This window comes from Accipiter gentilis, chromosome 6 (genome assembly GCF_929443795.1).
Source record: "Accipiter gentilis chromosome 6, bAccGen1.1, whole genome shotgun sequence".
Classification (NCBI taxonomy): Eukaryota; Metazoa; Chordata; class Aves; order Accipitriformes; family Accipitridae; genus Astur; species Astur gentilis.
In genome coordinates, this window is record NC_064885.1 from 28,472,262 (window position 1) to 28,610,357 (window position 138,096).

At 40.6% G+C, this 138,096-nt stretch overlaps 2 protein-coding genes across 9 annotated transcripts; both read right to left on the reverse strand.

The window, feature by feature from the left end:
- Positions 1–22,256: 22,256 nt before the first annotated feature.
- PLOD2 (procollagen-lysine,2-oxoglutarate 5-dioxygenase 2) lies at positions 22,257–95,081 on the reverse strand. 3 transcript variants are annotated; one of them, XM_049802898.1, is made up of 21 exons: positions 94,688–95,081; positions 92,366–92,436; positions 62,544–62,635; positions 60,924–61,060; positions 55,153–55,316; positions 53,880–53,992; positions 51,779–51,842; positions 50,896–50,993; positions 48,232–48,333; positions 43,704–43,829; positions 42,098–42,219; positions 34,122–34,226; positions 32,887–33,012; positions 31,509–31,650; positions 30,243–30,305; positions 28,748–28,861; positions 28,284–28,349; positions 27,120–27,224; positions 24,907–25,053; positions 24,550–24,675; positions 22,257–23,472 (listed from the first exon to the last, which is right to left on the reverse strand). In XM_049802898.1, exons 3-21 carry the CDS (start codon positions 62,577–62,579, stop codon positions 23,317–23,319), a joined length of 2,112 nt encoding a protein of 703 aa, XP_049658855.1. In that variant the 5' UTR covers positions 62,580–62,635; positions 92,366–92,436; positions 94,688–95,081; the 3' UTR covers positions 22,257–23,316. The 3 variants fall into 3 exon arrangements, with proteins under 3 accessions (XP_049658855.1, XP_049658853.1, XP_049658854.1); XM_049802896.1 differs by lacking the exons at positions 92,366–92,436; positions 94,688–95,081 and adding an exon at positions 80,036–80,384; XM_049802897.1 differs by lacking the exons at positions 30,243–30,305; positions 92,366–92,436; positions 94,688–95,081 and adding an exon at positions 80,036–80,384.
- A 6,452-nt stretch (positions 95,082–101,533) lies between these two features.
- Positions 101,534–121,200, reverse strand: PLSCR1 (phospholipid scramblase 1). Of its 6 annotated transcripts, none has more exons than XM_049802909.1 (10): positions 121,143–121,200; positions 120,997–121,049; positions 116,093–116,124; positions 115,165–115,266; positions 108,996–109,165; positions 107,880–107,922; positions 106,571–106,791; positions 105,690–105,851; positions 103,054–103,215; positions 101,534–101,829 (listed from the first exon to the last, which is right to left on the reverse strand). In XM_049802909.1, exons 3-10 carry the CDS (start codon positions 116,097–116,099, stop codon positions 101,770–101,772), a joined length of 927 nt encoding a protein of 308 aa, XP_049658866.1. In that variant the 5' UTR covers positions 116,100–116,124; positions 120,997–121,049; positions 121,143–121,200; the 3' UTR covers positions 101,534–101,769. The 6 variants fall into 6 exon arrangements, with proteins under 6 accessions (XP_049658866.1, XP_049658864.1, XP_049658867.1 ...); XM_049802907.1 differs by having other exon boundaries at positions 116,093–120,956; XM_049802910.1 differs by having other exon boundaries at positions 121,037–121,195.
- Positions 121,201–138,096: the final 16,896 nt, after the last annotated feature.

Here is a 138,096-nt window from a genome sequence, read left to right on the forward strand (position 1 = left end):
AGTACTTTCTTTACTTTGATGATCCAAGACTTTGGATTTTAATTCCTTAGTACTCTTAAGGATTTTAGAATTCCTGGACTTCAACTCATCACAACATGCCAAGTGCCAAAACCCCACAGCAAGAGGTTTGTAGGAGCTACATAGCCAGCCACTTCAGGGATATTAAGGTATTTATATCCACCCGTGAGCTTCCCATCCCTCTTACAATTACATAAACAAATTGTCTTTTACCTACATATGACACTCAGAACCAGCCTGGGTTCGCTCTGCCTGTGCCCTCTCTGAGTGGCAGGACACAAGCCAGCCCTGCTCTAAAAGCCAGCCGACAGCATGAGTGTGGCACAGAGCCCACAGCAATACACTTGTTCCTCTGCAGGACTGACTTACTCAGTAGTGCCATGCTAATACGGCGATGTAGCTCTCCTCTCAGCCGGCTCAGAGCACCACCAGGGTGGGCTCGTTTCTGCCACATACCGTGTCACCATACCCATCTCGGGAGCAGGCTCACCGGTTTGTGAAGCAGGGCTGCGCCATGGGAAGATTTACGAGACACAGCTGAACATCACCAGTCTCTGTGTTGTCAAAAACTAATGGCAATTTCCTTTTAGTTTCAGTAGTAGGGCCTGTACTTTTTAGCTGGGCAAACTCTGCTTGTTAACCTCACTGCTGCCACAAGGTTCTCTGTGGTGGCAATGCGCAGCCTCCTGCTGACCAATCTGTCGTCCCAAGCCTCCTACAGCCCTGCTTCACAAAGCTCTCTTCATTTTCCCAGCCCTTCAAAGCTGTATCTGAGGGTTTTTTGCTTATAGTCACTCAGTACTGGTCCCAGAACATTTTGTAGAGTCCCTGAGTCTTCCTCCGCAGTAGGAAGTCACTGCTGGGGAATAAATTTCAAATCATTTATGAATGTTCAAGCGCTAGGAAGTTGGGTGTCTAAGGGTTTACATATGAAGGGTGCAGTGCGTGCCGAGCACTTCAATTTTATGGAGAACAATAACAATTTGTATGTGTGTGCACATGAGTGCAGGTGCTTCTTGAACAAATTTTTCAGTGACAGAATTTGGAAACATCAGTTAATTTTTCTCATCCTTTCAACTACTTCATTGACCTAGGCATAGACTCTGCATATCCCTAAATAAGATGATCACTACAGCTGTATGGATTTCTGCCACATCCTTAGTTACTCCTGAAGGTCTCAACAGCAGTGAATCATAGCTTAGTCCTGGCATTCATACCAAGGGCCCAGAGGCCAATGAACTAATTGAAATCAGTGAGTTTATACATAAACACACATACATGTGTACAAAAATACATGCTTCACTTTGAAATGCATTAATATTTTCCAATCGAAAAATCAAACCAAGCCAGAAAAGTACTCACAAGTATTTGCTAGCTGCAAACTACTGGACTGGATACCACCCTAACTGGTAAGTTTGATGTGTGCAGCTTTGTCCAAGAGGTTGTCATCGTTGTTCAATATTTTAAAAAAGATGTTATCTGAAGCTTTTGATTTATCAAGGCTATGGAGGAGTAAGGAACAAAAGTCCTTCATGTTTATGTTGAAGCAACACTAACTCCTGTAATAATGCTCTATCCCATCTCCTCCCCCAATTTCAGATTTTGCTCTAGGTTTTGTCACTTGCCACTTTTTAGTGTAGAAATCTGGGCTATAACTGGTTCTAGTCCAAATACTTCGTGTTCTTTGAGATGGAGGGGGAGAAAAGGGGTTTTATTTCAAAGGGCTGTGTTTTTATGAATATCTTATTTCCATATGACATCATTCCACTTACTATAAATCAACTGCCAATGAGAATTTAAAACTCCAGCTTCACAGGCATTTCTCATAGCAGCAGTGATGCCTTTAAGATGTTCCTCATCCCATCACACACACAGTTTGTGCAACTCCTCAGCAGCAAAGACTCATCTGGTGCTGTCACATCAATGCAGCAGTGCAGGGAGGAGGCGCTGCCACAAGAAATAGCTTGTGAAACTACAAACTCCTCCTGACAATGAGTAGAGCACTCCAGGAGGAGAAAAAGGGTGTTGGAGAACAGGGATTAGAGGTGGCATGAGAAGGGCTTTTCTGGAAGGAGAGAGAAATCGAGCTAGCTTGTGGAACATCAGTTTGAGGCAAGTCAGGGCAGATTGTGCTTATCTGAAATAACATCTTACCCATTCTTGTTATGTTAACCTAGGATTTCTAGATATAACCAAGGAGTGAAAGGGAGGACTTTGGCAGGCCTGGGATTGCTTCGCCCATTGTGTGAGCATTTCGCTGCGATGGCAGACACAGCTGGCAGATCCCTAGTGGCTACCTCTGCTGCAGGGACTCCTATGGCCAGAGAAGGTGTTGTGTTGGACACAAGCCTGAGCCCTCCTTCTCCCCATCCACAGCATGACCACACCTGCATATTTTCATGTGCTCACCTCTATGTGCTTCTTTTGCCTTTTTTTTTTTTTCTTTCTTTCTTTTCTTTTTCGTATTTGATATACCTCACTGCTCTTATCTTTACTGGGCAGTCCTCCCCGTGTAAAGATGCATGGAACATCTTGCTCCCAATGGATTTTGACAAAGCAGTAGGAGGAGGTAAAATATGAGTGGGACAAACCCCCTGAAACCCTTCCACATAAGCCATCAAAAATAAGTCAAATGCACATATAGGAACTAGAGTTACTTTTAACAAACTTTCTCTGCTAACCAGCTCGGCTTGTGTTTATTCTTTTAAGTTATTTTATTAACATAATTGAACTTTACATAAAAACAGTGGTTTTTATTGCTCATCTTGAAACGGATCATTCTGATTAATCTCTTAATATCTGTACTGAACCTTTGTTGATAATGAGTTGAGTAAACGTATCTGAAGACCTACACTTCTTACTGGCAAGGCCAGGACAGCACAGATAAACAGGCCAAATCACTTCCAGACTGACATTTTTATTTTATTTTTTTTTCCCCTTCATTAAAGCATAATGCTTTGGAATGGTTTTCAAATGCAAGTCTGGTTCCCAAGGACCTGAAAAAGGCATTTGCTGATAAAGAGCAAAATGGACACAGGCCTGTTCTTCTACTTGAAGTTTTTTTGAGTCTTTGACATTTTGGGAAACTAGCAATCTTGCAATCCACAGAGAGTTATTCTTACTAGCTATATGAAACTATATATCTGCCTCTGGCTAAACTAGAAGTGATACACATCCAAACAATTACTTTTCTAATGAAATACTAGAAGGTATCCTTTACACACCAATCCATCATCTATAATGTCCTGTCAAAGCTGTTTTAGTATATGCCAATATACCATGGGAGTCCCCAGGAAAAAAAAAAAAAAAGAAAAAAAAGAAAAAAGGGGGGGGCAGGAGGGAGGCCTAGCTCATTCTTTCCTGCTTGGAACATTAAAAAGGTACTTCAGATATTATCCACTTGTAGAACCATGGAACTTGGCACAAAAGCCATACCTTGTTACAGGCTCCTGGTTTTCACTTTCAGAAATGCTTTTACCTTATACTGCTGGGGGTTGAAAAAAAAGCTTCCAAACTATAAATTTTGTTTGAATTGGCAACATGTTGTCTCTATGAGACCGCAAAGTGCCTGAATGAAGATCTCTTAACCATACCATTAACATCCATGCAGTATGGGCATAAAACCTGAAAGCTCCCTCAACCTGACTGTAGATCAGTTAGTCTAATAAAAGACACCACTTGTACTAAATAACTTCACCTTCATCCCTCCAGATCATTTTGGTTAGTAACACCAATTTTATTAGTGCCTGGTGCACCACAACCTCCACCTGGGTCTTTACCACCCTTGCAGAAAAAGGCCTGAAATTTCAGGCACCCTGGTAATTCCCCTGGCAAAAACAGCTTTGCCAGCCAAAGGGATACAGCAGGGGTGAGGCTTGAAGAAAGGTTTGTGATGTCCCTGTTGCAGTCACTGGCTCTCTCTCTCTTCCTTATCTCTTACTACCAGCTCAGCCATCACCTGGGGCTCAGCATCCTCTGGTGGAAATGGGTACCAGACTGTAGAGTAAGCCCCTGCATATTGCACCTCCTTAGGCATCTACTTACTAAGTCTTTAGCCATTTATTCTTCACTACTCCCCCCCATTTCATCTACACAAAGGTTTGTGGCAATAACAATAAAGAGGTCTCTATATACCCGTAATAAAAAAAGCAAAACACCTCAGTCCTGCCCTCTTCATCCAGCCTGAGGCCACAGCTCACAGGTCCCGTGCTTGGAGCAGCCTGTTCGTCTTGCCTTCCTGAATGTCTCCACACCCTTTCACGTACCAGCACGATGCTCGGTGCTCTCATTCCTCTTGGTTAGCCTAGACCTTTGAGGTAGGTAGACTGCTACACGTGCTTCTTGGACTGCTCTGCCATGCTCCAGCTCTGAGCCTATTCACCCTTGCACAGTAACACAGGCAAAGGTACCAAACACCTGCTCCCATTCCTGCCCTGATATGCCTTCGCTCTTGCTTATTATTTTTAGCATGTTCTGCTACCTGTACAGAGGAAGAAATACTTTTAGTAACTGGCTGCAACCTGAAAACATCACATGTCCAAAGTCTCAGAAAGCATAAGTGCCAAGCTCCCTCTGGTCTGGCTTCTCAGCCTCTTAGGATCTGGCATATCTACCTCATTTCTCAGCTCTTCCAGAGTCAGGCTTCTAAGCTTCCCAAAGCATCTAGCTCCAGACTGTGATAGAGTTTATGGAGACTACAGGTTATCGCAAAACAGGAACCCTTCGTGAAGCTACATTTGCTATACTACTAGGACTCCTGAAAACCACCTGCATTAAACACTACAGCTGGTATGCTGCCCAAATAACTGAACTTCAAACCATCAGTTATCACACAATTCTCAGCCTGCGATCCTTGTAACATAGTCCTTAACATAGGTGTACTCTTAGGTAACTCCACAATTCAAAATCATAATCCTAATAGTCCATTCTCCTCAATGCAACACTTAACTATGCAATACAGTTTGGGAAGAGAAGTATGATGAAAAAGAACAGAGCTACCATCTAACAAACAACTTTGACTTATTCTTCACAACACATTGTTTTTGTCATCTGTGTCCAATGAGAATTTAGGACAATTACAGATTAACCACAAATACAACCAAACACAAAGTCAGAGTGAATGCAGACTGACACACCACTAAATAGACATAATCTATAACATTTCTAAATTAGCTAATTCGTTTCAATTCATTAATTCTTAAATTAGTAAACTGTACACCTGCTTTGGCAAAGCCTGTTAGCTTCAGCTGCAGCTCGATGTTGCCCTCCTGTGGGCCGAAAAAGGGGAGAGTTGTGTTTCTTCATGCCTTCGCCATATCGAGAGAAATGTGCACATGGTCCGCGCCCTTCCAGCTGAGACAGAATAAGCACAGGTGAGCTGAGTCCCCGGGAATCATGTAAATGTAACATTATTCTCCAGATTTAATGCTTCTGGGCTACTTTGGTACAAGTCTGCTCCAGGTCAGTCATAGGAATAAACATCTGCATCTTGCCAAATTAGGCACAGCTTACAATATGGTATTTATGCTGACTTTCTTCCAGCTGAGGGAAGAGAGGTGATAGATGAAGTTTGCTGGAACAAGAAACTACTCTTTAATTTTTTCAGCAGGTTTGAATGGTGGAGTAAATTTTTTTTTCATCCTTTGCCTCCTGGCAGTACGGGTGCCCAACAAAGGGGTTTTCAGTCTTGAGGACCCCCAGGCATAAGTCGTTTTTGCTTCCAATTTGTCAAAGGCCTCTCTCTTGCCTAGGCTGGGGTGGATTTGTCTGCAACAGCCTCCTTATAACACAGTTAAGTGCTTGTTACTCATATGACACTTCCCATGTTGTTGTCACTTGGGGACTGTAGGTCCCTATTTCTGTAACAGACTGAATTTGGGACCCATCTGAATTCTGAACTATGGCTGAATTGATTTGGGGATGGCACATAGTTAGGTTGGTCTCCAGTTAGTCTTCCATTTCCTAAGGACAGGATAAAGGGACAAATTCCCCACCAGCAGGAGGTAGGAAATGCTCCAAAACCAGTGACTTGTGAAACACAGATGGCACTTAAAGACTGGGAAGCTAATAACTGACCTCTTCAAGCCTGAAGCAACAGCCAGGAGACAGGATGGGAGTACCTGGGCTATGTAAGAAAGACCATACTCCTTTTCTTGTGCGTGATGCATGAGTAGTGAGAGCCATGAGGAACACAGGGTAGTAGGGCTTTTTCTGTTATTTAAATTAATTAAATTCAATTAATTAATTAATAATTCTTCCTGCATCAAAGCCCCTAGAGAATTATTTATAGTGCTGTCATGGCTGTCACTCCAGCGAGGTTGACTCCACCGAGACTCCTCCAGGACCCGCACAGTGCTAAGACAAGGAAAAGGTGTTTGACGCAGCCACAGGCAGAAACTGAGCTTCAGTTCCTTTTATCAGAGCAGCAAAGCTCAGGTCTGTGCCAGGGTCACTGCAAACCTCAGGGACAGATGGTCTCACTTCCAGCCTTCCTTCCTGAGATGATATTTATATCACTCTGGAGCAAAATCACATCAAGCTCAGATTTCCGGGTCATTTATTTTCACTGAAGATGCAAGTTGCCCATAGCATTGTTCCAAACAAAAAAGGGGGTTAAATATTTAGCAATAGAGTTTGACTCTACACGTAGTCAACATGAAGAAATAAGTTGTGTAGTCTTGGATCCTTGGCAAAATCCACCTCTGAATTCAGAAATGAACTTTGTGGCTGGGTCTGACTGTTGCTATAGGCCAAACCAACATCTCAAATCCAAACATAACCTCAAACTGAGGAAGCTGAGGTCAGACAATTGCGGCTTGGGTTCATGTCTAGTTGTTACCAAGTCAAAGGCTTCCCTCTCAAAAACAGAGTGCTAATGATCAAGTGACAATCCAAATGCAAACGAGAAAGAAGCACCAAGAAAACATCTGGAAGCAATATTGGTAGGAAGAGAACATGGAGACGTGGCCAAATGTTTCACTGCCAAAGGTGGGGGGGATTTAAAAAAAAAAAAAATAATGACAAGGGGCTTTTCCCTGCCTGCATTCAAAGATCATCAACAGAGCATCTGTGTAGAATAAAAGACTAGGAGAGAAAGTACATACGTGGCTAGGGAATGAGGAAAGAAGAAACTGCTAGAAAAGCAACTCCAGACTAGCTAAGGAAAAAGCTGATTAGCATGCAGTCAGCTGAGATCTACACAATGAATAGCATAATCAACATTCATATACATCTGTCCAATAAAGCCTGTAAGAGACACCATTTTTCCTTAACAATCACCAAGTTTATATCAGAAGTTACCACACACTGGCAAACAAAGTCAAATTTCTGAAATCTTTCTTGCCACAATTGATCTGTTGATTAAGCATCAGGATAATGCAAGGAGTCAAATTAATGAAAGCCACTGGAAACTTACATTAATGCTTAGGCTACAGTGGCTGCTGACACAAAGAATTTAAATGAATTCCAGAGACCAGCTGGCAAAGAAAATATGTTGAAGCAGAGGGAAATTTTTAAAGCAAATCTGAAAAGGTAATTTTGCTGGGGCTTGTTTCTGAAAAAAAAAAAAAAAAAAAAAAGCGCTACTTTTCGCTCTCCTGCAGCAGCTTTAACTTCAACAGAAACATTGCTCCTTATTGCCCAGCCAGTTCTTACGCATGCACCCCTTCAGGGCAGACTTCCAAATATTAGATGGACAGAGATGCTGCGCAAATATTTACTCTGTTCTGCGAGGTAGAAAGTGAGGGGCAGTAAAATGCAGGTTTGTAGTGTCTTATAAAAAGACAGAGAGATGCATGTTGCCAACCCATCACTTGGTTTCCATTTCCCAGCTCCCAACACCTCTCTGCAGGATGCTGAGGGTCCCGTCGGGGTGGGGAGAGCCCACTGCCCAGCTGCAAGCAGGGCTCATGGTCTGCGTCCTCAGGGACAAGCTTTGGCGCACACTTTCGAGCTGAGCTTCTTCCTCATGGGCTGCAAATACAGGAGCCAGTACCCCTCACAAAAGTCAGGACACAGGAAAATCTGTTGTCCATACGAACTGCTTTTAGAAGAGCTGGTTCTGCAGCTGAAAGCACTTTTAACCTACTGTCAAATTATATAATGGAGCAAGGGACAAATTACTGCCTCTTTCCAGCCTTGCTCAAAGCAAGTTTCACAGGCTTCATTCTTCCTCGGAATCACTTCAGCTCTAGCGCAGTTTTCCAGTTAAAAAGCCATTTCTGAAAGTGCCTTCACCCAAATGACAATTTAAATAAAATATACTACACATAGACATTTATTTGTCCTTAATAGCACCTTCCTTGATGGATATATACTTTCCATACATCTAGGAAATGAAACCTGACCAGCGATGTGAAGAATTTGCGAGGAGGCGAGATCCGATGAGTAAGCAGCTGCCTTATTAGCAGCTGTACAGCTCTTGATTTAGAGGCTTCATTCACTCAGAGCTGAGGAACATCTTCTGTGCCTGACGCTATAAACGTCAGTCGGGACTAAAAACGGCAACAGGGCATTTTTGTTGTTGCTTGCCAGACATGTCACCTGAGTCCAACCAAGCTGCATGGGTGATAGAGGAAGCGGATCCTCTGGCAGTAGCGCATCAGTCCCGTCCCTTGCGTCCGCGCCTCCTCCTTCACTCCTGCAGCAGGGACGGCTGTTGAGCGAAAACAGAGCCATGAAAACAAACAGGTCTCCCAGCGACCGCCCGGCAGCCCCACACGCGCACCGAGTCCGCTCTGCATCTCTAAACTTTCCACCGATGCAACGAAAGCCTGGTCTCTCCAGAACGGCTTCGTACTTTCAACACTATCTGGATTGTCAGATCTGTATTCATTCCTGGCCAAGAATGACCTCTTAAGATAAACACAGCATGATTTAGCCAGCTGACAGCCCAGCTGTGGTTGAAGAGTGCCATAGGATAACCAGGGCATCCAGCGGGACACTGGAAAAGACCAGCACCATGGGATTTGTGAAACAGTGCTGACACGTGGCACAAGAGCAACTCGATGTACCTTTGTATTTCCAGCAACCTGCTTTCTTTTTAAAGAAAGCTGTTCCTTCCCCCTCGCCCCAGAAGTCTGCTTTAACCTGGCTCAGTACAAGCAACCACAGAAATCCCTGGGCAATTACAAAGATACTTGCTACATTTTCCGTTCTTATAGGAAAGAAGGTTCTTAACCCTTTATGGTCCTTTGGGGTTTAGACTGCATTTAGAAAGAGCAGAACCTTAAGTAACCACCAAACAAAATACAGATTTTTTTGCTGGATTAGACTTTAAGGCTAGTTTAGGAGTTTATTTTCCAGTTAGTATTTTAAAAATGCTATTCCCACTCACCATATTTAGAAAGGAAATCCCACAGCATGAAAAGGCTCCATGTGGTTCAAAACTGTAACTTTTCCGCTCACATAGGAGAGGGAGCTAATAACCTCTAATAGGAAAACAATTCTGCAGTTGTATTCTCTGATCTGTCACATCCATAAATTCAAACGCCAATCCAAAAAACTCAGACTGGCTTTACTCACTAAGAAATTGCCTCTTCTCCTGATAATGACTTCCTCTGACAACAAAATTACATTGAAACAATTGAACTTTGCCAACAGAGAATTTATGAGAGAGAAAGTGAAACCTTTGTGCTATCAGAGTCAGCAGCTCAAGATCTAGTCCACAGCAGTTAAGGGAAATGGAATTATTATTAACAATGAATATTAATAAAACATAATAGCCCAAGCATTTTACAGTTTTAAGGTGTAAAATGTAAAGCATTTTTCCATTTTGTCTTTTCCTCTGCAGCCTACAAACCACATAACCAGTTAATATACTCACTGAAGTATACAAAGAGTTTCCATTTAACTTTTTCCTACTTGATTAAAATCAGCAGGCAAACCCATCAAACTAGAGCTGATAAAAATGGCTCTATCCATCTACCTCTTGTTTTTTAAAAGACTTGAAGAAATGGTTCTGTGCAGATTTATTTTTTTTTTAATATAGTTTTAAGTTCTGTAATCTTTTTTGACCTGGCTTTGCCAAGGTACAATCAAACATGTACGTCAGTGGTCACTTGAAATATTTGACAGTGTTTTGGTACAGACTGGAGACATTAAAAAAAAAAAAACCCAACCAAAAAAAAATCAGCGTTCCAATCTTTGGAACAATAAGTGATTAAAAAAAAAAAGATGAAATTTTACTTTTAGTTCTGGGACATAACTGTTATTTTCTCACATCCAAATAATTAGCAAAAAGGCTTGGAAGAGGGGTCCCACCTTTCCACGTACTTCACACTTACCACATGCGCCATACAGAAACGGCACATCCAAATAACATCCAGGAAAACAAGTTATTTGCTCCATCATGTATTAACACAGCCCTTCTATATTAATACTCAAACAACAGCGTAAGAGTCAGAAATAACATTTCCTTAGAATGTCAAACGAGTGCATAAGTGCCAGGTGCGGGAGAGATTGTGTGTGGCACAGGGAGGTGGAGAGCTCCCCCCAGACAAGGGAAGGGAAGGGAAGGGAAGAGATGCTCCCACGGCATCGCGTTGGCTGGCGTCACTCTTGGCTCCTACAGTCCGGGAGGTTTTGGTTTCATACCAGAAGACATTTTTAGAAAGGCACAGAATAGGACCAGGGAAGAGATCCCACACTAGACATCAGCTTGTTGGTAAAGTTTTGTCTTACTTTTTGCTCTGCACATGGAGCTGGCACAGAGCTCCGTCTGGTATTTGAAGCACGTCCCTCCTCGCAGCCCCCTCCCATCCCGCCACCCCCAGACTCGAGCGAGGCTGCCGGGAAGGCGGTCGGATGAATCGTGGATGCTCGCCTGGCTACTGAGTCACTCAGCTGGAGGTCAAAGCCAAGACTGCAAACTGAGACTCTGCAGTCTCTTCCCAGATCTGTTGCCAAACGGTATGAACAAATGTTTTTCTGAGCCTCAATTTTCCCATCTACTTGCAAAATACTTGGACGCATTTAGATGAAAGGCTATACAAGTACTGCTCTAGTACCAGACACTGTTTCATCCTCTCTCAGGTTATAAATTGCAAGCACTACCTAAAAAACTGGGTATGCAAGTATTTTTCAAGGTTTTTTTAGGTATACACATACAAACGCACACTGCCCAAATGTGAACATATTACTAAACTTGAATTCTAAATCTGTATCTTAAGTATTATGTTTAAGTATTTTTGCAGTTATTTTGTCTATCCTAATTTCTATTATCCAGACCCCATTCTGTCTTTAATAAGCATCTGCAAAATTCGATTTTGGCCACAGGATGGCAGACAGAGTATAAAGGCACTATTTTATCTTCAACTTTTACTCACCAGGCAAAAAGTATATACATAAGGCAAGGTGTTTTTTCTTTCCGCTGTCTCTCTTTGCTCATACTTTTATTAACTAGGTTAAATACTTTGACCTCCCCAGCAAATTACAGAAGTGAGTTTATACAACAGACATATCATGAAATCAAATTGAGAAAGGTTATTTCCAAGAAGAACCTTCAATCAGATGTGCAGAAATTCAGCAATTTGCAGGCATGGTCCCGAAACAGATCTCACTATTTTATTGTTCATACATAGTGTTATTTTAATTATGTTAAAATTACTGTTATTTCCTTTTTATTTAACAGAGTTTTTAAGATTATTCTTGCAAGCAGCCTTAAGTAACCACCAAATGAATTAAATTATGTTGTGGTATATTTACTCAACACATACCCAAGATAGCAGAATAAATGACCAGAAGCTTAGCAGACAGAAGGTCATTGTGGGACTACCCAAAACTCACCCCTAAATTATAAGCAATTTTTCTTGTTGCTATTATTCTTGGTTTAAGTTTAGTGAATTTGAGATTTTTAATAGCCTTCTGCCCCAACTTCTAAGGAAAATGAGCACAGAAAGCACCATTAAATATTGCAGAGGGCTTTCTTTGAGCTTCATGTGTTATCATTTAATCAAAGCATAATGCACTCCAACTTGCAGAGGGCAGCAGTTCAGTTCAGAGAGTTACAATGCTCCTTCAAATTATCTCCTGAGTGATAAGTAAGTACAAGATTGACACTGTGCAAAGCCATTAGTCCACTATCTATGCAAGTCTTTACATAGATCTGAACCTATTGCTATTCTAAAAAGCAAAGGAAAGTTTTTCTTTGGCATTTGGTTTGAATATATTTATTTCTGAACTGAAGAAGAGAGACAAAGAGAGGAACTGGAGCCTGGAGAAGCATACCATGAAGAAACCATGCTTCACATTTAAGTAGCATTTATATTGCCAATGGTATTGGCTGTGTTGTTGGAGTGTTTTCTCCTTTCCCACAACACTCTACTACAAAGAAAAACATTCATAATTCAAAACTTAGGAGGTTAGAAAGCTAGCTGAAAAGGATAAATATTCTCTTTATCAAGATTCATTTTATACAGAGGGCTACCAACATGCTGAACTAAAGCCAGGTGGGAACAGAGAAAGCAGCTCTGTATCTACAACCAATTTCCAAGAATCAGAGAAGTGAAGTGCTTGACAAAGTGGTAAGGAAGGACTGCAGGCATGTCTGTAATTGCTTTACCAGTGGACCACAGGCATTTAGGAAAATACTGGATTCAAGAAAGAAGTTGGCACAAAGTAGGGAGAGATGCCATGTCTTATTACTCTGCTTGTACCACGAGACATTCCACCAAGTGACACAGGCAGAAGGCAGCGCAGTAAATTTAAAAAAAAAAAACAAAAACAAAAACAAAAAAAAAAAAAACCAAAGTTATCTAAAAGCTTCTAACAAGGAAACATAAAGAGTAAACTTAAGTGGGGTGGGGGGAACCTAGGATTCCCTATTAGTTGCTTTATGAATAATCCTCAGTGTTTCAGCTGACCAAATGTGACAAATGACAGCAGATATGTTTGTTGGGCTTTCTGGCCCTTTGAACACAAAATAAAAGACAGGAGAGTATCTGCTAACTTCTAACATGATCAATATATTTCACTGTCCATTATTGCTTGGCAACTGGATTGAAAAAAGACACTATGCTTGATGCTCTTTTTTCTTACGAATGTTAGACCATGATATCCAATGTTGCCGCTAGCTTACTCAATTCCATTGCCTTGCACTTTTTCTAAACTTATTTCTTATGCATGAAGATTTATACCTTTACTTCATATACAATGACTTGGTGCCATATTAAAAAATCAAAAAAGTTTTTTTTTTTCCTTGTGAAAAGCAAAACTGAATTTCAAACCAGTCTTCTTCAGTAGTTTTTTTTCAGATCTGCAAGCTTCGTTAATGAAAGGAAAACATTCTTATGATTAGTAATAAACACTCTTATCTCTTCTTAGATATTGAAAAGAGAAAAGTTAAAAATCCAGTAAAGTTTGCTATAAGTTTTTATCATGAGCAAATATTCTGTGGCAGACGTTCCATCTGAAAGACCTTCCTTGGCTTGTTTTGAAGTAAAGTAGCAGCACTACAATACAGCATGCTGCACATAAAATCTTCAGCTTGAAGATAAGCACATCAAAAACTGAGGAGCAGAAGCAGTATTTTTCATACAGGAAAGATAAAAAACAACCTACATTTATAAAATAAAAGTAACTATGCAGTAGTGGTATTTATGTATGAGTTACTTATAATAAACACAAGGGTATCCTTCTCTAAAGTTTCTTTGTGAAGTAAGGAAATATTTTTCAGCCTTACAAGACCAATTCCTTTTACAGTTAGCAAAGAGCTGCAGTTTTACTTTGGCCATATTTAACTCCATTATCTGAAGAAATCAAATAATTCTGCAAGGGCATTTCTAGCAAAAAGAATAAGCTTTGCTTACTGCAGACCTCCTATACTTTGTCAACAGGAATTTCTTCATATTTGAAGACTCAGATTATGTATTTTTATGCATTTCCCTGAACAAAAGAAGTGTTCACTTCTCATGTGTTGACACATTTCTATAGTTCTAGTGACTTACACTGCTCAAGAACTATATTAGCTTCCTTCATTTCCCAAGTTAAAAAAAACCAACAAAGCCAATCCCCCCAGCCCACCCCCTCAAAAGGTGTAGTAAAACACCCCAGATCAACGATGTGGAAAAACCACAGAGTATGCTATCAGCCTCCTTTCTTCCAGGGGCTTTGCTCTGTCTCAGTGCCTCTGCTTGGGTGTCCATCAAGCCCTGGTGCTACTCTACAATTGCCAGCCTGCTCCTAAAGGTTCACAAGAAATGCATCAGAAAGAGACCTCTGGCTGGATTTCCAACATACCAAGACAAGAAAAGCTTCAGTCACCCCTGTGCGCAAGGAAGGTATCAAGATTGAATTCCAAACTGTAAGAGCCAGGTGAGATTTCAGATAAGTTTTTCATTCAACAACTGTCTTATTTATCCTAAATGTGGAGCTTGCCCAGTAAACCCAAGAGAACAGAATGGAGGACGTATGTCCTCTCAACACTTGGCCCCAGTGGTCTCAATATAAAATAGCATCACCTGCTTTGCAGGAAGTAGATAAATTAGCACTTCAGGTATAAGTATTTTGCAAACTTGTTATCAGCTCTTAGGTACGTGCAAGCAAAGGACACTTCGAAGCTGTACACACACACTCATTCTACTGGAAATTAATACTTACATCGGCAATTTGCATTCACAAATCCAGTCAGTTTCAATTCCTCCATGAAAACTCTCAAAAAAAGCCACCTGTCTCTATACTTGCCTATTTTTTTCCCACATTAACTCTGAATAACTTACTTGCCATGGACTTTTAATGCCAGGCATGAGACCTGGTAGGCATTAGAGCTAAATGCAGTATTGCATGCTGGGAGCTTCTCAGCTAAGGAATGATGACTAGATTAGAAGTTTGGCCTTACTTTTGAATACATATGCTTTAATGGTATCTCTCATTTGTCGTTGTACATGAAAAAAAGACCCTTCAGGAAGAAAATCTGCAACTAGGAGCTCTTTCCATTCTTTTTTTTTTTTATTATTACTTTTAAAGAAAGTTAAATTTGTATAAAAATAAAAATAGGTCTTCAGGCTGCAGTATTTTGATGACATTCCTTAAGTGCCTCCTCAGGGTTCTGGTCATAAAATACTCAATGTAGGGAGTAGTTTTGTTGTCTTAATGGCTGCAAAGTTTTCCTCTCCTCTGCAATATAATCTCAATTTATTTTTATTTTTTATGAGCTTCTGATTCCCACCATTTGAATGCTGCTATAGCTTTATAATGTTCTTTTGTTCCCTTCAGACTAAAAGTAAATAAGAATAGGAACAACTTGCCAAAACCAGATCCATTTATTTGCTCAAACATCATTTCAAGAACACCTGCACAGCTATTTTGGAAACATACTGGTATCTCCATTCATCCTTTCACATCTGTGTTATCCAACTTTCGGTAGATTATGTCTACCTAATGATGAAAAATGCACAGCATTTTCCATACCTTTGTGTTCAGCTAAAGAACATCTCATTTTCCTATTTTGACATCTGAACAACTAATATGGATCAATTAATTCATGGAAAGTTTATATTCCCTTTGTGTCAGTGATATTTAGAGAAAAATGAAGCCTTGCCTGTGTACTCTTCTTTGCACCATAATTTTCAGAATAAGGGAAACACTTTTCATGAGTCTGAGCAGCACAATGAAAAAAATCCTCTTTGTAGAACACCACCAAGATACAGCCAGGCTATGGAAAAGATCAAGCATGGGTTTGTGTTCATATACACTGTGCTGGTTTTGGCTGCGATGGAGTTAGTTTTCTTCACAGTAGCTAGTGTGGGGCTACGTTTTGGATTTGTGCTGAAAACACCGTTGATAACACAGGGATGTTTTCGTTATCGCTGAGCAGGGCTCACACAGAGCCGAGGCCTTTTCTGCTTCTCCCCCAACCCCACCAGCGAGCAGGCTGGGGGGGCACAAGGAGTTGGGAGGGGACACAGCCGGGACAGCTGACCCCGACTGACCCAAGGGATGGTCCAGAGCATACAACGTCATGCTCAGCGTATAAAGTGGGGGGAAGAAGGAGGAAGGGGGGGACATTTGGAGCAATGGGGTTTGTCTTTCCACGTAACCGTTAGGGGTGATGGAGCCCTGCTTTCCTGGAGATGGCTGAACATCTGCCTGCCCATGGGAAGTGGGGAATGGATTCCCTGGTTTGTTTTGCTTGTGCATGTGGCTTTTGCTTTACCTATTAAACTGTTTTTATCTCAACCCACAAGTTTTCTTACTTTTACCCTTCCGATCCTCTCCCCTATTCCAACTGAGGGGAGTGAGCGAGCAGCTGCATGGTGCTTAGTTGCCAGCTGGGGTTAAACCAACACACACACACACACACACGCGCGCGCTGATGAATAATGAGATGAAGACTAAAAAGCCATCACCAAATACACATCACAACAGTGAAACATCACAGCGGTCACCTGCTCCAACAGCCACCAGTGATGCCGCAAGTCAGGATGAAAGGCTTGCCTGCGGGATCTGAGAAACTGCACTCACCAGTGGCCCTCTGTATCCACCTCATCCCACTGGCTGTATAAACTAAAAAAAAAGTTTAATCGGGAAACATCTATGCTTTTCTACAGAACATATCTCAGTTATACTCTTGATATGTAATAGCTCCCTAGTTCTGATCCTAAGGCATCTTTCACTACCACAGAAGCAGCAGTTTAAAATTTACACTTCAATAACACTTTAAAATAAAGAACCCTTGTCTCTGCCTTCCTTGCTCCTGCCTGCATTTATGCAAAAGCTATTGGCCACCCATGCTTTTCTTTTTTGTCCCTGCTGGAAAGCTGACATCTGGCAAACACATGAGACACGAAGGGGGCACAGTCTGGATAGAAAGCGACATGCACGTGTATGCTTGAGTGATGGGGGCATGGGCAAGGAGTCTAAGAGAACAAAAAGTTCATATCTCATATGGACCGAATGCTTCATGCAGATTAATGCATGTGATTGAAGTATAAGAACTGAGAATTTCCTCTTTTTGCAAGTAACACTACTAAGGTCTCCACTCTAAAATTCATGACAGCACAGCAAAGACAAGCCTTAGACAGTCAGATCTGGAAATTTTAAGACAAAACACTATTTTATATACCAGGACCTGTCCTACTTTACATGGTATGCATTTTAAAGAATGACCAAATGCTTGAAATAGCTCCCTGGTGAATCACAGTTTGCAAAAGTGATTCAGAGATGACAAGTCTCTAAATTTGGCTGTGCCAAAAGTTCATTGTTGCATTGTGCACCTGCCCACCTCTTACATTTACCCAGTGCTTCCAAAGATAAAAGCTAGCTTTTGGTACCTTATACTTAATACATTCTGCGTCAACTTCTCATGCTTTGTGTTTACTTCATGCTGGAGAACACTCCTTTAAAAAGCTGCAATGGCCTTGTGCTTTTGGGACTTGAAACTCATTAGGGGACACCACTTCTTACAGAAATGCCTTCAGTGACCACCATGTCCAAGTTAGAAGTCTCTGGGGAAAAAAACAAGTTAACCCCCCCAAAATCCTCATCTCCTGTAAGCTCAAAGACTTGCTAGAATTCAGGAGCTAAAATATCAGAGGAGTTCATCCTTACAGAGTACATTCTGTTTGCTCCAAGCCCTTTATACACATCCTGGGGGCAACTAAATTGGATCCAACTATGCAGCAAAGCCCAAATTTCTCCGTAATCAGTGTGCTGAGTGCAACTAGGGACTGGAGCAGGATGCAGCTCGCTCTCTCATGTACCCTCACCAACTCCATCTCTCCATCCTCACTGCTGCCACAGGAGGATGGAGAAAGACCTATCATTCAAATATTAACAGCATTTGGACACACCTTCCCATTGCAGAAGAGTAACACTTGTTAACAGTCATCAAGTTACTTTAAGGAACAAAGACCTAAGCAGTTATTCTGTTAGTTCTGCTGCTATACTACAGGGAGAAGATAATTTGCTTTATATGCTTGGAAGAATATGTTTTAATTTAAAACTGAAAATTACTGCTCTAGAAACAAAGTGGAAAACAGCAAGGTTGCAAACCTCCTTTTCACACACCACCCGTGGATGACTGTACCTTGTGAGATTAGCAGCCCAAGACTGTGAAAGTTTAAAGCCTGATGTGTTAGTCAAGCCCACTTTGAAGGGTAAGTCCTGATGTCCTAAGGTATTAAGTACTGTAAACCATCTCACAGGCTCAAAGTATTGCTCACATTAACTGCCATTCTAACTAAAGCTGTCACAATGCAATGTTTTCATGCCCTGACTGTACTACAGACATTGTAGTAAGGAAGTAGCTTGTACTAAATTTGCTCTGCTACCTTCCTCCTCTCTCCGCTCCCCAACCCCAAAAGAGTGGGGAAAGACAATGGTGCAAATCCACCAGCAGAGCAACTCCTTTCACAACTAATCAAAAATCTTGGAAGTAGAATAAATCTGGCTTCAAGCCAAAAGACTTGTTCCTGAATAAATTTTTTACTATGCAACTATGCATCTCCCTTGCCAACTTCAGGCACTCTGAGAGATTCAACAACTGTAAACCAGTAGTAAGTGGAGCAGGCAAGCACAAAGGGAACAATATGCAGGACCCAAAACACAAGTAAGCTCTTTCAAGAAAACGCAGTCTTCTTGACTACCTAGATGGCATGGCGTTGCCCCAAAGCACTGCCTGTGATATAGCCAATACTCTCCATGCTGGCCAGGCTCTCAGCTTTGCTACTTCTGAAGTTGCACTGATGCCAATAAAGGCTGTAACCATGCTGACTGAAATCCTACTTTTGAACTGTGTCCCTACTCTATTAAATATGTTAAGACGAATATGCCCTTATTAGATAGCTGATCTTACATTTGATTCTTGTGCAAAATAATCCTGAGGGGCACTGCTTTAAACACAGCCAAAACAGCTTTTCTGAAGCAAAGCTCAATCCAGAAAACTAACTTTCCAAAAGCAATAAATTACCAAGAGAAAAAGAAAATGATGATCGTCTCTCTACATTTAGCAACCTTAGCATCACACCAGGATATCAGCTGCTTCTCAGATCTCCTGTTAGTTTAGGATCAAGGTGCCATAGGAACACACTGCACAGCTCTGTGCCAATAGCTGCAGAACAAGCAATTCCACGGGCTAAATTTTGAACATTCCTGACCTTTGACCCATCCCCCCCTCATTTCACCCTCCCCCCAGCCCCAAAATGCTCTAAAAGACAGCTGTCATCCTGTAAGTGGGGTGCATTTATATAAATCTTAAAAGCTTTGTCAAACGGGAAGATAATTACAGAAAGAAAAAAGAAATACAACTAGCAAATAAAATGTTTCACTGAAGATAAAAGCATCTCTTTCCAATTGTGTTTAACATTAGATTTGTATACAAGAACAGTGTTCTTCAGTACTGCTGAGCAAGACTATCTGCTTCATTAGATCCAGAATAACTTTTTGTATTAAGATACAGAAAGTATTTGGGAAACCACATTGGAAAGCCATTTGAAGTGACACTTCTACCATTTGGGTACAACAAAATCCTGCACCATCAATTCTCATTTCCACTTCAGTGTTGGCTGGAAACTAACTTTCTGTCAGAGACCATCTTTCTTGGCAGCAGCTAGAGGGAAGAAACAGAACAACTGGGACTTCCTGGCAGTCATAAATTAATTACTTACTCCTGCAACTCTACAGTTAACTCTACTAGTGCACATCTCAGCTCTAAGAACCACCAATATCAATTCTACAAATGTGTTTTATACAGGCTCTGCCCTCTAATTCATGCTCTGCTATGGAATCAAAAAAATCCCATAATTAAAAAAAAAATAAATAGTCAAGTAATTTATCTGACACCTAAGTCACATCGGGCTGCTGAGACAGGTATTGTCTTCCCTTTCACTCACAAAAATAGCAGAGCAGTCTACTCTGCCATGAAAGACAGGGAGGATTCAGGGAAACGAAGATTCAAAAAATACTTACTTCTTTCAGAACTGAATCTACTGCAGACCATATCAGAAATAAATCAAAGGAAACTGAAATGTATACATTCTTTAAAAAGCTCATTGCAGTAGCTGAAAAGAAAAATCTGAACAAATTCTTTCAAGCAGGAAAACAGAAGCAAAACTAGTACATACACATGAATGAGAGGAAGGAATTTTAAGGGTCCTTTCTAGAATCTTCTGTGTCTTTAAATGTCTTTGTCTCCTTATTTCTTACACGTTGCAAAAGAGAAGCTGTTGTGGAAGCCCTGTGTTGCATTAACATTTATTCCATGAATACAGTAGATGTGGGGGGGGAAAGCCATTACAGAAGAAAAATGCATAATCAAATAGATGTCATTATTAGCACCTCACTGAAAATCTATTTTCTTGTGGGGCTTGTCATAGCCTTATTTTTATCAGCTCACAGTAAGAGTGGAACAGTAGTCCTTTGGGGAAAAGAATGAAGTGGCAAATACATATTGGAATTACTTGTTGCACAGTGATTTAAAGATTAAATGTGTCAAATACTACCAAATGTCCTGAACATTTTTTAGGAGTAGAGTTGGAATAGTTCATGAATATGAAATAAACCCAAGTTATACTCAATCTCCTTATGGTTAAAAATATTAAGAAATCTCTTGCCCATTTACTGCTCTCTCATCTCTTACACACACCAGTCTCTTCAACTACTTAGCAGTGAAAAATAAAGCTAGATGAAAGCAGAACAAATCAAATACTTTACAATGTCTCATCTGTTGCAGAGCACCTTTATGTCCCTGTACTCCCAAGGTTTCTCATACACTGCTGGAACTTAGGTTACTGCTTTCCTGCTGATGCATGTATCTTCTATGCCCCAAAACAAACTTTGTTAGGAGACACAAGAGTCTTTAAGTGCTTCTAAAAGAAGTAATGAAAATTAATCTCCCAACAGTGACAATTCTGTTTAGCCTGTGTGAGCTCATATACTCACAAGCTAACAGTACAGCAAATCTTTCAGAACTAATTCAGGTGAACTGTTAAGAACAAACTTTTCTTCTGGTAACTGTCAGTTCCTAAGAAGTTAATGAGGACACTTCCACACCCGTTGCCGTCCACCTGAAAGGCAGTTGTCAGCCTTTGCAAATACTTCATTAGAAGAAAAACCAAGAGAGAATCTTAGCAACATGAGCATGAACACATTTTCCCTTCCAATACATATGCAGCACAGTAAATGTAGCATTATGTGTCACTACATGACAGAGTGCATTAATAGTTGCAAACATAGAAAATTAACAGTAATTAAATCCCTCATATTTGTTGAAAGAAAAAATATACATTAAAAAAAATCAAATGTGACTGAGAATTACAAAATACATAATTAAAATACAAGTCTTGGGGAAAAAAAATTCTGCAAAAGAACTTCCCCTGCGTGTTACAGGATTGTATTTTTGTGGGTTTTTTTACAAGAAAGGTCCTGAAAACAGTAAACAGTCTGTAACTGATCCAGTGGTAAAAATATTATTCTGTACTGAGTTAGCCTAAGAGGCCACAGGCAAATGCTGAGAAAAGGTGATCAACAAAGGCTGCTTTCATTCTGAAAGCCTGGAGGTTTTCTTATCTGTAAAGTTTGCCTAAGCACAGGCTAGAGAGAGAGACACTCACGAAGACAGAGGTGTTCCATGTCTGGAAACAAAGTCAAGGCATATCAATCTCCAAATATTAGCCTGAAATACAGAAAAGTTGACAGTGTAAAGAGAAATCAAAAGAAAGCAAAGAACTTCCTGTGAAAAGCCATTCCTTTTCAAGCCAGCCCATTTTAGTACATAATTCAAGCTATGACATTTTTGTGTATTTGCTTCAGCATAACTAAGTACAGTTACAACCCATTCCTCAAAACAGGAGAACATGAAAATAAGCAGACAGGCTTGTTTTCAGTAGAAGAATAATCTTTGATGTCCTCTCCCAATCTTTTCAGCTCCAAATAAAGCTTCTGTTTAGGGAATGTGATATAAAGCTTCTTCAAATATTAGCAGGTAAAAAGTGAACTACTGCTTAGATCATCAAAAAACCTCTGTATAAAAAAAGGAAGGTTGGTACAGAAAACAAGAAACATCCATCCTGCTGGGGTTGTTCTGAAAGTGTAATGCAATGTTTGGTACACAGGCACCAACTCATATAAAGAAATAATTTCAATAGTAACAGAGTAAATAAGCCAAAAACTGATACTTGGAGAAACTTCCAATCTAAACGTATCTACAGTTCCTTTAAAAATATTCATCAGTAAATATAATTTCTGTAAGAACAATGGAAACATGCAAAGAAACTACCTAATACAGTCAAGTAAAAGCTGTTACATTAATTTAAAATTACCCTTTATTTTTCACAAGTTTTTCCAACATGTGCATTTTGGCACTGTAGACTTTGAGATAGTTAGCTTCAAGTTTCTTAAATTACAAACAGTAAATACAGTAGGAATATTTTAAACTGATTTCTTTAAAATAAACAGCAAGTTAAGACCCTTAGCTGTAAAAGAGAGACTGCCACCATTTCATTTTCCTGATACAAAATTCAAGTAATTTTAAGTAAGAGTAGAAAATTGTCTTTATAAAACATCCTATTATTAAAATTTACCAGCGTTCTGAAAATAAACATCAAATTTCCAGTATCAATTCGGTGCAATTACACATTTGGAAAAATAACTCATTTTAAATGAAGGTCACTTGGTGAAGAAAATTAAGTTTTCACCAGGATGAGTTCTCAAAACAAATGATAAACCATTTTTTCTTAGCTAAATTATTCAACCCTCGCTCCATCTCTACATTTAATTTGTTTTTACTTCTAAAGGTGTACATTTCAGCATTGAAAATGAATTAAGAAAACAGGCTACTGAGATGTTTTCCCTTCAGTATATACCAGTATACGGAATTATTTCTTATCCCCAACAACTGTATACAAGATTCACTTCATTTTGTTTTTATGCTGTGGGTTTTAATTGGTTGGTACCAAATATACACACCACAAAAACTTTAGCTGTGTCACTTTACTGAATGAAAACCACAATAAATTTTTCAGATAATTTTCTGTCTAGGGTTGTTTGGGTTTTTCTCAATAAAAGAACTGATTCATTACAAAATGCTTTTCCATTTTCCCTCCTTACATACCCTTTAAGACAGCAGAATGGAAAAACAAGCAGGACATGTCTACTTTGTGACTCAAGGCTCAGAGCAGATATTGAGAAATCTTCAACAATTTCAGAACATTTTCTTTCTTTCATTCTTTTAGCCCAAAATAACTTTGCTGTCTAGGAACAGTAACTTAGAGTTTCTTTTATCACCATCTTCCAAAAGAAATCTATAAATAAGTGTTTATGTAAAGAATCAAACACTGCTGCTGGGGGGGTGGGGGGGGTGGGGGATTAAGGATCAATAAATGATACTGCAATGTATCTTGTGCCATTCAAGATAGGAAGTCCTTCATGTAAATGAGTAAGTCTTCCTGGGTGCATAAAACTCCATCCTTTCCTGGGAGACTCAATGGAGCAGTTGTACCTAAGAAATTTACATCCTCCTCCCTGTAGTAAAAACACAAACAAAACAAAACCCCAAACATTTACCTTGTGTTTTAATAGAGTAAGTTCCTTTTTATTTATTCACAACTTAAAATATTTTGCTATTATTAATAGGCAGTTAACAATATTTTTTTTTTCTTTTTTACTATCCCTACTAACAAGGTTATTTAAATGACACCATCTTCAGAGGAATACATAACAGACATGCCTTTGCAGTTAAAGATTTCCGCTTGCTTTGCTTTAGCATTCCCTGGATAACAAGTCATTCAAGCAGCAACTCTGACAAACACACCTTCAATAACTTTACTGTAAATGATATCAGAAAGAAGCAAATCATGTTCACAGGCCTTGTTCCAGGACTGCATCCCTATTCAGGGTAGCATTTAAACAAGTCTTAAATAAATTAATCAATGTTGCTTTCAAACTGAAGGTGTGTTTTCTAAAGTAGTAAGTTTGACAAACACATTGTGTTAAGTAGGACTGTGAATAATACAGGTTTATAAATGTAACAGGTTAAGTTTCTCTACTAGTCAAAGCTGGATATTACTGCCACTGCCCTCCCTATCTCCATACTCTAGGGACTGTTTTATTTGAATCAAAATCAGAGTAGAAAAAAATTTATCACAGAAAAAAACCCCAGGAATAACAGTTGAAAGTTTTCATTCTGTGGCTGATCTAAAAAAAGAGTCATTAAAAAAGTTGTAAAGAAAAAAAGCCATTTGAGTCAACTTAGGACTATTTTCAGTATTTTGAAAAATTGGTTTTCACTGTCCAGAAATGAAGCATTTCAGAAATGTTAAAAATTAAATGGCTAACATCTCCAAAGTTTTTCTTTAAACCCCTTCTCCTCCACCATCTGAAACCATTTTGACCAATTCAGCCTGACTGCATCAACAGTTCTGGATCCTGCAACTGAGCAAATTTAGTAGTTGTCAAAAATACCAGTGAATAATATAGCTCAATTTATGGCACACATCTTTTCAACATGGTGTTTAAGTACATCCATTCGGGCTCTAGTTCGGAGATTACATTTGACACTCAAAGGACAACATTTTTTAAGTCAGTAAATTGTCAACTTACTTGAAAGTCCTCTCCTACTTTGTTGAGAGCGATGTTGATTGTGAACGTAGAGGAGTCATGATGAGGTCTGAGTGACCGTTGTCTGTCCGGGCTATATTTTACAACAAAATTCAATAAAGCATACCCCTGAAACAAAATATACAGTTAGACTTCCACATGTGAACTTCCAAGTCACACATAGGGTTCTTGGGGGTTTTTTGTGCTTAAATCTCAGTTAACAGCTCAACAACATTCATCTATAACTGCTGCTACATCATGTGTAAACTCCCCAGCCAAACCAAATAGGGTATATTCAATAAAATACTTAGAATTAGTCATGCCATGCAGTAATTATCTGCAGAAGTTTTAAACCCATACCTTAGTATAATAGCCAGCAAACACTTTTAGCGTTACTGGGGCAATGAACTCTCTTATGAAATGCAGCCATTCATTATCCAGTCCGATCTGCTTCATATGAATATCATCAGTTGGGACATTTTCATAACCTCCAGAAATACGGCTGTCCTAATGAAAACACCATAAATAGCCTTGAAATATGGACATGAAATGTTTCTGGCACTTCTACAAATATTTATCTGAAGTTTGCAGAACCACAAAACTGCAACAAAGCAATACTTTAGTGGGCATACATGAGCTTGCCGTACAGGAATTTCACAGCTAACTGCTGTGGAAAAAAAAAATGCTGAGCTATCAATGAGCAAAAATTGGAAATTTTTTAAAGGTGAGTCAATATTTGGCTGTGTTGCCGACAAATAAGGGCTTACTGGGGTAAGGGTTTTATTTATTGAGATGTAGATGCAACTGAAGTTATATCAGATGAAGAGAGTACATGCCTCAACTTGACATGGTAATAAATGTTGAAATAACTTGAAGATAAAAGTATGTTAAAAACAAAAAAGAAAAACAAACACCTTTCTGAAGGCTCCTCCCTGCAGTAAAATAACGACTGTAATTTATCTTTTTCCAAGGTACCATGTTTGTGAATGTGGCAAACATTCCTCCAATTTTGGTAGTTAGTGAGTACCTTAAACTTTCTGCAAATACAAAAGCTCATAAGATTTGTGAGTAACTGCTATAGAGGGACAAGTCTGACAAATTACTACTTAAGAGGTAAATGAGTAAAACTTCTCTGAAGTTATCAACAGCTATCCAAGATCAGCCCTGGATAACTGTCAGATAACTACTACAGCAACTCCACGCACCACTGTTAGTGTCTGAATTTGCTAGTCCAAGGTTTGTGTTGGATTTGTGTGGCAAGGTTTTGGTAGTGGGGGAACTACAGGGGTGGCTTCTGTAAGAAGCTGCTGGAAGCTTCCCCCATGTCCGACAGAGCCAATGCCAGCCAGCTCCGAGATGGTCCTGCTGCTGGTCAAGGCCGAGTCCATCAGCAATGGTGGCAGCACCTCTAGGATAACAGATTTAAGAAGGGGGGGGGGGGGGGACGGGACACCAACTGCACAACGGCAGCTAGAGAGAGGAGTGAGAACATAAGAGAAACAACCCTGCAGACCCCCAGGTCAGTGAAGAAGGAGGGGGAGGAGATGCTCCAGGCACCGGAGCAGAGATTCCCCTGCAGCCCGTGGTGAAGACCCTGGTGAGGCAGGCTGTCCCCCTGCAGCCCAGGGAGGTCCACGGTGGAGCAGATCTCCACCTGCAGCCCAGGGAGGACCCCACGCCGGAGCAGGGGGATGCCCGAAGGAGGCTGTGACCCTGTGGGAAGCCCACGCTGGAGCAGGCTCCTGGCAGGACCTGTGGATCTGTGGAGAGGAGCCCACGCTGGAGCAGGTTTGCTGGCAGGACTTGTGACCCTGCAGGGGACGCATGCCAGAGCAGTGTGCTCCCGAAGGACTGCAGCCCGTGGAAGGGACCCACGCTGGAGCAGTTCGTGAAGAACTGCAGCCCGTGGGAAGGACCCACATTGGAGAAGTTAATGGAGGACTGTCTCCTGTGGGAGGGACCCCACGCGGGAGCAGGGGAAGAGTGTGATGGGTCCTGCCCCTGAGGAGGAAGGAGCGGCAGAGACAACGTGTGACAAACCGACCTGAACCCCCATTCCCTGTCCCCCTGTGCTGCTGCGGCAAGGAGGCAGAGAAAATCAGAAGTAAAGTTAAGCCCGGGAAGAAGGGAGGGGTGCGGGGAAGGTGTTTTAAGATTTGGTTTTATTTCTTATTATCCATTATGATTTGGTTGGTAATAAATTAAACTAATTTCTCCAAGTTGAGTTTGTTTTGCCCATGACAGTAGTTAGTGAGTGATCTCTCCCTGTCCTTATCTCAACCCAGAAGCCTTTTGTTACATTTCCTCTCCTTTATCCAGCTGAGGGGGGAGTGATAGAGCAGCTTTGGCGGGCAGCTGGCATCCAGCCAGGGCCCACCCACCACAAGTTAATTGAGGAATATCTCTAAATCTACTGAACAAACTACATGGTAGAATAAACTAAGCATTTTATACCACGAAGCAGATGTCTCAGGTCATCAGCAATTGTTGAAGTGTTTGTTGCAGTACACTGTGACTTATTATTATTAAGGTACTCACTCATTAAGGTCATGTTTATATAGGCTGACACTTACTTGGTGTTTTCCACCAGACCATTGTCCAAAATGTTCCATTTCTTCGACCAATTCATCACAGGCAGTGTCAGAAAATATAGGAAACCAAAACACATCTGGACATGGCTATGAAAGCAAAAAAAAATAAATTTAAAAACTACATCACTTTCAGTGGAGTTAAGCTATCTTTTATTTTCAACTGCTAAGAAAGGACATCTTCACTTTTCTAGGTCACTAAAGAAAATCAGTTGTTCTCATCTGAGCCATAATTCAGATACAGTTAAATAATTAAGTTTTGTCTTGATCCACAAGCACATTCTCACAGAATGAAGCAAAAACTACAAGCTACCTTGTAAGCCATGACACAGCATTAACAACCACATCAGTGTACCCACACATTCTGTGCCCTGGTTGCTCTAAATAACAACCCTGATCTTCTACATTACAAGCTATTAAGAAAACCAGTTTAAAACTTAACATTTTTTTAAACACAAAAACAATTTATCCCAGCTTCTTAGGGAAGCAAAGTTCATTATCACTGTCCCTAACTGTCACAGAACCAATCATCCAACACTGGTACAACAATTACCATCTTAGAAGTGCTATGTCCAGATCAGTTGCATGAAAGCAAGCCACCAGGCAGATATACACACACACAAAAAAAAAACCAAAACAACAACAAAAAAAAAAACCACCAAAAAAACCCAACAACAACCACCACAAAACCAAAAAAACCCCAAACAAAAAAGACCTCTTTGCATCCAGCAAAAGGCTTTGCCTTGGATTCATGGTTGTCAGACCTTAGGAATCCATAGGGAAAGGCACACCAGAAAGAAAGTGTCTAGATAAGCTTGCCTTTACTAGATACCAGAAAATACAGACATCTGCTAGAGAAATTCTATTTGGCCTTCTGCCAGTGTTACTAGCTAGTTCAAATAAATAAGTTAAATACATCTGTATTCTGGAGAAGGCAATTACTTGGACAACTACATTATTCTGAGCAGTCTAGCAATTATTTTTTCGACTCCTCTCATCTAGTTTTCAAAATGACAAAAATTCAGTTCTGACCCAAAACAAAGAGCTATTCAGTCAGAGACCAAAACAGCATTTGCATGGAAATAGTTACTGTATGCAAATTTATTATCAGTCGGTCCCACAAGTTTTAAGAAAACTACTTATACCCACCTGTTCTACTATATTATCAGTGAAGATCTTTGAGTAGTTGGGATTTATATAGGTTTCCTTCCAGTCCTAAAACCCATGATTTTAAGACATTAAAACAGAACAAATGAATTTATAAGTGACAAAGAATAATTTATATTCTATTCATTTGATCTACTCAAAGCATTGGAAACAATTAAACAATTTCTTATACCCATAAATGAACTGGTTCTCATCATGCCCAAAATCATGAAACCTGTTACATCAGGGCCATATCTCCACCTTCTTACTTTGGTCATCAGTTGGCTTGTTGATATGATATATTGTCATTTGCTTAAATGGGTGGTAGAGAACACCTTTTAGTATACAACCAATATTTAGTGCATAATAAACAAATGTTCTCCATGCAAAGTCTTTAAATCCCAAGTCCTTTACAATAAACTTCACAATTTTCCAAATAAAATAATCATCAATAATCAGTTGCATACCACAGGATTTTCAAATATCTGCCAGAGGTCATTGTTGTAGTGGGAGGTATTGTAATTGGCTGTAGAAATAAGTCTTCCAAATTCATGTCTGTTGGTAATGTACATGAAAACACCCTATAGCAAGTAGAGAAAATGTCATTAGCAAAACTGTCCATCTTAGCAAAAATGTTTTTAAAAAGTCTGTTTGTCTATGCCTGCACTTTCATAAAATATATCACACACTTGTACATACATATTATACACATACTGTTCATTTAGCATCTTTACTTTTCAAACGGTCGATTCTAATCACCAACTAGTGTTCATAATTTCTTGTTTACAAGCATTTGTTTGAATTTATTTTCTAAACACATTAAACCAAAACATGTATTGTTCATAACGTAAACCCCCATACAGTTATAGAAAGGAAAAAAAACAGAGAAGCAATTGGTTGATTTGTTTTCCAGAAAACCTAAGCAGACACACCGGAAGCATCTATTCTCAAACTGAAAATACTCACACAAGAAAACCAACATCTAGGGCTTAGTTTCTGATTAAAAACTGAAAGAATAAGCTAATAATAAAAAGGGCTAATGGAAGTCAGAACAAGAAACTTATTTCAGAGTATTCACTACATGATCCTTCTGGTGAATTGGCCTGAAATAAAAAGATATTGGCAAATACAGCATATAAGAATATTCAGATCAGGATACAAAACAGCTGAGCACTTTGCAGTATGTTCACCTATGCAAACATTGCAGAATATGTGCAAGATGTCAAGTGTGGTAACATACAGCTTTATTATCAAGCTATTAACAGAAGATATTAACAAAACTCTCCTGATTAGAAATAGTAGCAGAAAATAGGCTTTTTTAAAAGAGACTTAGGTTCTGTGGGGTTTTTTTTAGTTTACTGTTTTTCAGACTAAAACTTCATTTCTGAAGTGTTTGTGACTTTTGGATTTGCAGCAGATGAAGACATTACCATTTGGATACTTTGGTATTTCTGTCTATGTTTTTGTCTGAAAAAGTTAAACTGTTAGAAAGATAATGATTACGTTAAACACATGCCCAGTTCTGGGCACTTACCAAATCATGAAATAGCTGCAGCAGGGAGAATAAGGAGGGTCTGGGTCAAGAAAAACAGCTTAAAGTGACACCAATTTCACCACTGCCCTGTGTAGTCACTGAGGGGTCCTGGCAGACCTGCTAGCAATTTGAGCTTTAGTCCCTTCCTAGGGCTGCTGAATCAACTTAAGCTATGGAAGCACAGCTTCAGCACACCTTGACCTCAGAAGCACCGAGAAACCCCCTGAAGAAACAACGAGCATCTCTAAGATGCTTTGAGCTGGTTGTGAAGAACCTCTCCCTGGCAAAAACGTGAACCTTAGAAGACTGAAGAGAAAGCTGGAGCAGTATTTCGTTACAGTAGTGGACAGAGGAGAAGTATCTTCCTGTGGTAGAATAATACTGCACGTAATAGTAACTAATGAATAAAAAAAAAAATAAAGCAACACCTTTGGGGGTCTGAGCATATGGAATGTTTCCGAAGAAGGGGAGTCTTTTTCCCTTTGTAAAGTCTAAAATGAAGGAGAATCATCACATCAGTTTTCTGATACATAATCTCTTTCTCTTTTTCCGACTACTATTAGGTTTCCACAGTTACATTAGGGAAATGGCAGCCTTTGATCAAAAGCTGATACGCCTTTACAGACAACATGCATCTCCAAGCAAAGCTCATAATACACATGTCAAAGCTGTCTCCACCAGCCCCTTCTTATCTGCTGCAATACAAAAACAAGCATGTACCAGACCATCGTACAGCACAGACTGAGAAAGAGGAAAAGAGAAAGCAATTTTCTGATGAGCCAGTCAGATTAGTTTAATGAGCGCATGGGAAGCACAGGTTTGCAACAACTGATGCTGAGAAGGTTTGAATACAACAGAATCGGATGGGGATGTTCTGAAGAATCATAACAAACAAAGGAGATCATGCCTTGTTATGAGGGAATAAAAAAAATTAATACTTGCCAACTTTTCTTGTTCAATTCAGCAAAATTATTTTTCAATGCTATAGTGTCTGGAAATAGGTCTGGTTTAGGTCTTATTTGTTTCTGTGCTGAAACTAGTGTAAATATCAGTAGAAATGTGGATTTACATATTCATAATTTTACAGTACAAGTAAGTTCTCTCTTATTACTTACAGCTTAATGCAAGTAACAAATTTCTGATACAGTTTTAATCTATCTGGAAAAATTAATGAGTAATTCATGCTCCCTAAGAAGATTCCTACCATTTCATAAATCTCTTAGGCTTTTTATATCAACACTGCCCATCATTAGTTTAAATATGTATCTACTTAAATATAAAATTGCAAAATATTCCAACTTGGTCTGCTACAAGTTTCACACTGTATAAAAACGTGCATAATAGAGATGCTCTAAATGCATTGATAATTTTGAAGTCATACACAGCAGAGAAGTTGAGCCCTCTTTCATCTGCTGAGATCGCGCCAACGAGGAAAGTATTTTAACCTCAATAGGAATTTTCAGTGAATTTAAGTAAAAACTATCATGCAGCCAGTGCACCAGTGCACTGGCCTTGCAAAAACCTCTGTTCTCAGCAATTTAAAGAAGTATCCCTAAAGTGTTCTATGTCACAAAAATTGGCCAGTACTTTGAATTAAATTAAAAATATAATATCCAAGATCAATCAAGTGAAGCAGTCAAGTGTAGCAGGACACAGTGTTTATTTAAAAGCAAGCAGCTATAGATACACCTTACCATTTCCCTGGCGTTCCTGCAGAGAGCCATATCAGGATCCAACTTATCACGCATAAAGTAGTTCTTTTCCTTCATCTCTGACCTGAGAGTTTGTCCCTTAATTAAGTATATATTAGCCATATAAGGAATATTCCATACTCCTCTGGAAAAAAAAAAAAAAAAAAAAAAAAAAAAAGAGACAAACCAAAAAAAAAACCAAATGCAAATAGTTTAAGGCTATGAAAACTAATTTGTTGCCTATTCTATCACATCAGGGTCTCTGTATTTGCTGACAAGACTAAGTAAGTTTCAAGGACATGAAGGTGAAAGGTTCCCAAGACATTTGAAAAACTACAGCTGGACATTGTGGACATCTCAAATGTAGGCGTAGGCAGTAATTCAACTTTTATGAAGTATTTTTCTAAAAAATAGAAAGGTCAAAGTCTCTAGAGTTTTAACTACAAATGTACTTCATGTTTCCATAGTTAAGGCAATCAGTCAAACTCTTTTATAATATTATTCTACACTACCAGATGGAGAAAGTAATTCTACAACAGATTTTTAAATGAGTTTAAAGACTTCACTGAGGCTTCACACAGCTGGTCTGACCTCTTCACACAAATACCCAAGGACCACAGCAGGCCATGTATTTATGCGAGTTGGGCCAACATCAACAAAAAAGCATTGCTGTCACAATGCTCGCTCTGCAGATTTTCTCCCTCCCACTGCCACGAGCACATCTTTCAGTGCGACTGAAAACGAGCCAGTCCTATCCAAGCAGTCAATCTGTTTCAGACCTTTTTGTTCTTCCACGGCAATGAAAAGGCATCATTGCATGGAAGAGTCAAGCTTAGAACAACTTACACCACATTCATTTGGGGGAAGGATAAACCCAAAAGGCTGTGACGAAAGTATTTCTCAAGAGCTGCTTAAGATATATCTGACATAATATACAGGAAGAAACACGTGAAGAAATTATAGCTGTTCAGCTGATAAAACATTTGCCCCAAAGAGATGAAGAAGTCATTTGATGAATGCAACAATTACTTCTTTTGACTGAGGTTGCTGGGATACAGTTTTGGGTTTGCTATTTGTTTGTCTTGCCATTTTCTGTATTATGCACTGCTAGAGCAACCAGAGACTATCAGACAGGTACTGGTAATGACTATGTCCGCTAATACCAGATCATTGCATTAAACACTTTGCTTTTTTATTGAAGCTGTGAACGGGAAAAAACAAATGGGAAAACAAATGGATTTCTGTGAAATAGAAACAGCTACACAATATAACTAACCTAAGCTCTTCAGGAATAATACCATATTGCATGAAAATGTAAGAATATGTTGCTAATAACCATACTGGGTGCCTTGACTTTAAAAATTAGCTTACAATTACTTACACTCTGTTCCCTTGGACAATATCAACATAATCTTCTGATCGAGCATAATAGCCATCTGGGCTCAAAGCACCCCAGAAATTGGACCAAAGCTTCCCATGACGAGTTACAAGTGGAGCAATTATCTTTCTGTGAAGTGACATATCGAACAAAAAACCACAAACTGTTATACATAGACTATATGTCAAAATATACCAGCTTTACACAGTTTGGAGTAAAGCATAGTTAAAACACCAATGACTGTCAAATTTTGGAATGGCAATTCTGAACTTAAGCTGGAAGAAACAGCATCCAAGCACCCACTGCCCAGAAACAACATTAGCGTAACAGAAGCAAGGATTCTTATAAATCAGAGGTGGCTTGATTTTCAGTCAAGCAAAAAAATACTGCCCGTAGCATAATGAGAAAAAGCATCACAAAGTTAAAGACATGAAAATAAAAATAAAACACAGTGAGACTTGGCTTACCCAAAATTTAATAGAGTCAAAAGGGGAAATATAAGTTGACCAGAATAAAAAGAATAAAATGGCACTTTGTTTCAGAGGGTGCCTAATGGTAGATATGTTTTGCAAAGCTTCTGTTTCTTCCACCTAGTGTACTTGGCTTTTAGCCCCTTTCTACAACACTATTACAAGGAAGATAATGCAAAGGACTGGCAGCCACATCTTTACTTAAGCTCCATCCCTTCTCACTAGTAGGTCAAACTAGACATTGATAATTTATCTTTCTGTGATACACCTGAGATTCTCAGATTTGTTATGAACAATGAAACACTACCTACCTAACATGGGAATTTACAAATTGTCAGGAGTGAAGTGCACAGCATTCACAGTGGGCCCAGTCTGCTGAAAGCTGCTGCTTATAAAGTCACAACTTTGTATAACTTAAGAGATCATACTAATACAAGGAGAAACTGTTCATTACAGCTGCTTCATCTCCAATACCTTTCCACTATTTTATTGCACCTATGATTTAAAAAGAAAGTAATAATAGTGCAATACCAAAGTAGTAAACTCTAGGGAGTTTTTCTTTGGTTTTGTTTTGGGGTTTTTTTTGTTGTTGTTCTTTGAGGTTGGTTTTTTTAAAATTTTGTGTGACCAACTTTGAAATCATTAGTCAGGGAAATCTTAATTCATTTCATAAAACCTGCTTACACCATACCATTCTCTTCAGAGATGGGCCCCAATGAATCCTTCCAAGATAGAGGAAATTCTATAAAATCAAGAGATATACTACACCTGTTCTGTTCTATCAGTATTCTTAAAGTTTTTGGGTTTGTCAGCACGACATCTGCATCTATGCTGAAGTAATATTCACATGCTTTATCCTGGCGACAAAGGTCCCTAAAAAGACAAAAAGGAATGGTTAACTCAGGCACGTCTAGAAAAGATTCACAAACAACAAAAAAACACCCTCAAAAAACCCAAACCACAACCAAGTGCTCTGTTCACGCATTGCATTAAAGGTCCTCTGCAGCGTAGTACTATAAAAGAAAGGTGTCTTTAGTTTACAGTACTGTGATAAACTACAAGAAGATTTAAAAACATGGATCAGAAGCCTTATATTTTTCTTTTAATAAACTAAGTGATCTCTAACCTTTACCAAGTACCGTAAGAGCTACTATGTGCTATCCTAATGGAACACACGGGAGTTGGGGGGATGGCAGTGGAAATCAAGCCACTGATTTATATAGCTGGATATCAGTACAGTCACTTAATAGTGAAGTATGAGCTTATTAAGTAAGCTTCTTTAGTAAGTGACTGCATATGTTTGTAATACCGTCTTTGGGCAAAGGTGCTACAGATGTGATCTGCTGATCTGAACAGTAATTGAAACCTTATGGAGAGTACAAGACAAAAAGTATTAAGAAATATATATTTAAAGACCTTTTCTTAGTCTTTTTGTGACTTACAGGAATAAAACAGTTGGTAAAGAGAAATGTAAAACAATTGAACAGGCAGTGAATGGGAATTAGAAAAAGGAATTTCATTTGTCCCATACACTATTTCTATCAGTTGTGATTTTGATCTCAGGAGAATAAATTATTTGCATAGATAACCACACCTTCAAGAGAAAGCTTCCACCAAGCAGAAGAGACATTCTACTATAAATATAAAAGGAAGATTCACAGACTACATTTGTCTGTTTCTGGCAGCGTATACTTGCTAGGCCAAGATCCAGTATAGTGAATTCAGCTTTCCTATGCCAACAGAATAGTCGGAGATTCTGTAAAACTATACTTGATTTACTATAAAGTGGAACAATGTCCTCAAGTCACACTACAGCAGTAGCTTTCTATAATGCAGGTGGTATCATTGATTTTGTCTATTTTCCCCACTATTATTGACAGCACTTGCATTAATTCCATCATAACAGCTTGAAACATTATTCTACTTTCTTGCTTTAAAATGTCTACAAACACTGCTTTAGTTTGAGTTCCACTTGATTTGATTGTTTGTGACTGCTTTCTGCGAAGGAAAAGATCTCTGTCGCTTCAGAAAACCTGATAAATGGTGGATGTGACAGGCTACATACAAGTCAAGGCAACTGCTGGCATGGCTTCCCACCTCCTCCGCCGCCATCCCCCTCCACTACCTAACACAGCACCTCAGTCAGCATTTAGTCTGTCTCCCGTAAGGTTTACTACTTATCAACACCTTTTGAGTCTTTTCATTCAAACTTTCTTCCGCTCAGAGGACTTCAGATGTACAACTTTGTTGGGATCAGAGTAGAAGGTAGAGCTTTTTTTTATTCCATAAATCTAAGCAATCCTTCCTCTTCCAACTGGACCACTAAAGATGTAGTAATGATTTCAGGAAAATTTTTAAAATACCAAAATGACAGAAATGGTCTTCCCACTACTGCTGAAGTCACCATATTTGGACACACAACCATAATTTAAATCTTTGGTCGGTCTCTGGTTTTGCCTTCACTGACATCTCTTTCACTGACAGTTTTCTATCTTATGTATGCATGGTTTTATGATAGCAATTCCTTAATCAGCACTATCTCACAGAACTGCCCCAATTGAAAGGAGCAGGTTTTATTCTGGCCATAAAACAGTCCAGCAATTAAGTCTTTATTGCATTTTCCATTACTAACCTACTCTGTTCAAAGCTTTACAACTACTGAATGCAATTCATATGTTGCTCTACCATTAGCATAATTACAATTATTAATAGTAACTTGACTTTTATATTGCACTTGACATTAGATGTTAAATTTCTTCCGAAAACATTCAGCTCCTTTATCCTCATCCTACTAATGAGGAAACTAAACCTGAGACACCAACAGACTCAGTGCCAGTCCAGGGTTCCAGCCAGCCACAACATGGGCCATCACCTCCCTAAAAACAGCTAAACCTTTTTCTGCTAACAAAAATATGAATTAAATTAGTGTATTTAATTATGAAAATGTGAAAAAACAAATGGAACAGATTTATATTTAGTTGTAGGCAAACATGACTGGAAAATTGATTACATAATTTCAAAATGTATGGTCCATCAACTTTTTCTTTTTTGTCTCCCCCCCCCCCCCAAATCCAGAGCCAGAGAATTCTATTAAAACTGGTCCAATGTGTTTAGTGTTGAAAATCCTTCTTTTCTTCATTCACATAGTAATCCAAAACACAAAATACTAAATTAAAAGTTTTGGTCTAAGTCACGCACGCTCATTCAATGATGTATCGAGAACTCTTTGAAAGCATTACTGCCTTAAATAGTCTAGAAGTTCAGCTAGTGTAAATCACCTACAATGTGAAACCTCTAACTTCAACCTCTGTAACCAAGATTATTAAATATATGCATTTATATTATACGTATTATGTATATATGTATTATATGTATTTAGTATATGTGCGTATATACAGATATAACAATGCCAAAAATCAAGGCTATTATTGTGACAGTACTTTGACTCGGGTTTTTTCCCCCTATTTCTTTCTATAGGGCATTGAAGACTGGATCACCAGATGGCAAAACTTTATGTTTAAAGCATAATTCTCCTTGCATTTCCACATAAAAGCACCATGTCAAATGTGAAGTATGTTTTGCCTTTGCACTTTAACATCACTAACAAAAATCTCCACAAAACATTTCAGGTTTCAGATACATAGAAAAAGAGTTGTAAAAGTTTCTGTCAAAATTAATAAAGCGAGCCTACTCTTAAGAAATTCATGCATCTTCTCTTTGGGGTTTGAATGTTGCCAAGTAGCTTTCCCAAGGAAATAAAAGTAATCCTGGATATTCTCATGCTTTAAAGTATTACCTTCTTACAGTATACGCTAACCTCTCCAGATGTAGAAATCCCACATTATATGTGAAACTATTTATTATGTATATCCAGGCCACAGCAATGAACAAGTGGAAAGTGCCTTCTAGCAATACTCATCTGTATAGTAATAAACTTCCTAATCTAAATTCAATAGCTAAAACCTTTAATCTACTTGCTTTACACTCCACCTGCTCATAAACCAAGACCAAATGTTGAAGAGAGCTACATTTTTGTACATAAATTTAAAGCCATTTCAGTGTAGCGATTAACAAAAATTTAGCAGATTTTTTGTTGGAAGTGTGAAGCGAAGCTCAGCAGAGCAGTATTTCAAGTATTTTGCAATCAGAGCAATGTTTAACTTTGCTTACAAACAGTGAGCCCATCTGGAACAGTGACCTCATATGAAAAGGGAAAGTGTCACTGCTCTTCTCTTCATCAAACTTTCCACTGAGATATTCCAAGGGGCTAGTTGTTTATAGCGGTAAGACATATGGTCTACCCGATTTCTTTACCACCGACTCGCTAACATGTATTTATTTTTTAGACACAGTTTGAATTTGCAATTAATCAATTTAATTTTTATGCCCCTCACAGTTTGGAAATACAATTTTAAACGTGGACTGTGAGCCCAAAGGGAGAGCACTTACACCATTTGACAGACCTCTGAAAGAAGAGGTGTCCCAGATGCAAGTCTGCAACGCTCACTGAAAGACTGGGTGACATCACCTGCCATTTTGGGTTACATTTTGCATCTCTCCAGATAGCCACAACAGCGTAAAGAAAAGCTTATCAACTATCACCAAACCCAAATAAATATAGCCACAAAACAGATAAAGCACTAACGTTTAGTTTTGCATCTCAGGCTTAAGTATTGTTACCACAGTTACTACACCTGGAAGCTACTGAAATCAGATATGGGTGGGAAAGTTGTTCTTCTGCAACACTCAAAGTTCAAAATGTTCCTCCTCACTCTGAGGCTGAAACCCAAAACTGCTCAAGTGTTCAGGAGAAGCAGCTCCAGAAAATCCAGGTCTCCAACAGAAATCACTTGACATCTGGGAGACACAGATTTAATCCCTGCTCTTCCTTCAGCCACAGTCAAGATACTTGCCCTACTCGAAGGACTGAAAGGGAGTCCTACTGTGTCCATGTCTTTGTTTTTCAATACCAAATGGGAGGTCAGAGACAATGACTTAATATCCTCTTTCAAGAAACACACAGGAGACCCCAAATTCAGCTCAAAATTCAACAAGGAGGTCAATGAACTCTCCAACTGATTCTGATCTCCCTACTATTCTTCCTGAAACTTTTAAAAGCTTTCAATGTAAACTTTCATTAAAATGCACACTTTTCCACTTAAAGTTGAGGTAAATCACATTTTAAAAAAAGTTCAAGAAAAATCCTAACTAGTTCTATCACTAATATTGTTGAGGGAAGGGGCAAGGGGGAAAAAAAACCAACCCACACACAACAAAAAGAAACCCTGAAGTCTGTAAGTACTGGGGGAAAAAAGATTATGGAAAATAAGCTTTTTATAAATAAAACCTGAGAAGGGAATGAGATAAATTTCTGTATTTCCCCACTTTCTGTTATAGCTTGACAGAGAATGTAACAGCTGGCTGAAATATCATCTCCAAACAAGGAAAAACCACAAATGAGTTTTTTCTTAAAGAAAAAAAGAGCAAACTGTAAGCACTCTAATATATTCCTTGTAGACAAAGGGGGGGGGGGGGGAGGGGAAGGCATGGAAATGCTATTTTAGGGTTTCAAGTGATATACGTGCAGAGAAAATATTCAGACAACATGCAGCTAAACTTTTCTTCTCTTTATTCTACTTTATTTTCCTCCCTTTTTATTCTGTTTCAGCCCACAATAACAAAAGCTATGCACTCCTGTTTGCCAATATTGTGGAACTGTAACAAGTTTTTGCTGACTGCACAATTTTGAGTCCTTTTTAACCTATCCAACTTTCAGAAGTGCAAGAGAGGGCTTTCCATGTCAAGAAGAAGCAATAAAGTAAATTCTTCAATTATTCGTTATTACGTGAATGAGAAAAGTAGACAAGTTTGCTGCATGACTATGGGTGAAATTAAAGAATGTTATTTTCTCACATTTACATTGACATAAGAGAGTCTCATTTACTGAGAACCTCACTGTGATTTATCATCACTTTTTACTGAGCTAAAAAAAGGAGGCGGGATGGGGAGGGGGGGAGGTAAGGAGAAAACTGACCTAACTGCATTATATTCTCAAAAGTATTCTGCTGAAAACAAAGCAGACCTTCAATGTTTAAGTTCTGTCTGTGTATTAATTGAAACCCGTTTTGCTGCTTCAGATAAATAGACTTGTGTGAAACAAGCAAGTGAGGAGACCAAATTAATTCTAAATCTACTGCAAATTAACAGAGAGATACTAAAATCAGCTACTTTGGAAAAAGAGAGAAAGTAAGTGTTTGAGTCAGATGGAACAAAACTATCAGTCAATAATGCAGATAGAGGCAGGAGAAAATTAATCAGAAGACTGAATATATCTATCTCTGTAAATCAAATCATTAAACCAGTTTGAAGAATGACTCTTTTCAAATTATTCCCATTGCAGTATTAGTGAGAAACAAATGAGGTTATTATGTTGGAAGCCAGCTGAAGGATTGCAAGTAAATAATTTTTTATAGTAACTGCCTTTGCCATGAGCATCCCATACTTCTGAGCTAGATTCTTTGAGGAGGAGATGGTGATGTTCACAAGGGCAGCCAAGCAGACCAGGAGTGCACAGGAAGCAGCAGATGAACAGAACCTGCTTCAGTCAAATTGAAAGGAGCCAACAAATTATATCTACGTTGTTCACATGAAAGATCTTACTACTAACGCTCATACTTTCTGGATGATTCAGTATTTTGGCATGGTCTCATTCCTCACGCATTATACTTCGCATTTTCTCTATATGCTATGTATCTCTTTAGGACAGAATCTTTATTAAAGAGGCCTTTCAAAGCAGGAGCAACATGGGTCAAATTGTATCCAGACAATGGATAACACATAAGAGCATAGTGTATCCAGTGGTACGTATCACAAGTATGATCATCTCCCTGCCTTGCCTAACAGAATTTGAAATTATTTTGTGCAAATACACGTTTAAATTACTAATTTTTATCCACAGAAAAAGCAAAGACCATATATCATATCAAAACCTCTGTCACAGTATAGTCAGTAGGTTCTATCAAAAGATGACAGGTTTAAAGATATCTTGGTGAGATTTAGTAACAGTATAGAAATTGATTACACTAAAGATTCTGCCTTATGGTGTCTATATAACAACAAGGAGGAAAAGGCAACTCCAGAAATTCCACCTCAGTTACACATAACAGAGTACTTCAAAAAGTTTACAAACATGGTACGTGTGCTTTAAAGACTATTGGAAATAAAGAAAGAACTATTTATAAACATGTGAGTGGCTGCTTACACTAACACTGGACATCTGTAATGTTTCCTAGAAAGGCTACGGGAGAGACTTGGCCCTTGACCAAATATCAGCTTCCCAGTGGCTTCAGCACAACAAAACCCCATTCAAACAAATTTCCAAGAACACCACGGAGACTCAGGACTAGACCTTCATTCTTCCAGCTGATGCCATGAACAGCCTATGCTATGCTCTTAACCTCTGAAAGAAAAGGGTCTTTTGAAATTAATTTCTCTGACACTCATGGAAGATTTGGGAAAAAAGAGAGTGGAAGAATTATATGAGAATGAAGCCTGCTCAAGGGCCACAGCGAGGACTTGGTGGGATCCTGGTCTGTAAAACTCCATAATCTGACTGATGGGCATACCAGTAGAGTCACAAGCAAGTCTGTGGTAGTAGCCAGTGCTGCTGCCACTAAAGAGACCCCTTGACAGGAAGGTCTGACATAGGATACATATTCCAAAGTTCAGATTTAGGCCTGGCAAGTGCCAGGTTTAAAACATAAAAGATTTGGATTCCCTAATAAGAACGAAAGGAAAAAAAAGAGGGAAAAAAAAGAAAAAAAAAGCAGCAAGACCAAAGGATAAGATAAAGTCAGTTGTCTTTCCAAGCCCGTAATTATTTTTTTTTCCCCTGAAAGCAGAAACTACTGCTAGAGCACTTCTAAAGGATATTCCTGTCTCTTTGAATCATAGGTAGAAAAATAATTCTATCACCTGTATGCCCAGGTCAAGCTTTAACAATATTTCTACTTAAATGCAATGTCATTTAAAAAAAAAAAAAAGGGGGGGGGGGGGGGGGGGGGGGAAGTGGGGGAACGGGACATGACGAGTAGGACAACAAAACTGCAACCAATAAATGCTTATCCAGTCCAAGAGGTACTTCTATTCTGTGAAATCACTCTATGATAAGTTAGCTTGAGATGATTTTGGATAAAAAATAAAAACAAATACGTTTTTAGAAGATATATTGTACTTAGAATTTCTATTTACATTTGCACCTGCTTCCACATACTGCTACATATAATTTTCTGCCCAAACTTTATTTATTAAAGTTTGTTGTATTGTACCACCTATTTTATTTCAATCGCATTCTTTTTAAAAAAATATTTAAACTTTACTATTTATGCTCATCATGTTTTAATACAACCCATGTTTGAGATGACTATAATGTAAAAATAAGCTGACACCTCTTATTACTTTGTAGTCTACTATTGTCTATGCCTTCATTAGAAGACAAGATGAGAGACTATCGAAGTAGTCCAAACCAGAGAGATGTTCTCACAATGACCAACAGCTTTTTGACAGAAACCACAAAATACTCAACAGTTCATATCTTATATCTAGATCTTGTTCTACCACAAAAGCTCCCACTTTTGTATCTTAAGATGTAAAGTTGTTAGTGTTTAAGATGCAAAACAATATACATAAGATGAAAAAATGTTAGTTTATGTATCATTGTAACAGATTTATAAATAAGAATTTACATTCCCATGTTCCGGGCTTCTGCTTGACTCAGATTTTCTTCAGGTCCAACAATTTTTATACGTCTGATAACGTTCTTGGCTTTTTCCCAGAATTTCTTGATGTGCTTTTCATGGTAAACCTCCTGTAATCATGTTAACATTGTTTATAGTGAATGAAAAGTACAAGTTGCTGTGAAATCATAAACATAGTGTCCAAGAACACATTGTATTCTATCCTAAACAAACAGATGGCAAACAGTATTTGAAGATATTCCAGTATATCTGTCATTAAAATGAAGCTCTTCTGTCCAAAATTTTAGCAAAAGAATCCAACACATCAGCAATATAAATCAAAGCTGTACCTCCAGACCGATGACGCAAGATTCACAGGCTGCTTATGCAGTACTTTTTCAGGATATTTATTTTACGATCTTCAAAACCCATTCTACAACCTCAGTGGCACACAGGAGTTTTTTTATGCCACTCAGAATGGCTTTAGAGAGGGAGCTACCACCTGTACCCAGGTGGACAGTCACAGTCATCGCTTCTTTAAAGCGTTGTAACAGTGATTGGGGTTTTTTTAATTTTTAATTACCCTACCTCTAATTTAAGAGATTTCAGCTGCATGCAATGCTTCCAACCCAGTGCCCTCGTTTGTAGCTTTTGCATATTGTGGCTGATATTAGAATAATTAAAATATTGGGTAGGGTTTCCCATTCCCTATGATAAAAAAAAGCTATTCAGTCTTTTATATTTCAAATACCACTGTTTTCTGGCTGAAGCAATGAAACCTAGCGTAGCCTACAATTCCTACATGCATATCTTGCTTATACCTTTAACATTCCCTTAAAAAGCACACTAAAGACTTTGAAGATAAGCTCTACTTCTATTACCCAGGCCTTTTTTGCTATGATCTCAACAGTAATGCACACCAAGTGAAAAAGGGCAGAAATATATCTTTCTCCTATTTCTCTTCCAGCCCAGTTTTTTCCAAAAGACTTACACACATCCGTCACCTCACTCATGAAAACAGCAATACTGAAGTCACTGGTGAATTATGAGCAACACCAGATCGTTAGGTAGTTAGCAAAAAGCATAAAAAAATATTCAAAAAAAGCAACTTATCTGTAATGCCATTCAAAATGTACCTGGACATACCAGTCTTCCCCATGGGACCCAGTGGGTATCAACAAGATGGAAAGCAAATCCAATGTCAACTATTGTATAATAGTTATTAATAACATGCCATAACTTTTGGTCAGTCCTGAAGTGGTCAGGCAGTTGGCCTAGACGATCATTGTAGGGACCTTGCAACTGGAACTATTCTATTCGTACTCTATTGTTTTACGTCAATCAGTACTTCCCCTGAAGCATAAACTTTAAAATACAATCTTTTTCATTGGTAAAAGAGAAAGAATCTAAGCAGTTTCTTTAAATAGACTTCAGTAAGCACTGACACAATTTCACTTATGTATTTTTTCCACTTCAGCATTCTAAATGAAAGATTATCTCTTCCTATGCAGTTTAACTATGTACATACATAGAATCCATATACTCCCTCACACACTTTCATTCATACCATAATTTCCAAAATTGAAACTTTGCACAATAGTAACATCATACTTACATTATTATGAATGAAGATACTGAGTGCCTCCTTTGGGTAGTCCAGAGTCAACAGTCTGTCTAAAAATTTAGGTAGGAAAGGAGTGGGTTGTTCAATGAAAACACCAATTTTTATTCTTGGATATTCCTAAAAAAAATGATATTTTGACACAACCAATAAGACTTGCCTCCTTTCTGAGATTAGTTATATTAAAAAGCAACTAATGTCATGTTGTTGTAACTTAGGCCACACAGCTGTCAAACAATCAAAACCAACTAGCTCAAACATGTTATGCCCCCTGTTTGTTTTCACTGACTTCACTAAATAAGCAAAGATAATGGATTTAACATTGCTAGAAAATTCTATGAATCCCAATAACAGAAACTGGAAGTAGAAAATAATGTATTATGGCTTTTAAAATTCTTACTTTAAAAAAAAAAATATTAAAATGGCAAAAAAAGTATTTAAGGAAATACACCTAGAACTGCAAATGCATTTTTTTTAAAGTAACATACATAGATACGTTACATTTACAAGAAAAAAAAAAAAAGAGAAGAGCAGGTTTTTTTAAAGTAGTTAAAGAATAAATACCACAATATATTTTACTCATCTGTACTTTAAGCCAAAGACTGAAATACCCTTCCATACACTTACATGCACTATTTCCCCCTGACCATTAGAAGTGGGCTCTGCATTACTTCCCTACTCACCGATTTTATCAAAACCTTTGATGAGCTAACTAGAGCTTCTCCCCTTGCATCCAATGATACTGAAGTTTTATCCACCTTATTTTAATGTGAATTCACATCTTTCAAACAGTGGTATTAATTCCTGGTTTGTATGTGCTTGATACAGAGATCATGACCACTAAAACAAACCTAGACAGCACTTTTGGTATTCCTAAAATACATTATTTCATTATGCGAGAAAAAGAAATTTAACCTTCAAAGGCCTTGACTCCACCACAAAGAAATGCACTATTAAACAAAAATTTTATCCACCTTTAAAACAGACAATTAGTATAAGTGTCTAACCCACTACAAGGCTGAGAGAGAAACCTAATATGAGTATAAAAGGCTGCAAGCTGGCTTCCCATAAGCAAGCCAACACCCACTTGAAAAGTGTCTGGAAAAACCATCAGGACATGTTGAGATTTTACATTGCCACTGCCTACATCAGAAATCCAGAAACGCGCCGGCCAGTGCACTAGATCAGAAACATTAGGCACCAATGTTTACCCTGACTACCTCCTTTTCACAACTTCATCTGCAAACCTAATACATACTCATGCAGACATCCTAGTAACTTCAAAACAGCTGACGAAGACAAGTACACTGACGTGTCTTGAAAAAAGCAACCGTGATATTCTCGGACAACCACTCCATTGAGGCTGGTGTCACGGTAACTGGTACCGCTGATTGCGAGCAATGAGGAAAGCAGCATGGGCCATCAGGCTTAAGCTGAACATGAACATGTGCTACCAATACTAGAACTGCTGCAACAATTATTCTGCCTACTTCTCTAATTCTAAGCCATTTTCCCCTCATTCTCCAGGACAACGAGAAGCAGGTTCAGGCTGGATCTGCAAAGGTTATAGGGACAATCAGGAATTACTAACACTCCTTCAGTACACTGAAGTGCAAGCTGCTTGGGTCTACACTAAAATCTCAGGCACACGACCAAAGCAAAATAGCGTTTAAAAAATTGAGAGTAAAAATTCCTGCAAACTGCATCTCCCACTGCATCACCTCAAAGCAGAGAGTTCATCAATTTAGACCCTGGTTCACCATACGATGAAGAGCTGTCACTGCATAATCTGAATCTAGGTCACAATGAACAATTTTAATAACCAGCATTTTGAGTATATCAAGTCAGAAGTTTTGGTTCTTCCCAGCTATGCCTCAGCAAAAACACTTTGGAAATACCCAGTCTGCACTGGGATGTTACATTTTCTCTGACAGATTTTCTCATTTTCACCAAGGTCATACATTTGCCTTTTAAAGTTCACTTTTTCACAAGCAGTAGTCGAGCATGGGACAATTTTTGGAAGAAAAACAGGACAATGTCTCAGTATGACTTCACAGAGCAAAGTCCAGGAACCCTTGCCACAAGAGTCACCAGTGTAGTGAGAGAATCAGCAAGGTCATCCTTTCCACCCACACCGGGAAGTCTCCACACCAGTAACAAGCTTTAGGACTTAATGAACTAGCTCTAGGGAGATTCAGTTTGTTGTCCAATTTAATTTAGGTTTTAGAAAAAAGCCTTAAGAAAAGCAGCAAAAATTTACACTTGGAGTCAAGGCGTGTTCTTCAACTTATTTTCCGCTACCCTGCTTTGACCTGGGCAGGTAGCTAGTTTGGGGGTGGCACAGGCTGCTGACATTAGCAGAAGAAAGCAGTTACTGAGTGTTTCCACACCTCAGCTGTGATCAGAGCACAGGAGGCCCTGCTTCTGTGAAGAGGACAAGGACTGAGCAAAAGACTGCATATGTGGCTCCCAGCTCCTTCACAAGTAACCTCGAAGCTCAGCTTTTCACAGGCCATGCTCCCAGCACCTACTCGCACTGACCCTGGTAGTGCCTCGGGCTCTTCTCCTCTTCCATCACAGACCAACCTACACAACCCACGGCAATGCTTCCACCCATCTCTGCCTTGCACGCGCCTACCCCTGACCTTCACAGAAGGAAGGATAACCCTATGCCCATGATGGGTATTTCAGCTGTTTGTTCTACAGTGGAGCTTATCTGTTTTGTACCGCTAAAGTCAAGGTCTGTAGGTAAGCCCAGTGCAAAACTTTAAATCCGCAACACCTAAGCTCATCGAGTCAAAGACCCATGCATGCTAGAAATCATCTAAAGAAAGTCAAAGCCCAAAACATCAACAACATCAATCAACAAATCTGATTGTCTGCTTGCTTATGAGAACAAGCAAAATCCTCAGAAGATATGTATCAATGCAGAAAGTTAATTAAAACAATATGGGAAGAATGATTAGAGGCACAGAGCCAGTACTGCTCTTTTCACTGATGATTTTTTGTTAAGTAGCAACCAGCCAGGCCTGAACAGAAAGCGCGTTCAGAAAATGAAATATTGCTTGTAGTTAAAAATGCCTGAAGTAAACACTTCCACTGAGGCCAAGGAAAAGTCTTGCTATTTCTGCTGGCAGAGTGAGTGAGGTATGAAGTCCAAAGAACAAATTACAGTAAGGAAGACACGTTCCAAGTAGATGTACATGAACTATAGGAAGCTATCCAGTAAATCATTGCAAGTTATTCCCCACTACTGGCTTTAAGATTTAAATGCTCCCCAACCATGTTTTAACTACCAACACCATTAGGAAAAACTCAGACAACTTCTTTTCCTCAGGTAAACTTTATAACACCATTCCAATGTTGTATCTTCAAAGCAAAATTAAAATTGAAAAAAGATATAAAAAGAATCTGAAAGTTACCACAATTCCAGCAATAACTTTTATAATTTAACTTTTTTAAAATTTAATTTATTCCAGTCCATAAGCTACTTCTTGTTGAGAAATTCTTTCACTTTGTCCTTTCATTACAAAGATAACAAGCCACTACTACTTTCATGCTATCCTCAACATGACCTTCTAAGACCTGTTCTCTTTCAAATCTTCAATACAGAACAGAAATGAAAAAGCTGCTGGAAACAGCCTGCTAAGAATAATCAGAAAGTAAAAAAAAAAAAAAAAAAAAAAAAAAAAAAAAAAAAAAAAAAGAAGCTTGTAAAGTACAAGCTTTACATTTCTACATGGTAGATCTCAGTTATTTACTCTGCCTAAAATTTACTGAGTACAACCTGAAATATTCATAGACAATAAAGACGTCATACTTGGAGATAAAGCACCAAAATAAGTTCCCAAATATTGGATATACACACACACATGCCATGTGTACGTGCGTGTCTGTCCTATAAGAACTCTGAAGACTCCTGGAACTGATATCCGACCTCAATTACATCAGATTTATTCTACAGAAACACATTTGCATATACAATACAGATATCTGTGTCATCCTTTACAAGGTAAAGCAATTTTGACTATTTCGCTATATCTCTTAGAAAATAGTAACTGTAACCATGTCACAGTTAACTGTTAACCTCTATTTGTGACAGAAATTGTTAAACTGATGCATATCAAGCTTTTTGTAGGTCTGCTGTTAAAAACTTAAATATCTAAAGAGCTTCACTATCTCGCCAAAAATTCTGATTATTCACTTGAATCTTGCATGATTCAAAAATGATTCATTCACCCTCAGTGAACAGAGGTAAGGATGTGGAGGACTTTTGGGTATGGGATCATCTTCAGTACTATTGGGGAAACCTATATCAAAATGCATGCATGAAAACATTTCTAAAAGTATTGATAATTTCAGTAAATTAAAATTCCATCTTTACAGTTTCATATACCAGAAAAAATGTCCTGAGGTGTCTACAAAACGTAATATTGCATACTGAAGTCACTTTGCCTCAGAACTACTATACACCTATCGACTGCATTCAAAAGGGTTTTGTTCTAGTGAAAAGTATTCTTACCGTTACTGTTGACAGGTCTAGTAAGTCTAAATCACAAATACTGCAACCAGTTTCCCGTGTCCAAGCATTAGGAATATAGTTTCCCAAATAATTCAACTGAATCTGGTAAATAAATTAACAATTCAGATTAATGAGAGGTGCATGCTAAATAATTCAGGCTTACTGATTAACTCTCTTACACCTAAAAGGCAATTGACTGTCTTTTTTTTAAATTTAAGATTTGAAAAACAAAGAACCCCAACCCCCCAACCATTCAAAAATAGCTGGTAAAATCTTTTTCTTCTTTTTATTTACAAAACAGAGATTATATTCTCCTAGCACCTACACTTATTGCTTCAGTTAAACCAAAAATTTGTTGCAAGTGTAACAGCTACCAACTAAATGCTTGTATGACTTCAAGACACAGACTTATATAGATCATTCAGTTCTCAAAAGCTTCTAGGTGTGATTTCAAGCAAAAATAAAAGTTATTATAGTTTAATTCTTTTCACAAATCTGAGAATCATCAACACTACATAAAACACGAAGAGTGACCATACAAAAAACACATAGTGAATGTAGAAGATAGATGCCCAGATGATGTATTTTTGAGAAGCTACACCAAGATTCAGAATCCAGCCAGGGGGATACATTTTAAAGCAGCATCTAGCGTCTTAACACATTTTGAATTGGCACTGAACAAAATATGTACTTTGTCTGTCGATGGGCTGCCTGGGCTGCCCTGCCTGCCTGGATTCCACAGGACGTTTGTGCAGAACGTCACTCTTCTCCACTGCCATTTGCAATGGTTAAGGGATCACTTATGTCACGGAAAGTCTGCCTGAGGGAAGGATGCTATTCATTCCTGCTCTACTGCCCTCATAAAAAACCTGAACGGACAGAATATTATTTTGCATAGAAAACACACTGCAGTCCAATACTCAGTCTGCATTTTATCAGACTTTGGGTGTTTGCTTATGCATATTGAAAATCATCCTAGATTACAAATAGAATTGCTTGAACTTCATCTCAGAGATGTACAATAAAGTCTGCAAAAATAAGTATTTCACAAAAAAAACCACTGCACTTGAGGGGGAAAAAAAAAAAAGAAAAACATTACATGTCAGGATAATTTGGTACCCATTTCAAAGAAGTGTCTCTGATGCTATTTATTATCTTCAAACTGAAGAGATTAAATACAAACCAGAAGGTTCTTATAAACAAGAAACTTTTAGTATTTGGAGTTAATTCTGCAAATTACTTTCATGTTGTTTATTTACTAACTAGTGAAAATTTTTTCCAATCTTATTATACTGTTGTCCTCATAAACAATAAATTCTACTCTATGTTTAAAACAGAAGAATCTAATCACATTGACAAAATGATACATAGCAAGAGTTTCCTCTTTGTTTTTAAAACTACATCACTAAATGCAGAGATTGAGTTTTGTTTAGTGTAGTGTAACTCGTGGATTAGTATAAGGAGTTCCCACCTAAACTCCTTGCCCAATCATATAATACAGTACCTTTCTTTTCATTGGCAAAGCATCAGCAAAGCCAGTGATGATAGATAATTTGAGGATTTAACTGAGGCAAAAATAACTGTAGCAACATGGAAGAAATTGGTCATATATTTCACCACTACTGAGTAGTTATAAGCCAAACAGATAATGGCATCATTATATTCACTAATTCCAAAGATGAAATACAGTGCAAAAACTAAGAAGCAGCAGTCATTAGGACATTAATGAGTTTCAAACTTTATTTCATTCTCCTGGGAGGCATTTTTCTGAAAATAAGGAGCTATAGCAAGGAACATGTATTCAGAAGAACTTAGAAAGTAGCCATGCCCAATTCTTCAGCCAACAGAGGCTATTAGAAATGATACACCTTTACACTTCTTTGCTGTATAACAAAAAAATGCAACTACCATATGACCAAAACGTAGCCATTTCTCTCTCAGAGAAACTGTGCCAGGTCCTCTGGACCACTGAATCCACACACGTGGACAGAATCTGCCAAAACAGCTACTTCACAGGGCAGACAGTGCTCTACCATGAACCCAAAGTTCTTGAGCCACAGCTACATGGCAGGCAGTGACACTGAAGATGCAACAACAAAAGCCAGCCATACACATGTGTGTGTGTATATATATATACACACACACACACGCGCGCGCACTTACGGACATACATACACATACATATTTTTTGTCTATATACAATATTTTTTTTTATATATGTGTATACAAACACACACCACAGTCTGCAGTAGGATCAGATGTGTTACTGTTTTGTACCCCAGTCTGTGACTCTTGGTTTGATTTTTCTCCCCCTGAAAACCTATTCTTCTGATTACCGTTTAATAACCAGATAGATGTTCTTTGCTAGCTTCGAGAACTGTTTTGTGATAGTGAACAAATTAACATAAGCTTAACTGCTTCTAATATCCCGTGCTACAATGAATTTGAGAGCAGATGAGTTGTTTCAGCAGCAATATCAAGTTACAGTGACAGCAGAATAACATGATGGAAGCTATTAGAATTTTTTTTTTAATCCTTGCAATTCTTTATTAACTTTAATTGGAAATGAGCAGTGGTAGCGTGCTATCACTGTTTCAGACTCTTCCACCATTGTTTTTGCCTCAGTTGAAAATGCTGTCTTTGTACAATAATAAAAACACTCACTTTAGTTGGACCATTTCCATGAACGGTGATTGGTAGTGTATCGTACACAGAATTCCTTGCTCTTACTTTTCCCTCTTCAAATTTCAAAAGGACTTCATCTGCAAATCAACAAAGATCATACAGTAATAACACTTTATAAATAAGAGCTAAAATTCTTTAAGTTCTTGCTGATACAATATACCTTGCTATTGCTATCACTGTCAATGTTATTTATTTGGAAGCTTTTGTTCATTTTTTTAACCAGACCTTGAATTCTACGCTCTTTATGCTAAATAAGGTTACATCAAGCTCCAGAGTTTGCCATCAGCAGCCTTCAGTATCTGAATAAAATCCACTTTAAAAATAAAACTAATTTTGTGCAAATGGTATTTGTAGAGAAATCATAGTTACTTCAGATATGATTTGACTATAAAAAGTTGTTCTGTAATTGGAGGTTAAAGATAAGAAAGTAAGTTTGCACAGATGCCATTTTTCAATTTAAATTCATGACGGTTGGATAAAGGAAATTCTACGTTATTCCACAGTCCATGTCATTATGTATAGCCATTTGCTTAAGAACATCTAAAATGCAATTTTAATTACCGATCTTACTCCTGTCATTAAGTTTGTGAAAGGCAGATGGAAAAATGGTTCTTAACTTTGCGTTTATTGCTAACTTCATTTATTGAAAACTATTTTTTCTATTTTAAATCAAATAATTTATCACTGGGAGAAATCAATTAATATTAAATCCAAAAGACCTGTAACTAATTTGGTAATCATGTTTACGCATCCAAATATTTCTTTAAAACAAGCTTATGTTTAAGGAACGATATTCAGCGTTAAGCAAAGAAAGTGTTAATAACTGTTAATAAAACATACAACATGCAGATCATACACTTACCAACAGCTCCATTTAGGGTCTGAAAAATTGTACATTTGTGGTCCAAAGTAATGTTAATGCGTTCCTGAAATAAAAGTACCAAAGATGTTGAGGCATTCTAAGAGCCAATGTTTTTATGGAAATGTTGCAGTTATACTGCAGTGGCAGCAAGTAATCAGGCAAAACTACTCTACATGTTCAGCACTCCAATTTAATTCTTAATTTTATATTGTTAAGTTTTTCTATATTCCTGAATTGTGCAGCTGCATAGCAATCAGTTTTATATATGCAAAAACTTTACCTAAACTTGAAGGTTAAAGGTCATAACTCCCTAAAGAAACTCAATTTCGTAGCATAAGTCAAAGAAAATTTGTCTTACCTTAAAAAAAATTAAGTAGTCTTGGCCAAGCAACAAAATATACTGCGTTTCACAGTCTCAAAAATATGAAAGCCAAATTTAAGTATCATGTCAGAAAAGAAAACACCACTAGTTTTAAAACATGTTCCTAATATTGTAGTATTAAATAAGAATCTAGGTAGGATTAAAGTACCTTGTTTTGAAGTTTTAACATGTTGATCAAAGTATGTAACCTTTAAAACACACTTAAAAACCCTTATACAGATAACATACTCTGTTTTGGTGTTCCAAAATTTTGTTACATGTTTACAGCACTGGACATTGCCATGCAGAGAATTAGTGCTAATGTATAGTACAGTATCCCAAGCTAAGTGCCATGAAGGCATTTTGAATCACAGTGCAGTAGTGCACTGTGCAGAAGTACACATTTTTGTGTCTAGAGGACAACCTGTTTAGACAGCTAATTATATTACTTCTGACTTGGCTGCAGAGTCAGCTTTAATGTCTCTACACCCTATCCTTTCAATTGCACATCTAGCATCTGACTTAGCTTGCATAAAATCAACTTAAACATTAAGGGCTGGAAGGAATGTCCTATGAGGAGTGGCTAAGGTCTTTCAGCTTGTCTAGTTTGGAGAAAAGGAGGCTGAGGGCAGACCTCATTGCTCTCTACAGCTTCCTGAGGAGGGGAACTGGAGAGGGAGGTGCTGATCTCTTCTTGGTATCCAGTGCCAGGACACGTGGGAATGGTTCAAAGCTGTGCCAGGGGAGGTTTAGACTGGAAATTAGGAAGCATTTGTTTACCAAGAGGGTGGTCAAACACTGGAACAGGCTTCCTAGAGAGGTGGTCGATGCCCCAAGCCTGTCAAGTGTTTAAGAGGCATTTGGACAATGCCCTTACTAACATGCTTTAACTTTTGGTCAGCCCTGAATTGGTCAGGCAGTTGGACTACATGATCATTGTAGGTCCCTTCTAACTGAAATATTCTATTCTATTCTGCTCTATTTCTGTACCTGTATCTAAACATGCCTGATGTTTCAGGCATAACTTAATGGAAGAACATATATGTATTTCAGAAACTTCACATCTGCCTTAAGCATACAAAGGCTCAAAATCAACCTCAAAATTCTGCAATATCAGTTTCTAAAAGTCTTTTTGCATCAATACATTGTTAACTTCCCTTAGCCCTCTTTTTCCAGCATGAGGGCCATGCCTCTGACATCTATCATGCTTTAATGCTGCTACTCAGCAGAGAACTTTGTTAAGCTAGGGCATGGAGAGGTCTTCACCAAAAATTTATGATGCAGCTTTATTGAACGTATCTGCACAAAACACTGAAGAGTCAGAGGCAGCTGCAGGCAGGATCTGAAACGGCAGCAAGCCAAAATATAAAACACTGGATCAGCAAGTAGTTCAGTGACACCCTGGAAAAATGCCACATTCTTGAGCGTCAAACTGCCAAGTACATGGGACCCTCATTGAGATGAATGTGTCCGATCATATACCTCAGAGCTATTATTTCTAACAACGAAGCACAACCTGTCTGGATCTGCAGACAGCCTGAAATAATATATCAAGTCATGACCCTTTGGAAGCCTGTTCATCACTCCAACAGTAGGAACCTCTGCAGAACAAACACAAGTGTCAACATGGCACTCAGGAATAAAGAGACAGCATTCCTTTTATTTTTATCTCCTGATGTTTTATGAGGAGCAGCGTGTTGTTTCAAGCAGAAAGAAATGAGAAAGCCAGTCACTACCTACCCTTGCCAATGGGTCAACATAGATTTTGGTGTAAAACAGCTGGTCATCATCATTATCCTGCAGATCCCATTCCTGCACAATACGATTTATATATGGAGCATAACCAATAAATCCTGCAATATTACATACACATAAGTTATTTCCATAAAAAGCACTACTCTGCCAATGCTGTCCACCAGTCAGGGACTTCATTCTGACTGTCTGGTGCCAGCAAAGGAAAAGTATGAAATTCCTACAACTTGGCTCAAAATCTAGTTTTCTTCCTGTGATATATAACAGTTCTGTTCTAAAGAGTTCATAATTAAGGGCTATTTTATACTAATACTGTTTTAAGGGAAAAAACAGGAAACCGAGATCTGTTTAGTACGATCCTGAGAACTCCAAAGCATGAGATTAGACTACTACTGTTCCCAAGAAGCCCATCTGTGGAAAAGTTTCATTTTCATTAATCGCTTCTTGCTGGCAGAAAAGCCTGAATCCAATACTGCCAGAACTACAAAAAGAATTCAACTCAAAACCAATATATGTTATGTTTAAGCCAGAACAAAAAAAAAGATAGGGCAGATAGGTGAGGTGAAGAAGAGAGGTAAAGGAATGAGGACACTCCCAGATCTGCACGCTGCCCAGCACCGTGTACCTACGAGAAGTGACATACTGTGGTCTGTAGCAGTTAAACACTATCAGTGTCATCACATGTATTAATCAACTGCAAAATTATTACCAAACCTGGCGTTTAAAGGCGGATTCCAGAATTAACGTGTCATTGAGATTACCAGGAGTAACTCACACTTTTCTTGCAATGAACAGCCTAAGCCACACTGACCGGGTCAGGCAGAGTTACCAGCACATCTACACTGTCAGTCAGGAAATTCTGTGACCCAGCTAAACTGCGCCTATAAACAGCATGTACTGCTTTGACTGGGCTTGTACACTAGATTGTTTCTGAAGTAGATTCAATCAGTGGCACTTGGGTCATCCCTGTACAGCGTTTCATTGCAAGGCACAGTTGCTTGCTAAGCTGCTACTTTATTTACTGCTTTTTACAAGTTACTGCCAACAAATACCATGTAAGTTTGAATGAAAACTATTCTTGAGCACAGAACAGGAGCTATTCAAGTGGGGAGGGAGAGGGGAAGAAGAAGACAGCAAATTCACTCCTCCATTCTATATTTGGGGAATTCAGAACAGTTTCACATACAAATACATGAAACCGTTAACAGAAGTGAGTCATATTCAAGTTCAGGAGTAAAGTATGTCCAAGAATCACACTTGCCTCCCGAGTTCAGGAATCGTTTTCCACTCTTGACAACAGGATACTTGTCAGCTAGCCTTTTATCTGGCCAAATTAGTCCATCTGCTGCAAACACCACTTTATGATTAGTTTCCTGAAACTTCTTTAGCAGTTCGTCAGGGCCTCCCGCAAAGATAACATCATAGCTGAAAATAAAGAAAAGATATCCATTAGATTAATTGTAATGCTTTTGTGTTGAAAACAACAACAAGTGGTTGGACTATTCAAATTTTTAAAATCATACAGACAGCCCTTTTATTCTGAAAAAATGATTTCTTAAATTGTGTTTTACCACCACGTAAAAATCCTACACCCTTTTAGAAGAAAAACTTCAATCAATACTACTTATCCAATACAGTTTCCCCTTCTATTTACATTAATTTTTTTTAACCTTCCACATTTTGGACATTCTTTTTCCTACAGATTTTGTCTACTTGAAATTGATTTTCACATTTCATGTATTTTGAGTAAAAAAATATATTTTCCACTTTAGAAAACTGTTTATGTGTTTAAGAACAGCAGCAATAACAAAAAAATATCAAAACTTAGCAGATGAAATAGTGTAGAACTGAAGGATGATTTAGGTGACTTTCACTGCAAAACTTTAGATGTTCCTGTTCCAAAACACAACAGCACTGACTTTCTTCTGAAAAGTCTTATCAAGAATATACTTAGATATTTCTCAGTAAAGTGTAGTTGCCCATGAACTTAAACTGTGTTGCATCCTGACAATATATAGATTTCTCCTTCAACCTCTTTAATGTGCTGAAGACTTCAGAAGGCTCTAAACTTCACAGTAACTATTTATGAAAAACTTTACTTGTCTTTACGTGTTCATCAGATTTGACTCCCAATTCCTACTGAGAACAAAGAGACCTAAAGGTGGAGGGCTCATCTCTAAAAACAGTGGTTACCCACAGCCAAAGGTCAACAGTACCCCAAAACAGAAAGAAACATGCATGTGTTTGGCAAAGGTCATGTAAGAATGTAGTATCACAAGCCTATTGGTTTCTTGTTGTTGAACCATATCAAAATCAATGCCTCTGAAAAAAAAAAAAAAAAAAAAAAAAACACAAAACCCAAACAACCCAAAACCTCAAAATATGTATAAATGATTAAATTATTCACAGTATAGGGTTTCTTTGTTAGTACTCGAGATCTACATATAAATGTGCAAACCACTTCAAGGTTCATTTTACACAGCATGAAACCATAACACAGTAATATTGGAATCATGTCATAGATTAGTCTCTGGCTGAAGAAGCAGAATATTTGGATTTAATGGCAGCATCTCAGCCTTACAGCTTCCTCATATGAATGCAAGTATATTCTTATTCCACACATCTACCTTAGTAACTGAAAATCATCAGCCCTGATATAGGGCAAAGGAATGGTACAGCAAGATTTTGTTCTTGCAAAGTCTTTTAGCCAGGCTAAAAAGGACAGCAGTACTCCCACCTGCAGTACAGAGAAATTTTTGCATTGCAATGTATTACCCAGCAGTAGTGCCAACAGATCAACCATTACTGATTTCTAGTACTTCTTTATTACAGTTCTGAAATTATTTAAAATGTCTTTTCTTCAAAGGGGATTTCATGCAATTGGCCTAAGAGAACTGAACAACAGCTGGCTTACAAATGCAAAAGAGAAGATTTCTACCGCAGAGCAAAGTATGAACCCTGGAGAGGAAGTGTGTTATGTAGTCTATATAAAGCAAGCGGGTTTCTGAAAACTCTCACTGTTTTGTTTTTCTGTAACTTTGGCAGAAGAATGTATGAAAAAAACATTGTACATTTTGGAGTTGCCCCAGTTTTGCGAAAACTGCCTGTTTCTGCCCAAGTATACAGGAATACATTTCCCTCCCTTTTCCATTCAATTGGCGTAGCCCGATTCAAAGCCAGAATGAGCCTGAAGAACAAGTAAGAAACAGGAGACAAGTTGAAGACAGACAAAAACAGAGATTTGTCTGGGGCTTTAACTTAATAGCTTATGGCAGGCTGTGCTTCTCCTCTTTGATCAGGTTAGTGCTGCTGCTGCAATGACTTACAGCTGTGGGAAGGAACCAAACACCCCTGGAACATTGCTTCCAAGGACTGTCATTCTGTAAAACAAAGCCAAAGTTGAGCAACATGCTGGGCTAACCAGTGGCTCTGCTTGCAAAAGGGATATGCTACTTAATACAGCACAGTTTATTACAAAAAGCACAGCGCAGAGCTGCTAAACTGTATTACCCATTATTGTAAACTTCACACACTAATTGATATTATGCAGGAGTATGAATCCAGCATGGACCTACATTTTCCACTAATTTTCATGGCCCGTGGTTTTGTCAAGAGGTGACTTATGGCCACCACACCTCCCACTGGGCAGGACCTTCACCAGCCTTCTATCCCTTGATGCCAGTCTTCCCATCAGCTGCTTTATGAGGCTCCTGCTTTTCTCTCCAGGCAACAGGAAAACTTCTAAAGTCAAACTAAAACCTATAAATCCATCATTTGCCTTGCTTACCTGCCATGTCAGATTATGTTCAGTCTATCCGGCACTCAAATCCTACTGTAAGGGAGGATTCACCACTAAGACCATCGCAAAATGGGTCCCAGGACTATCCTTGACAGTTTCTACTGTAATTATGGGTGACGCACATAACTTACTTTAAGCAGGGCTTCAAAATGTGACAAGGAAGAAAAAGTGTGGATATATCCAGGAAAAAGCAGGCTGCCTTGACAAGCTGGAAAAGCTCAGATAGTCTTTTATTTATTCTTCATAAATCCTTCCGATTAAGTAGAAAGCAAGAAGAAAACAAAAAGAAAGAAAAAAAAAGAAAAAACAAAACAAAACCCACACCAGAAATTTTCCACAACTCCAATCCCATTTCCTGAAGCTCCCAGATGGCAGATGCTTGGGGCTGGAATCCACCCATCCCTCCTCCTCTTCTGCAGCAGCAAAGCATCCTGTCTACGCAACCAGCGCTCCCAGCAACACAGGGAAACGGCAATGGTGGCTTAGGTCCTCTAGAACAGAACGTGCAATTTTTGTATCCACAGCTTTTATAACAACAAGGACTTTTTACTATTGGAGCTGCAGGTTAAGAGCTCCAAATACGCATCTCATCTTATTTAACTGGACTGTTCAGCCACACAGCCATTTTGTCACTTACACTGTATCACACCTTAACTATTTTGAGGTATGTAGAAAATGTAATTACCCCTTGCTTTCTGACAAATGTTTAAAAAAACCCCGAAACCTGAGAGGCTTCAAAAGTCTTCCACAATACAAATAGATAGCTGTGGGAGTTCTGGATGAATAGTCACAGCATCAACCATTTTATCCAGTCTACACTGGCCATTAGCCAATTCAATCTAAAATGGTCCAAAGTAAACCAGTAGTTAGCTCTTGCAAAAACAAGCCTAATTTAAATAGCGTTCCATCTGCAGGCAAAGCATTTTGCTATCTGCACCTAGACACAAACTGTCCACAGAAGTTCAAACTATTTCAAGAATTGTGAGCCGTATAAAAACTGCTCAAAAAAAAAAAAAAGCTAAGTTTGTTAAGTAAACAGCTCACTAGAAATGATTTGCCTAGTTACAGTAAGTAAACCAGACGTTTCCTTTCCCCACCCCCAAGATTAATATTCCAAATGCTTCATAATGAATATAATGAAAAACACTTGAAAAAGAAAGGAAGTTCACTATATTTGTCTTTTCCAAACTTACTACTACATTGATAAACATTTAAATTGCAAACCAGGATTCCTGGAAATGAAAAAGCTCATTAGAATTAAAATATAATGCTAGAATCAGTAAACTATTTTTTTTCTCCTATCTGGAATCAGTTCCACCAGCTTTAAATCAATATGTAACTGAAATTATGGACCTCAAGAACTTGGGAGGCCTTAAATTCTGGGATTTTTCATAGCAAGAAAGATTATGGCATCTGCACTTCAACACACAGTCCTCTGTATTCTCATCCATGCCAGCAGACAGCCTGCCCCTTGAGAGAATAAATTATGTTGGAGAAGAATTTGAGCTATACCCAAATCTGATAACAAATTTGCATATTTTACCATATAGGGAGAAAAATAGTGATGAATCAGTATAATAAGTTTGCAAACAAAGAAATTCAGTGTTAAGTAGCAAACATTTTGGGAAACATTTGATTCATCTGAGTGTTTAGCAAAGAACAAAATAATCTCCCAAATTAATCTTAAAAACTTTCAGTTATTGCATGATCAGTAGGACAACACTATGAACAAACATGTAATATATTTACTTTTAGAAACATAGTTTTTCCACTTACCAAATGCAAAACTGACCAATTCAGTACAAAAAAAATTAAAAACTGAACGTGTACCTCCAAACTCTACATTATTTCTACTATCAATTAAGCATACAAAGAAGATATTTGGCATAAGTTTCCCTTATAAAGCTTGTTCATAAATTGGTTAAGGTGATTCAGACATTGGCTCTCTAGGTCTATCTTCTACTTATCGCAAGAGGTAAAATTAAAACAGAAAACTGAGTAGCATCTTTACATTTTCTACCAGTTTAATAGTCTACTCCAACTTTCCTAAACTCTTAGACAAAACAACAAATGAACTTTCCAGTAAATACCACTGTCAGACCACTTTCTCTCTCATGATGATGTCTGCTATACAAATCCTGTTGAACCTCTACCTTACAAAAGGATCCCTAAAATTCTTCAGCTGCCAAATTTTTTTAAAAAAAATAAAAAATAAAAGCAGGTTAAAAGCCGAAAGAAAATTCTGGAGCAGACATTCCAACATGACTCAGTAACAGCAGCATGAACCCATGCACAAACCTCTCCAAGCTTGCACTCAGCCACCTCCCCAAGGCTGCAACTGGAGCTTCATATCCCTGATTCAAGACTTGGTCCCGTACTGTCCTCACAGCAATTCTTTTAGAGCTGTGCCCCCGCTCTCGTTAATGCTAGCATGAAAGAGCTTGGCAGCTGCTGTGAGCTGGATTCTTAGCTGCCCTGATCACTCTCTTGTCACAGGAGCAGAAGATGGGGGGGTGGGAAGCAGAGGGAAGCAATGGAAAAAGCAGGATCTGAACATGTGTGGGCTTCCTGTTCTCTGTGACAGGGAGAAACCTATCTGGCCTCCAGTGAGGATGTTCAAGCATAGCTGTGCTATGAGCTGTAGTCTGGCACCTGCAGCAGCACTGCCTCTCCATCCTTCCGTCACACAGACAGCACAGGCACCAGGGGTATATCTGGCACCAAGACTCTTGTTTCAGTTCTCCAACAGGTAAAAGAAGTTCTTCTATTAAGTGCTTTCCGCAGGGGCCCGGTTTCCAACTTCCTCCATATCACTGTTACTTCATGGAACAAGATCATGCTCTGGTCCCTACTGGCCACTTTATTTCTGGAGCTGCTTTTGCTCCCCGCCCCGTTCCACACTCCCAGACCGCAGCCACGTCCTGCTCTCACTATAGCTGAGCAAGGAGAGGACAAACACTTGCCTAAAAGCCTGTCAGCTCCCAATAACATTTTTTTACCTCCTCAAGGCAGGAGAGCTATGAACAACTCTTTCATCTGTAAATCCGTTAAAAAAATAACGCTTACTCCAAGAGCAATCTACTATTCTTACGAATGGAGAAAAACGGAAGCAAACTCTTCTCAAATGAACAGCGAGGGGGAAAAGCAGCATGCAACTTTCAGCATGGCACAGCAGCTACTTTTGCATGCCTACCCAGACTAAAATGTAAAGGCAACAAGCCAGATTTGCTCACCATTCAACAAACATTACAACCAAGTCCTCTTGATTAGCATAGCTTCCTATGCCTTCTTTCAGCAGTCGAACTTTCTGCCCTCCACCAATAGAGTTAGGCAGCTCACCACCTTTCCACTCTTCACCTTTTCCAAGTACCTGGAATAAGAAAAAAAAGCACTTTTTGCTAGTACCCCAAAACAGGCTTTTTAAAGCAGACCCTTACTGAAAACAGATGTTAAAGCAGAAGCAACACATTAAAGCATAGCAAGCCAGCATTTCCAGCACCGTAAGTCTTCCATGTCTGAAGCAGCATTCAGCACAATGACATCACTGCAAAAACACGAGACACACATTTCTGAACCAAATAAGAATTGAGCAATTGCCTGCTACCACCATTTCTTCAAATGTGTCTCCTTCAGAAAATAAAAGAAAAAGAGCTAATAATTGTTTCAAAATTTGTATTAGAAAAACATTCTGAACGAGACCGTTAAAAGTCAATATAATCACTTTAGGAACAGGAGACTTTGGTGGACCAGGGTATTATTAATACAAATGCAAGCTCCAGTCTTTCTGAAGTCCCTCCAGAACACTTGTACAAGGAAAGGATAGGTTCCCCGATATACAGCTGGCTGCTAAAATTGGCTAAACTCCTCCCTAGCCAAGCACTACAGTGAATTACATCTCAAAAAAAGAAAAAACCCTTAAACATTTTGTGGGTTCTGAACATAATGTTTTTGGAACTTACAAAACCTGGAAGAACTACACTGCATGATGTTTTGGACAAATCTGCAAAGCTAACAGACATATCCAGAGCTCAGGCTTCTCGGGTGCTTTAGTACAGCATTATCATATTAGGAAAGGTTCTCTCAGTCTTCCAAGTTCAGCAGTAGAAGTCAAACTTCAGAGACCCAAATAATTTCCTATTTATAGTGTAGACGCTGTGGTAAGTAAGCAGAAAAAGTTTCATAACACCATCTGAATTCCTAGATTTTCTCTTGCAGAACCAATTTGTGGGCAAAGTTTAGAAGAAGGTTAGTGCCCTCCCCTTTTCCCAAGATCAACCTCAGTACGTGACATATGTAGATGTGGAACAAGGCAGAAAAGGCTGGCAAGAATGATAGAAACATTTTGTCCTCTTAGACAATTACAGGTTCCTGGGAAACACAGTGAAACTTTCAGTTATGACCCTCCCTGCTTCCCTGCACCAGGGATCCAGCCTTGTTTAAGGACGAAAGAGACATCCAAAGCCCTCTGAGTGTAGTGCAACTTCCATAAGTAGTCATGCAAACAAAATCAGCTGCACTGAAAAGCAAGGCTATATGATAAATCATGACAGAACCTGTAAGTGACCGAGGACGCTGATCACAATAGCTACTAATCTGTAAAACCAGTCCTACGGCACTAGAAGAAGCATGCTTCCATGGTCATTCAGAAGGGGACCAGCAGGTAAGCAACAGGGACGGCAGCAGGGCCACGTGCAAGTGCCCTGCGTGCCCCCAAGCTCTGTAATTGTTTTACTTTGCCCTAGCATGTGGGAAGCTAATGCAACTTCAGTTACTATCACACTGTTTGTCTTAAACATATGTTTAAGTCTTACATACTGTATAGTATGAATATTTGATATGAAAACATACAATACCTTTACTGTGTAGTTGAAGTGCTTTGCAGTTTGCATGAAACGGTGAAAGCCATCAGTTTCCTTAGTTGCTACAGTAAAAACTAGTAGTTTATCTGAGGGAGAAAAAGAAGGAACATGTTTTAATATGTTTTCAGGCCACAGTTTTGTAACGTAAAAATGCACTGAACAGCACTGGATCAGTGGGCTTTATGACTTGCCAGCATCTCATTCAAAAAGAGGAGGCAAATACACTGTCATATTATAGGCATGAGACATCAAACAAGAACTACTATGGACAAGGGTGCTGTATTTTAAATTATCCTCAGGAAGAGGAAGCAGAAAAATCTATCCGCTCTGTAAACAACTAGCTCAAGACACAAAAACAAAGCCAGTATGACTACTGGACAGGAAGGAATCTTCAAAACAAAAACAACATTACTTTTCAGTCTGAGCTAATCCTGTGACCTCTTACCACAGGACTGAATGGTACCAGAGAACTTAACCCAGCCTCAGTAACTCCCCTGAAAGAAGTGGTCTATATTCTCTATATTCTTCATTAAAACTGGGGGGGGGGGGAACACAACAGAAAAACAACACCACAACCATGGAAACCAGTCTCCCAACAGGCAGTGTTTAGTGCTTTTAAGCCCTTGGGCTGAGACAAAAGAGCAAGGGTTTTGGTTTTTTATTCAGAGCCTCTGTAAATTATAGCAGTGCTAATTTTGCCCTCTTACTGCATGCAGGCAAATGACTGTGCAACCAATTTCCTTTTCATATCGAAGGGCTTTTGACATAGTTCAAATGAGGCCACTAATTCCCACTAAACAGCTTCCCGATTAAACTACTGAACAACATTGAGCACCCTATGCAACATGCTGCATAATCGAGGTACATAATTCAAAGGTAAGAGGAAGACAGTACCCCTATCCAACATCAAGTATTTAATCAGACCAGCCTGGATCCCAGAGCACATTGCAGTTCCTCAATTTGGTCTGACTTCAAGCAACAGCTGCACTCTAAACAGAGCCCATGAGATCAATCCTCACAAGAAAGTAAAATTAATTGCCTCTAATGAGCATTCCAGACACAGTGCCTGTTGTTGCTTCACTTTCCCAAAAAAATATCCTCTCAGTTTATCTTCGAGCACAGTAACATGTGCTAGAAGTGGCTGCTGTGAAAAACATTCCTATTAACCCTTCAGCCTTGTCCACCACCACAGACCTGGCAGCCCTCAGACACCCAAGATGTCATCCTGAGTGTATTCAAATCAATCACTGCTTGCCATTTTGTTTTATTTGACACCAGCAAAATTAACACACAAGATGATGATCTGCTTCCCACTTTGTAGAAGAAATGCACCTTGCAAGTTACTCATGTGATGCTCTGCAGCCAAGTACCAGGGTACTTCAAGTACACCTCTGCTCAGTCAAGCAAAAATACTTGTAGGAACAGAGACATATCTTAACATAATCTGCATTATGTTGCAGGGCAACATAAAAAAAACACTTGTTCCAATGAAATTCAAGTCTGTCTAAAATAGCCACAGCAGGCAAACTACAGAGACTAGTCTCAGGAGCCACTGATATTTTTTCGACTGAAATAAGGCTTAGATTCAGCCCTAGTCAACAGGTCACTTCCCAAGAACACTCTGACCAGGTCAGACAGTGGTCCGACTAGTCCATCCTCAACAGCAGCTCTAACAGCATACATGAGGAAGAGCAAGGATAAGACAAGCATATATGACGCTTTTTCTGCTTTTTCTACCAGTCTCAGTTTACAGGTTTTCCTGACCTGGATGGGGTTTCCGTATATGCCAAAATACTCGGTCCGCTTAATGACCTTGCTCTTACCTAGTCACTCCTTGAACTGATGTAACCTTTAAGCAGTGACAGCACCATGTGCCCAGTACCTACTCCAGAAAAAACAATGTTCTGTGCCTTGAGCAGGGCTCATACAGTTTTTATCTGACACTGCCCAAATTCTTCAGCTACAAACAATATCACTACCTGTATTCCCCACTACACCCAATTTTGCATATTTCTCTCACATCTGCCATAGATTTTTTTATTTTCTTTTGTGGGTGGGGGGGGCAGGGGGCGCAGATGACAGGGCAGTGCTCCTTGTCCTCAACACTCCTAGTGAAGATTTTAACTGATGGCGCTACTGAACCAGACTGACACTCCTGGCAATACAATACACAGCAAAGAAGAAACTGGAAATAGTTGAAATGCTTCCATCAACTCAACTTGAACACCCAAAAACTTTGGGAAGACAGTTTTCACAGATGAATTGCTCCATCTTTTTCCCACTTAAGTGCTAGCAGCCTTTTGTAGGCAAGAATCAAAAGAACCCACAAGTCCATCTCAGAATGGCAGGAGGACCTCCACAGAGGATTCCACTGCAATGTATTCACAGATGCACTGACTCACAGACAAACACAGCAATAATGGTTCAATACCTTCAAAATCGTTTATTCTAAAGGTCACGCAATCTAAAGTAATTCTACAGGAGTCATCACAGAATGAATAAAGAACATCTCTAAGACTATGACTAAAACAGAACTGAAGACAGAGAACAGGATTTTTCTCTATGGAACAGATTAAGTTATGATTAATTTTTGTTCAAGCACTGCCTTTTCAAATTAGAGGAAAATGGAAAAAATCTGATCATACCAGACTGCATCACCAAGCCAAGTGAATCCATTATTGAGAGTTTCCTAGGTGACCAGTCAAGCACTGACTAGAACCGTGGAATTTGGTTTCAAATAGACATATTTCACACCTACCCCTTCCTGAGGAATGCTAACAGCAAGGATTTCAAAAATCTGTACTTGACAACATGATGTAAATGACAAAATGTGGGCGGCATCAGATTCCTCCCATAGTCACTAAGTAAAAGAAAGTATTAAATCAATGTACAAGTACAGTTTGGGAAGCAAAAAATAATCTCCTGTTCTTTATGAGATATTGTTACTCTCTTTTAATGGAACCCACAATAATTCCACCCACACATTGTTCATGTATTTCAAGAATCACTATGGAGCCCTGGTATGTTACTTGAGTTCTATGGAATAGGAGGAAAGAGAATGACATGCTAAATCATAAGGGATTTTAACCAATCTATATAAAACAGAGAAAGCTGAGCAGACAAATAATGCAGTTTATATTGACATGAAACTGCAAAAGAACCTGTATTATACTCACAGCCAATGAAGTAATCTAAGTAGGCTACCTGAGTTAGGTTTTCAAACAGTCACAAACAACAGGAAGCTGTTTTTATAAAGGTGTTATTCACATTGGAAATGTTTTCTTTTTAGCATACGTGCCAATGGTCAGTTTTTTAAAATTACAGATGAAGAGGTTTAAAAGGCTTTACTTCCGTGTCTCCACTGCACCACAGAATTTTAGGTGCATGTGGTACTTAAATAATTTTTAAGTGCAGCAGAAGTGTAATTATAGCATTTAGAGTCCATTTAGAATTATAGTTTCTTTATAGACTTCTTAGTCTTTGTTAGGGTGGGGTTGTTTGGGGGTTGGGGTTGGGGGGGGGAGGCTGTGTTTGTCTGTGAGTCAGTGTATCTGTGAATACATTGCAGTGGAATCCTCTGTGGAGGTCCTCCTGCCATTCTGAGATGGACTTGTGGGTTCTTCTGATTCTTGCCTACAAAAGGGGGTTTGTTTGTTTTTGTGGGTTGGTTGGTTGGTTGTTTTTTAAAGTAATCCATGTCTGACCAAAGAGCAGAGTAACATGCTTTTATTCTGTCTATAGAGTGTATGGACAGACAATACAAAGTGCATTAAATGATAGCTACCTTGGCACATTACAGAGGGTATTATGAACCAAATGAGGAAAGCGGCACCATCCTCTTCTAGCTATTAAGACATTACAAAAATATTAATGTTATTCCTGTAGGCTACTGTGACTTTATTTAGATGTAAGTGGCAACTTGCACCAATTTTACTGGCAGAGTTCCACTAAGTGTAGCATAGGAGATACTTGTTTCTTCCCATGGAAGTGAGTGAAGAGAATGCTTCTGACCACCAAGTACTTCTGCTGATTTCTTTTTAACCTTTTAACTTCATTCACTTTGAAAAATCTACTCCTCATTTGCTACATTTAGGTACAACAATCTCTTAGAACACCTGTCCCATTTGCGTCTAGTTACACAAAGTGACTTTCGCGAACTCGCTGGAGTGTCAATGTGCAAGTACAACACAGATCCCAGGGGAGGAAGTTTACCCAAGTGCCATTTCCATTTCAGGATGTGCTCAGCTACATCTGTTTTAGCTGCAGCCACCCACAGGGTCCCTGCTGTGCGGAGCAGGTTTGGTACCACGAAGAGCCCTGCCACTGCAGAGGTTCAATGCGGCACCAGAGCCTTTAGCACAGGCTGGGTCGCATGCTAATGTCGCCCTGAGAGGTTGAGTGACTGGTCCAGAGTCCCCAGCAGCATCGCTGTGCCGGCTCTAGGGCTCCGACTGCGCAATGAAGACCTAGGCGTAGCAGCAGAAAGCTGTCTGCAATTACTCAGACCCCAAGTTACCACTGTGGCCCAGCACTCCCCAGCGAGCGAGCCGCAAAATTCTCAGTACTGCAAAAACCCCAAGATGAATTCTAGCAGCAGCTGGACACTTCCTGCTTCACCAGCCACTTTGGCACAAACCCCTGCTCTGCTCTGCCCTCCACCTACACGTCTACCCCAAGGAGCTCTGCCGTATGGTCTTACATATAGACTTGAGCTATCCAGTTTCTTAATCTGACTACCCCCCTCACAAGAGGGGACAAACACACACACTCAGTAAGATCTTCCAACAAACAAAAACAACATCCTCAAACTGCAAACATATACAAAACCAAGCACACAGCAGGCGGTCGCAGCCTTCCACACTTGCAGGGTACTGGGACGCCGCAGAGGGTACGGGCTGCCCGGCAGGGCTGGGCTCCCCTGGCACGCAGCCTGCCTGAGGCATCTTGGCAGTCACTGGAGGGGATTACTAAACTTGGCATTTATTTCCACAAGTGAAGTCAGTTTGTGTAAAAAGGAAATGCAAACCCTATACTGAAGTTCAACAGGAAGGCATAAAAAAAAAACCTCTGAAGAGCTTCATGCCATGTTTGAGGGTGCTGAAGTTACTAGAGTGCAATTATTCCAGACAGCTTTCCAATAGTTACATTCACAAAACAGGTGCTCTGTTTGGAAAACAAGCCTGAGAGAGCACGCATTTGGCCAAGACAAGTATATCCAGTGACAAACAGAATCCATTTTTACATGCAAATGAGGAAACCCTTCAGCACTCAAGTTGTGAAAAACAACACTGCATATAGAGCACTCTCAGTGTATTAGGAAATCCAGTGGAAGCTTATCAAAACATCTCACTCTTTTACTCAATCTTTTGTGCTGCTATCATCAGGGATCTGACTGTATTATAAATATTTATTTCCAGAAATAAGAACTATAAACCAGAGCCTTTGTCTTCAGTGAATTGCCTGGCAAGGTCTCAGCCAGGAATTGCCATGGCAGGAGTGCTTTAAGTAGCAGTGACCTCTCTCCTTGTACTTTGGCAAAGAAGTACGCAAAGAACTGCAGTCATTCCTCACACACCCACGTGGTTCTTATTTATCTTGAATGAACATTGACAGAGATTACTACATAATTTCTACCAGGGGTTGCGGGCACTAGTACAGAGCTTCAGAGCAGCCAAAACTGAGGATATTGCTCACAGCCACATGGGAGCTGACATTTAGTCCTTGGATTCAAGTACCGTGCACTTCTCTGGAGTAGCAGTGAGCTGTAAGATCAAAGGACATCTGTGCGTGGTACCAGATTATGCCATCAAAATCTATCTCTATCTTTAAAACTAGTGGCTTATAATGGTAAACAAATGATGTTTGGTTCCTAGAATACAGTTTTATCCATGTTCTAGTGTCTACATAAAACAGAGTCTACTTTCCCATTTGCAGATTACATCCCACCCAGAACTGCTCAACAGAGTAACAACTGTGCATCAACCTCTCCATTAAATTAGCAAAGAGATGTACAATTGCAAAATAATTCACCAAGGGCTTCCAGCAAGCAAATAAACAAATTGCGAGAGATCATGGAAGAAACTTGGGAACTGGAAGCATACTAGGAACACCTCTGTGGATTTAATGAAAAAAATTTAAAAAAATATATACACACTGCCAAAGAAAAGTCAAGTGGTAACCTTGGCAGTGATCTGCACGACCTTAATCTAAGACATATGCTGGGCAGACACCTGGAAGAGAAGATGGATGAGATGGATACCTGGAAGAGACACATGGACACATCCAAGCCCATTAATAAAACTATGTAACTATGCCTATTATTATGCCTATTATTATCTCTGGAGATGTGGGAGACCCATGGTGCAGTTTCCCACCAAAAAAAAAAACAACAAACAACCAAACAAAAAAAAAAACCACTAACAAACAAACAAAAAAAAACCAACCAACCCACAGATTGGATTTAGCTTGCTTTTACACCACATAGGAGCATGTTTCTCCATCACTGGAGATATGCACTAAAGCACAACACAACTGAAAAAGTGTTTTCAGCCTGGATTCCTCTCATCACACTTCAAGAGCAAGCTGAACTGAAAAGTAGCTGTCAGAGCGGCAGTAAACAGCCCCAACTAACTGCAGACTTCTGATTGCATTTCTGCTACTATTTATTGTTTCCACAGATCAACTGTTGAAAAAAAAGAAAGAAAAAGGGGGAAAAAAGCTGTTTGGTTTTGGATTTAAGTTTTCAGTATGCCTGTTTATTTCCCAGGCAGGCAACCTACCCCCATGTATAATCTTCTCAAATTTATGAGTCCTGACTTGGTACTTTCACTTCCAACTTCTGTACTCAGCCAGTAATGGGAAGGTCAACTAGAGGAATTGTCCTCAACAAGTTCTACTTCCCTTCCTTATGCACCTCACCTAAAGCACATAGTCCATCAACAAAATCCATGTTCTGAGTCTTTCACAGTAGTTCAAGTTAGAAACAAAACGTAATTAGCAGTTTCCTTGCCACTCTGCTCCCGTAAAAGGGGAATATTTCTGTGCCTGGAAGAGAAATCACAGTCCTCAGCTCTGCCCTCAGCATAGCTGCTTTCACACTAGAAGCTCCTGGTGGGTGCTTTCCAGCATGTCACCAGCCCTGTTTGGAGAACATGCTGTTTTAATATCATTGCCCTGATAAGCTATTGAGTACAACATGTTTGAGTTGGCAAATAAAAGGATAATAGTGCGGGCTGAGCTGTGTGCAGGTCAGCTTACAGTACGCAAAGGCATGATCCATAACTGGGATTCAAGAACTAGAGCTGCCCATAACTTCATGATAAAACTGGTTAATTTTGGAAGAATAAATTTTAAACACTATTTATGAATACAGTGTCGCTATACAACTAATCTCCCATAATTTTTCTAACAGATGAATTATATTGCTGGAAGATATCCTGGAAAATGTAAAATACTCTACAATATCTTCTGAACAAGACAAAACTTACTGAGATCAAAAAAGATGGCTGATATAAAGCCTGTTGGAAAATATCTTATTTAGAGGCTCAGTTGCTGCTTCCTCCATAAAACTGAATAACGTAACAGTCTGAGTTCCCAATTAATTGCAAAACTGAAAGAGCTTTTAAAGAGAATGCGGCACGAGGTTTAAGCCCACAATAGTAAAGAAAGCATTCAAAAAACTGAAATGGATCATTGGGCTACACAATACTGTATGGAGTCAATACAGTCATGATAACCAATTCTCTTCCCATGCAGTTTTGATGACTTTACTAAAACCAATTCATCCATATGTTTCCAAGACCTGTTGAAGCTCTGCAGATAGCTAGAGGTTCACCGATGGTACCAACAGCAACTTCCCTTTCCTATTTATATGGGCTCAGACCGTATGTTCAAAACCCAAAGAACTATTAAGCCAACTAAAAAGTTGAAATATCAAAGACCACTTTCAAAATCCAGATTTTTAGCAAAATACAATCTTCCACTTATCACTCAAGGCAATATGAGACTCCTCAAAAAGAAATTATTTCCCCCCCCCCCCCCCCTATAAATAGGAGTTACAGCCTAAACTTAAGATTCTACATCAAAGAAAGCTTTTGCAAACCGGCATACTCTCAAAAGATGTCAAACAGCTGGAGACAGAAGAAACCCATCATATCCAACATAATCAAGATTGTAAATTATACCTACATACATATACTAGGTTAATGTAATCCAGCAGCAAGGAAAGAAGATCTTAAGTACACAATGTGAAAAAAACAAATTTTAAACATATATATCTACCAGTGTCAGTCTGTATGATAACATATGGTCAAAGAAAGTAGTAAGGCCAAAGAATAGTTTCTGGTAAAATAAAATTTTTGGCATAAAGAGGAAAAAGACAGAGCCACCCAACAGCTGTTTATTTGCCCCCAGGATTCTTTAGAAACATGACAATGTGCTGAAATAGCAAAGATAGTCATCTTTTCTCAGGAAAAAAATGTGCATTACACTCCAGGAGGGGGAAAGACACTGGTGCATAAACAATACTACTTCATATTTGGAAGTTCTGGGATTTTTTTAACCTGATCTTTATATTATACAGTCAACTTCTGTTCCACACAGTACACTTTGCTGCATGCTTCCACTCATCCCACAGCTTACTGCTTCCCAGAGAGGCAGGCTGGTTTCAAAGTCCATTAACCACAGCCATGATCACCTTCTAAGACTGGATCCCCTGCAATTTAATAGCATGCTTGGATTGTTGTTAAAAAGTATCCTTGAAGGCGAGACAAAATATTCTTGAAAAACTCATGAAAGGTTGGAAAGTAAGATTTAAAATAAAAGATTAAATTAGAATTAACAGATAGCAGGTTAAGAACAGTCATGGGTTGCCAAACACGTAGTACATACTGATTTCCTACACCAATGCACATTCTTGTGTGAGAGAGATGGATTTCTAAGAACCAATGCTTCAAATAAATCTTAAAGGCCTGATTTTGAAGAAGCAGACCTTTCTGTACAGACCTCTTTGCAAGTTTGGTCTGTTTTCCTCTGGATCACAACCCTCCTTGTAATCACTGCACTTCAATACATATATGAATTACTGCAAAATACAAAGAGCAGCACAAACATTATGTCATTTCCAAAAAAGTACGAGATTCTTCTTGGCTAGCTGTTAGCAGACATATACCTTCTCCACTTTAAACCAGACAAATTAAAACAAAGTAAATAGATGTCTGTCTTTCGATGGTATAAGCATAGTTATTGCAGAACTAATGTAGATACACGGGTATCATCTCTGCTACCACCTGATCCTGTTGCAAATAGTTTATCATCACAATTGGCATTTATGATTATCAGGGATCCTTCCTGTGCTCCTCCAGGTTATTTGTGGACCTTGCTGAAGTTACAGAGCAATAGCTATTGGTATCAAAATTCCCAACACTGTCCCAAGCCATGGAACAGGACTAGTAAAGGCAGAAAGTTTTCAGAAGCTGTCTAGGGAAAGAAATATAGAATGTATAATTTCCCAGTTTCAGTTACTTTTGAATAGCTGGTACTGTTGCAACTTCCTCAGCCACTGTAAGTGTTGCCTCTTACAGGGTTCTCCCTCTTCTCATGTGTTTCAGAGGAACAAAGCAGCTAGAAAGTTATCAGAAATGCATGCTTATATTAAGCAAGAGCTGCTCTGAATTTTCTCATAATATAGAATTTATGCTAGATTAGCACTTGCTAACACACAGCCCCTGGACAGGACACTAAAATTTTCTTCTTTTTATTTTTTTTTCTTTTCTACTAACTGAATCCAAACTGAAGTTTTCCAAGACTTAGAAAGAGACTTATCATTCAAGAGTCCCATAATTGTTAAACACCATCTGCAATCTACATCCATTTACAAAGAGGTGAACAGCGCTACAGCAACTGTGCATTTCAGAATCTAAGGTTTGTTATGAAAACACTGAAGATTTTTCATGCAAAGAAAGTCTCTCATGCTTTAATTCACAACGCACTGGGATGCAAACAGGCATTTCCCTCTTCCATGCGTACTGACTCAAAACAGCAAGCCTGCTGAGCTGCTGCTTACTGCCTGTCTTTTATCACATCATTTCTGATGTCACATACATACAGCATCTAAAATGTTTACATGGAAATAATCAACTGTTGAATAGATCCAGTTCTAAAAAAAATTAAAAAAATAAAAAACCACCCACAGACTGTATCTCTGTAACTATTTTTCTGTATACCTATATATGCATACATACACTTTCAAAGATCAGTGATTACTCCCAGTATTAATACACAACTGATTTCAGAAAACATTTGAAAGCTGATTCTGTCTCCACTCTTAATTTACTTCCTTTTAATTTAGTCGTATTGGATATACGGTCAACAAGAGCTCATTAAGACCTGTATGTGCACTCATCAATCAACCGTGTCAGTCCCGGGTGCAGCGGTGGCCGGTGCTCAGGCTCGCATTCATTGTAATGCAAGATTTCCTCATTTTCTAGCTGAACAAAACCAGATACAAACAGCAGTAGTTTTTCCATCAGCTTCAATGGACTTGGATGAGACCCTGTTTACTGAATCAGTTATTCTGTAGTAAAGCAAAAGATAAGACACGTTCCTTAGTTCCCAGATAAGAAAAAAATTAGAATCAACTGTTTGTAAATTACATCATTGCCATGCATGAAGCAACTCCTCCAATAAGAGCTGCCTAACTTCCTGACAAGCAGGGAACAGATAGGTTACAGCTGTTTATTAGTGCCCAGATAGCAATCAAACCACAAAAATCTTCTTGAGTGGAAGTGGATGGAGTCATGGCACAGGCTGGGTCTTGCTTGAACATGCCGACTGGATCACCCTGCTATAAACTGTCAACGGGGCTGTGCAGCTGAGAGCAGGACACAATTAACATCAGCTGTCTAAGTGAGAAAGTTTACTCAGCTTCTGCCTTTTTGTAGCCTTGCCCTCACTGTCTCTCATAAACATGCATCTAGCGAAGAGCATGCTTCTTCTTAAGCCCATGTTTAGCAAATCCAGCTGTTTAAACAGAAGCAGTCACACACAGCACCAGGGATTGTTGAAGTCCATCCTCCGAAGCTAATCAATCCATCAATGAAACTCAGCAGTTAAGATCTGCAGCAACAGTTTCTCCTTAGACTAGTCTTTGCTTAACAAATAAAAATAAAAATAAAAATTAAAAAAAAAAAAAGAGAGAGAAATTGGAACTGGGACTCGAGCCATCCCGAAGACACGTAACTCTCTTTCATGCCTGCACTGTGGTTCCTGTTGTCAGTGAACGCTACCACCCCGATTAGTCAGTTCATTTGAAAAAGATGCCCTACTGCTTCACATCTGGCCCTATGTCCAAATACTGGACATGTAAAATTCTGCAAACAGAAACACAGGCCATGCAACCCTGGAAAGAGAAAAAAACTGTACTTTTCAAAGACCCCTTTTCTGTGTGAACAAGCAACTTTAACTCCACAGTTGTGAGATACAGGTGGTGCCCTGCCTTGAACAACTCAGTCCTTCAAATCATGAAAGAGCACCAAAAATGTCTGTCCTACTTCTGACACATGACACCTTGACATGTCACATATGACATATATTTACACATGCTTTTAACATCAAAAACTTGACCCAGCAACTTCAGTTATTGAATTTATGGGCCTGGTCCTGATCTAACACGTGTACAATTGCTTCAAAGTGATCTAAAATAGAATTAGTAAACTGTTTACGAAGACAGCCTAACAAAAGACTTTTGCTGTATTAAAGTTTCATGTGAACTACAAAACTAAACAATCCTTTTTTTTCCCCCCAGAAAAAAAGTAAAAAAAATCACAAAAGCAAATCTATCAGATACTGATTATTTTCTGCGCAGCTGATTTCAGTGAGAACCCCTAATGGGCTCATTCAGTACATTAACACTTAGACCCACAGGTACAGAATTAATTCTCAGAGGAATGGCACCTAAATGCCAAACCTATTTTTGTTTAGCATTTTTCTGTCTTTTTTTCTTACAGTTTGTTTGCATTAATTACAAATACTGCATATGTCAGCTTTAAAAATATACTTGCAGTTACACTGCAAGAATCAGTGCTACCATCAAAAAGTACTCCCCACCCCCACCACTTATTCCTCCGCATCTAAGAAAATCCACAGTGGACCAACAGATTTGCCACTTGTCTAAGAAGGAACCCTGGAATACTTTCAAAGGGCAGACCATAAGAACTGGTGAGCCAACCACTAAAATAAAGTGGGGTTCTTCAGAACTGTCCTATAAATTTGAATGTAATGTTTTAAGCCAAGGCACAGTTCCACTGTTTAGCCTTAAACTATTAAGGAAATTGGTCTGTAATTACTTTGTACTCCATTATAAAAATAGTCATGTGTTTTAAAAGAAATTATACAGTAATACACAGTATCTTTAATTTTGGTTCAAGCAGAGACAGAGTGAAATGATCAAATATGTCAACTGTATAATTTGTCAATAATCTAAATATTTCAACAATTAGTAGGTACCTAAGTTTCTGCAGTCTCAGTGCTCAGTTGGAACCAGTACATTATTATATGAAAAAAGGCACACAGGCATGCACATACACTGAGAACATGAAGCCGCCAGATTACTCTGATGATCAAATAGAAGATTTACTCTGTTTCTTTAGTGGGCTTGTCATTTGTTTGTTTTTCCTTCTACTACAAATCGTAAAAGGAATTCTAGCTCCTGGGAAAAAAGAAATCTGGGATGAAACAGTGACTTTACATATGTAGTCTCCTCATGACCAGTATCATCCATATTTTGAAAATTGAATTCACCTTAAGGAAATACTACAGAAGCAGTTCTATCAAACCACCTAAAGCCACTTGTGGTGTCAAGCTGTGCTTGCAAGCACGTATTCCTTGATGATTAAGTGTCAATTTATTCTCTAGAGCTACAACATTCCCACACATACAGACACATTCCTGCTACTGATCTGTTTGGTCAAGTTGTGTTTTGTGCTGGAGAGAACCACACTCTATTTTTAAATTAAGAGGGAACAAAAATATCCTTCACTTTCAAACTTGTTTGCCTTGCAACTGATCCCTCAAAAACTATAAAACTGACATTATAAATGAAAACAAAAATGCCCTTATTGCGACCATACTTACTCTTCATGACAACGGAACTGACCTGAGCAGCACGTCAAGTAATTTACATTTCAGACTAGCAGCAATACACAAATGGAAAGATACTGGTTTTGATTACACAATATAACAGTGCTAATTCAACAGACCAACTAAACACTTCCCCATGAAGAGACTTGAGTCACTTTTGCTTAAGTAAGCAGTGAGGGGAAAAAGCCAAGAACTCAGACATAAATCATGACTCTCCAGAATATGCTACCAACGTAAAAAAAACTTTGAGAAATAATCTTTTCTTTTAGATCCTCGACAGAAATGCATTTAACACTAAACCTCCCTGTTTCAGACAACCACGGTGGTTGTTCCACCATACCTTTACACTGCAATTTACAGCATCAAATGCTGATGATAAAGATCACAACTGTTTTACTTTTTCTTGCTTTAATTAGAAATGCATTTTATAGTCAAAGTAGCAATGATCTTGCCCAACCCCACTGCACATGGCAGAGAGAAGCAATGTCACATTCACCACTGTGGTCTACCTCCACAGCCTAAATATTCCCTCCACCTAAGGAAAGAAAGAAAAGCCTGGCCAAAAAAACTTAAAAAACCAAACCCACTGTAGAGGTTTTATTTTGGAACAGAGACTGGTATTGTGCAGTCTCTAAACCAGGTGCTATGAAGAACTCAGACTTCCAACTTCGGGTGTCTTCAAGGACAAGTATTTTCAAGGGAAAAATAAGTGATGGAAGAACGACTTTGCTGCTTTGTATCTCCATAGCCATGTTCGCTTACTTTTAACTAATTTCCAAACACACACACACACCCCCCACTAGGCACCGTTTCATTTGTTATTCTCCATTTATTTCAAAGCTGGAGCCTAAAGATATCTACATGAGTGATCATTACCCATCTGAAGTGGTGTACGCTGATGCTACCCGCATTCCTAAACACTCCCCAGCAGTGGGTATGACGGTGCCCCCAGGTCACGGGTGACCCAGACCTTGTCCTCTGCTGGGTCTGGTCCCGAGTACATCACTCTCTGCCTTTACCCTTCACCTGTAAGAACCAGGTGGCAGCTTTTTTGTACGGTCCTCACAAAAAAGGGCACAAAACTCCCAAGAGACCTAGAGGACACTTCTCCCCAACACAGGTTTATGTAGCAGTTTTAGATACTGCGGTGGCAAGATGGGGCAAAAGTAGCATCAGCAGAGAAGCAAGAAAGAGAAAATCAGGCAGAGAGACAGAGGCAGTGCCGTACTGATGGCCTCTCCTCCACCAAGCAGGCCGAATCTTTCGGTACTTATTAGAAGTACATCAAGACGGTTGAATGACCAAATTCCCTTTTTTGTGCAAGGTGCCTCAGAGGGAAAGGCCTATCGATCGCTCACTGTCACAGCGACTGTTCTGGCTGAGCCCAAAAAAGTCAATGGAAGTGGCGACAGCACACGCTGTATCTCCAAGTGAGTCCTTGCACAGCTAGACCAGTCACCAATTACTGCTCGAAGCATTTGTGACCAGCATTTGACAGATGCCGGGGTGGAGGAAAGCGCTCCCGCAGCCCGCCGGGCTGCCCGCGCCTCCCGGCCAGGCTGGCTCTGGAAAGGCACCCATGCTGCTGGGGCCCCCCCCACAACAAACCCCCTCCCGACCCACCCTCCCACCCGTCACCTTTCAGGAGCACATACAGACAGCAACCAACCATGGGGCCCACCTCAAAGCCTGCCCGTTTGCCACCGCCACAATCTGTGGCCCCAACGCCTCAGCGCAGCCACGCTCCAGCCGGCCAAGTCCCCGCAGCCGCTCTGGGGAACAGACTCAAAGGCAGAAAAGCCATTTCCCGTGCAAGCGGCTGATGAGTAAAACGTTTTAGGTGGGAACTGCATTTACATCTGTTGCCAAGACCAGTGTCCGCTTCTAGTGCGATGACAAATGTCTTTTCCACTCACTCTCCGTGCGTCCTGGACTGCATTACGTGACAGCAACATGCACGCAGCAAGTACGGTGCAACGGAAATATTTTTGCTGTTGTCTTAACAGAGAAACTTTTGTATCTTCACCATACAGGAGTCAGTGTTTCAGAGCTCAACAGTGCTCTTAGCGATTGCTTGAAGCACAAAGCTGAGGCAAAGGAGCACAGGAGGGATTTCTGCAAACATGGTTTGCCACAGGGCCGCGCTGAATGCTCATCGCTCAAGTAACCACTGCTGTGCAACAGGCAGTTCTCTCGCTATAACTTTTCCAAGCCCTTTCGAATAAAGCAGTAGTCCTATTAAGAAATAAAGATGCAGCTCAGCCATCAGTTCTAGACACTCTTGTTACAGCTTATTTCTGAAGCAAGCAACACTAATGGACCGCTTTAAAATCTGACAGGGTGTCTTTGCATGCTGCTTTACACCAAGTTGTACAAGTACCAAGAGACTAGAAATTAAAAACCAGGTTTTTAGAACTAGAGGCACACTAAGGTCTGCCTCTCCTCAAGCAATACAGCAGAGACTCAGGGAAAACATTGAAGGGTTAGAACTGGAATAAAAACAAGTAACACAGCAGGCAGTATTTGGGGTCATGAAACTACTCAAGGCGTGGTTTCAACTCAGCAGTCTGCTACAATTCAGGCTGCTAATGTTTAAATTAAAAAGAATTAAGATTTTCCTCTGTGAACACCTATACCTAAATGTATTGGTGCTTTCCGGCACGATCATTCCTGTAGCATCATTTTCATTTTTTATATAGATGCAGCAGTCTATTTTTGGTTTGCTGAATCATACAGTGCTGTCTGGACTACGCACTCTTTGCTTTTCACACCTTTGAACATCAGCAGGATTAAAGAAAAATCCTTACCATGCCAGCTATGAGCTTGACATCCTACAACTCAAGTACGTAGCTAAAAAAAGCATTATCTGAACAGATATTTTTGAGAAAATATAACCATGATTGCAATAAATGATTTCCAAAGGAGCTTGACTTACAATCTCACTGCCCTGATGACAGGCATAGGAACCCAACTTTTTCCTCAAAACATGCGCCCATAGGCTGCACCTCTGAGGGACAGTGAAAGCTGAACAGTAATGCTCACGCGCCCCTGACAGACTGCAAGCTACACTGCACACCACAGCCTTCAGAGAAATCCTCTGAACAACTAAAAACAGCAAAGCATTAAGAAAACTGGAAATGAGAAGCTCATTGAGTTGAGTCTGGTATTCATCAACACCTTTTTTTAAAAAAAAAAATAAAAATTTACACTAGTTATCAACCAAGTCAGCAGTTTTCCTATCAAAACTAGAACTTGCTGACACAACTTGCTTCTCAAAAAGGAGTTTCCTTCTGCCCACCAGAAGTAAATTAAGCTGGATATTAAAAATAACTTGATTACACTCTTGAGTAAACAAGCCAAGAAATGAAACTATTTAGGATTTCATGTGGTAACAATCTAGTGGGATGAAATACCTTTGTATGCCTAGAATCAACATCAGAAGTACAGATTCCAAAACAGTAATAGAGCAAGAAATATGTTTTGGCGTATAGTTGGACATACATGTGCTTGGACACCTCTCTCTGAGGGAATTTCCTGTATACGTTCTTTTCTTTTACATGCTGAAGATAAAATTTCTTTCTATCTTCTGGCTCCTTGAAGCTAAAGTGACTGCAAAACGCAACGAGCAAAAAGCATGCAAGCCTCCGAGGGACGGGAAGGGGCATTTAAGTCTCCAGCTGACTTTTGCATGAAGTTGGAAACTTTACCAGCCGTTGCTACAGTTTAGAGAAGCAGCAAATGACGCTACGCTTTTCCCAGCCTTGGAAAAACATGTTCATCATCACCTTGTTTCAGGAAAAGGGAAGAAAAGGGGGGGGGGGGGGGGGGGGGGGGGGGGAGAAAGTCAGGGAGACTCACTTCCCATTAAGGAATCTTCTTCTTTCTCAAGGGGGGGGGGGGTTACGCATCTCTTTCTGTATGACTCACTCCGGCGGGTTAAAGCACTTTCGGCCAAGCGGCTCCTCTCGAGAGCAACCTGGGGAGCCCTGCCCCGGCCGGCGCCGCAGCCCCCTCCCGCACCGCCGAGCCCGCTCCGGCGCCCAGAGCGGCATTAGAAAGTGCGGAGCGTGGGAGGGGGTTGGAAGGGAGGGGAGAATAAACGAGGAAAGCAGCGGTTCTCAGCCTCCGCACAGGGGACGGGAAGGTCTTCCCTTCCTGGCGGATGTTACCGAGCCGGGAGGCACAAAGCCGCCGGTACGGTACCGCCCGGCCGGCAGCGCATCCCCGCCGCCGCCGCCCTCGCCGCGCCCAAGCACACCTCCCGCAGGCGGCGGGACCGCGCCGCGGGGCTCCGCCGCCGCCGCCGCCGCCCCCCCCCCCCCCAGCCCCCGCGCCGCCCCGCGCCTCACCTGGGGGCCCGGGCCCGGGGCGCCGCTCCGCCGCCGCCGGCAGCGCCAGGGCCAGCAGCAGCGGCAGGAGGAGGCGCGGCGGCCGGGCGCCGTTCCACGCCATCTTCCCCCTCCGCACCCGCCGGCCTGCCGCCGCTCCCCGCGCCGCCAGCCCCCGAGAGCGGGGGGGAGAAAGGGGGCGGGGGGGGGGGGGGAGGGTGGAAAAACGGTAGCTCGGGGAGCCGCCGCGCCCGGGCTGCCGCTCCTCCTCCGCTGCGGGCAGGAGCGAAGGGCGCTGCCGCCCGCCCCAGGCTTTATACGGCGGTGGGAGGACCCGGGCAGCGAGGGCACCCGGCGGCGCAACGGGAGCCGCTTGTGGCCGTCGCGCCCGTGTGCACGCTGCCGCTGCCCCCGCCGCCGCCGCCGGGGGAGGGACGAGCGACCGAGCCCCGCCTCGGTCTCAGCCGCCCGGGCCGCCGCCGTAGGTGCGCGGCGCTGCAGGCGGTAGCCCGCCGCCGCGGGAACGGAACGGACCGGAGCGGGCCGGGCCGGGCCGGGTCGGGCGGCCCGCTCGGGAGTGCGGAGCCGGCATCTGCTCCGGGTCGAGTCCGGCTGGGCCCAGCGCGGTGCCTCCGCTCCCGGTACCTGCCCCGGTGCGGGGCCGAGCTGGGGTTAGCGACCCGCTCCTGGAAACGTTCTCGACCGTGCTGGCCGCCTGGGGAGTTGTACTCGCCTCCCCCTCCAAACATCTTGGCAGTGGTTTTGTTGGCCGCCATTACGTCCCGATAAACGTGTTCCCGAAAATTTAATGTCGTTCGGGAGATTGTGAGCAACGGAAGCCATTACTCCGCGAGCCAACAAAAACCAATCTAACCCTTTCGCCCGTGGGCGTAGAGCACTGGTGGCACCGCGTCCACTCTGCTTGTGAGCGACATACCTGTCAAAGGCTCTGGCATTCTAGCATTCAGATTTCCATAAAGGAACACAGTTCGTTGGTCTAATCTTAACACACAAAAAACTATTACACGTGTATCATTAAATCACCAAATTACTGAAGGCAAGCACGGTGATGATGAAGAAGATGTACTGGCCCACTCTTTTTCCTATTGCGATACAAGGTATATTCAGGAAAAAAAACCACCTGTAAACAACAGCTTAAATGTTTAAAAGTCATGTAAAATTGTAAAAGCAGATGGCAGCCTATCGAAATCGGTGTGGATTTACACCTTGGAAATATTACTTGAGGACCAAAGGCATAATCCAAAACAAAAATTAGTGCTGAAAGCAGGATTCATGTATTTGAGAACCACCTACATAATCATCACATAGAACACCTCATTTTTTATCCTAAATGTCTCTATGGGCCTAACAGATGTGCTTTTTTGGACCCACATTGGAAAGAAAAAAGGGGGAAAGAAGGGAAAACTTGACCTTGGCTACTGCAACCATAAGAACTGTATGCTTTTGTCTGGAACCCAGAGCAGAAATCAGAGCCTGCATTACGTGCCCAGATGCTTTTATAGTTAATTGGGAGAGCTCATTCTTTCTGGACCACGCAGCACACACAGCAGGGAGGGAGGTAGAGCAAACCTCGGGTCCCCGGTCCCAAGGAGCTCCTAGAAGAGAAAAGGCCCACGAAAGCAGCAGTTGGGAAATACTGAAAATGCATTCATGCAGTGATGCAGCTGCAGTTGCCAACTATAGGAGAAACAGAAAAGACCCTCCAGTTTCTTGGGCAATTACTTGTGACCTACTTTCTCCTACCACCTCTGTCAGGCACGCAGAGATTCACCAGAGAACACATAACTTCTGAATGCAGACAGTATGACCACATTTATGCACACATCCAGGAACGGCCTCTGCTCACTCTTCCAAGAATCAGCACTTACTGCTGCTGATCAACTTTTGTAGGTACATAGACTGCATTAGCTGAAAGCGAGCAATGCCATCACTGGAATGATACTGCAAGTACTTCTATCTCCATTCTTTTTTAAAACAAGTTCGAGATTTCAAATAAGAAGTTGGGCTTGTGAAAAATGAAGATGGAGAAAATAGTTATCATATTACAGCTACAGTTTTAAGGTAGAAAACAGGCAAACAAGCATTTCAAAAGAGGTCCTCAACAGATCAAAGCTCACCTCAGATCCAGAACAGCTTAACAGTAACACTTGTACTTGGAGATACAAAGAAAATGTAATTACAAAGCTGAAAAAATATGAACTCATCGAGAAGGAGTTAAATCACAAGAGACATGTAGAGCACAATACCATCAACCATGAAAGAAATGATAGATTACGTCAATAAAGTCTGAGGGGGAAAAGACAGGACTGTTGGGCATCATTTCAGAATACCATGGAGATGATGTCATGGCTCCCACGGACGTGACAGGAAGCAGACGAAGCTTCAGCCCTGAGAATTGAGGGTATAATCAGCAGCCGAGTGTCACGTACATATACAGTGCTCTGGGAAATCACAGCTTGGCACCTCACCTCTGTCAGAAGCAGCAGCTAGTTCTGCCAGAGACTTATACACAGGTCCTGAAATAGCACTGTTAGGTGGAAACCAATGGGCATAAAGACGAGGGAGCATCCGAGAGAAATCCTAAGAGGCATTTTGTTATCAAAAAGTACATGTAAAGAGTAGCAGGGAAGAATGAAAAGAATTAGTGAAAGAAGGATGTAAATATGCAATAATGAAAGAAAAGGAAATAGCTGGCAGACAGATTTCTAATGTATGAGGAAAACAGGTTGAGAGAACTGTGATATAAACACAGCTCGTACCTGTAAGTGCAAGCCCAGACTTTGACTAGAAACTTTTACATTTTCTTGTGATTTTCCTTGGTCTCTTGAAAGCTAATTTCATTTTTGACTGTTCTTAGAAAATGCAAGCTTTGCCCCCCAAGAGAAAACAGAGCTGAAAGCTACCCAAAACACTGCTTTCAAAGTGACAAATGTGGCCAAGACATCTCCTATCCCCAGAGGCTTCACTCGGACACTGGCCGATGGAAGGGAAAATGCTTGTGAAACTTCAGAGCTGAGCTCCGCCAGCTGCGCGGTGCCCAAGGGCTCTGTCTCGCCCTGCCTCCACAGACACTTGGGTTAGAAATGCTACTTTTGTCCAGAAATACCAACTTCAAGGCTTGAACTGGCAGCTGGTGGTTAGCAGGGTCTTCAGCTCTTCTGGTGCTGTTGTAAGCTGCTTCAGTACTGTACTACTGTTACAGTGTACTCAACACTTAAATCTAAGTGTAAAGCTATGTAGGAACTTACCCTCAAATCAAAATCATTTTAAATAATAACGTAGACAGTGTGTAATATAATGTGCATATACGTACGTTATACTAGAGATTAACTCCAGAAACAATTCCTACAAATGTCCCAAGAAACAATCTCACATTCTTGCTGTTGTCACTATTTGCTCCTTTGACTTTTGACTTTATCAAGCCTTTTTCATAAAGAATAAAACCTTCCTTTTCCTCTGCAAGAAGGCAATTTCTTCATGAGAATTTACTCAGTTTGGTTAAGTAGGCACGGAGGAGGGGAGAGAGTTATTAATGTTCATTGTGGGGCTATGAACATGGGAGCCCAAGGGCTTTTCTTGTCCTACAACTCCAGCAACACCGAGCAAAACCAAAAAGGGAGCAACTGCAAGCAGTCCTCACTTCAGAAAGTCACTGTGAAAAGCAATTTTCTGTAACCTCACAATCAGTTGCCAAACTAATTTTTTTTAGACCCAGTGCATTTTCAACAGATCAGCAATAATATCTACAATTCAGCTGACAGATACTTAGGCAAAATTCTACAGCACTTCTGCAGAAAACAACAGCTTCCCGAATTGTTAGTAAACTCCATTCCTTCAGTGCCTTTTCCTCAGATGCCTAGATAGTTCTTTTGCAGTTTCAGTAACTCCCTGTCTGTAGCTGCCTACCCCTACCTCCTTTTCCCCATCTCTTTCTTAATTGTCTGTAAGAAATCATCATGGGGTTGGCAACTTCCATCTTCCATAAACCACCAACAATTTTATGTTTCAAAATGCATATAGCTGGTGCCACGTGGAATGGAAACAGACATAGTTCATTGCATCACCAGCCCATCACTGCAGCCAGACGGAGCTAGGTGCTGTTGTAGGAATCTGCCTTCTAAACTAGAGAAGCTTCTTATAAGAGACCTTTTTCACATCCTCTGTCTGCTTTTCATTTCACTGTCTTTAAGAAGAACACAGTCTGTGCTCCTGCTGTGCTTGCCTGTCCTTGAACTCCCCTCAACTTGCATCTAGGCCTCAAAATATCTTCTTTTATTCTGGAGCCCCACTAGAATACCTTTTCCACAGGTGCTAAAATGGAGCATTGTTGGTGACATGAACTTCCTTCCCTAATCTTGCAACACTAAAACTGTTCATTATACAGTAATAAAATCAAAAGAAAAGAAAAATAACAAGGCTGGTTTGTGGCAAGCCATGGCACAGAAGGAATTGTTAACAATTCACCAGCAGCAGTATTCCAAGAATTAAAAATAAATCATCAAGCAAGGTTCCTAAGTCCCTTACCTCAACAAAGCTCCTAAAGAATTTTCAAACAGATAATGAATTTGACATATAATAGCCAAAAGTCTATTTTATCTGGTTAAAAGTCAGTCATTCCCCATGTATTCTCAATAGTGGCAGTCATTAGTCATTTGTTATGAAGAACAAATTAATTCCTGTCCCATTCTATCCTAGTTTGTCCCCTCAAATATCTTTCTAGTTTCATAAAATTTGCCCTCTCTTTGTGTTGCAGAGGTAATTCCATAGCCCTGTGATTTCATTGCCTGGGTCAAGTGCATACAAACTATAGAATTAAACAAGTTTTTTGCTTCATGGGGTTATATCACTGATCTAATTTATTATATTAAAGTAGTAGCCCTGCGTTTAGCTTTGAGATTAGATTAGTAAAACACCTTTGACCTAGTAAGTCATACTTAACTTTTCCAGTTATATTATTTACCTTGAGTAATTTCTAAAAAGAAAATACTGGGTTTGAATTATAAATTCAACACCTATCAGTATTTTACATGAGTCAGGGGTAGCTGAAAATAGAACTTTGTTATTATAGAATAGTACTACTAGAAATTAACATTTCAAAGTAATAGCTTAAAAATCCCTTTTCAGTCGTAGAAGAAAATGTTCTTCAGATATATTTTGTTTAGATGCTCGTGACTGTTTTAATTGGACCTCAAGCCAATGAAATACTAGAAGTAAGCTAGAATTTAAAAAAAAGAAGTATGTATATTTTTTCAGAAATGCATCAATATGAACGTAAAGGCCCATCTGGCAATAATATGGCATTAAAATGTGCATCGCATTGCCTGACTTACTATAAGTATACGAGCATTTAATAAGGGCCTTTTAAGTACTTCAGCCCTAATAAGAAATCCTCCATAGACATTTTATTTCCAAGGATCAGGCTAAATGTTACTGAAGTTCTACTCTTGCTGTCTGAAAATAGTTTCTCTTTGGTTGCTTCCCTTTAATTTATCCTCAACTTCAATAAGAACATTTCTTTAAGTTGCCGCCCCAGTCTTGTTATTATGGGTGCGATCCAGCCCATTGCCGAGATGTGCTGAGCACTCCTCAGGGGCGCTGAGACCCCACTGATTTCAGTGGATGCTCAGCATCTTTCCCTGTTGAGTGCTGAGTCAATCCTTTGGGCTATAGTCATAGTTTCTTTCCCAAGCCACCCAATCAGAAATTACTTTGCTTCATTCACTCATTTATAATTATAGCTATAAACAGCCCATATGAGCAAAAGATTAATAGTGTTAGCAAGCATTTCCAGGGTATAATCAGCTGTCATCCCATAATTACTCAAAAGATTGAATGAGTGGCTTCGAAATTACAAGGAGAGTTACATTCCTTTACTGAGACGGAGCAGCAAGACATGAGTGCCCATGAAAAGCCGTGCTAAGTTTTTGTCTGTGGTCCATCCTTTGGCATTTATGACATGATTGCTCCAGCCTCAAAGTCCTATCCTGCACTACAGGAGTCAGGGAGCATCATAAGAGAATAAGTCTTGCTGACCTGGCCTCAAGCCAGATGCTTTAGACCTCCATCGCTGCTTCTGGTGGACACAAAGGTCTGATTCCCATTTTTTCACTTTCATTGCATTCATTTTTACGTGATTTATATAGGCACAAGAAACTGAGAAATAAATCCTCAGAGCATCTCTTGTAAACCCTGCTGATCAGGGTTGATCTTGTAAAGATTTCAGTCCCATCACCCAATAAACTATAAAATGCTTCCCAGAGTCTCAAATGAGAGGTGTTGAAATGGACAGTTAATCATAATGACTAATTTAAAGTCTTGCTTTTGTTATAGTTTAGGGATGCAGAAAAGAATATAATGGAAAACTGGCTAAAAGAAAAATAATTTTAAACATTTACTGTGGGATTAATAGGAACTAGAGGAAAAATGTGTTTATGAAATTGAAGCTATGTGAGTGTTTGTGTCTATGTCAACAAAACATCGTAATGTAAAAAATGTTCCTCTGAAGTAAGCCTGTGGTATTAAAGAGACTGAAGTGTGTCACATGGGTATGACCAATAGAGGAGGGGAGGTCAGTATGTATTTTACAATAGTTACCCTAAAGCCTACTTTTTTTGTGATTTCAGAAGCCTAGTGGATACTCCTAGAGTGGCAATTTGGGAAAACCGCTAGACCAGAGAAGCATGTCCCACAAGTATTCCCCTACGGGAAGACATCAGATTTCATATTCTCTGTTACTGGAATGGTTTTGGTCGAAGTTTCCTTTCCTGCTTCTGCTCTGGGAGTTTTATGACTGTTCTGCCTATCCACAATGATCTCATTCTCTCCAGCTGACTTGTGTAAGGTAAATAGAAACTGCTGTCTGACAAAATCTAATTTTGACAGGTAGGTCTTTTTATTATTTTAGTTTGATTTATAACAAAATTGCCATTAAATTAGTCTTATTTCCTACTTCCTGTATGATCTAAATGAGGAATCCCAGACGGCCCCAGAACAACTTCTGGCAGCATTTCTGGAACGCTGGATTCAAGAGAGAAAGAAGGGAGATGGACTGGCCATTATTTTGCTGCTGCTACAGTCCGCTTGCACAGAGCCTTCCAACTTCCACTTTTCGGCAGGCATTGTGTGAAAGGGAGACCACAGGAAAGGTGAGGAAAAGCTAAGAGCCACATATCTTACTTAATTTAGTGCCACTCTGGTTGGTCAAAATATCATATGGCTTTGCAATACCTAACTATTTTGCCTCTTGACAAGAAAACCTTTTACAGGGAAAAAGAGGTGGCAGCCAATAAAAACAAGGTGTGGAAAGTAAAAATACTATCTTTAAATGAACAGTTAAATACAGTTAAGTTACCAGGGAAGCTGAGGTTGTGAGCAGTGTCCCTGACACGAGCAAGAAAGCAAGAAAATCTCATGACTGAATCGGTAGGAGAATGCTTTCAAGCTTAGAAACATTTAGGAGCTAAACGCTGCCTTTGAGGTGTTTTTTTTCCCTCACACTCTTCTCCATCTTACATTCCATGTGCACATAGTTTTATTTGGTAAAAAGGGATATGAAGGGAGGTTACGTTCAGATCACTACTAGAAAACTTCCTTTGCAGAGCAGGGGTCACAACTGTTAACCCACACTAGTGAACTTAATCACTGAACTCAGTGACTGGTAGGGTAAGGGTGAGAGCAGAACAGATTCAGACCTTTAACACTAAAATGGCTAGGAGTTACTTAAGCAATGAAAAAGTTGTAGGTTTCAGGCTGCGTACTGTGAAAGTAAAATGCTTTCAGTCTGGATGCCTCTTCTCCATTGTACTTCTTAGGCCAGTGAGCAAAAGCATGCATGCCTTTTTTTAAGGCTGGGAGCTTGACTGTTCTCAGCTTACATGGGAAGGGGCACAGAGGAGGCAAGCTTTGAATAGCAACATAGTTTTGATAAACGTGATCCACTCTGCATTCAAGACAACTCGCTTATCTGCTGTTCAGGGAATGACTGGAATAAATTGAGAACTTCCAATAGATCCTCAAGAGGGCTCTTTTCAAAAGATTTGGAAATTTAATTATTTTTTAGCACATCACTCAACGGAAGTCAGAAGGATGGCTAGTTTGAATCTTTGCAGTAATTTCTCAGAGACTGCAGTTTGTGCTTCTTTAGTTTGGATGCTTAGGAAGATGAAGTCCCTAGCTAAGATAATTCTGATGACTTGTTAAGGTTGGCTCCTGTAGTCTGGGCTTTAGGGGGGTAGTTTCAGTGGTGATCTGGCTGCTTCACTTCCAGATAATCCGAAGCCTGTACTGTTCAAGGCAACATACAGATTGATTATATTAGGGAATGTGATGGAATGAATTTCCTTCCTGTTTAAAGAAAACTAAACAAACTTACTTTATGTATCAGAAGGCAGCAGCAACCTCCTCCAGAATGGGGAGGAACATCGTGATGAGTAAGTAGCAGGAGTCACAGGTAGCCCAGCAGTGCTCCAGCACTGTGAATGGGTGCTGATAAAATCCCAAGCAGAACTAAGAAAGTGGCCAAAATTGCACATAGCCTGAGCATCACATGCTGATGAGTCTGGGTCACTGTCTTCTGCTCTTGCCTTTTCCTCAGTCTTTCTTCACTCCATCAAGAGGATATGTGTCGTATATAAGGGTGTAGCCAAAATCACTTTTGTAGGGTTTAGAAGAGTAGAAATCACAATACTCAACCTACTAGTGTCCTCAGATAAACTGTGCAGGCAGCCTTTATTCCAGGGTACCTAAAGGAGGAGGCAAACTTGGTAGGCACAGAGCACACATCTCCAGGACGCTCCTAGTAAATGGCCAGGTAAAAGCCATCCTGTTGTCATAGCAAAGAAAAGGGGTAGACACAAGTCCCCTTTCCTTGTATCCCTGTACCAATGTAAGGATATTCTTGCCTTTGAGATGATTACACATTAACAATGTCCTTCAATGTAGCCAGAAAGAAATAAGGAAAACCTTATAGCCTCTATATCTGGCTCTGGCAGGCAGCTGCCTAGCACGTTATCACCTCTGCAAAACCCTTACTTACAGGAAACTGTTATTAATGTGGCTGTCTCATAGTGCTTACATTCTGCCTGCTAGAATTCAGAATTCTGCCGAAATAAGGCCTGCAGAACTTACTGTGGTTCAGCTGTAATGCTCCCCACATGTAGTGGGGAATATCAATATTATTTATTCTTACATTCGGGTTCCCAGAGTGAGATTTGTACCCCTGATTCAGGAAAAACAAATCAGTACTACTCTTGTTACTCTGCTTGGAAAGACTACACAAACATTTGTGTTGAACTACTAAATTGTTTCTAAACAGATAGATTTGATACAAATTATAACCAAAAAATATTCTTTATGCCAGTCATTTTCATATTATTTCCCTTTCATGTATCCTCATTTTCAAGATGCTGCTTCTTCACTTTTTCTACCAAAATATGCTCATGCAATGTAGCCAGAGCTGTATTAGTACTGTATTAGCCTACTCTCAGTATAAAAGCTCTGCAGGTCCATACATATTTCATTCCCTGTGTTTCATGACAGGGACATGTGACTATCTTTAGCTCAGTCCCCTTTTTTTCTGTGTAATCTTTTGTTCTGCCAGCTCTGCAAGGAGATGACTCAACCATCTTCAAGTCTGCCAGTCTGCTCCAACCTGGAGCAGTACTCAGAAACATCAACACGCCTTCCAGCCCTTTGGTAAACGCATTCAGCCATGAGTACAGCATTTCCAGTCATGTGGCCTTCATCTTTTTTTCAAGATCCTCTTGAAGTTCTTGGTTCTTGAGATGCAAGAATCAGATCCGAGGACTGTGGATCACTTAATCCTCTCACTTTGCATTGTGCACAGCATTGTAGTGATAGTCTGCAAAAGCCTACTGAGCACCTCCCAGGCTAGCAGGGGACTAGAAATCTGAATGATGATTTTGAGACTATTATTGAATATTTACTGAGCCATCAGAACTCCTCAAATCACTACATAAAGCTGTTGTGAGGTATTAGTATTGGCACAGGCTATTCATGTTACCCAGTTTTAAGGTTCATCCCCCTAAAGATAATAGTGATAACCTCCCCAGCTTTGCAATCCAAACAACAGAAATCACTTGCTCTCAAAACAAAATATAATCTTTAAATTGGACCATGCTTGAAGTAGCTACCAAAGCCAGAGAAAGCACTATGATGCAATTTCCAAAGAAAACAAAGACAAGATAAGTGCAGAAAAAAATCCCTCTAAATCACAGAAATTCAAGAAAACATATACACCACTAAAGCCAGGTTTCTGCAAAATCTCAGTTGCAGCCTTTTTCTCATCTTGGTACCTTGTGTGTCTTTTTCCAAATCAGTGTCAGAGAGAATGAAGATCCTTGTTGTTTTAGTGAGTAGGCCATTTAATGCTGCTCTTCATATCTTCCTTCTGCAGTTTCTGAGCAGCCCTGCTTGCTGTATATCAATCTGCCTTTTTTCTGTTGAATTATTACAAATAATTCTCTAGTTCTCAAACATAATTCTAGTGTTTTATTCCCCTTATGGTCTAAGACTATAATTGAGACAGCTGATGGTACAGCTGAATATAAGCTTCCATAAACAAACACTGTGCATTTGAACTCAACTGCACGTAGGCCGTCCACACACTTTTTCCACTCTGACTGTTTCTCCCTGCAGCCAATCGGGGAAGATGTTTTGGCCATGACTCCACTGTAGATTACTCCACATCATACTGACATCTGATTGGAGTAAGGAAAAAGCTACTGGTTAAATATCCATGATTTTTAGCCAGCATGCCAAGAGTCTCAGACGGGATATACTCCCTCTCTCTTTTGAAAAGGATCAGTGCTCCCAGGCTGACCTTCAAAGCCGAGCTCTGTTTGTGGGAGTATGTACTCTTCACCTCTCAAAGACAGGGAACTTACTGCAGCACTTGAAATTTTACTGACTGTGTTTCCTTTTCATATAGTGCAGACAGGGGATATTAAGCAGAGATTTGCTTTACAATCACCATTTATGTCATTTACTCTTTTTCTTTTCATCCCAGAGAAAGCCTAACCTTTTTCCCATGGAATTTCTCTTAAGTGAGTCACAGAAGTCAGCTGTTGCCCAGGCACTTACAGGAAAGATGGATTTATATTTTATGTGCATTTTTAGGAATGCTATTCTGTCACACCATACATCTCAATGACTCAATTAGGTCATTGCATTGTAGAGGAAAACAGACGTGATTTATCAGTCTGTCATTATGGAGAAGGCTTGATTCTGAGTTTGTCCATCCACTTCTAACTCCACACAAACCTCAATCTGTGATTCCCATCATTTTGGGGCTCCATAGCCAGAGAGCATGACTGGGCAGAGAAAGGCTTTGATACTTTGGTGATTAAACATTTAAAAAACACCTAATTTAGATGATGGATGAATGACAGCAAGGAAGCAGCATCTCTGCACTCAACCCGCTGAGAAATACTTGGCAGTCAGCAAAGATTCAGAAAACAGGTACTAGCATATATGCTTTGTTTCTCCATGTATGCTCTGCCTGAGATAGCTATTCATGACAAGTCACTGGGGGACAGCTTATGTCACCGGCAACAGGACCTACAAGCACTCTGCACAACACCTTGGTCCTCCCCAGCTGACGAAAAATTGCACCTTTATAGCAGTGCTGTAGGGAACCCTGTGCCTTTTCAGTGGTGATAGAGGAAGTGAATAGTGCTTTTAAGGAGATGATTCATGTGAATGCTTTTCAGCCTTCTGCAGATTTTAAACTTATGGAATAAAATCTTAATCTTGCTCTAAAACTCATTCAGGAGTCGCATATGTAAAACTTTTAAACCAAAGTAACTTGTTGCACTAGTCATCTGCTCCATTATTAGCAAGGAACTGATGGAACTTAGAAGAAACTTAGTTACTGCTCCACAGGCACAAAAATCTCCGATAAACAGGGCACTGGTCTAACTAAATCTAATACAATCATTAATTCAAGTCATTATTTAGAGAATCCCATCATATATGAAAAAATAAAAACCTTAACCACAAAATTGCTAGATGAACAGGAGCATCTTCATAATTCTACCTGGCTGCTTTTTTTCTTTCTTTTGGGAGAAACAAATTATAGTTCTTATATTTTAATGTGAGAAGAGACATTTGATCAGCTGTTCTGACCAGAATGTCACACTCATTGCATTCCTCTTATGTACCTTCACGAGTTAGATTAAAACATTTTGGTCCTCAGCATAGTAAACTGTTGACGCCATGCTGACAGCCTGTTAACAGCAACCAGCTATTAGTGGAATTGCTGTGGGAGTTTGTAGGAAGGCATTTGCAAATGCTTTATCAATACAGATTTACCTCAGCAGCAAAAAGGACAGCCACCACCAGTTGTTGTGGCCTGGGTAGACATGCCATATTCTTCCCCCTAGCTGAAGAAAAAAGGATTTGAATCAATATGAATTACAGGTAGATAGCTCAGGTGGAGCAGAAGGTGACTGTCTCAGGGAAGGGATAAAGTTTCAGGAATTGCAACAGTTTTCCATGTACCTGTAATCAGGCAGCACCAAAGCACGTCTCCAAGGCAAGCACTCATCACGCCCTCTTATCCAGTCACTCCAGGCTGCAACTTGATTATGCTGGGATTTCAAGCCCTGATATTTTTTTTAGCACCCTTCTCTTGCTTTTTTCCACTGCCAGCTTTTTTCCATTTGCATTTTTAAATGGTCAAATTCTAATCTCAAATGTACATTAACCAAAAATCCCCTGATCTGCACCTGGATAGAAATACTGGTGTGGCTGGATCTGAGCTGAGACACAGAGATTTACCAGTGGTGCTAGGTGCCCTCTGGACCAGGCAGCTAACTGCCTTTGACTTTGCCGAGCTTTGGCTCAATAGGATTTTGAAGTCAAACGTATTTCATAGATGTTTACACCTCATTACATCCTTTTGAAAATATAAAAACTTGACTAGTGCATATTTCTGTTTGTAAATTTGGCTTCAGTTTATCTGATAGTGAAAGCTTTTGCTAAATTTCAGCACATAATTACTGAAGCGCAAATCCCCAGGAAAAACAATTTGCTGTAAAGATTTTGTATTTGCAGCTTAAGAGGCGTTGATTAGTTTATGTTTTACCTTGGCACTGCATTGTAGTAGTTCCCTTAAAGCATACATAACCACTGACATTTTTATAATTTATTTTTCATTACTTTTCTTTAATATGCACTTTTACACAAATATTTCCTTCAGCTAAACTTATTACTTAGAAAGTTGAACACCATAAATGGAGCACAAACAACATACATAAATTTAGTTGATTTCTTCAACAGAGATTTTGCCTTCTCTCTTGCTCTCTTCTCTACGACCGAAGCATTAATTATTTGCTCTTTTCCTTTTTTTTTTTACCATGGAAAAATGTGTGCTGCAGTGCACAGGTAAGTTCTTGTTCATTTCAATGACTGGCTTTAATTCTTAGTGCATTTTAATATTAGCTTACTACCTCTCATGGCCTTTCCAAAGTTTGTTCAGTGGAAAAAGAGGACAGGGCACAGTGAGCCCTTGTCTGTGGTGAACAACTTTGCTTGTATTCCTTTTCTATCCTAATCTGGCAACAAGCAGAATACGGACATAAACAGAGTGCCAGCAAGCTCAGCCTCAGTCCACTGAAAGACCTATATTTTCCAGGAGCCACAAATCCTGCTCCCTGAAAAATGAGAAATTTGCTGACACAATAAAGCAGTGTATTTGGTTCCATTGTACAGCCATACTCAGTGGGATAAAAAATATTTTTATACCTGTTAGAAACTTTTATACGAGTTTAAAAGTTTTATACCAGTTAAAAAGCAGGACTGGCTGCAGGAGTAAAAGAAGACAGGATTTAGCTGCTAAAGTGTAGGGCTCTGGCAAATGTACACAACCATTGCAGTATTAGGATTTATTTTGTTCAAACTACCCAGGGCGTTGCTCTGTGTCATACTGCATGGCTGGAGAGAGGCACAGTAAAACCAGGAGACAGAGCCTGAGCTGAAATATCAGCTGGGGGGATTGGGTAAGATCATAAAGTACTGAAGGAACAACTTACAGAATATAAAGACTGTTGGAGTGAGCTCATCGGTGATGTACATGACAGCTCAGTTGTATAGTGGGGTGTAACTAAATAGAAATTGGACCAGCACAAAGAAGTGCTTGTGCAAGTTCAGATACTTTGGGAGGTTGTGCTGTTCAAATTGTGCCAAAAAAAAATCCTAACACTCAGGAGGAACTGTACACTTACACAAGAAGGACTATAGTTCAGAGCAGGAACATGCAACCAGGATGTCAAGTACAGAACACTGTTGTGCTGACCTGCTACTTATACCTAATACCAGCAGAACATTGCTGTAAGCCACAAAGTCAAGGCAGCCCCAAGGTCTTCAGTGTCTTCAGGGTCAAAACCTGTGGCTGGGTCATTTAAATTAGCAGGTTACCTTTTGTTTATACTTTTCTTCTTATGAATATCTTTAATTATAGCCTTCACCATAAATCCCAGCTTCCCCAGTTTGCATAGGAGTTGCCACACAGCATTTCCCACCCACTGCTCGCTGTTGGAGCTCAGTGCCAGCTCACAGCATCACCACCGTGCCAGTGCCATCTCCCAGCTTCATATGCAGTGTCTGGCAGCGTTGCAGCATTTGACCACTTACCTTTGAAATATACCTTTGTCCATGCTCCTTGAAGTTGTGACACAGGGTTGCGCAGGAATTTTCCTGTTGCTGATTGTCTCCGCGTCACTCCCTCTCTGTAGCACACGCAACAAGGAACAGGAGGCTGCTGGCCAGAAGGGCAGCTGGTAGCCTCTGAGGAAGTCCCTGCATTGCACTAGCCCACTCCCCAATTTTTTTTTGGTATGCATTTGTAATCAGGGACTGAAGCTGGTTGCACAGCAGAGCTGAGGACATCAGGAGTTGCTGAGGTCCTGGTGCATACAGCACCAGCGCAGGCTCCCCTCTGTGTGTGCTGCCCAGCCTCGTACCAGTTTCTGTTTGCTCCTCAGTAAATGGCAATCAACAAAGGAGAAATATTGACTCCCTCAGATGCTACCAGCTGCCCTGGTTCAATAACTAGGTCAGCTAAAGGTTAAACCCGCCGAGGCATGAACAACAAGTTTAAATTAAAAAAAAAAAAAAAAAGAAAAAAAAAAAAGAAAAACACAACCAAAGCCTGGAGGGAAGGCTGGAGCAGATTCCCAGGCCCATGGCCGTAGCTCTCCCATCCCCTGCCCTCTCCTCTGTCCCTCGCCCTCTCCTCCACTGCCCTGCAGTGCTTGCAGTCCATGTCACAGCCATGCACACTGAAGCCATGTCATGTCTAGGGAGCTAAATGCACCTCAGATGTAAATCAGTGACATTAAATCATCAATGAAACTAGCCTGTTTGCGTTAATGTATGCTGCTGTGATATATTAATAACTTTTTGCATTATATAGTAAATTATGTCAGAAATCATAGTCCAATTCCAAATTCTACCAATTCTACCATTTACCAAGCCTAATGCAACTTCAAGGACATTACACAGTATCTGTCTGGCATTTTTTAAAGCCATCGTGATTTAACATACACTCACACACATTTTTTAATTTTCCTAGTGGCACGTAATTGCATTTGAAGCTTAAGATTTTGCAGTTTTGGTGGTAAAGACACATCTAGGTTTCCACAGTCATGTAGGGAATACATATTTTGGAAATAGTGTAATCTGAAGTTCTTCCACTGAGAAAATCATAATGACGTCTAACAATACTGCCTGTGAAGCTCAGAGCTAGGTTTTAAGCAGTGAAAAATAATTTCTGTGCTAACACTGCCATCTATTGCCACCCACTGAAAAACAGGAGACACAGTCATCTTAAATCCCTGTTCTCATCTCTTCTTCTTTGCTATTTGCTGCAATGCTTTAATGTATATTTTCTCCTCACTGCTGTCTTTAATAACATAGTGTTATCAGGGGAAAAAATGCAAATAAACCAAAATCAAGTGATATGTCAAATTCATCTGTAGAAGAGAGGATAAAGTCTCTCCACGACAAAATCAGCAATGTATGAATGTGTCCCTGTGGGTGGTGACAGGGAGCTACTAGAGTCCTAGAGCAATCTGATCCAGTACATCAGCATAGCATGTATAAGTACATATATCATGAAAGCACACATAGAGCCCTGATCTAACACAACAGAATTCTCCACTAGCTGGGCTCTTTCCTCCACCCTGGGAGAGCTGTACCTTTTTCTTTGTTATTCTCTCCCTCTGACCTCTTGCTCTTTTCTGTGGGGTTTTTATACCTTTTTTACCTCCTGCCTCACTAATGTTAAGATCAAATCTTACCGCATGATTGATTTTTGCTTGACATGGCTTCTTCATCTTGTGGTGTAGTGGTGGTTTCCTGTCCATGCAACCTGTATGTTTCCTTGCCCTGGTGTGACGGTCTGACAAATTCTAGTCAATGTCTCAAACATTCATTAAAGAACTTTGGTGGAGAAAATGGCCTCTGTAAAAATGCTGGAGTTTTGTGAACAGGACAATGTGGCCGGAGGAGAAGGCCCCACAGAGGGTGGGACCGTGCTTCTCCAAAGCTGCAGTTCCTTATCTTAAGTGACCAGGAGAAAGAGCACAGCGTATGCATCTGAAGGAGGGGCCCCCACGGAGGATGGGACTGTGCTTCTATCTTGAGCAGTCAGCCAGCAGGGAAAGAGAGGCAACTCCCCAATGAACCCTTCCAAAGCTCACCGACTGATTCCAGAGAAACCCGGGAACATGAACTGCGTGTGTCGAGACCACCAACTAACACACTATAAAAGAGGGAGAATGAGTTCTCAGTGCCCACCCTCCAGAACTGGATCTCTACGCTGGCTGGACCAGCGCTGGACTCAGGACTAGTGAAACCCTTTTCTTCTTTCTTTCTTTTCTTTCTTTCTTTTTCTCTCTCTCCCTCTTTTTCTTGTCTCTTTTCCACACTCCCTACACCTCATCCTTTTAAACATAAACCCTTGCCCAAGTCTGGGACTAGGAGCAGCTCTAGCTGCCCCAGGCTCCTCTTTGCGAAGGAGTCTAGAAAGCAAGGGGGTCTGCTCTGAACCATGCAACTCAACGGGAGGGCTCTCCTTCTGACACAGTTTCATGTTCCTTTTTCCGCTTCTTTTTCTAACACCTCCCTTCTCTTTTCAAACAGCAGCTTAATGACATGATGCAAGGTTCATATTGATAAGTTCACTTGTACTTGGGCAAGATTAGCTAGGTTGAATAAATGTTGATTGTTGTTTGAACTCCCCTGGTGTCATTTCACCTTAATTCTGACAAAGGAAATCCATGAACCTGAGTTGCTCCAATTTTGGGATGCAATACCTGGTCATGAGAGGTTCCCTTATCTGCAAGTTCTTCAGGTTCCACAACTTCCTCGCTGCATCATCCTTTTACCTTTACCATTTATCAATTTCGTAAGTATTCCTGTCACAAATTAGTAGCATTCATAGAATCATAGAATTGTTTAGGTTGGAAAAGACCTTTAAAGATCATCGAGTCCAACCATTAACCTAGCACTGCCAAGTCCACGACTAAACTATGTCCCTAAGTGCCACATCTACACATCTTTTAAATACCTCCAGAGATGGTGACTCAACCACTTCCCTGGGCAGCCTGTTCCAGTGCTTAACAATGCTTTCGGTGAAGAAATTTTTCCTAATATCCAATCTAAACCTCCCCTGGTGCAAGCTGAGGCCATTTCCTCTTGTCCTATTGTTTGTTACTTGGGAAAAGAGACTGACACCCACCTCACTACAATTTCTTTTCAGGTAGTTGTAGAGAGCGATAAGGTCTCCCCTCAGCCTCCTCTTCTCCAGACTAAACAGCCCCAGTTCCCTCAGCCGCTCCTCATAAGACTTGTGCTCCAGGCCCCTCACCAACTTGGTTGCCCTTCTCTGGACACGCTGCAGCACCTCCATGTCTTTCCTGTAGTGGGGGGCCCAAAACTGAACACAGGACTCGAGGTGCGGCCTCACCAGTGCTGCACACAATGCTCATTAGCAGTCAAACACTTAAGCCACGCAATTTTACAATACATTCCCTTGAACAAAGATTTGACTGTCTTTATTACTGCTGACATTTCCAATTAGTTACCTCTGCACCTAAAGTAAATGAGCTAAATTCAGTTCAGGAAAACCAACTGCTTTCTCCTTCCCTGACTCACCTTTTATTGTGCAGTCCTTGCTCCCACTGTCAGCTTTTAGTCAAAGTTATTCTCATTAGTAAAACCAAGATGACGTACATGAGGTATGTAAGGGCTGGCCTTGGGTCTACAAAAAGACCCAAGGAGGCCTTTTTATGAACTTTGCAAATATGAATTAAAATGTTTTTAGGAGACCAAGTGTAATACAATATATTTTAAAACAATGCTTCTCCTCCGATTAACAAAATTATTCTCTCTCCTCAATTAGTGGAGTAAATTACTTTTTTTCTTTTTTTTTTCTTCTTTTTTTTTACACTTACAATTTTGGTTTCTGGAAACTGGAATTAACTATGCTTTTCTGCTGAGAAACATCATATAAATTATGTCTTTCTGTGCCGTATAGACCCTAGGGTTTCATTAAGTGACTGCATCTCCTGTACAGCTGGAGATGAAAAACTTACAGGGATAATACAGATGGAAAGGTCATTAACAGAACTAAAGAAATCCATCTGCAAATCTCACTCTGTAAAGGTTTTATGTAACAGCTCTATCTAAGTGAGATGGTATTGAGTAACAGGCAGCATGCTGAAAGTCTTCTAATGCTTTCCAAAGCCTGGATTTATGGATAGGGGATAAATCATTGTATTGCTTATAGTCTGATGGATGAAGAGTGGAGAGTTCTAGAGCCTGGTGATTTATTAAATATGGATGCTGTTATGGGTTCTTTCAAAATGAAGAAAGACAGCTCAAAGAATGATTTATTCTGCATTTAGCACAACCAGTTTCAGAAATGAGCAAGTGAATACAGCTCTCTCCAGAAGTTCTTGAAAAATGTAAGGAATAAGCATTTTTCAATTAAATATCATTAGGAAAAAATGAGAGAGATTATAAAGGTGATAAGGTATTGTTTGGTTAACTAAAGAGTTACCCTTTAACAGCTTTAGTTAGGACTTCTCATGCAATATTTTTACCTTCATGAGAGACTGTGAACCATTCCACAAGACAAATGTCTGTGAGCTGTGTAACCAGTATCAGAGTTATCCAGTTACCAACTGATGGAAAGTTCCTCTAGTCCAATGCTCTCTCTGTCCTTTTATGATCTGAGGTTGTGGAACTTTCCTGTTCTTACCACAATTCTGGCAAATCTACAAGGCTTAGTTTGAACTTCTTACACCTTACTATGTAGCTGGATTCACATACTGATTCCCTTGGGCTATTTAATTCTTCACCTTACTTACTACTTTTGCTAAATACATGGTCAAGGAATAAGCTGTAGCAATTTTACCACTAGATTCAAGCAGCACAAAATCAAAAAATCTAAATGACAACAGCACAACTTACACAACTTCATTGGGTTTCACTGTATTTGAGAAACCCGTTTGTAACCAAAGATATCTTTGCTTTGGTTACACTTTACAGAATTGTTACTGCTTGCAACTGCAATTCTGCTTAACATACAAGAACTGCAACAGTTTTTTCCTACACATCTTGAAGTGAAGCTTATCATTCTTGACTGTTAGCATTCTCACATTCTTCCCTTACTGCTCTACAGAGATGTAAGTGAATTTTTATATGAAATTTTGTATGCAAGGTTGTTGGGACAACAGTGCTTCTAGGACTTATGGTGAAAACCTAAGCACAACATTTGAACATAAAATTTTGAATTACTTAAAGCAATGAAAATAAAGTCTCCTGGTTATGTCCCATTAGCCCAAGGTCCTAATACCTTACTTAAATTTGCATACACTTCCCAGTTTATTGTCAAGGGATGAATTTATGATGCAAGGCGCTTTCCAGCATAGGCAAAGGTGTCATTGTTTTGCCTACTTGCAAAATATTATTCCATCCATTCTTCAAACAGCCACCACTCTAATGAAAAAAGTAAATGTAAATTCTATGCAGGACCTGCCATGGAATTAAACAGATATTTTCAAATATCTAAAAAAAAAATAATTATGGAATATTTGAGTAACCCTGCTCTCTGTTGAAAAGTGCAGCTATTGAATGTGCTTGAGCCTGGGACTTCAGAGCTACAGACAGAACTGAAGCTGTGTGTCACCCCTGCAGGAAAAATAATACTGATGGGCTTAGCCATATGAATCCCTATAGCACAGCTCTGGTCCTGGATGTGTTACTTTGGTTTCTATACACGTATCTTCTATTCCTAACTGAAGCAATCAGAAACTTTTAGCAGATTTTAGCAAGACTGAATTTTTGGTATCTCATTAATTGCTGGTCAATAAAGCACAAAATATTTTCAAAATAACAATAATTTCATTCCCTAAGAATAGTGCTGATGAATCAAAAATGCACCTCCAGCAATCCCTATTATTAAAGACACCATATTCAAGGAATTTTGTCTTTAGCAGCAGAAGCTAACTTTAACAAGGCATAATACACAGTTTTAAAGACTTTCAGAACAGTATAGATTGTTGTCACAAGTTTGTACAATTCTTACAACATCAAAGAGAGTCCAGCTACATAGCAGCAATGGCACTCCACTTTTCCTCTGCTTTTTGACTGGCCAGGAGCAATCAATAAATTGAAACTACTGAACAAAAGGAATCTTTAGGAGAATTAGAATACAACTGAAAACATTGGCAAGGACCTCTCCCAATAGCTGGTTCCCAAGAACCACTATATGCACATGCTTGTGTGAAGCTGCGGTAAGAAATTGCAATTTTATCCATTGCTTGCACATTTAAATAAAGCTATAAATGCTAAGAAATAGACCTGCCATGTCATGCATCTGCTTTTGAAGTGGAATTGTTCTGTTTATTATTCCTTTGCCCTCACACCTACAGACAGACTTACAATCTGTGAAAACCATGGACTAAATGAAGAGGAAAGAGGACTGGAGAAACTAGAAAGTAACTAGTTTTTCCTTGCCTCAGGAAGAAACACACTCATGCACAAAGCAATTACTAAAGGATTATTAAACAGAAGCAACCACAGGCATTTATATTTCCTGTCTCCTCTAACTCCTGTTGGTAAAAATCAAAGCCTTAAGTTTCAAAACACTGCAAATTATGAAACTAAGTTACAGTAAAGGAGTCATATTTGACAGCAGATTTATTGCTAATTAATACAATTTTACAGTGATTTCTGGTAGTTCTGTTCACTTAGATTTCTTTGATTTTAAGGTATATATTTGTTAAGAAGTTGGAAACAACAGAATGTGAACACCAAGGCAAAACTACCAAAGAAGGATACAGAGGAAAAGACCAGGACCTCTTTATTAGGCTCACTGCTTATATTACTATTGAATATAAAATTAGTCCTCTTTTTAAGGAACCAAAGTAACTATGAGTATTTATTTTACAATTCCAAATTTCTTGGGAGAAAAAAGGTTGCTATATATTTCTATAAATTGATCTGTACAGACAAAGGGTTCTTATTTGAATACTACAAAGTATTTCTTCAGATTATATATATAAAAAAACCATAAAGCTTTTAGTTTATAGAAATATAACTACAAGCACAAGATGTACATTCCTCACATTCTTACTGGAGCTCTGCAATCCACTGGAAGGTTGGGAGATTTATGTTCTTCTTCTTCTATATAAAAGTTATAGATTTCATTGCCAAACTCCTGTTCGCTGTTGGTTATCACCAGAATGCTCAAAAAACATGAAGTCCTAAGAAGGAACCAAAAAGCAAACAAAACAAATACTTCTTAAATGTGATTCTTAGTTCAGAGATCTCCTGGTTGCTTTGCAAAGTATTCAAAGCACCTTCCTCTCGGAAACCTCAAATGATAAGAAGGTGGGGGCACCTCTCTGCACACTCCCATCACCCGAGTTCTGTCAGAATAGGACACCCACAGAGAGAGAAAGAGGTGGTGAAAGACCTACATGGAAACTTTAAACTATCACTAGCCAAAGCTATGCTTCCTTTACTCAGGACTCCTGCCCCAGCTTTGTTCAACCTGACTCAGTCCCCTCAATTTTACCTCAAACTGGCATCCATCATAATGGTCACTATCTTTAGTTTACATCTGGGGACCCCATTTTCTGTGTCTGGAGTCCCAGGTTGCTCGCACTCACTAATGCTGTACTTCATGCACATGGTAGCACACGAATATGCACAGCTAAGGAAAACCTGGTTCATGCACAGGGCTGTTTGTTAGAAGCTGGTAAGAACTTTCCAAACTCATGGTGCTTCACATGCCCCTTTCCTCCTCCTCTGCAGCTCTGCCAGCACAGAAGCACTTTGTGAAATGGTACCTGATGCTGAATTGCACAGGTAAGTGGAAACATGAGTGTGTCACACACTGTTTTCAAAGAGCAAAGTGAGCTGCGCCGCAGGATTTGACATGATGGAGTCAGAGTGCAGCTGAAAAGCCCTGTATCGAGTTAGATGTGCCTGACCTCCGCAGAAGTCCCTCCCATACTCCTCTGAGAGCATTTAATCCAGCTCAGCTCAGTGCTTCACATGCTTCCAAACAGGAGAGTCAGGAGGAACTGGCTGCAGCATTCAGCTGTCCAGTTCACCAGCTCAGCAGGCTGCTCTGGCTCTGGATGGGTCTCTTGGCTACTGCTGATTTTCACTTTTCTGGTCTACCCATCCACAAAAACATGCTTTCCTCTGCCAATGAGTCTGTAAGCAGCCTTTCCTTTACAAGGTTTCTCAGTCCCATTACGTATGAAGCTCTGCTTAAATATAGTTAGTGCTTCATGTAGTCTAGAATAAGCTTACTATCTGAAATAATGTCTTTGTTGCCCTCCATGGTTAGTTTTACACACAGGAAGTTCACAACAAGCTGTCACCCACTTCAAGGAGCTCAGAGTCAAATCTTTTATCAGCACAACTTGAACATGGAGATGAGTTCATATTCAAGTATTAGTGAATGACAGACTTACGATAAGGAAACAAGCACCAATCATGACAGCTTTCATTTTCACATTAAGGTCCATTGGGAATGTGATTCCAAAGTTATCGGCATCTGTAAAGGCTTCTTTCAAAAACCCAGTCCACTGCTTAGAAATCCTCCCAACAGTAGAAGTCTCATCCACAGACTTCACCTAGTTTAATACAAAATTAAAAGAACAACATCAAATCTGTCATTCATAATATTCCCAAATCCTTTTCATGATAGATCCATTTGAAAGATTCATGTTGTGTTATTCAAATTGATGCAGCCATTGAATGTAACTGTTTGTACCAAAAGGCAACCTTGACTATCAGAAAGTCAGTCTTAAGTAGCACAGACATGAACTTAATTCTAAACCTGACTGTGGATTTCAATGACTTAATGGTGTTGGAAGACAGCTACCGCACGCACACACACACACATACCCTGCTGGAAGTGTTGTCTTTTAGCCAAGAGAGCGAATTAGTTTATCCTGCCATGTATCAGGAACTGCTCAAGTGAAAATTAAACAAATTACATTCTTCTGTTGCGAAGCAGAGATTAGCCCTTTGTCATTATGTTTCCTAAAGTTAGAGCCAGTCTTCAGGGTCATGTGAAAGACTAGTCCCCAAAATAAAATGATACCAAATTTGCTTTAGCAACTATTTGCAACATCATTTTAAGTATTAAATGGTAGACTAGTGTATCTAGTAGGCCTGTCAGTCTGAGGCCGGAAGGAGGATCCGGGGAACTACAGGCCTGTCAGTCTGACCTCGATGCCGGGGAAGGTTATGGAGCAGATCATCTTGAGTGCCATCACATGGCACGTACAGGACAACCAGGGGATCAGGCCCTGTCAGCAGGGGTTTATGAAAGGCAGATCCTGCTTGACTAACCTGATCTCCTATGACAAGGTGACCTGCTTAGTGGATGAGGCAAAGGCTGTGGATGTTGTCTACCTAGACATTAGTAAAGCCTTTGATACTGTTTCCCACAGCATCCTCCTAGAAAATCTGGGTGCTCATGGCTTGGACGGGTGTACTCTTTGCTGGGTAAAAAACTGGCAGGATGGCCGGGCCCAAAGGGTGGTGGTGAACGGAGTTAAATCCAGTCAGCGGCCGGTCACAAGTGGTGTTGCCCAGGACTCGCTATTGGGGCCAGTGCTCTTTAATATCTTTATCAATGATCTGGATGAGGGGATCGAGTGCACCCTCAGTAAGTTTGTGGATGACACCAAGCTGGGAGGGAGGGTTGATCCACTCGAGGGTAGAAAGGCTCTACAGAGGGATCTGGACAGGCTGAATTGATGGGCCGAGGCCAACTGTATGAGGTTCAACAAGGCCAAGTGCCGGGTCCTGTACCTGGGTCACAGCAACCCCATGCAGCGCTACAGGCTTGGGGAGGAGTGGCTGGAAAGCTGCTAAGTGGAAAAGGGCCGGGGGGTTTTGGTCGACAGCCAGCTGAATATGAGCCACCAGAGTGCCCAGCTGGCCAAAAAGGCCAATGGCATCCTGGCCTGTATCAGAAATAGTGTGGCCAGCAGGACTAGGGCAGTGATCATCCCCCTGTACCCGGCACTGGTGAGGCCGCACCTCGAGTCCTGTGTTCAGTTTTGGGCCCCTCACTACAGGAAAGACATGGAGGTGCTGCAGCGTGTCCAGAGAAGGGCAACCAAGTTGGTGAGGGGCCTGGAGCACAAGTCTTATGAGGAGCGGCTGAGGGAACTGGGGCTGTTTAGTCTGGAGAAGAGGAGGCTGAGGGGAGACCTTATCGCTCTCTACAACTACCTGAAAAGAAATTGTAGTGAGGTGGGTGTCAGTCTCTTTTCCCAAGTAACAAACAATAGGACAAGAGGAAATGGCCTCAGCTTGCACCAGGGGAGGTTTAGATTGGATATTAGGAAAAATTTCTTCACCGAAAGCATTGTTAAGCACTGGAACAGGCTGCCCAGGGAAGTGGTTGAGTCACCATCTCTGGAGGTATTTAAAAGATGTGTAGATGTGGCACTTAGGGACATAGTTTAGTCGTGGACTTGGCAGTGCTAGGTTAATGGTTGGACTCGATGATCTTTAAAGGTCTTTTCCAACCTAAACGATTCCATGATTCTGTGATTCTATCCACTACTTAATGTGCATGAAAATAATGATGCATTAATCACTATTATTTTTAAGTGGAAGGTGTAACTCTTCAGTCATTCAAATCTATATTTTAGGTCTAAATTATCTTGATTTACTTGGCCATTGAATGATTATTAAACGATTAGATGAGTGGTTGTAGGAAGTCATTTTAATAAATACCCAATACAGCTGAGAATAAAGTTTTTTTGTTAGGGCCTAATATAATAGATTCAAAAAGATTTTGCTGCTAAATATTTCAATTAAGAGATTTGTGTGCAACCACAGAGAATCAATCTCACTGATCACTGATGAGTGGCTCTAAGATGTCATTTCTGGAAGTTTATCTGGCTTATCTAGGGTAATCTAGATATCTAGAGAAGTAAAGTGATTACACTAGCATTAAAAGATTATGTACTAATTACTTAATATATACTACAGTTCAGTTGACAGGTAATAAGTCAAGCAACAAACTACTATCAAACTACTATCTGAAAGAAGATACAAACAAACAATTTTTAGCATTGCATACCTCAAAATGAATGTCTTCACAACAGCTGCAGACAACACATGGGCCAATAATTTTCAGTATATCCATTCTTTTCTCATCTTGAATGGTAAACTTTGGTAGGCAGGGATGCCAGTTCTGGACAACATAACCGACTGGTGTTCCTGGAGGTGCCTGAACTTCCAGCTTCACAGGGAAAAGAAAATTGCCACGTGAATGTTCATGCTTTGATATACTTGTTAGACAAAATCCACACTAGCACACAAACCACACACTAGTTTTTTCCACAACAATCTGGTTTTCCAATGCATGAAGCTGCACGGGATTTTCTCTGAACATTTTCAGAAAACTGCACACAAATTGCAACTTTTGCCTTCACTGAAAACAATAAGATCCTCCTAAGGCTGTGGGGCAAGCAAGGTTATGTATCTACAGCAGAAAGATCAAAGTCTAGTAAAGGAAAGGCTGTGGGCATCCTCAAAGCATTCAGTGAAGACATCGCACAATGCAGCTACTACAAATCCCTCAGTAAGAATTCTGAGTAGGCTCAGATTTGAGGCTTCAGAAGTTGCATCACCCCATAATTATTTTAATATTAAAAAACTCATAATTTCATGTGTTGAATTTCACTACAGCTTTCACAGCAGTACAGTGAAAACTCTAGCTGTTATTTTTCATTACCATAATCAGAAGTGGCCAGAGTGAACCTAAGTGTTGCAGCACACTGGCTTCTTCCCAGACCAAGGAGACCCCATGCACAAATCCCACAGATCTCTTTCCCCACAACTTAGAGACAAAACCTGACTTGTTTCACCTCACCTCCTGATACAAGACAACCTCATCTTAAAACTACACAGGTGGACCATGTCCCATGTGAGGGAAGACGGCAAGAGGGAGCAACTCACCTCCTGTAAGCAGCAGGGAAAGCAGCACGAAGAACACCGGAGGGGTCTCTGCAGCGTGATCACCTCATGGCCCAGGTTGTCTATAATCCGGATGGTGAAGGGTCGTGATGGTCCACAGCAATTCCTGGTACAGCAGTCAGTGTCCTCTGCTGCAAAGTACACCCTTTGCCCCAGTGTATTCTTGATTTCATATTTGTTGTTTGTTTCAAAGCCAGTGAGGACTGAAAAAAAGGAACAGAACTGTTAAATTTCTGAGGTGCATCTGGTCAGAAAAGTCCCCATGCTAACTCTAACGCTACCCTTTGGGAAGGCAGGCCTCACTCACAGTCTGTCAGAGGCAGCTACAGGCGAAGAAAAGTGGAGGGTAAAGAACCCTCAAGCACAGAAGCCTGACAGAGAAGTTCAGAGAGGAGAAGACACCATGAATGCAGCAACACAGAAAGAGCATGGAGATGTCCATCAGTCCCCTCCCACCAGACACGGACACCTACTGCCAGAGCAAGCACCACAATTATAAATAACACCGCATGGAAGATTCCCAGGGAAGAAGACCTGAAAAGAGAAGAATTAAAGAAACTTGTGTATTTGGGGGTGAAGCAAGAAAAGGGCTCTAGAGGGCACAAATACATTCAGAATGAGAAGGCCACAAAAAAAGCCTCAAGAGTCACGGCAGCACAAATAGAAAACAACAAGAGCCAGGACAGAAATTTTGATTAATTTCTCTAACAAATGAAAGTACTCTTTGAAGCATTACGGAAAGAAAACGCAGAAGCATTAGGTGTCAGCCGAGATGGATGGTCCATCTTACTTCTTCTATTTGAAAGACACAACATGACTTTGATATTCTTAAAGTGAACAAAATGAGGGGAGCAGAAAGCAAGAAGTTAGATTCATTAAAACAGCAGAATTGCCTGGAAACGAGATCGGAGCTGCATGCTAGTCTATGGAATTAGATGGAGTAAGAGACGACAGAAAAGACACCCTTCAAGTAGGGAAGAGAGGCAAGTAGAAATCATGTGAATGAATAACATGGGAAATGTGCAACTTCAACTATAAATAGCTACCAAGATTATTCAGTCGCATTGCTATGTATCTTTTAAGATACAGAACCTGCTTAAAATCCTTTGCCCTCCTATTTTCTCCTTCCTCTCCTCCACAACTTCTGCAGGAATTGAGACAGATAAGAGAGGCAGGAAAAAGAAAGGTGGTGATCCACTTTAAATACGTAGTGTCAAAGAAAGTCTAAATTTTACCATTCTTGGGATTATTAGATTTAAACATTTCTCTGTTATAAATACTTTTCACTTACTCTCAAGAAGTTCAATTTGCTGATGAATTAATATCTGGTCAATCTGTTTGTGGTTGAAAAATTAAACAGAATAAATAGTTAACAAGTTGTAACTAAGAGAAATCTGGTTTTAAGAAGCATTGCTGTTTCATTTCAGAATGCAGATTTATTGATCAATACTTTGTCTAAAGGCAGATCATCTACTGGTAAAGCTGTGGAAGTTGCTCACATCCCCCCTGCCCTGTTCTCTGTCAGTTTAGTAGAACAGTGTTTCAGAGCACCAGCGCAGTTAGCAGAAGTTGTACCCAAGCTAGCCTGGCTACAAGCATGCAGGGCTAACGTGCCTGTGCTCCTTTCAGGACTCAGTAGCTCAGCTACAGAGCCTGACTAGAGCCTTTGACACCACATATCCCAGATGCCTGGGATATCAGGAGTCCATACAGACAAAAGCAGGAAACTGAGAAATTTTAGAGCAGAAGCTCAGCTACTGCTCAGCTCTAAGTGAAACTCGGGAAAAGTCAGCCTCTCCTCACTGATGCTTTTTTTTTTTTTTTTTTTGAGCAGTTTGCAAAACTGGCAACAGTACATCAGCGTTAAGCCTTGATATTTGCTCCTAGTGATGAGATGAACTGTACTTTTACAGTACAACGACATATTCTGCAATGTGGAAACAATTCTTATTTTGCTATTAGCATCCTCCACGTTGTGAAGTCTGACTAGCGCCTCTCCTAACAGCATTATGAAGAGGTGTGAAGAAAGCATCATGTAGAAAATTAAGCACCTCTAATGTGCTACAGTTGCCCATATTACATATATATTATATACACCTTGCCAATTCACATTACATGTCACAAACAGTAGCTTCAGAAATCAGAAGGATATACGATAGACCTGTGCCCCCAGTCCTTTAGCATTTCACTTGGCAGGAGAGCACTCTGTGAAGTGCTGCAGCCATAACAGGCACCTCTACACTCAAACATGCATCAATCACATTACAAAAGACTTCACTTAGTAGCCCAAAGCAGCAACCCATGGAGCGGCAACACAGCCAGATGCTTTTCTTAGCTTTCTTGATGGATGCAGGCTGCTTCTCAGGTGAATACCCGTTCTCTGGGGAAGGAGGAAGGGTGCAGGTACCTGTGTGAGGTATTCCAGTCCAGGAGGACAGTTGGGAAGAGAAGGAGGGATAGGCATCCAGATAGTCCCCTCCTTCACAATGGGCTGGTTCTGGATGGGTGGAACAGCAAGTCCAGCTGGGACTCCCATGGCCTGTACTTGGAAGCCATAGCTCTCCATGCCTGCAACACCTAGGGTGGTAGGAGAGATGCAGTTATGAAAGTTAGATGTTGGAAAAGAATTGCCCCATGGATCTTCAAAAGATTAATTCATTCACCATTCTGAACTGTGAAGATCCTTATACCTACAATATATTTCAGTTATGAATACTACAACCTTCGTGAAGGAAGTTACACTGGATTGGGAAGTTCTAATCCTCCAGACAAAACCAAACAAAATAAGTAAATGCATCATTCTTGAATATAGCAGAAATTTTCTTCACATAAAGATAGGCAATTCAAAAATTAGGAATAAATAAATGAAGGTTATTTCTAAGTAGAGAAGACAGAATACCTTAAAATAAATGAAAAGCATTGGCGTTTACAAATTGTCAGTTGAGCAAATAAGGAATTCTAAGACAAAGTTTTCCTGGAATTACACCTTCTACTTATGTGATAGGAAATGTCCTTTTAGCAAAGTTCATGTGCAGTTTTCAAACCAGATGAGTTTGATCTCGTCTGTTTAATGGATTCTCTTTCAAAACTCAGGAAAACTTCTTCATGGAGGAGGTGTGTAGTAAAGGAAGAAATAGTTCCACATGTTGTGAATGCCAAGTAAGTCTTCTCCAGCTAGTGCTCAATTGGAAACACAAGCTCTGATGAAGCTCTTCAGGGTCTACATGCTCAGCACCCCACCAGATGGCACATGCAGCACTGCTCACAACCCATCCACATCCCCAGGGCTGTGCAAAGAGCCCTGCCTTGCTTGCAGCAACACGGCCTGTGCTACAGTGATGTTTTATGACCTTGTAGCTGAAGCTGCTGAAGTTGCTATTGAAAGTTACAAAACAAGAACTGTATTTTTTCCCTCATTTAATATTTTCCTGGCAGGCAGATAGGCTTTCAATCTGATGCAGAGCAACCTTGTATTTTACTCAGAAGCAAGCACAAAGCAGAAGCCACAAAGAGTATTTTTGTAGAGCTGTACAAAGACAAATAGTTCGAGATAATGACTTGTAGGCTTATCTTTACCCTAAATCAGTTCAGCACCAAGGTTTCATATTACATTACAATACATGGACTATACCATGTGAAAGCTCACTCTCTGGCCATAAGCAGGACAGTACCTCAGGTGATGTAAACAGCTGTGGCTTAAAACTTGTGGGTGGCAGGATCACTCACCCCAGAGAAGGATCCACCATTATGGAATACTGTGCTGGTTTTGGCTGGGATAGAGTTAATTTTCTTCATAGTAGCTGGTATGAGGCAATATTTTGGATTTGTGCTGAAAACAGTATTGATAACACAGGGATGTTTTCGTTATTGCTGAGCGGTGCTCACACAGAGCCGAGGCCTTTTCTGCGTCTCCCCCCACCCCACCAGCGAGCAGGCTGGGGGGGGCACAAGGAGTTGGGAGGGGACACAGCCGGGACAGTGGACCCCAACTGACCCAAGGGGTAGTCCAGAGCATATGACATCATGCTCAGCGTATAAAGTGGGGGGAAGAAGGAAGGAGGGGGACATTCAGAGTGATGGCATTTGTCTCCCCAAGTAACCATTAGGGGTGATGGAGCCCTGTTTTCCTGGACATGGCTGAACACCTGCCTGCCCATGGGAAGTGGGGAGTGAATTCCTTGGTTTGCTTGGGTGCGCGGCATTTGCTTTACCTATTAACTGTCTTTATCTCAACCCACAGGTTTTCTCACTTTTACCCTTCTGATCCTCTCCTCCATCCCACTGGGAGGGAGCAAGCGAGCAGCTGCATGGTGCTTAGTTGCCGGTTGGGGTTAAATGACAACAGTCCTTTTTGGTGCCCAACATGAGGCTTGAAGGATTCGAGAAAACAACAGATTTGATTGGAATGTGCTAGATCAAATTTATAGTTGTTATTGCTGTTTAGCTATTAATTGACAGGCTTCTGTGCTTGCCATGGGGCTTGCTTGCTTTACTGCATATTAGAGCCTAGTGCTCGTTAGTGGCTGCTTTTTGCTTTCACTGTTCGCTGTGCTGCTGTACTGCTTATCATCTTACCCTGCTGTGCCTGCAAACATTTTGATAAAAGCAATGGCAATGTGTCTGGGCTGACAGATGGCCAGGGCATCGCTGCTGTTTCCGCACTACTGTATTGGACAAGCTGGAACTACAGTGTGAATTTGAGTCAAAGGGACTGTGACCTGTGGATGAGCCCGCATGGGAACACGACACCCAAAGCATCCGTGGCTGTGCACAAGCCCACGCCAGAGCAGGTACATCTCAAACCATCTGTGGCCATGGTTATGCCTGTGCCACAGCAGGTACACCTCTGAAGGGATTGTGGCCCAAGGATAAGTCCACACTGGGGAAGGTACACCTTGAAGCATCTGTGGTTGTGGCTAAGTCCATGCTGCAGCAGGTACAACTGGAAACATGAGTGGCTGTTGTGGTGGTGCATTTCTTCCCCCTCTCTGGGCTGATTTATGAACTCGGGAAGTCTCGCTAGGCCTTAGCATAAGTGTAACGAGTCGGGTGGTGAAGCATCCCTTGACTGTATCAGGAACTCTTACACAGCTAAGATAGGGAGTCATGCTGACTGTCTCAAGGACTCCTGCTGTCCAGTGAAAACAAAAAATGAAAGTAGAGATAACTAGTTCTCTCATAACAACCTAGAGACATCCCAGCTCTTCCCTGACAACCTTGGAGCATCATGTATCTGAATCTTAAGTCATTCCGTGACAGCCCCGGAGCCTTCCTGAGTTACGATCTGAATCATAACTCACGGAAACGGTACAAATCCCAGTAATTTGTTGATGACTAAAGCAAATCATCTCCCGAACCTATAAGTGGTACTAAGTGAGACCCTTTGAGCTGTCCTGGACCGGAGCCGGCTGTGGCCAGCATCTCCCTCTGAGTGGGACACCTCTCAGAGCTCACAAACTTTTCTGTTTGTGAAGATCAGAGGTCTGTTGCTGAAAGCCAACAAGACTTGGGCTGATACTCTCCGCTCCTTGAGGCTCGACACTTTGCCCATTGAGAAAGATGCCAAAGCATTCAATGTGAATATTTTCACTGAACTTGAGGGGAATTTTTAACAGGTGTACCTCTTTTACTTGCTCATATGTATATCTCTTAATGCCTTTATGCATGTGTGTGTGTACTAACCAGAATATTCTGTAGCAAGTAGATTACAAGTTACTGCTTTTCAAATCTATACTTAAATTACTGTCGTGAACTTTATTCAATTGTGAATGAAACTCAGGCTGCTATTATACTCATAATCCCTTTAGATATACACCGCTGACCAAGTCTGGAACTAGGAGTTGGTCCAGCCCCACCAAGACTCCAACAGGAGTTTAGAAAGCAAGGGGGTCTTCTCTGAACCACGTGACTCAACGGGAGGGTCTCCCTTACCCTTTTTACATTCCCTATCACTGTACAAATTAAAAGAAATCAATTCTAACTCAATTTTTCTTTGTATATTTTTCTTTTAAACCTATTCTGTTTTCAGTCTCTATACCTAATTTTAGTCTGATTCTAACTTAATTTTCCCATGTGCATTTCATCCATGTATTAAGTAATAGAGTGAACCTTGCCATCAAATTCTGTGAAGTCAAGCTTTTATATAAATTCCTATTAAATCACTTTTCTTTTGCTAATGCCATTGGAAGGGATTCTTTATAGTGGTCCAAACCACTCCATTTCATGACAGCTGTGCGTGAGGTCATGCTGAAGCACCTCAAAGCGTGTGGCCACGGATAAGCTCACAATAGAGCAGCTACACCCCTGTAGGGACTGCAGCCATGGGCAAGGCCATGTTGGAGCAGGTTTTCTTTGGAAGGGACCGTGGCTGTGGTTAAGGCCAGGCTGCAGCAGGTATACTTCTGAAGGCATTGTGGCCCATGGAGAAGTCCACAGTGGAGCAGGTGCACCTCAAAGCGACTGTGGCTGTGAATATGTCTATGCCACAGCAGGTATAATCCTGGAGAGACTGTGGCTCACAGATAAAGCTCCACTTGGAGCAGGTGCACCCCTAAGGGACTGCAGTCTGGGGATTAGTCCGAGCCAGAGCAGGGGCAAGGGGAGGAGTCCATTGCAATGTTAAACCCTATGGTCTGGTCCAAAGGGACCAGGGGTGGAGATTGTAATGGATATACCTTTAAATTGTTGTAACCCAGGATTTGAGTTGCATGTTATAGGAATTAGTATAGCAGGAACCACCTGAACCAATGGGGGACAAGCCTTACAAGAAGCAGTGCAAGTGCAGCAGTGGCTTGACCTGAGCTGGCTTTGGTGTCCAGTAACTCCACACAACACACCACCTCTCCGGTCCTGAGTGACCACCATAACAGATGGAGCCCAAAGTCATGGACTAAATGAAATCAAAGGACATTTTGTGGACATTTATAGACATTTTACAGACATTTCACAGGGGTGGTCTGTTGACAAAGGGAATGATATCTGTGTATTGTATCAAAGGATGGGAAGGGGTGGTGGTGGGTAATGAGAATGTATTGGATAGCGTGAGACCTGAGCATGACGTAAATAGTATGGAATATGGGGTGGAGAATGTGCTTGTTTTGGCTGGGATAGGGTTAATTTTCTTCATAAGAGCTAGCATGGGGCTATGTTTTGGATCAGTGCTGAAAACAGCATTGATAACACAGGGATGTTTTCGTTATCGCTGAGCAGTGCTCACACAGAGCCGAGGCCTTTTCTGCGTCTCCCCCCACCCCACCAGCGAGCAGGCTGGGGGGGGCACAAGGAGTTGGGAGGGGACACAGCCGGGACAGCTGACCCCGACTGACCCAAGGGATGGTCCAGACCATGTGAGGTCATGCTTGGCATATAAAGCTGGGGGAAGAAGGAGGAAAGGGGGGGGGACATTTGGAGCAACGGTGTTTGTCTCCCCAAGTAACCGTTAGGGGTGATGGAGCCCTGCTTTCCTGGAGATGGCTGAACACCTGCTTGCCCATGGGAAGTGGGGAATTAATTCCTTGGTTTGCTTTGCCTGTGCATGTGTGGCTTTTGCTTTACCTATTAAACTGTTTTAGTTCAACCCACAGGTTTTCTCACTTTTACTCTTCCGACCCTCTCCCCTATACCACTGTGAAGGAGGTGAGTGAGCGGCTGCGTGGTGCTTAGTTGCGGGCTGGGGCTAAACTACAACAAATACAAAATCACTTTTATGTCTGAGCACAGGCTTTGCACAGAAATTGACTATCTACTGCTATTGTGTGTAAGTGTATGCGCATACAATTATTCAAGACAAAAAATGCTCCCCTGACCTTCATCACACAGGCAGCACGTGCTCATTCTCTGCTGAAGGTACCTGTACTTGCAGACCTCAGATTGCCTTGCCGCAAGGTACACAATTTTTGAATTAGGAACAGCATGGTAACTTAGGCCAAACTTTTTGCATTTTATCTGTAACCTATTCTTTGAGCCTGATTGTTAGATATTGCTCATTATGATTTGGTTCTTCAGAAAGCAGTTAGTTGCCAGAACATGAGAAGTTATTTAGGAGTGCTGCATTTTGAATATCGGGCAGAAAGTGAGATAGAAGAGGAGAAAAGCAAATGAGTGAAAGTGTAAGGTATAACCATGTGCAAAGTACAGCGACAGAGTAGGAAACAGGTACAGAATACATGGACCAGCAGAACTACAAGGGGGAAATAGTTCTTTTCTTCAGTTCTGGATTTCTAGAGAGAAATAAAGTGAAAAACTGAAATAACATGTTAATTAAAAAATCTGATTATCAGCAAGAAGCTGCCACACATTAATTGCTTTGCATCAGTAACACCTCTCTAACAAACTCCCCATAGTGAACACTGAGGAACATCCAACTTTTTTAACTTCTAGCACTGTTGGTACAGCTTACCACACGCTAACATGTAGCACAAAGAAGGACGGAAGACGACTTTTCAGCAAAACAGAAATGAACAGAAACTGTACAGAATAAACAGCAGAAAAGTAAATAAGAGTTGGTCACCCTAGTGAAACCTCCTACTTCCCGTGCTTATTTCCTGATACAGCAGATTTGTAGCCAAGCAACCTACCTTGGTAAGTCCCAGGTGCATACTGTGGGTGGCCATAGGGGACATGATTTCCTGGCTCATAGTTAGCGTTTGAAAATCCAGTTGCTGGGGCAGGTTTATGTGCTGTAAGAGTGGAACATACACTTTGAGTATTGCTCGATTCCTCCTACCCTAGGGTGAAGCATCCAAAACATTGTCTCCTTTTTCAGGTAGATATACAAGAAAATTAAGTAACTGTTTTCTGTATAGCAAAAACTGTATAACAAGCTTTTATTTATTCAAAATATTAAATGTCTTACTGGAACTTAAAGGAGTTCTGACCCTTAAACTGCAGAAAAAAAGGCAGGTATTGCACATGATGTCATGAAGATGTCCCAGAATCACAGAATCATTTTGCTTGGAAGGCACCTCTCGAGATCACCTAGTCCAAATCCTGCTCAAGCAGGGTCAGTTCACTCTCTGTCTGGAGCAGAGGTGCCTTTGTTTGATTATATTTAGAAGGAGGCTTTAATTCAAACAATTGCCCGAGAACTGACAGGCTGCCCTCCTGTACAGAACAGACTGGTAATGAGCCATTTTCTACTATATAAAACATTTCCCCTCAATTTCTTCAAGTTAGGACTATTCTAATGCCTCACCAGCAGACTCAGAGGGTTATGGGTTTAAAAACATTTACCAAGTTCAGTTTGTAAGCAGAAATAACTTGAATTTCAAGATTATTTATTTATTTTATTTAACTTCAGACATCAAGATCTGAAAATGTAAGCTATATGTTTTGTAAATTATTTCATTTTAAAATGTAAATAATTTCAATTTCAAACTTTCATACATATTTTATAAAATTAGAAGGCAAAATAATAGCTAAGCTAATGTTGCTTGAACACCTCGGAAGGACCCATGCTATCTTTCATATTAACAAAAGATGACATTTTGTTTTTATTTTACTCACCTTGCATTGCTGTGGATCTGCTTATAATTGTTCTGCAAAACAACATTTTTATTTCATGGTTTTTTTAATATATAATTTCACACAAGAGTTATTCAAAATTCTTTATTACTGATGAAAGGTACTTGCCTGTCTAAACCATATGAGAAAGCTGAATTACAAACACAAGCTTTAAATATCTCAGCTTCCTTCTAGGCTATGTCTCCACCACAATGTTAAGTCTGAATTATCTATGCCTGCATTCATGAAATACCCTGAAATCATCCTTAACTCAGAGGAAAGCATCGGGATGTGCAGTTATTTCATTGCAGTGCAAGACTCTATTGTGCAGCCATTCAGAAACATCATGCAATTCATATGAACAAATTACTGCAGTAATTTCAGAGCAACTGGTTTAGAGTATTGATGTTGACTACAAAACCTGCTTGGGTACATCCTGGAGCAACCGTGATGCCATGCTACCACCTATTCAGTTCTTTATGCTTTTCCACTTCTGAAGTGGTACTACTAAATATCACGTATCCAATTTTTGTCTCCATATGAAAATAAAGGGTGGGCTTGCACAGGCCGGTGGGCTTGCACAGGCCAGTGGGCTTCCACAGCAGATTATCATGAGTGAAAGGGTCAACTGCTTGTCTCTTTCTTTCTACTCTTCCAGGGTTGCCAAAATGAGTTTTAAAAAAAGCAGAAAGAACATTTACTGATGCCAGCATCAACCTTGAGAAATACTCCTTTCAGTCTCTGGCGTAACATGAGAAGGAAGACAATGGCAGCAACTTCTATTAAAGACAGAAGTCCAAAATAGCCAGGAGATCCATAAGTGGAAATATAAAAAAGAATGGTATAGGAGCTCCTCTTTATAGGATCTAAAGCTTTAAAGTAAACAATAAATCTAGTTATTCTTTAAAGAGAATGCGGTTCAAGTTAAACTAGTAATATATTTTGTCTGTTACCATTCTTCCAACTAGTTCAGTTCAAGGAAGATGGGTCATTCAAAGCTGGGAATTAAATTGAAACTGAAAGCAGTTCCTTCCTGCTTTTCACTCCGAGACTAAAAGCAGATGTCACAGGAGGATGTTTAATGGTTCTGGGATGACATGGCATCTAGCTCACTTCCCAACTTGTACACAACACACTCTTTGTTTAATAAATTGGTCTTAAAGTGTTCCTTTTAAAATATTTTTTTTCTTCTACTTTACTAACAAAACCACCATCCTGCTTTACGTACTTTTAATTGCATTCTGGTCCCCATATGAATACAGGTTAAAAAAAAAGTAATAGGAAATAATTTAAAATTATACATCTAATTTTAAAATCTGAAAGAACACATTTAAACTACATAACTTAAACCTTGGTCTTACACTTGAGAGTACAGACTGACAAGTTAAATATATGACCACATTAAAATATGTTGACAAAACTACCAGCTTGTAGGAATAGCACAAATTAAAGATGAATTAAAAAAAAACATTATTTAAACGAGCAAAAGATCCGTTTATCAGTTTATACTGTGAGATGTTCCAGCTACCTGAACTTCAGTGAAATACTGAGAATTACAGCTGAACTCTTCAGTAAATGGAGAGTAGAGACAGAATCATGTGATTTATTTAAAAGAAAGGCTTTATAATAGCTCAGAATCTTTTTTCTCCCAACAACCACATATATATGCCACTGTGCAATCTAGGATGTAGAAAATGTTGGTATGTTCTATAGCTAGAAAAGCAACAAAGATTTTACAAACTTCAACTCCCATTTCATCAGACATGATGCTAAAGAGAGTAGTTAAGATTGTTTGTTTTATTAAAATTGTCTCTTTTCGTCTATTGCTTTTTATCTAGACTCCTTCTACCACCTCCAATTCGGTCACCAAGATTAACACATTGTCAGTCACACCCTGCTTTTCATCTGAGTAATTTATAACGACTGTGAAATAACATAAAATTCTGAAATACCAAAGGATCGAGGAACAAAACCTTAACTTCTGCCAACCTTTATATTGCACAATATATTGTTCAGCCATGTTGTTACACACGGGGAAATTCACATCTGGTGAAACCTCAGTTAAGAAACACTAGCAATGGGCAGAGCAGTCACCTAGAAATGTGTTGGTTCCAGCTGCCTAGGTTACACAAAGCAATGATTTGAAGCCTACATTTTCATTTCAGTTTAATAAAATGAGGCTTTCTTTACATGCTGCTAGGTGCTACTGGTTCTAGTAACAGTTTTAAAATGAATACAGGGAACAATCATTGAAACATTACTTAGCAGGGAAAAGTAAAGGTATTTGCATTTAGCTCCCACTAATACAAAAGAGGGAGAATGCTATTTCTTTGTAAAGGAGTTAAAATTCCACAGAATTAAAGAAAAAAAGAATGAAAGTTCTTCAGCAAGTAGTAGTCCATTACTGAATTAATTTTGGTTCAACAAAAACAGTATCTGCAGAATCCCTTGTGCTACGCTGGCTACATGCTCCAACCTGAAGAATTCACAACATAAATCGAGAAAGTTGTATTGGAGTGAATAAGCTGGCCATGGTGTTCCAGACAAAGCAGCTGTGTATCTTTGCGAACATCTTATAAAACGCTTTACAAGGCCCTGAGCAATCTGACCTAAATTTGAATTTAGTCTGGCTTTAAGCAGAAGAATGGACCAAATGACCTTCAAAGGTTATCCTTTCCAACCCCAATCATGCTAGGATTATAAGGGTCCTTCACATTTTATTACATTACCTGAGGTATTTGCTGACCAAACATTCCCCAAAATCCCCCAGCTGGAGTGCAGAAGGGCAAGAGGAGGGCGAGGACCAGGCTCCAGCTCCCAGCACCTCACCCCTCACTGGGGGACTATTTTGGGTTAGGGCCATGCAAGGGACCCTGTGCCAGGAAAAGCTGACAAGTTTTGCCCTTCCTGACAGATTCCCATAGTAACTCATAGCTCTGGGTCCACTCTCCCAAAGGGAGTATAGATGAGATACAAATACCCGCTTTTCTCTGAGGAGGGGACGAACCTGCGTTCAGTTTTACACAGGGGAAAGCAGAAGTGATTTTGCTGGCAGGGAGGAAGCACTGGGGGAGCTGGAGACGCTTCATGCAAAGCGGCTGCCTGACAATGAATGACCCTTACAAAATACAGTCTCTGGACGGGCTGAGGTCCCCCCGCTGTGCCTGCATGCCAGGAGTGGGAAAGGCAGGGGCTGCCCGCCCGCCCACCCTGCACGCAGCCAGCCGCCTCTCCTGAAAACACAATTTGAACCCCCCAGCATGGCTTCCAGCCTCAACCACTGCAACGCAGAGGAAATGAAAGACGAAAGGACCGCCCCGCACGCACACCGAACACAGCCCTCGACTGCCAAGAGCTGCCGTCCAGCTGCGAGTTAGCAAGCTGACAGCAGACCCCCACACCTCATTTGCTGTACTGCTCACGAGAGAAAGAAACTCCTATCAAGAAGTCTCATTCTTCATACCCTGTAGGGGTATGAACTAGGTTGTACTACCTAGAACCCTTTTGCCAGCCTTCCTCCTCATCCATAGGTGTTCCCAGGCTTTCCCCCTCTGCTCTCAGACGTTGCAGTCAACTGCTGCCACAGCCTAAACCCTCTCACCCAGCACCAGCACACCCAACTGGTTCCTCACTTTCTCCTCACTTTCTTGAATTGTTATTTAAACGGGTAACATGGAAGCAACCCTCAGAGGCACCCAGGTGCCCAGGCACAGTGTTCTTCGCCCTCCAGGAGTTTTGAGCCCAGGCATTTAAGGACAGGCAAAAACTTTTGGAAAGGAAATCGAGGAAATACTGGTTCCAAAGGAAGTCAGACCATAATTGTTCTAGTTCAGGGAACAGCAAGGAAATAACGTCCCTAGATTGTTCCTTTTTAAGAAATGGCAGAATGTCCATGTTTCTTTCCAGGCATTTCCTCATTTTCAGAACCGCGTTACACAACTGCGTTACACAGCTACGCCTCCGTTACCCTGATGCACGTCAGTAGAAATGCTGCAACTGATTTAGAGATAATTTAACTAACCCAAGAAACAAAGCTTCTGGGTTTTATCAGAAAAACCAGTATACTAGCATGACATTCAGTTTCGTTTCTTATCCAGCTCACTAAAATACTGCCAAGAGCATATTAACATAAGCCTCCGAGCTTATGCATGGAGGCCATTTATGCTCACGCATGGGGCCATTTAAATACCAAGCCAGGCCCTTTCCAAGAAGGTTTATGACTCAAAAACCAGACTTAGAAAGCCTAATAGCTGCGAGGCATGCATTAGTTCACCCTAGCTAGCTTTGTGGCACTGCTTTTCATCAACACATCGTATTAGACTATTCGGCCACTGGATTTTAACCTTGACTGCTAGAGAAACAGTATATTGAAAAGTAATCTAGTTGATCTAATTGAACAGGTTATTTTCTACTAAAGTTAACAAAATAGCCTTCAGAGAAGGAATGAAATGAGCTATAAGTTGACATAAAAGCATTTTGTTCTGAGAGGTACCCTCTCCCCTGACAAAGGCATCTCTCCTAAAACCTGAGAGTCCCGACACCTGAGAGCCAAAAAAACCAGGTGACACTCCGGGCATCCAGCCTCGCTGAGACCGGGGCACACCTCTAACGCTGCTCGCTTCACTGCGGGGTGACGGGACCACCATGGCCTGAGCCCTGCCCGCTGCTGACAGCTCTCTCGAGCAGGGCTCTCCCAGGACGGCCTCGGCAGCAAGATCTCTCCTTAAACCCGGCTTTGCAAGCGAGTTACGCTGCTGAAGAGAGGAGACATTTTCTAACTTAACGTGCAATCCCCAGCTGGAAAACATGGCCCTTCCAATCATTAAGCATCCCTGTGATGAAAAAAAAAATAAAAAAATAAAGATACCTGAAAGGACCACCTAGAAGAAATCACATACGGTAAATACCTGAAAGGGCCCTCCAGAAGAAATCACATCCGGTAAATACCTGACAGGACCACCTAGAAGAAATCACATGCGGTGAAGACGCTTATATTCACAGCAGAACAATACCCGTTCCCAAAGCCGAGGAGCCGCTCCAGGGAGTCCCGCACCGAGCCCCGCGTCCAGCCGCGCCGGACTGCGCCGCTCCGCTCCGCAGCACCCCTGCCCTGCAGCACCCCGCACCCCGGCCCGGCCCGGCCCGGCGCCCCCGGAACCCCCAGCGCTGCGGGGCGGGAGCGGCCCGGGGCCGGCCCGGGGCGGGGCCGCGCAGGGGCGGGGAGCCGGGGCACTTCCCTGTGTGAAGAGGCCGCGGGTGTCCCCGGACGCGGCAGCGGGGGGTTCTCCTCGCCGCCTTGCCCCGGCGCTGCCCGGGGCTCTGCCGCGGCGGGGGGCACCGGGCGCGGCAGCACCGTCGGCTCGCTTAACCGCTCTCCGGTGCTGCGGCAGAGGAACAGAAGGTCAGATGTTCGCTTAAAATTAAGTGGTGCAGTGTTTGTATAGAAGGTAGCAGTGGCCGCCTCAGCGTAGCTCCTACCGCTACGACGACACCGGCGTTTTTCATTAAGGAGGCGGTTCAAACTTGCCCGTGTAACTGTTGTCCTTCATATGTGCATCCAATGACTATTCGCAGTAAAGTAGAATCCTAAAAAAAAAAAATATCTTAAGTTCCCTGTAATCTTTACGCTGTCACCTCCTCCTGTTTGAAAAAGTTTCCGCTGTAACCTGAGTGATCAGCAAAGGCAGCTGGTTTCTGTCAAATATCTGTCAATGGAAGAAAAAAACCCAACAAACCACCTTTGACTGGTGCTTACCCTGATGCGCTATTTCTGAAAGATTTCCTGAAAACGCAGGTGATTTGTGGAAATTGTTACCTTCTCCTTGGTTCATTCTAATGTCTGATACGACATTCATACTTAATGGGATGATACTAGCTGGAGAAGTACAGATAGTGCAGCGCATTCACATTGCTTGAGGAAACACTTTTTAAGTCTGAAAAGGTCCAAAGTTCCTAAAAGTTTCCTAAAACTTCAAGGTTTTTTATTTCCAAAACATTTGCTTCTAGATAGCTACCCCAAAAATGAGTCTTACAAAAAGGGGCAGGTTCATGATGCAGAATCCAGACATACGTGATGGTGAGAAGTGGGGTAAGGAATGGGGGCACGTATTAATTTCTTTACTCTTTTGTTAACAAATTTAACCATACAAGGTGAAGCCCAAGAAGGACAGACAGTACTTTCATTTCAAACCTGACTGTTTGCAAATACATCTTGTGCGTGGTCCCAAGTTTACTGTACCTTCCTGTTTCCATGTAGGCTCTGCAGAGCCGCTTGCCATCCTTCATCCATTAGCAGCCGTTTGGTGAGAAAGAATGGAAAGGCCCAAAAAAAGAGTGTCAGTAGAGCTGCTGAAGGTCTTTCGTGTAAAAGCAGCTGGAGTTTTGGAGCCAGATGATCACTCTAAAACAAAGGCTCATCAGGGTTTCTGTTAAGTAAGGTATACCATACGTTTATTTAAAAAAAAAAAACAAAAACAAAACATACTGTTGTATCTCAGAGTGGCCCATTTGCTGTTGAATCATGTGAGATTAAGACAGGAAAGTGTTAAATCCCTTACTTTCAGCTCAACATTTTAAGGAAGAAGCTACTTTATTACAAAATGTGTTGTATATTCCAAATATTTGCAGGTTAAAAATTATCAAAATATGCAGTTAACATCAATGTGACATAAATAAACCATTGTGTGAGCCGGCACAGGCAGGACGCATGGAAGAAATGCAAAGAGGAAATTTACTTTTGTTACCTTGCCAACCGGGGCATCCCTGAAGCAGCACCCGGGCAGAGGCACACAAGCGGGGATGCAGGCACCACGGAGCTCGGTCCACACTAGAGGATCACTAAACCTGCTGTTCTTGCCTGTATAGCAGGGATTCACGCAGGTGTAGTTTACCACTGTGGTTTTTGATCTTTCCCACAGCAGGGCAGGGAACTCAAGCGTGTTCAATGGGGTGCCTCTAAATCTATCACAGGCCTATGTTATCTAAACGCAGACCTTCTACTTATCGAACACACAAGACTAAACGATTAGTACAATATATGTGTTTTTCTGTACTCCAGCTGCAAGTCACTTGAGTGTGTTTACAATCCTCCTTGCCAATCTTCCATTATTTTCCCACAGCCATGAATATATTAAACTGAAATGCCTGATTTTACAAGGGTCATTGTAGATTTACGCAACGCTTGTTGATGCTAATCATAAAATGTTCCAGGGTTACAGAGAAAACCTGTAAAATATATTGCAGAGGATTGGCTTGCAGAGACATTTTTAAATGTCACTGTTAAGATTCATGTGGAACTCCTATTGGCTACAAACACGTAGTCTGTATTCTTACTGTAATGGATTGTCATTTACATACTAATGAATTTTTAATCTTTAGCTTGTATAAAAACAATTACATTCTAGATTTTTTTATAACACATTACAGTGAATAACAAAATATTTTCTTAAGTTTTGAATCTAATACTGAATTCTCCTGCTAGTTTCTTCAATGGTTTTGGTTCCCAGATCATTCAATAAACATGATAAATTGAGCTTTAAAAAAAAAAAAAAAGTATTAGGGTCTTTTAAACTTCTGTTCATATTATTGAAAGTCCTGTCTTTCACACTTCAGAAGCCTTTGGATATTATTACATGTACAATGTGTACAGGTGCAGATAAAACCTAATGAGATGCAATATGCGAGTCTTATTTTCAGGATAGAATTATAAAACAAAGCAAAGAACAGTTCTGTTCTGTCAAAGGATCTAAATAATGGATCTATCGTACCAACATGCACTTTTGCTATTTCCATCTCCAGGCTGCTGCTATCCTTTTCCTTCATTATCCATTCCTACTCCACAAGGCTTAGGAGTACTTCGAGGCAAGTAGTAGTTACCTATGAAGAAGTTAATCCGGTTTGATAGGTGAGTAGAAACAAAAACGTGGTATGTTTTCACAAGAAGGGAAAAGATAGTCTGCTCCTTCTGTGTTAGGGACTAGCTAGCTAATTCTTAAAATTGAATGATCACAGTGTCAAGGGAGCTATAAGGTATTTCAGATAGCATCAAATATAAGTCCCTCGCCCAGACAGCACAACGGAGTTACCTTTTCACCAGATCCCACGACTTTGAATACCTTTGCAGCAAGGTATTAACTGCAGTTCAGCTTGGATCGCACGTTATATACCTTGAAGTAACAGGTGAAGAATTAGATGCTCCGAGGTTATAGAGCCTAAATTAGAGACTTACATACAGTAAGAAAGCCAGCACCAGTCCTGACGGCTTCTCCAGGAATACCAGGGGCACATGGAACTCCTGATGGATAACCCTGAAAGACAAAATTAACTTGTCCTTAGGAAAGAACAGTTCTGAAAATTAAATATGGACCTCACACCACTCCAAGATAAGATGCTAGAAAACAGTGTGAAATCCTGTCCCAACTGTTGTCTCCTACAACCTACCAAATTAATAACCCTGTTTTCGTGGCCTTTATTCTGAACAGGATTGCACTCAGCTACACTGAGGGCTGAAGTTTGACAAATTGCTTCCTGAGTATGGGGTTTTGAGCTTCCGCAGAAATACCTGTGAGCAGCTTCAGCATGAACTAAATAGTGAAATTACTGAGGGGTTTGATGAGCTGCACAAATCGGCATTGTATCACATGAAATCATCCAAACTGCACTGCTGATGGAGCTGCTTGGTGTGCTGCCTGCACTGCAAAGCTTCCCTGCTATCCTCAGGGAGCTGGCCCACGATGCCAGTCCTAGCTGTTTGAAAACGTGGATACACCTGGAAAAGCCATGACAACTTTTCTGAATTGCCTTAAAGTCAACCTTGTAATAAAATTCAGCAGGGAAGAGTAGTACCAACGCAGTCTGCAGCCTCCCCTTGCTGGCAGCCAGCCAGCCTGCTCTCCCAGCTCTGCCTCCCCCAGTTGGAGCCGTGCGTTTGAATGGGTGCCAGGGCAGGTACAGCGCTTGGCTGGGCTTCAGCTTCCTCTTGTAGCAAAGTCAAGCCCTCAGAAGAATGACATTGTGATGTTGTTGATACCGAAGTCGGTACTGTTTACAGATCCACATGTTTAATATCCACTCAAAAAACCCCCCGACCCTCTATCAAAATGTATTACCCTGTTCCAGTGGAAAAAAACCACTAATGCAAAACTCCCACTTCCTGTTTTAGGGCCTTTTTTTCCTCTCATAGAGTGGAAGGGCAGAAAGGACATCGTGTATCAGACTGTAAAATGCAAAAAATTTCTAAAGATTACTTAGCTTTTCTCCTTACGATATTCATGTAGTCCGTACTGGAGCTGCTGGTATCCATGTACGTCTCTGCAAAGTGAGCTGTACTTAATCTAAACCAGACAAATCTGATCACGGTAATTTGTGCATGCATGAATCCCAAGACTGGGCATTAAATGTGAATCCTTAATAAAGAAAATAGAAATGAGTAAGCGGAAGTCACTTTCGTAGCTTTACATACTCTGTAGCCTTTCTCTTCTAAGTCCCCAAATAAGGTCTCCATTTCAATATTCAACTTTCCTTAAACAAAAAACCCTATTATTCTAGCCCTGCACTGAATTTCACGTAGACACCAGATATGACAAGGATTTGGGGATTTCATTTTGCTAGTTTCCTCAGGTACATAAGAACCTAATCTAAAGCTGACTAGCATTTTTCCACACATCTGCACTGAGTCCACTAAGAGGATTAATACCAGACACCAAGAAATAGGTTTTAAACATTTTTTTAAGAAATAGGTATAGAATTCTTTTGACATGGTTGGGAAATTAGAAATTCATGGTAGCATCTGATGCTGCCTTTCTTTTTTAAGAGGAATATAACATAGTTATATTTAGCTCAGTTCAGACTTATACACAGAAACTTAGATTTTATTGCCCAGCAAACATGACTTTTTGACATAGGGATGAATGTTATTTCTTAGATGAGGATGTCTTCATCTGAGAACAGAGATAGCAGCATATCTCTTCCTCTTCCTTTCAGGCATTTATCAGTAGGGAAGAAAAACTATTCACCTGTGGTGGCAGAAAAAAAGATGCCACGATTCATATAATACAAAGTAAATTATCAGTCTTTGCTATATCAAGTAATGCTCCACTTCTTTCCTCATCCAACTAGGATCACTGGTGTTATGACTGGCAGTCAGTGCTTTTCTCTTAGACTGGTGGGTTGAAATGCTCAGTACCTTTTTATTTTCTCCAGTGAGCAGATTTAATCAGTGCCACAGGGGAACCCCTTAAACATTAAGAAGAGAAGTTGGAATTGCTTCAAAAGAAGTGAGAAAGGGACCACGCTCCTAGTAATTTATTCTTTTAGGTTTTAGCCTGTTTACCTGGAGAGAAACATTATTTGTAGATTCTTGACCCTATTTGCTAGGTATGTTGCTTATGGTTTGCACATTCAGAATATTACTTTCTACAGCTTTAGCTTCTGATCCCCCCGAGTCCAGCATCTCGTCTGATCCCATGGTACCCAACACCAGAAACGGGATCAGTTCCTCCACCAGCGTCTGACAGAGAGGTCTCCAGTAACCTGATTTGCGGGACAGAGTCATGTTGACCAAAGCAGCTCTCATCTTTCTTCCTAACATCACCTAAGCAGCTCCTTTTCCCTTAGTGCTCAGGCAGTACAGTCTGTGTGATGGAACATGGGAGGAAATTCACTCACAGCTGTACACAAAGCAAACAGCCTCTGTGCAGCTCAAACTGCGTATAACTGAACCTCAAGAAAGGCGTTGTTCACATACCGCAGGAAATGAGAGCGATTACTGGCAGGTTTGCCTTTTGTGCCGGTGGTCATAATCCCACAGAAGATGCAAACTCACTTGAGTCTGAAGAAAAGATGCCCCCCTCCCGTGGCAGAGCCAGGAAAGGCTGGCAGCAGTCCCAGCCAAGGGGTACCTTTTCTTTCCTGCTGTTTCCCATCCCTCACTTGTGCGCAGCTCTGAAAGGCTGGTGTCGCTCAAATTGCGTACACAGAGGAGCGGAAAAGGTACTGACCGAGTCGGGGACCTTGAGTTTCTGACCTCAGATTTAGGACCTGCCAAGCAGTGTTTGGACATCTGCGTTGTAAAATCTTTTCCATTCCTCTGCATGGGAACTGCTGCAGGGATAAGGCAGGATGGAGTAAATTGGAGTCAGTGTTATCATCTGTGGATGATGGGGCAAAAGTGAAACCGAATATCAAATATCAGAAACATGTTGGTGAGTACAGGAGGAATGGCAGATCCTGACTACCAGAGATTGCGGTATTGGCTGCTCTGCACTGTACAGGTAGGTTTTGCTGCCAAAGACCACACAATTTACAGTCACACAAAAATGCACTTTTAAAATCCAAAGTGACAATTGTCTGGTACAGTTTTTGCAGTACTTAGAACTTGCTGGGAGAGTTTGGGTTTTAAAAGGCTAACCCCACCCCCAATTATTCACATTTTAGGAATCTTATCCAGAATCAATAAATTATTTTCCTTTTTGCATTTATCCTTGTTGTATCCAAACTAGCAGTGGTTTTGAAAGCAGAAAGGCAAATAATGAAATGTTCCAAGAGGCAAAATCTACATTTTAATAAAACGTGATGAGTCTAATATCAGACCACCACCAGCATGTCAGACATGATGTACGTGCAGTAAAAGGCAGTTTAAATCCAAACATTTTTAAAAGTAGATAAATGCTATTATTATTATTTCTTTGATGTGGAACTGGGGCAAATGGATTCCATCATGCTAACAGCTGACAGGCACCCGACATCTCCTGAGTCCCAGCGTAGCTGTCTTTTTGGTTCGGTAATTAGGCCTTCACTAAGATAATAAAAAATGTATTCATGAAACCAGAAGAGGCAGCTAACACATTATCTCTGTATTAAAGATTTGTAACTGTGGTAACAGGACTGTTAGCATATTTGATTTCATTTAACAATGTCAAGTCAGTCATCAAGCCTGCAGTCTAACAAATGAGTTTTAGGTTCTCCTTTGAGAGGGAAACTGGGTGAAAATGGTTTTAGTATTGTAATATCTTTGTTAATTCAGCATCCAGATAGCAGGATTTTACTGTTAAGAGTTCCAAACCCCATAAAGGAGAAGTCCTTATATTTTTACATACACTGACCAGCAACATATCACCTCGGGCTGTCACTAACAGTCGTCATAATCATTTAAACAGGAAAAGCAATTCCCGCAGCGAACCGTCAGCCATCATTATCATCTTTCCTCAAGATGTTTGAACGCAGGGGGAAAACAACAACTAAACAACAATAGAAACAATAAAATATATTTGATTTTGCTCGTAAATGTTTTTGTGCCAAACCAATTTCTTTCTTAGACTGAGAAGGAGGCTAAATAAAGTTTTACTGCTGCCAGTCATACACGTTTTTGAATGTCAGCACTGCAGATGAACCGCATAAGCCGCTTTAGAGTCAGAAACCAGGATATAGGGAGAAAAAGAACAACTTGACATAAAGAAATAGGCCATTACAGTTTACAGCATTTAGGATTAACTGTGATACCAAGAGTTTAAAATGCAGCTTGTGTAAATCCTGTTTTCTGCTAAAGGGATACCGCAACTGCGAATAGGTATTTACAGGCAACATTTTCCTAGGCATGATTTTTTTTCCTAAAAAGCATAATTAATACCAGCTCAGTTAATACAATACACCAGGAAAGCCAGCTCGGGCCAATTCCACACACCCCATCCTGCAGATGTCCAGCTCCGCATGTTGAAGCTGGCACGCTGAATTTCCAGGCTGCTTAGAGTTATCTGGTTTGGGGTTTCAGGGGGGCATTGTTTGTTTGGGGTTTTTTAAAGTTTTTTGCGAAGCCAAGTTCTTTCATTTAAGCACTGTTGCAGGCAACATTAGATCATACAGCAGCGATGAAGTGTTAGTAGTCCTTGAACGCTCCCTCCCTCTAGTACATTTCCTCACAAGCCAGGAATGTGTGTGGGTGGGATTCACTGGGCAAATTGCTCTAGAGCTGACGTCGCTACGCTGCCATAAAACTGGAATCATATAAAGCAGTTATGTTAGGACACCTGGGACCTTGAATTGACATCTCCCCTTTTAAAAGGTACATAAAATAAAAAGCTGGTAAGCAGCAGCCCATTGCCACGGTGCAGGGGGTATCTTTGGCCGGAGGGGAGGAGCCCCCACTCCCCTGCCCCACCTCGGTTCGAGCACAGCGAAGAATATCTGACAGCACCCAGGCCCACGTCTGCTTTCGTTTATAATATTTCAGTCCTAATAATGCCTTTTAACTTTACGGTTCTTGATTAGGCACCCTAGGCTTGTCAGGGAGCTGCTGAGAAAGGAGAAGCTGTAAATGAGGTTGTTTTCAATTGTGCTGTTATATACACTGGCACTTCTTTTAGCAAGCTGAGGATGAATAGTGCAATACCTAAACACATAGCCAGGCTGAGGAGAGGATGTTATTAAAACCAATAAAGTCCAAGTTAATGTGTTTCATAACAGACTTGTCTGATAAAAACATACTGGGGACATTGAGGCTTTCATTAATTAAGAAGATAATTAAGAAGTTGCAAAGGTAGAAGGGCCACTATATCTGCAAGAGTTTATGAGGTAAATTTACAGGTCAATTAAGAACAAGAATCAAGGAAAGCCAGCACCAGGCACTGCTGCTCACACAGAGCTGGGAGATTTGGGGAGGTTTGGAAGCTGGGGAGGACAAAACATAGGAAAAGAAAAACAAAGAAGATTTACATCAGACATAAACCCTATTCACTGTTAAGACCTAGCCACCAGCGTCAGGTACAGTAAAGTCTTATCTCCTACAGATTACCTGGGATGTGGAGTAATTACACATGAAGAAATTGCTCATCAAAGTAGTGACCTCGCGCTCAGGCCAGGACCATTCCTTAGAGATCCTTAGCACAGCCTTCAGGGGATTCACATTTAGTCATATTATTTCTTAAATCAGGTTTGTCACGTTAGTTACTCACAGCCCAGGAGATATTTCTCCCTGGTTGCTGTATCATGTGGTGTTATAAATTGTATTTGCCATCCAATCCTTGATTCAATTGTTTAATGTAATTGAGCTGCTGGTTGCTACTGATGAGGAGATGCCCTCTCCTCTCCCTTTAACCACATCTCACTGCTGGCAAGGCAAAAGCAGGATACATCCACCCTGCCTGTCAAGGACGCGTCCAGGTGGGAGCTCCTGGCCAAAGACCGTGGTTTCTCCTCCAGCTGCGGCAGGTTTGCAGTGCACTGCTGGAGGACACCGCACCATCGGAGACGCGCACCGGGAGCCAGCCCTGCCGAGACGCACGATGCTCCTGGACGATGGTCCCTGCCCCCCAGTACTGGGAAAGGGACACTCTCTCCTGGCGGAGACGGGAGGTCCAGTCCCCTGGACTTGCAGCTTCTGCAGGCTGGATGGGATGAGCTGGCCTACAAGTTTACGCAGGTAGGCTCTGCAGGTTTCTGGAACCAATATGCTCCTTAGGCAGGTCTCCAAAAGCTTTTTTCACACTGGTATTTACAATTATTCTATATGGTTCTCTTTCAATGATCCTTCCCAGAATTTCAAAGCATGTGATTTCTGCCTAAGTAGATCTATAACAGCATTCATCAGTATTTTCTATGGCTTTAGAACTAGAACAAATGTTTTACACCATCTATTAGTTATTTTCTCTGCATTAATAATACAAAATACTTGCTGGTAGAGCTGCGTACAATGACTCTGGACTCCTCTGATGAAAGGCTTTAATGACCTGATCCAAAGGCTAACCTTCATTTCATTGGGCTTTGAATGAAGCCCTGTGGTTTTAATGCTTCGCTGTAGTGTTGGAACTCTAAACCCTTCTATATCAACCAAAACTGCAGTTAAGATGATGTTGCTTTATGAACAACAGACTAAACAAAGCTATTTACAAAATTTAATTTCCAGGACAGCTTGGAAGAAGAGAGGAGTCTGATCTCTTTTGTACAGGGTGTTTTTGGTTTTTTTCTTTCTTTTAGATCTCCTTCAGGAAAGGCTTCTATTTTAGTTTTTTTACAGTTAAGTGATTTAGAGTAAAAAGTTCACCAAAAAATCTAACACATATTTGTAGTAATAAATATATATGGTGCGAAGCGCATCAATGCTGCATGATGCATTTTGCATCTCTGTGGTTTATCTTAAAACATTTTTCCTTCTTAATCATTTTCTATCAGTGATATTCCTGAAGTACAAGATAAGAGAGCATTATAGCTTGAACAGCTCAGCAGCGGAGACGTTTATTTTATAACGAAGATCCATCATACTTCTTCCACAGAGCACATATTTGTAAAGACCATATTAGGCTTCACGGCTAGTTGAAAGCATTCATTTACTTTTGATAGAAGTATTTTATTCTCCTTGTGCCCTCCTCCACCTCCTGTTTGTTTTATTCCCATGACACCCTCGCTCTTTCCTTCAGCTCAGGTTACCCTGTGGTTTTCATCTCAGTCCGACTCTTCCTCTTCCCAAGCTCCCCAATCACTCAACCTTTCCCGACATCAGGGCCAGTGGCCTTACCCAGGGAGGTGACAGTTCAATTAAAACACCGTGTTCCCTGAAACACGTCAAACCCAGTACTGCCAAGAGAGGACTGAGCAAAAGACCGAAAGAATGGAGACAAATCATTTTGTGAGACTGCTTATACGAACAGGTGAGTCAGAAGTCAGGTCACACATAGGGTTCCCCCCACCCGCCCCGGCCTGGACCCACCCGCTCTGTGGTAAGGGTCTCCCAGCTGGTGTGCGTATGGAAGGCACACACATATACCCATTGGAGGAGACAGGTTTTTCTGTTGAAAAACCAAAAACCAGGACAAAATGCCTAGTCCCACTGGTTCCAACCACTGCAGCTAAAAGCAAACAGTTTTCGCTTGCGGAAGTTTTTGTGGCTGACATACATAAGCTTTATTTCGGTGTCACACTTGCTGGCACGTTCAAGTCAGCTTCTCAGCTGGTGTTTCTCTGTTCTTGCTGAACAAAGCCTTCCCAAAGACACACCCTATCCTGTTTACTCAGGCACTTCCCTCTACAGGCCTCCCTAGCTTTTGTGTCTTTTGTCCTCACCTACTGCCCCGAAACTTTCATGTTATTTCCTCATGCACTACTTGCAGTTATTCAGCAAAGCAAGAAGCAAATGCACCCGTTCAAGCTTTCCTCACTGCCAAGCATAGTATCACTTCACGTTGCATGTGTTTTTAGCAACGAGTACTGGGTCTGGTATCACAATGATGAATACCATATTAGTGTCCGGGTGGATGAAGGACATCAATAATGACACATGTAGCAGATCATCAAAAGGAAAAAAATCTCTTTTTCTATTAGACTCCATTAGGAAAGGAAAGGAATCAAACTGTGGGACTGTATTGGCTTTGCTGGGACAATAGCCACAGCACTACATCAGGAAGGATGAAATACATTGTACAACCTAATTCTTGTTGGGGTTTCACTTTTCTGTGAGTTAGTATTAGATGACACCATTTTATATCAGGTCCTTTATAGTCTGCAGCAATAAAGGCAGAGATAAAACTGTTCCTGATAGGAAACCATTTAATTAATTTATTTACTACATTGTTAATTTAAGTAATAACCCTGCTTGTCCTGGCTAAACTTGTTGGTTTTATCTGAGCTGTTGCATTTTCAGGGCATTGGAGTGATACTGCTCTCATATGGTAGGCCCTGTTAAGAGAAAATGTTTCAGAATCAAATATTTATTGAATCTAAACCATGCTAAACTCTAAGGCATTTAAAATGCACCTCTAGTTCTTGATTTAAATACTGACATTTTTTAAGGTGCCTTGAATTGCAACCAGTAAGGACTTGTCTAACCCTGGTCTTATTTTCAAGGGAAACATACAGTTCCAGGTGCAGTGTTGTTGCCCTGGTACTGGGCATCACTGAAGGCTGGAGAAAGCAGCACTTGTGGCTCTTACTTAATTCCCAGCTGCTCTGAGCCTTAGTCTACAACTATATGGAACTGGAGATAGGAGGGAAGCTTAAATAAATAAAGAATCTTTTTTCACTCTGATAACACTCAGCAAACTACCCTGTGTAATAGCCAAAATTTCTACCCTGGATTTGCAAAGCAAATAGGATTTTTCTTTTTTAAATAAAATAGTATTTTGACATTTTCTTTCTCTAAAAGTGCTCATCAGAGAAAAAAAAAAAAACACAAAATGTCCATGGTCATTTCTAGATAGAAGCAGATATTTCTCAATAGAGCAATGCCTGCAACAGTAGCTTGTGGGGGTTTTGTGGGTTTGTTGTTGTTGCGTTAGGGTTTTAAATACAATGTAGCATTTACCTGATGTGGCTGGCACAGAGCAAAAGAAGTCCTTCAAATTAATATCTTAAAGTGGAAAAACACATCGAGCTAACGAGTCCTGTTGAAATGACTGGCAGGAAGATTTTTCCATCCAATACTCACCAGAATAAAAACATTATTAGAGATACTATGACCGGCCTCTAGAAACTTGAAGATGGAAAACGTGTGGTGTGTGCTTCCCTACTTTCCAGCCTCGCGTTCCCGAGGTGCAGGCTCCCTGGCAGGCAGGCGCTAGAGCAGAGAGCGACTGCCCCAGCCCGGGGGGGCTGCGGGGCTCCCGGGGTGACACCTCGTGCCTCTCCGCACCGGGGCCCGGCCTGCGTTTTTCTGTAATACTGTTCTATTCCATTGCACACTGAGCCTAATCTGTGAACCTCTACCGGAAGGTACTCCTTACTTGTAGGTAAACAAGTAGCAGAATTAGTGAGGTCACTCAAGTAACTGGGGACTTTCCTCCCAATTAGGATTTTATGCGAGAACTCTGGAGTTCTCATTGACATTTTTTATTACACAGTTATTCGAGGATTAAACCTGCGAGGTGCTGGCTTCTTCAGAAGTAAGAGCAAAGCGCTCACTTAGCTTTAAGCATTTGAGCACTCTCCATGCTTACCTGCTTGCCAATATCCAGATTTTAGGACCTATTCTGTGCCAGAGCCCATGTAATAAGAAATACACAGAACGGAACCTGCAGCCTGTGAAAGCACAGAACTCGAGTCTATACAAGATTGCCTCACTTATTTTATTCCTCATGAATGAGGATATTAAATGGAGGGGTTAGATTTAATCCGTGCAATGCAGTATATTTATTTCAAAACCAAGACTGACAAACCAGCTGAGCAAGTACCAGTGCTGCGTGGCTTTGTAGCAGACCCCTGGACTCCACACTGGAAACAGAGCCCACCAACATCAACTTCACTGTGCGCCTGTTCAATAACCAGTGAGACCTGAGGTTCATTAGATTGAATAGTCCTGTGTACATTAATACAGAAGGTTTAATATGAAATCTGTAGCTTTCAAGTGGATATCGAGGGAGATGAGGTCAGCACTCTGATTCCTACAGCAATGCTGTAATGACTATGTTTATGCTCCTTTGCCAGAAAAAAATGGAAGTGAGAATAGGGGTGAGAAGTCTACAGTTTTTGCAAAGAGAGACTGGAGAACAAGACCTAGTTGTGAATTGAGATGAATTTTCAATGGCAATCTAGGAGACACACAACAACGTGAGGTCACCTGCAGGTGTCCTTTTCACAGTGGCAGGAATTCACTGTCCTTTGGGATAAAGGAATGAATGCCCTTTGGGGGCACAGGCACTGAGCACCCATCAGTCTCTGTCCTTCTGACCTTTCTTTTGTAAAGGTTAGTGTGCTTTTGTAAGCGTAATACTAACAAACACAGAAAGCAAGCAGAAAGTTGTATCTGGGCTGTCTCACACCAAAAGGTAGGTATTAATCTCTTAACATTTTTTTCTTTGACTTCATTTTGGAGGAGTGAAGTAATAAAATGCTGACAAATCGTGAATAAACTGTTGCCCCATGGCAGGTGCTAACAGAGTACTTCAATAATGATTTGGCATTAAGGAAGCTATTCTATGAGGCGTCAAGTTTAGAAAAACATCTAGGATTTTTGGGGGGTAGGGGGGGAATCATCTCCTTTCACAGGATATGGGGTAATTTTCCCTAAAGAACTAAAGTCTTTTTGCCCCCTAAGGGAGCCATTTTTAGGGAAGAAAAAAGCACATTTAAAAGCCTAAAGTTAATCTTTGAATTAAACTAGTATGTATCATTCTAACATAGACCATATCATTCTAATTGAAAAGAAATCAATACGACTAAGAAGAGAGTCAGGAGGAGGAAATTGAAATTGCTCCCTCCCCCTCAAACAGGTACCACTTAGACAACTCCATTAGAAAACTTATATTTTGGATCATTTCTAGGTTTGTCTAATCCTAAAATAAATAAACCAATTGAAACAATAAGAGATCTTTTCAATATGCACATCAAAGTCTATGAAGAGAAGTACTTTTGCATCCACCAAATTATTAGGTAACCAAAAAATCTCAGCACTTACAGAGATGTTACTTTGCCGCTCTCTTACAAAAAGTGGCGGATCTTCCCATGGACAAACCAGCTCCTTCCCAGGTACTGGTGTCATCTGGGTTTGCAGCACTACAGGGGGGTTCCATCCCTCTGCCCCAGGACAGCACCTAGTGATCAACCGTGATGACGTGACATGGGCGCAAAGTTATTTTACCCATAGAAACCTTCCACATTTCTAGGGAGCCCACTGCAAAGCAACTCCTTTAGACACAGCACTTTCTGTTTCTGCAAAAGCTGGGGAACATCCTGGGGCTGGGGCTTCTCTTCCGTCCACCTGTGGAAGCTGGAGTAGATGTTCCAGGTGCTAAAAATAGGGTTTGGGCTGACCAGAAGATCTCACTTTGTGGTAGACTGGATCTGCCCATGCATCTATCATATCTCATAAAATATCAGTTACCAATAATTCAGCTGTAAGTTGCAGACAATAAAGATAACCCAACATCATGTGACAAAGGTTTAATAACAGACAAAGAAAATAAAATCCTCCAGTTAATAGAAATCAATTAGCAGTTAAAGGTGTGGTGATCTTTAATCAGCGTCCTGGGTACAACTTGTGATCTGTGGAAATCTAAATATTGTAATAATGAACTGTTGCTGCCATCTACTGAACACAAGAATGATGTACTACGCAGATTTACAATTTGGCTAGTGATCAAGTGTGAAACTGTTTGCTTGGCTGGATTAAGTACAATTTCTGTTTCATTAGAACAATCATGTTTCTTTCTAGAAGATGCTCAGGACATGAATCTCCTTTAGAGAGTATCTGTCCCTCTTTGGGGAATACTGAACTGTCCTTTGGAGAGTCAGTCCTAGCCCATGGGGGAGTTGTGAAAGGTGAGATTTGTAAAGAGTATATGCAGCTCCCATAATGTGAAACACATTGCTATTAATAAGAAAGAGTTACTAGTTAGAGTTGCAGGTTTAAAAATCTTAGTATGTGTTAGCTTTTATTTAGTAGCATCATGCAGAACTCCATCGTCTTGGCTGAGGAAGAATACCTGCCCTCGTATGGCAGCAGTGGTTTAGATGAAGGAGCTTCCAGTTGAAGAAGCACTGGCACTGACGCTGATTTTCTACCAGGATGTTGAAGGCTGGGACCAAGGTCAAGCAGGCTGCTGAGGAAGTTCTAGCCAGCAAGAGCTATCCCAGCCCCAGTGCTTTGTTTTATCCGGGGACTGAACCTGTTCCTGCACAGCCCAGAAGCTGCCTCCGGGTGTAAACGGAGGCATTCGAGCATACTCATACACATATGCAAGAATTACACTTAAAAAAAAAAAAAAAAAAAAAAAAAAAAGTTGTACTAACACACAAAATAGCAAGTCACTAAGTGCAAGAAATACAGTACTATCATCTGGTTGCAATATATATAAAAATATACACATGTATTGCTTACCTACAAGGTATATATGTGGACCCTTACAGCCAAATTCAGCCCTGCAGGTAAATAAGACCCTATTTTGTATTGACCTCAGTGGTGGTTGGACACATTTGCTTCAAAGACGTCTTTGGCTTGTTAAAGGTCATAAGAAGGCTAGAAATTGCAGAGGAAGAGTGGCAGATAGCAGGGAAGCCTGCTGATCTCACTAGGCACTGCATTCAGCCACGGGTTCAGACACACTTAACAGCAGTGCAAGTGCGTGGTTTGTATGAGACCCAAGACTGTTGGCTACAATAATAGTCACTTCTGTCCAAGATGGCAAAGGGATTTAAAGAGAAAAATCAATATAAAAATCTGGCTCTTTTTCTCAATATGCATTAGAGTAAGTCGGGAGTGAAAGGACTGAATTTAGTAGAACGACACCAGTGTGAAACTAGTGAGAATCGCAAATTGGCGTCAGTCATCTGTATTCTTCTGCAAAACTATAAATTTCCACACGAGGGAGCTTCTTGCCCATGAAGCTCACAGGGTGCTTCCTCCTGGGAGAGGTGACAGCAATGGTTCGTTCCCTTTGAGTTTGCAACTTCTGCGGATTGCAGCCTGATTGCGCTGCTAAGGAACACAGCGAGAGCCAGTAATGAAATGGTTAACAGATAATGATGATTGTCAGAGCTTGTTAACCACAATTATTTTCAAGACATATGTAAATCTGTATAAATACCTAAGTGTGGTATATAATCTAAAACATACTGTTTAAATCTATAAGCATTCCTGAGTTAATTTCAGTATGGGAACATTAGTTGCAACTTCCTGACTTCACTGTGTTTGAATTCATATCCATGAACATTAATTTAAAATTAGTCTAAATATTTGTTGAGAATTAATCACCTGATAAATTTAGCTCTTTTTCATTTTTATGAATTATTCATTATCTCCTCTCCTTTCCGTTGATGTGTTGGTTGTTTGCAAGAATTGAATTACTAGTTCACGCTAAAAAAAATAAAAATCAAGCTTTCCTGGTGATTTGTAAAATGTTCCCCTTGGAAACTTGACCAGTGACTATGACAGGATTTGTTTTTACCACCAATATTGTACGGTACTTATTTGCTTCTTGAAGGACCACTGGAGTTGTTAAGAGAGGCATAAGCAAGTTCATACGGCAAATATTTTGCAACAAAAATGTTTCGGTTTCTGTCTTGCATATATACATCATGGATGTTCCTAC

Excerpts from the sequence above, each read along its gene's own strand:
- PLSCR1 (XM_049802907.1), bottom strand. The coding sequence starts at position 116,138 with ATGTTGTTTTGCAGAACAATTATAAGCAGATCCACAGCAATGCAAG. Across the intron at positions 109,166-115,164 it reads TGCACCTGGGACTTACCAAG|GTGTTGCAGGCATGGAGAGC; the intron begins GTAGGTTGCTTG and ends CTACCACCCTAG. Across the intron at positions 103,216-105,689 it reads GTGAAGACATTCATTTTGAG|GTGAAGTCTGTGGATGAGAC; the intron begins GTATGCAATGCT and ends GTATTAAACTAG.
- PLOD2 (XM_049802896.1), bottom strand. The coding sequence starts at position 80,138 with ATGGCGTGGAACGGCGCCCGGCCGCCGCGCCTCCTCCTGCCGCTGCTG. Across the intron at positions 33,013-34,121 it reads ATACTGATAGAACAGAACAG|AAAGATAATTGCTCCACTTG; the intron begins GTGTAGTATATC and ends GTCACTTCACAG. Across the intron at positions 28,350-28,747 it reads AGATATTTGAAAATCCTGTG|GACTGGAAGGAAACCTATAT; the intron begins GTATGCAACTGA and ends CATGGGTTTTAG.